This window comes from Ostrea edulis, chromosome 7 (assembly GCF_947568905.1).
Source record: "Ostrea edulis chromosome 7, xbOstEdul1.1, whole genome shotgun sequence".
NCBI lineage: Eukaryota > Metazoa > Mollusca > Bivalvia > Ostreida > Ostreidae > Ostrea > Ostrea edulis.
This window is the reverse complement of record NC_079170.1, coordinates 50720525-50864703: the sequence shown is the minus strand read 5'-3', so window position 1 is coordinate 50864703 and position 144179 is coordinate 50720525. Positions and strand designations below refer to the sequence as shown.

The following is a 144179-nucleotide window of genomic DNA, read 5'->3' as shown; positions in this document are numbered from 1 at the left end:
TTAAAAAAAAAAATCTTCTCAAGAACCACTGAGCCAGAAAAGCTGATATTTACGTGAAAGCTTTCTGATATAGTGCAGATTCAAGTTTGTTCAAATCATGGCACCTGGGGGTAGGATGGGGCCACAAGGGGGATCAAAGTTTTACCTACAAATATATAGGAAAAATCTTCAAATATCTTCTTCTCGTGAACCATTGGGCCAAAGAAGTTCACATTTACATGAAAGCTTTCTGACATAGTGTAGATTCAAGTTTGCGAAAACTATGGCCTCCAGGGGTAGATTGGGGCCATGATAAGGACTACGGTTTTACATGCAAATATATATAGAAAGTCTTCTGATATGGACCAAGGTGACTCAGGTGAACAATGTGGCCCATGGGCCTCTTGTTTGTATTCTGAAGAAATTTACTAATATTGGGTACAGAACTATTTTGTGCATTGGACTTGTGCAACAGTGAAGCAAGCAACGCTGTACTGCTTGCTGCAGCAAATTTTCCTTTGTTCAGGGAAGAATTGAATTTGTCTTTGTGCATTTGTAGCCAGAAGATGCAGAGCCCAAACCAAAGCGTCCTAGAGGACGACCAAGAGGCAGCTTTAAAACACCTAGACCTACGGTACGAAACCAAAAGTTTAAAAAAAAAAGTTTTAAAATGTGTCCCACGCATATCTAAAAATTGGAATTTCTAGGTATTTGACCTACTGAATAAGCACTCGGAGATAAACATCCGTTCTTATCTAGGTTAGTCTAACGTGGACAAGTCTTTGTGTGGTAAGCTTGTCAACGGGGAAAGCAAAACATGCTGTGCTGTTGTGTTTGTGTGGAGAGAGAGATGTAATAGATTCCTGATAAATGAAAGTATATTTCTCATTTTAAAATATATTTATGTAGGAAAAAGGATTGAGACCATTAGTGAATATTATGTCATATTGTTATGCTATGTTTCTTTGTTTTTTGTTTTGTTTTTTGTTTTTGTTTTTAGCTCACCTGAACCGAAGGTTCAAGTGAGCTTTTCTGATCCCATTTTGTCCGTCGTTCGTCTGTCCGTCTGTCTGTCTGTCCGTCTGTAATCTTTTCACGTTTCGACTTCCTCTCCAGAACCACTGGGCCCATTTCAAACAAACTTGGCCAAAAGCATCCTTGGGTGAAGGGCTTTCAAGTTTGTTCAAATGAAGGGCCATGTCCCTTTCAAAGGGGAGATTATCACAAAAATGCAAAAATAGGGTGGTGTCATTTAAAAATCTTCTTCTCAAGAACCACTGGGCCAGAAGAGCTGAATTTTACCTGAAAGCTTCCTGACATATTGCAGATTCAAGTTTGTTAGGTCACCTGAATTCATTCAGGTGACCTATTGCTATCTGTTTTTGTCCGTCGTCGTTCGTCGTGCGTTAACATTTGAACATTTTCAGCTTCTTCTCTGAAACCCCTGAACCAATTTCAACCAATTTTGGCATATAGCATCTGTGGGTGGAGGGGAACAAAAATTGTGAAATTTGTGGTCCCTGCCCCCCTGGGGCCTGAGGGGTGGGGCAAAAACCATCAAAATGAGTGTAATTTTAAAAAATCTTCTTTACTCCTGGACATCAAGAAGCCAAACTGTGGGCATAATTATAATGAGCGTTGAGCCCTCTACCAAAATTGTGAAATTCATGGCCCCTGGGGCAGGGGTTCTTGTGTTAGGGTGGGGCTCTATTGGTCATATAGTGAAAATGTAGAAATTCTTTGAAAATCTTCTTCTGTCTCTGGGTATTAAGTAGACAAACTAATAGTATGGTAATGATGAGCAAGGATGCCTCTTTATACCCCCCGCAACAAGTTGTGGGGGGGGGGGGGGGTATACTGGAATCGGGTTGTCCGTCTGTCCGTCCGTCTGTAGACGGAATGGTTTCCGGGCTCTAAAGCATTATCCTTTCCACCTACCGTCACCATATCATATATATGGACTACCCATGGGATGAAGATGTTCCCTATCGATCTTGGGGTCAAAAGGTCAAAGGTCAAGCACACTGGACATCGAAGTAGCAATATGGTTTCCGGGCTCTAAAGCGTTATCCTTTCCACCTACAGTCACCATATCATATATATGGACTACCCATGGGATGAAGATGTTCCCTATCGATTTTGGGGTCAAAAGGTCAAAGGTCAAGTGCACTGGACATCGAAGTAGCAATATGGTTTCCGGGTTCTAAAGCGTTATCCTTTCCACCTACAGTCACCATATCAAACATGTGGACTACCCATGGGATGAAGATGTTCCCTGTCGATTTTGGGGTCAAAAGGTCAAAGGTCATGCGCACTGGACATCGAAGTAGCAACACTCAGAAAAGAGGTAGTTTATACCTATTACCAACACGCTTTGGGAGATTGGGGTAAGCGGGGGGGGGTATTCTTAGTGAGCATTGCTCACAGTACCTCTTGTTAAAAATTGTGAAATTCATGGCCCCTGGATCAGGGGTTCTGGTGCTAGGGTGGGGCTCTATAAGTCATATAGTGAAAATGCATTATTTCTTTGAAAATCTTCTTCTCTGTCCTTGGGTATTAAGTAGACAAACCAATAGCATGGTTATGATGAGCAAGGATGCCTCTTTCAAAATTGTGAAATTCATGGCCCCTGGGTCAGGGGTTCTGGTATTAGGGTGGGGCCCTATTGATCATATAGTGAAAATGCATTTTATTTCTTTGAAAATCTTCTCCTCTGCTGCTGGGTATTAAGTAGACAAACTAATAGTATGATAATGATGATCAAGGATGCTTCTTTCAAAACTGAAATTTATGGCCCCTGGGTCAGGGGTTCTGGTGCAAAGGCGGGGCTGACCACATAGCTATTCAATGTTTCATCCATCCAAAAGTAAAATTCTTATATTTAAACACAAACCTAATTCAAACATTGGAAGGTTAGCTATTCAATGTTTCATCCATCCAAAAGTAAAATTCTTATATTTAAACACAAACCTAATTCAAACATTGGAAGGTTGTTACATGATACTCAGGTGACCTATAAGGCCCCTGGGCCTCTTGTTCAAATCATGGCCTCCCAGGGGTAGGATGGGGCCACAAGGGGGGATCAAAGTTTTACATACAAATATATAGGGGAAAACTTTAAAAATCTTCTTCTCAAGAACCACTGAGCCAGAAAAGCTGAGATTTACATGAAAGCTTCCTGACATAATGCAGATTCAAGTTTGTTCAAATCATGGGCCCCGGGGGTAGGATGGGGCCACAATAGGGGATCAAAATTTTACATACAAATATATAGGAAAAATCTTTAAAAATCTTCTTTTCAAGAACCACTGAGCCAGAAAAGCTGATTTTTACATGAAAACTTTCTAACATAGTGCAGATTCAAGTTTGTTCAAATCATGGCCCCGGGGGTTAGATGGGGTCACAATAGGGGATCAAAGTTTTACATACAAATATATAGGAAACATCTTCTTCTCAAGAACCACTGAGCCAGTAAAGCTGATTTTTACATGAAAACTTTCTGATATAATGCAGATTCAAGGTTGTTCAAATCATGGCCCCTGGGGTAGGATGGGGCTACAAGGGGGGATCAAAGTTTTTCATACAAATATATAGGGACATTCTCTAAGAATCTTCTTCTCAAGAACCACTGAGTCAGAAAAGCTGATATTCACATGAACAGCTTCCTAACATAGGGCAGAGCTAATTTTGTTCAAATCATGGCCCCCTGTTGTAGGATGGGGCCACAATAGGGGATCAAAGTTTTACATACAAATATATAGGAATTTTTAAAAAAAAATCTTCTTTTCAAGAACCACTGAGCCAGAAAAGCTGAGATTTACATGAAAGCTTCCTGACATAATGCAGATTCAAGTTCGTTCAAATCATGGGCCCCGGGGGTTGGATGGGGCCACAATAGGGGATCAAAGTTTTACATACAAATATATAGGAAAAATCTTTAAAAATCTTCTTCTCAAGAACCACTGAGCCAGAAAAGCTGATTTTTACATGAAAACTTTCTGACATAGTGCAGATTCAAGTTTGTTCAAATCATGGCCCACGGGGGTAAGATGGGGCCTCAAGGGGGGATCAAAGTTTTACATACAAATATATAGGGGAAAACTTTAAAAATCTTCTTCTCAAGAACCACTGAGCCAGAAAATCTGAGATTTACATGAAAGCTTCTTGACATAATGCAGATTCAAGTTTGTTCAAAGCATGGGCCCCGGGAGGTAGGATGGGGCCACAAGTGGGGGGAGGGGTTTAAAGTTTTACATACAAATATAGGGAAAATCTTTAAAAATCTTCTTCTCAAGAACCATTGGGCCAAAGAAGTTGACATTTACATGAAAGCTTTCTGAGGTAGTGTAGATTCAAGTTTGCAAAAATCGTGGCCTCCAGGGGTAGTTGAGGCCATAATAGGGACTAATGTTTTACATGCAAATATATATAAAAAGTCTTCAGATATGGGCCAAGGTGACTCAGGTGAGCAATGTGGCCCATGGGCCTCTTGTTTAGGTCACCAGAGTAAACTCGGGTGACCTATTGCAATTGGTTTTCATCGTGAGTCGTGCGTTAACAATTGAACATTTTTAATTTCTTTTTAATAACTATTAGTCCAATTCTTTTTAAATTTGATATGAAGCATCATTGGGACAAGGGGAACATAAATTGTAAATTTCAGGATTCCTGCACCCCTGGGGCCTTAGGGGCAGGACAAAAATTGCCCAAAAATGACCAATTTTCAAAAATCTTTTCAAAAACCACACACATGTAAGAAAAACTAAATGCATAGTAATGTAGAGCACGAAGGTCTTTACCAAAATTGTAAATTTCATGATCCCCGGGATAGGGGTTCTGACCCCAGGGCGGGGCCAAACTTGTTATATAGTGTTTATGTGTAAAACACTTAAATAACATCTTCTTTAGTGCTATTGATAATAAATTGAAAGTAAATAGATATTTAGGAAGAACAGGTAGTCCTTTACCAAAATTGTAAATTTGATGATCCCAGGGGTAGGGGTTTTGGTATCAGGGTGGGGCCAAAATGGTCAGTTATTAAATGTGTGAACAATAGACATTTTTAACTTCTTCTTGATAACTATCATTCCAATTCTTTTCAAATTTGGAATGAAACATATTTGGAAGAAAGGGAACATAAATTGTAAATTTCAGAATTCCTGCACCCCTGGGGCCTTAGGGGCATTGCTAAAACTGCCCCAAAATGACCAATTTTCAAAAATCTTCATCTCAAGAACCACATACATGTAAGAAAAACTAAATGCATAGTGATGTAGAGCAGGAAGGTCTCTACCAAAATTGTAAATTTCATGATCCCCGGGGTAGGAGTTTTGACCCCAGGGCGGGGCGCAACTTATTATATAGTGTTTATATATATATATATATATATATATATATATATATATATATGAGTTTTGCTCTTGTGCAAACAGTTTATATAAGGGCTGTTCCAGAAATGATCAAATGGGGGGGTCTGGCGGCAAATGATATTTTTTTGTGTGGGTGGTCGTATTTTTCCATATTTTATTTGGTCCGTGGTTGGACTGTTAAAAAAATATTTATTATGGGTAGTGGGTAGTTTCTATTGTTTTATTTTGTGCCACGTGGGTGTTGAGTTTTCAGAATATTTTTATTGTCGCTCTTGTCGTGTTGGTTACAAAACGTCGGAGGGAAAATTGAAAACGTGCTTTCGAAATCGGAAATAACATGGAACTATTCGAGTTGTCGCTCTTTGCAGCGCATAACTTTCCATTACGACACTCTTCAAATTAGAGGCGTGTTTAGTAGGGTCCCTTTGGACGTGATGGCGGTGAACTCTGTTCTGTAGATTATTACAGTTTACAGTGCATCGATTTTGGGAATATTTTGAAACCAATAGGTATTCCGTTTTCTAATAAAAATAGGCAAACCTTAGTTGATTTATATGAGGGTACCGATGCGTTATATTTATCGGTCAGTGTGATGGTGATATAGTGGCCTCCGGGCGCGGGCTCCATTAGTAGACGAACGATTCGTGGAAAAACATATCCATACCCATTTCATGATAATAGCATCGTTTGGACTCCCAATCTTTCCAACATTCCCGCCATAGATGCCTTTGATTGTTGATGTGACATCGTTTCTTCAGAACTACTGTGATACAATGTCACACAGGCATTACCGCGTCATTGACTAGAATGTTTGTCCCGAAAACCTTGCGAGATTTGTACCGTTTTCATTTTTAAAAATATTTTTGTGGTGGGTCTGGTTAGTTTTTTTTTTTTTAATTAGATGGGTCATTGTAAAATGAGTTTATCAATTTGATGGGTCATGGGGTAATTTTTTATTTTTTTTTATGGGTGCTTGGTATGTACAAAAGGTGCCTTGGGACCCCCCCATGTATTTATTTCTGGAATAGCCCTAATAGATTTCACTTGAATTGCCCCTTTTACAACTCATTATGCAATGTTTACTATATTATATATGGCTTTCTTTTAGGACTGTTACAAAGTTTACCAGGCTCTTGACAAGTTACCACAGTTGATGGAAACATTAGAACAACGCAGCAAAGAAAACTGTGCTCTGGTGATGGAGATCTTTGTGAATCCGGGAAAAGTAAGCTCTCAGTAGACATAGAAAATTCAGCTGTTGGTTTTTCATGAATTTTTATACCCCATGCAACGAAATTGTGGAGGGTATAATGTTTTTGACCCGTCCATCCATCCGTCAGTCTCTTTATTGTCAGCGCAACTCCTCTGAGACCGCTCAACAGAATTTTGTGAAACTTTATAGTTAACAAGGACACACGGTGTAGATGTGCATATTCCCAGAAAATTCTGATTCAATACTTTTTCTGGGAGTTATGCCCCTTTTGAACTTAGAATTTCGAGCCTGTCTGTCCTGTTCTTGTCAGTGCAACTCCTCTGAGGCTGCTCAACAGAATTTCGTGAAACTTAGTAGTTATTAAGAACACACAGTGTAGATGTGCATATTCCCAGAAAATTCTGATTCAATATTTTTTCTGGGAGTTATGTCCCTATTGTACTTAAAATTCCGAGTCTGTCTGTCCTGTTCTTGCAGTATTGCACAGCATTACCATTTATTATGTGAGGCATTGTCAAGCAATGTAGGAGCGTGGGGTATTTGAACTTGCTCACTTCTGGTTTCTTTCACTCATGCAGTACAGTGAAACTTCTCCAAACCGGCCCCTCAAAAAACTGGTTCTTTCTGAATATCGGCTGATTGTCAAAGTCCAGGCAGAAATCTTAATATTTTTTTGCAAAGAAATTCTCACAAAAATGGTCATCCCTGAAAACGGGACTTTTTAACGTCTTCTTGATAACTACCAGTCCAATTCTTTTCAAATTTGGTATGAAGCATCTTTGGGACAAGGGGGACATAAATTATAAATTTCAGGTCTCCATCACCCCTGGGGCCTTAGGGGCGGGGCAAAAACTGCCCAGAATTGACCAATTTTCAAAAATCTTTACAAGAACCGCACATGTGTAAGAAAAACTAAATGCTTGGTGATGGAGAGCAGAAAGGCCTCTACCAAAATTGTAAATTTCATGATCCCCGGGGTAGGGGTTCTGACCCCAGGGTGGGGCCAAACTTGTTATATAGTGTTTATGTGTAAAACACTTAAATAACATCTTTAGTGCTATTGATACTAAATTGAAACTAAATGGATAGAGCAGGTAGTCTTTTACCAAAATTGTAAATTTTATGATCCCCAGAGTAAGGGTTCTGACCCCAGGGTGGGGCCAAACTTAGTATATAGAATTTATGTGTAAGTTATCTGATACTGTATAAAATCTAAATGCATACTTAGGAATGGCAGAAAAGGATGTACAAAGAATGGTGAATTTCATAACCCAGGGTTATTTATGACTTTAGGATGAGTCCAAATTAGTCATATCTTTTGATGTTTTAATGTTAATACACCTATTATTTAAAGCCTTTCATCAGTGTATGCACTTTTGAGGGCAGTGAGGTTTTAAGAACACTTCTTGTTATACCCCCCGCAACAAGTTGTGGGGGGGGGGGGGGTATACTGGAATCAGGTTGTCCGTCTGTCTGTCCGTCCGTCCGTCCGTCTGTAGACGCAATGGTTTCCGGACTCTAAAGCATTATCCTTTCCACCTACAGTCACCATATCATATATATGGACTACCCATGGGATGAAGATGTTCCCTATCGATTTTGGGGTCAAAAGGTCAAAGGTCAAGTGCACTGGACATCGAAGTAGCAGTATGGTTTCCGGGCTCTAAAGCGTTATCCTTTCCACCTACAGTCACCATATCATACATATGGACTACCCATGGGATGAAGATGTTCCCTATCGATTTTGGGGTCAAAAGGTCAAAGGTCACGCGCACTGGACATCGAAGTTGCAATATGGTTTCCGGGCTCTAAAGCGTTATCCTTTCCACCTACAGTCACCATATCATACATATGGACTACCCATGAGATGAAGATGTTCCCTATCGGTTTTGGGGTCAAAAGGTCAAAGGTCATGCGCACTGGACATCGAAGTAGCAATATGGTTCTGTTTGTCATGCCATTTGTTTTTTACACTCAGAAAAGAGGTAGTTTATACCTATTACCAACACCCTTTGGGAGATTGGGGTAAGCGGGGGGTATTCTTAGTGAGCATTGCTCACAGTACCTCTTGTTTTATACTGTTTCTGAACATTAGAATTTAGCTTAGATATTCAGAACAGGAAAAATTTTCTAGATTTCATAGCCCATGGAAGTAGTGATACTTTTCACTAGTATTCAGGTGACCGATAAGGGCCTGTGGGCCTCTTGTTTTAGATGTTTTCTCTCTTTTTTTCAAGCAAAGCTCTGTTTTGGTAGAATAATCCACCACTTTAACTGTCCTATAGGATTTCTTCAAAGGAATTATAGTTACATTTACAAATATTCTCTTACATCTTGTGCAACACCGCTAACATCATATTTAGAAGCAGTTGACACACTTTGGTGTGGAATAAGCCAATCTTTTCTTTGACATTCCAACAACGAGACATTTCAAACTGCACTTCTTACATTTTAATCTTTTAATCTCCTATAGAATTACTATGTCCATATGCAGCAGCCATGTTTTACAGGACACTGAATATTCTCATTGTACATGTTTTAGGAGGTGAAACCCAAGGGACCAAGAGGCAGGCCTTGCAAGAAGAGGGGTCGAGAAAGACCCCGAAAGGAAAAGAAAGAGGAGGTAAGATGGGAATTTTCTTTGTCACGTGTTTGATCCCGCTATTGCTAACAAAGGCATGGAGAGACACGAGGGCCAAACCAAAACAACATTTGCATTGAATGCGATGTTATCTCTTTGTTGAGTGGCCACATTTGCATTTCGATTTCCATGTACCCGATATTTGAAAAAGAATTAATTTCGTTATTTGTAAAATATCATAATCTGCACAATTTAGTTGTGATAAATTGTTTACGAATTTTAACTTTCGCAAATTTAAAAAAAAATCATCAGTATTCAAATAAATTTCTCTCGATCGTGAAGCTAATTAATGAATAAAAATGATTAAGATCTTTTGAGAGATATCCTTTTGTTAATTTTTTGTATACTGAATGATTCATTTTTTGTATTCTGAAGAAATTTACTAATATTGGGTACAGAACTATTTTGCGCATTGGACTTGTGCAACAGTGAAACAAACAACGGTGTGCTGCTTGCTGCAGCAAATTTTCCTTTGTTCAGTGAAGAATTGAATTTGTCTTTGTGCATTTGTAGCCAGAAGATGCAGAGCCCAAACCAAAGCGTCCTAGAGGACGACCAAAAGGCAGCTTTAAAACACCTAGACCTATGGTACGAAACCAAAAGTTTAAAAAAAAAGTTTTAAAATGTGTCCCACGCATTTCTAAAAATTGGAATTTCTAGGTATTTGACCTACTGAATAAGCACTCGGAGATGAACATCCGTTCTTATCTAGGTTAGTCTAACGTGGGCAAGTGTTTGTGTGGTAAGCTTGTCAACGGGGAAAACAAAACATGCTGTGCTGTTGTGTTTGTGTGAAGAGAGAGATGTAATAGATTCATGATAAATGAAAGGATATTTCTCATTTTAAAATATATTTATGTAGGAAAAAGGATTGAGACCATTAATGAATATTATGTCATATTGTTATGCTATGTTTCTTTGTTGCTGTTTTTTTTGGGGGGGGGGGGGGGGGGTTGGATTGGGGGTAGTGGTTTTTTGGGTTTTTAGCTCTTCTGAGCCAAAGGCTCAAAGAGCTAATGCTATGGCCATTTGTGCGGTGTGCGTAAACTTTTTAGAAAAAGGGCTATAACTCAAGAACCCCTTGGCCAATTTTTTTCAAATTTGTTACAGGGTATCATTGGCCCAAGGGCTTTCATACATACTAAATAGAGGGATGTGACTCTTTAACAAGGGGAGATAATCAGGAAAATACAAACAAAAGTAGTGGTTGCTAAAAAATCTTCTTCTGAAGAACCACTGGGCAGATTATCACCAAACTTACACATAAAGATGAGGATATGTTGTAGATTAAAAATTGTTCAAGGCATTACCCTGGGGCAAAGGTCGTGGTCTCAAGGTCACTTCAAAGTTGACCTAAATTTATATTTGCTTAAATCTTGGATATTTTAGTCATTATAAGGACTAGGATCATCAAATTTTGACAGTTGATGCATCTTAGGACCTTGTGTCAAGTTGTCTCAAAAGTAGGTCACAGTGACCTACTTTTTGAATTTTGCAGGTATTTATTTTAAAATTAATTTTGATGCATATCTTGGACACTTTGAAGCATATGATCATCAAAACTTGTCAGTTGGTGGATCATGGGACCTTGAAATGCGTCAACTGAAAAATAGGTCACCGTGACCTACTTTCTGAATTTTATGGCTTATCATTTATAGATATATTTTAAGTTGTTATTTCAAATACCGAGAGGTTTAGAATCATCAAATCTTGTAAGTTGATGCATCTTGAGGCCTTGAAACATATTTATAAAAAAAGTAGGTCACAGTGACCTACTTTTTGAATTTTGCAGATATTCAAATTTCACATTTTCAATTTTAGATGCATATTTTGGGCACTGTAAAACCTAGGATCATCAAGCTTTGTCAGTTGATGCGTCTTCAGTCTTCGGTTTGTGTCGACAAAAAAGTAGGTCACTGTGACCTACTTTTGGCATTTGACAGTTATATTTATATATTTCAGTCACTAATTGACCTACAATCATCAAACTTTGACAGTTGATGAATCTTGAATCTATGGAGTGTGTCGACCAAAAAGTAGGTCACCTTGACCTACTCTTGGAATTTGACGGCTATATTTATATATTTCAGATACTATTTGACCTACAGTCATCAAACTTTGTCAGTTGATGGGTCTTGCATGTTCGGAGTTCGCTGACCAAAAAGTAGGTCACCATGACCTACGATTGGAATTTGACAGCTATATTTCAATATTCAGATACTAATTGGCTTAAAATCATCAAACTTTGTCAGTTGATATTTCTTGGGTTCTCAAAATGTGTAAACCAAAAAGTAGGTCACATTGACCTACTTTTTTTGAATTCTTAGGATTTAACTAAAGATTTAGAATACTAAGAGGCTAAGAATAGAAATGGTGGGGTTGTACAATTTATCAGAAGAGCGATTCTAGGCCCTTGGGCCTCTTGTTTTTTGTTAGATGTTTTCTCTTTTCTTTTTTTTTTCAAGCAAAGCTCCGTTTTGGTAAAGGAATCCACCACTTTAACTGTCCTATAGGATTTCTTCAAAGGAATTATAGTTACATTTATAAATATTCTCTTACATCTTGTGCAACACTGCTGACATCATATTTAGAAGCAGTTGAAACACTTTGGTGTGGAATAAGCCAATCTTTTCTTTGACATTCCAACAATGAGACATTTCAAACTGCACTTCTTACATTTTGATCTCCTATAGAATTACTATGTCCTGATGCAGCAGGCAATAGGCAGGCCTCGCAAGGTTGTATACACTAGATATCAATGTACAATGTAAATACAATGTTCTCCAGAAGAGAAAGATGATGTTTACATTAAACTTTGTTTAATTTATGAATCTTTATAAACTTTTCATATTTTCGGACTGGCAAGGCATACTGAAAGTTAAAGTTTTTAAATTTTGTATTGTGATGTGAGCGTCTTATAGAAAATGAGTATGATTTAATTAAACAAAGGACATTGTGTCTTAGTATTACCTAACACTGCATTAATTATCTGTATTTGTACATATTTATACACCATACAACAAACTGTGTTACAAATGTGGAGGGAGGGGTACATATACTTGAATGATATGTGCTTCATTGCTTGGGTTGTAACAAGTCAGAATAGAAACAAAAAGAAAGAAAAGAATTTGGGTTGAAATTCATAAACTACTTTTCTGAGCTTTATGATTTTTGTCCAACTTCACAGTCAATCATCTACCAGTTATTCACAGCTGCTATTATTGTAGACCCCATCCACCCCCACAAAGGAGGAGAAGAAAGAGAAGTGAGATTGTTGTAGCGTAAAGCAGAGCGTGGATAACACTGCCTGAAGGACAGTAGCAGTGTGTTCATTGTGGCCATTTCAATGTGTTCAGAAACTCAATCTGTCTGTATGTAATTGTAATAGTAGAGTAGTTGATTTTCTAATTGAAGATATATTACCCATCCTGCCTCAGTGTTCCGTATTCCTTTATCTTGTCTCACTTATGTTTATCATGCATTTCTTCATGTATCGTCATTTTTATCATTAAATAGGTGCATGTTTTTATATTTTGTTTTCTTCAATATATAAATTACATCCATCCAAACTTATTACTGATCGTATGTTTTGATCAAGCGTTGAATTTCTATCATGAATTTAGAAAGAGGAAGTAAATGTAGAGAGAAAGAGAGAGTGAGAGGAGATTGGTGGAGAGACACTTTGTATGGTTTGGTGGAGTGACACTTTGTGTGATTTGGTGGAGAGACACTTTGTATGATTTGGTGGAGAGACACTTTGTATGGTTTGATGGAGTTACATTTTGTATGATTTGGTGGAGTGACATTTTGTATGGTTTGGTGGAGTGACACTTTGTATGATTTGGTGGAGTGACACATTGTATTATTTGGTGGAGTGACACTATGTATTGTTTGGTGGAGTGACACTTTGTATGATTTGGTTGAGTGACATTTTGTATGGTTTGGTGGAGTGACATTTTGTATGATTTGGTGGAGTGACATTTTGTATGGTTCGGTGGAGAGACACTTTGTATGGTTTGGTGGAGTGACATTTTGTATGGTTTGGCTGAGTGACACTTTGTATGATTTGGTGGAGAGACATTTTGTATGGTTTGGTGGTGAAACATTTTGTATGATTGGAGGAGTGACACTTTGCATGGTTTGGTGGAGTGACATTTTGTAATGTTTGGTGGAATGACACTTTGTATGATTTGGTGGAGTGACACTTTGTATGGTTTGATGGAGTGATACTTTGTATGATTTGGTGGAGTGATATTTTGTATGATTTGGTGGAGTGACACTTTGTATGGTTTGGTGGAGTGATGCTTTGTATGATTTGGTGGAGTGACTCTTTGAATGATTTGGTGGAGTGACACTTTGTATGGTTTGGTGGAGTGACATTTTGTATGATTTGGTGGAGTGACACTTTATATGATTTGGTGGAGTGACACTTTGTATGATTTGTTGGAGTGATGCTTTGTATGATTTGGTGGAGTGACACTTTGAATAATTTGGTGGAGTGACACTTTGTATTGTTTGGTGAAGTGACACTTTGTTTGGTTTGGTGAAGTGACATTTTGTATGGTTTGGAGGAGTGACACTTTGTATGATTTGGTGTAGTGACATTTTGTATGGTTTGGTGGAGTGACATTTTGTATGATTTGGTGGAGTAACATTTTGTATGGTTTGATGGAGTGACACTTTGTATGATTTGGTGGAGTGATATTTTGTATGATTTGGTGGACTGAAACTTTGTATGGTTTGGTGGAATGACACTTTGTTTGGTTTGGAGGAGTGACATTTTGTATGATTTGGTGGAGTGACACTTTGTATGGTTTGTTGGAGTGATGCTTTGTATGATTTGGTGGAGTGACTCTTTGAATGATTTGGTGGAGTGACATTTTGTATGGTTTGGTGGAGTGACATTTTGTATGATTTGGTGGAGTGACATTTTGTATGATTTGGTGGAGTGACACTTTGTGTGGTGTTTGGAGTGATGATTTGGTGGAGTGACGCTTTTAATGGTTTTGTGGAGGGACACTTTATATGGTTTGGTGGAGTGACATTTTGTATGATTTGGTGAAGTGACATTTTGTATGGTTTGATGGAGAGACACTTTGTATGATTTGGTGGAGTGACACTTTGTATGGTTTGGTGGAGTGACATTGTGTATGGTTTGGTGGAGAGACACTTTGTATGGTTTGGTGGAGTGACATTTTGTATGATTTGGTGAAGTGACATTTTGTATGGTTTGATGAAGAGACACTTTGTATGATTTGGTGGAGTGACACTTTGTATGGTTTGGTGGAGTGACATTGTGTATGGTTTGGTGGAGTGACACTTTGTTTGGTTTGGTGGAGTGAGATTTTGTATAGTTAGGTGGATTGACACTTTGTTTGGTTTGGTGAAGTGACATTTTGTATGGTTTGGTGGAGAGACACTTTGTATGATTTGGTGGAGTGACACATTGTATGATTTGGTGGAGTGACATTTTGTATGGTTTGATGGAGTGACACTTTGTATGATTTGGTGGAGTAATATTTTGTATGATTTGGTGGAGTGACACTTTGTATGGTTTGGTGGAGTGACTCTTTGTATGGTTTGGTGGAAAGACACATTGTATGGTTTTGTGGAGTGACACTTTGTATGGTTTGGTGAAGTGACACTTTGTATGGTTTGGTGGAGTGACACTTTGTATGATTTGGTGGAGTGACACTTTGTATGATTTGGTGGAGACACTGTATGATTTGGTGGAGTGACACTTTGTATGAATTGGTGGAGAGACACTTTGTATGTTTTGGTGGAGTGAGACTTTTAATGGTTTGGTGGAATGACACTTTGTATGATTTGGTGGAGTGACACTTTGTATTGTTTGATGGAGTGACATTTTGTATGGTTTGGTGGAGTGACACTTTGTTTGGTTTGGTGGAGAGACACTTTGTTTGGTTTGGTGGAGAGACACTTTGTATGGTTTGGTGGAGTGACACTTTGTATTGTTTGGTGGAGTAACATTTTGTATGGTTTGGTGGGGAGACACTTTGTATGGTTTGTTGGAGTGACATTTTGTATGGTTTGGTGGAGTGACACTTTGTTTGGTTTGGTGGAGAGACATTTTGTATGATTTGGTTGAGTGACATTTTATATGGTTTGGTAGAGTGACATTTTGTATGATTTGGTGTAGTGACATGTATGATTTGGTTTGCAAAAAACTTTCATAGAAAATTTACGGCTGTGGAGAAATTTCTTGCAATCATACTCGACCAATGCTAAGAATACTTCTGACATATTTACTAATTGATGACCTTTAATTTCAATAAAATTAAGTATAAACTTCATATTTTAAGCATAAACATTATATTTATACACAATAAACAAAAAAAAAAAATCTTGCCTGGAAAATTCAAGTTTCAAGCTGATTTGTGGTTAAAGACTGCGGAAATTCTACGACATCATGAAATACCTATACTGTTTAAAAATTTCAGATTTTCCGATTAAAATGATGTATCATACACGGGGAGTTATTGTTAATCATATCTTGAAATGAGTGAACAAAAACTGCCCTCTTCACATCACTGTTTCCAGCAGAGTTCTTCCCCTTGGTAAATTTGTAAATGGAATAAAAAACCCAGAACTGAATGATAAACATGATTTTGATTCCAAATAAAGACTAGAATTGTATTTTAAGGAAATTTGATGTGAAATATAAGTAATTGTTGAAAAAAAAAACCTTAAATGGCCAGTAAGGATGTTAACTTGAGCAATCCTGCAGAGTCTGTTTTTTGTTCTTTCAAGTTAAAAAAAAAATTATTTCAATGAGAAATTTGCCCTAAAACTGTTTCGTCTAAACTGTCACATCTTTAATAAATGACCCTGATATCATGCTTTTATCTAATAAACGTAAGCCAAAATAAGAGACCTTTGTATGAAGAAGAAATTTTGTCAAGGAAGATAACTCTAGGAAAAAAAAAAAGAAAGCTGATGTCATTTCTCTATTATGACATCACATTACGTGTTATATTATGATGTCATAGTTAAGCTAGCCTATGTAGATCCACTGTTGTAATAGAATCTACCCGCAACTGTAGGACTATGCTATTGTGCATGCGCTAAATATTGACAACAAAATATCTAGCTTGAATTTGTTCAGTTTTTGTAAACAAAAGACCAATCGACGTGTGTCACAGTATCAGTACGTATTGCTCTTAGAAAACAATTTGCTTTACACAAAAAATATAATGCACAACACTCGTAAGGTTACTGAGAATAAATTTACAACAACGCCTAACGATAAGCATGTAATTTCTCGATGTATTACGAACACACAAAGCACATAATGTTTATATATGTGTAACAGGAAGGGAGAAAATGCAACGGACCAGACCGGGATTCGAACTCGGGCCCCCTGAACCTCTAGTCCGGTGCTCTACCAACTGAGCTATCTGCCCACCGGTGATCGAACCCTGCTGACCGCTACATATGGATTAAACCATTAAAAATGCCAGTAAAAATATTTCACAACGTTTGAATAGGTTTTAAAACGATGTTTCTCAGAACATATAGGGAAACTCGGTGCAGTGCCAAGGGGACACTTACCCCCCCCCCCCCCCCCCCCATTTCAATTAATATGTGGTACCCGTATCTCAATACTACATGGTTAGCTGTATAGAGAAAAGTGCATCACAATGACACACTACTGGTACATACACAATTCTTTATAGAGATCTCAATAGCCTGTACTCTTTACCTATAGTTTTATACTCACCTGTTCAACAATGACTTTATACTGCTCAATAAGATAACAATGACACAGAATAAGATGTGTTATTGAGCTACATCTTGCAAATTCTGTTTCAGTATTTTAGTGGATTTAAAACAAACCTAAGTAAACATTATTTTTAATGTCAGATCATTCTGAATTGGGATAGTACATACATCTAGGATATACTCTGTATTTCTTGTATAGCAAGAAAAAATGTGTCTAGAGGAATGGAAGAAATTCACACAATGATTTCAATACATAATTATGCTAAAAATTAGTCTAAAACTTGTCTTTTACTATTACAAGTTTTAGGATGTCATAAAATAGAATTATTTCTAATTCAGAGCCCCAACAGCGCATAAGATGTTACACACGTAAGGGAACAAGCCGCCCATGGGCCACATCGCTCACCTGAGTCACCTTGGTCCATATTTGAAGACTTTCCATATATATTTGCATGTAAAAGCTATAGTCCCTATTGTGGCCTCAACCTACCCCTGGAGGCCATGATTTTCACAAACTTGAATCTGCACTATGTCAGAAAGATTTCATGTAAATGTCAACTTCTTTGGCCCAATGGTTCTTGAGAAGATTTTTTTAAAGATTTTCCCTATATATTTCTATGTAAAACTTTGATCCCCCTATTGTGGCCCCATCCGACCCCCGTGATTGTAACAAACTTGAATCAGCTTTTCTGGCCCAGTGGTTCTTCAGAAGATTTTTAAATGACCCCACCCTATTTTAGCATTTTTGTGATTATCTCCCCTTTGAATGGGACATGGCCCTTCATTTGAACAAACTTGAAAGCCCTTCACCCAAGGATGCTTTTGGCCAAGTTTGCTTGAAATTAGCCCACTGGTTCTGAAGAAGAAGTCGAAAATGTAAAAAGTTTACAGACAGACAGACGACGGACAACAGGCGATCAGAAAAGCTCACTTTAAAAGCTTTCAGCTCAGGTGAGCCTAACGACAGAGTTAACATAAATTGAAACAGGACAAAATTACATTGGACAAGAAGGAAGGAGTCACTGCACCTCATATGCTTATAATTCAAGTAAACAATTCACAACTATAGTAGATGACTCATTATAATAATGCAAACATTTTGCCACCTTGCTCTCTGGAAGTAAAGAAGTTTTTCAAAGATATACCGTATTTTCAATGTATGACCAATTTAGCTCCACTTGGGGTCCTAAACCTAGGGTTTATAAATTTCACAATTTTGTTATGTGATGGGGACCTAATAGCACTCATATTGAGACGTCACCAGCTGTAGGTGAAGTACCACCTATTTAGACCTATGCTCAGCGCTAAGGGCCGTAACAGGGAGGGTTCTTTATCGTGCCAACGACTGCCGCGACACGGGGCCTCCATTCTTAACGTCATACCCGAAAGATCCGTTACTCTCACTTCTAAATGCCGAGTGTTTGACGAAGGAGCAATCGCTAACTATTTTAACGTCTCAGGTTTGACGTGACCATGGCACGAGCGGGGCTTGATCACCCGGTTACGAGGCGAATGCTCTACCACTGAGCTACCGCAGTCAGTCTTCAAACACAGAAAAGTTTCAAAAATGTGTGTTCGGGCATATGAAACAAAGAATTACCTGATCGGTGTATCGTTAAATATGAGCAAGTGCTCTAATGTAAAACTAAGTGATGCTTATTATCTCCATCCACTTTCCAACCGAAAACCAATGGTATTCTGCACAGCCCCTCTGCAAGCATAAGTTTGCATATTTAATGTTCAACCTTTGCAAGAAAGGAGGTTTACATATATTTAGAGCAAACCACTTGAATTACGGGCGTCAGCAGCTACCCGTCTTTATCATGCTGATGTAGATGAGCAACTAATTTCAGAGGTGACTTGCTATAGATCGAAAGCATTTAAACATATAAAGGTTGACCGTTCCAAACGCTCCATTCCTGAAAAATAATCGCGCGTTCGAACAAAAGAATGATACGACAGATAGATTTTAAAAATATATCGCATATTTGTCTGTTTGTGAAATAAACTACAGGAGATTCTTCATGTATTGGAAATTGATCACGTTGTGCATTTCTATGAAATTATGACTCATATATAGGTAAAGAGGCATTCGTTTATGTCGAAGGTGATGGTAGAACCACTGTTAATTAGGTCAGTATTGTTGAGAGCTGCGCACGAGTTGCCTCGGCAGCCCAATCCATGCATAATAATCTTTCCCATGCAGTTTGCATGAAAAGATGGAATTTGGATAACATCTCCAATTTGAAATCCATGTTTCCTTTCTTGTTTTTCCGTCTTTAGTAGGTAACTGTGCTTGTCACGTACCCTTTCAGTCTTAGCAAGAAAATCCGAACTGCTGCGTCTGCAAAAGCCCTCCACACAGTGATTTCACTCTTACAGAACAGTAACTTGTAACATTTACATTTGTACATATGTACGTTACAGTTCTAATTACTTTCCTCAGGAGTGATTTAGTTTTTTAAAAACAAAATATTTTTAACAGAATGTACATTCATTGTAGCACTATAAATGTAGTCTCACTCTATTTGTAATCAGTTCTGCTAATACACTGTAGCTTTGAAACACAAAATAAAATCGGACCTTTCAAAATGTTTATCATTTATTTACTATATAGCAATTACTGCATATTTCATAATTGGGTATAATTTGTATTTACACGTGACACCACACTGATTAATTAAATCAAGAACCTTGTTTGGTATGTATGGAGACCTAGAAAATTACACTTGTATTCAATATCAAAGAACGATTACCATCAACATTAAATAGGGTATAGGCATACTTCGATGACGCATATAACAGAGAGAAGCTTTATCCGTGTATGATGAGGTAAAGGTGTTGTTTTCTTCCAATTTCAAACAATATTGATAACGTAGGCCACAGAAATACTTGCTCCTAACGTCATGAAGAACGACGAAATTTCCCTGATTGCGCCACTTGCAAAGCCACCAAACAGCATATCAAAGAAGGAGGGCCCTTCAGTTGATAGTGGAACAGGGGTAGTGGTCAAACTACTGCAGGTTTCATTGACATTAGCGACCGGACACAGATTAACGCGCGCTTTTTCCGTTGGTTTCCATGTGAATAACTCGCAAGTCTTTACCAGACGACCGAAATTGGCGGGTGTAGGCGGGAAAGCAGACTTCTGCATCTTATTGACGTCAGCATACGTCATGAAGCCGCTGGTCATGAGAATAAGGCCAACGATATATTCTCGACCAACTTCCGTTTGTAGAGTGACTGCTGAACACGGCATTCTCTACCCAGAGTTCCGTGCGCTCCTCACACGCCCTCTGGTGAGAGAATGCTGAAAACGGGTTTTTAACGTCGATGTTTTCTATTATGATTTCACCAGGCACTTTGTAGTTGTTACCTTTCAGAACACAATAAACCTCAAACCGAGAATCCAAAGCATGCTGATGACGTAACTTAGCATGGTCTGTATCCTTTCCCCACAACACCACGTCAGATCTAAACAGAATCTCTTCCATGTTCATCCATTGTTTCGGAAAACAGTCATCTAAATTTTCCTTATCGGTTTGTTCACCCAAAATCAAGCGTCCAAATATAAGAGTAATGAAAAGTGTTAGGAGTAAACCCTTGATAAACATGATTCTTCACGTGTGGCAAAAGGTCGACTGAATTCGATCTTCTGAAATCCCCGTCTTAACTTAGACTCTGACATATGTATTGTTATGACAATTAATCCGTTTTATTAGAGGTAATTAATTTCCCATGTTTAGAAAACTAGATTGCTTTCGTTTACTTGGTAACTGTTGTTAACCAGGTGACTATGAATAAATGATGTGTTCAGCTATTATTGGCAAAAATCGGTTACCATATTTGTACGATACTCTTGCACAATGAAGAGAAGGCGTAAAAACCTGTGTTCTATAACATTGCGTAATTGTGAAATGATCGATGTTGTAGTTTATATGGCCAGCTGTTTTACTATTTATTCAAATAAGTTATACATGTATCTCTTTAACATAAAGAAAAGAACAGTGCGACATTTAACTCTGGACACGACAAAAGTCCGGAGTTTCGCCAACCCTTTTATTAAGGATACAAATAAACCCTTTACAAAAAAAGATGGGATTTTATGTCCACAAGACATGCACCAACATTTACACTTGTAACTATTGTAGTTTTTAAGATATTTCACCTGAAATCAAAAAATCCCATGGGATTTTGGAGGGATTTTTAATCCCACTTGGGGGATTTTCACTCCCACCAAAAATCCCATGGGAGAGAAAATATAATTTCTCCCATAGGATTTTAACTCCCATATTTAAATTCAAAATGGGATACAATGTCCCATAGGAGGAAATGTCCCATAATGAACATGAAATGGCAGTGAATATCCTATTTGAGCATGAATGGGAATAAATATCCCAAATAAAACACAGGATGGGGACTTTTATCCCATGAATATAGTAATAAAGCAGAAAATTGTATCTTAAAGAGTGTTGTTTGTCATGATTCTTAAGAATGTACTTGCAAGCTAAGGAATGACATTAAAGTAATTCCACCCTCCTGTGATGTCATCAGATTTTGCAAAATCAATGATTTATTTAGATTTATGCATGATAGGAATATAAATTTTGTTGGAGTCTTTTACTATAGTTATTGTAAAAAATCTTGTTAAGAATAAAATATTTCAAAAGTCTAAGTTATAGATGAATAATCAATGATGAGTTTCAAAATATTGAATCCAAGGGCAATAACTCTGTTTCTATTTATTTCTTTATCAAGTCTATTATGCGATGATTTCCTTTATTTTTTACATACATTTTGTATATTTTTGTGAAGATACAGTTTCATGAAATTGTTATGAATGCTACCATATCATCATAACCAGTTTCTATGAGATTTTGATAACGCTGTTTAATGAAAATTGCAATTTTCTGACGGTGATATATGATTCTGATTATGTACGTCTCACATCTTAAAAAGTGTGATGACCTATGTATTTTATTTGATAATTTGTTAGTTTTAACTCTAATGAATGGAAATGAATACACAATTTAAACTTGTATCAGATAAAACTGCGAGTATGGAGTTACCTTAACTTTATATCTAGTAATTACACTCCTAAATTATGTAGACCTATACATGTGTTAATGGATAAATGTCTAAACAACATGAGAAATTAAATTATATTAGAGCTCTGCATTACTAAACTCTTTCCCATGCAATTTTAATTGTATACATATAACCCTATCACAAAAATATTAGAATAAAATTGAACGGTATTAAATTATGCAGTTAGAACACTAACTTATTTACATGCAGCTGTTCACATTCACTATTTACAACCCTTTACAGGTCGTCAGGTGTGAATATTCACAGGAACCGGTATTTTTGTCTGTAATAATAATAGTAGGCCCTATGGTACTATCCCCAACGAAAAAAATAACCCCAAAGGAATGGCACCATTTCTTACTCAAAACTTCGCTTCAAAATAATTCGAAAATTCTGCTTTTATCGTCCCCACCCCAATTGTCATTCTGATTCAGTAATCCCAGTGCTTTTATTAGGGGTGTGTGGTATATACCCCTACTCTTATCATTATGTACAGGCTAAATTACCGGTTCCTCCGATATGTTGTGGAATTTTGGAATAGCCTAGCTTACAGTTACAATATATTAAAATTAGTGTTAATTAAGTGCTTACGGTGAAATCTGCTACTGCTAGATGATACTAAGTTGTTTCGTGAACCGAATCAGACATCTCCAACAAGATTCTCGAAGATTTAACAACACAAGAATCATTTTACAAAATGCATGCTTCGGTCCATCATTCTCCCTCTGACAATCACATTCATTCTGAAGTCAAAGTACTTTCTCCTATACCTTAAGCGTCAAAAAGACTTTGACAGGTAAATACGAATAAACGGTTAACAGACATCTCGACCCTAAGAAAGTTCAGTCCTGGATGTTCTAGTCCAAAAAGAAGTATGACCCAATCTTATGCATTAATTTATTAAATTTCCGGTTGAGCAACACCCAAATCCTCTAGAGACATTGTTTACAGTTATATGACATTACCTAAATGTGTGACACAATATTAATCCACCTCTGCTCAAAGGGGCATAAGCACCGAGCATAGACCTAAATGTTGCAGCCCTTCACTGGCAATGGTGACGTCTCCATACAAGTGAAAAATTCTCAAGCAGGACGTTTACGTTTTTGTTTTGTTTTTTTAAATTTTGTTTTCATTTTTTTTAAATGTTAAACATGAAAAGTATAACTGAATCTGTGTTCACAGCCAAAATTTTAACCTTCTGGATGCAGGAATAAAAGCAATATTTTAGCCTTCATGCTGTGTCATGTAAACAAAGACTGGAGTCTTTTTATGTTTACATTTAAGGTGGCTCACTACACCGGGAAATAGTTTCTCAAATCAGTGCAAATTGATTTAATATTTTAAAAAAGATCTGATGATATACAATAAGAGTGTATGCCAAAAACAGCAAAAAATGCAAATTTGGATAAAAACATGATTTTCAAAAATATTATTTCAACACATGAACAAAAGACTGGTGGATTTGAGCTCAAGATCTGTAGTTCACCAGCCCAATGCTCTCTCTCTCTCTCTCTCTCTCTCTCTCTTGCCCAATGCTTTATTAATTAACCACTTAGCTATGGTGTTATAGACGAATAAATCGATCAATACAAATACTTTCCCAAAACATTTAAATCGCCATCTTGTAACATAGTGTCATAAAGCTTTAGTGTAGTGAGTACCTATTAACAAACCAGTGAAATGTTTAATTTTGTAATTGAATTTTCAAAGCATCTTTACTTTTGCACATGCAATTTTACAAAGATTATTCAATAAAGGGTAAAAAAAACAACACTTAAAATACTTGTTTTTGATTCACTGTAGATTTTAAGAAAATATTAGATTCCTGGGTCAGAGAAATCTAGACATCATTAAATGATAATGAAGTATTGTAAAAAAATAAATAAATTCAAGACTCTCCAATATGTTTGCAACTAGGAGAAATGGTCACAAGCTATTTTACACCCGCATCCCTCTTGGATCGAACCACTATAACTTTTAGGATAACAATAAATCCTCTCCCAACAATGTGCACATCTGCAAATGGCAATGAAGCATTGTACAAAGTTTCAAGTTTATCAGATAATCCATACAGGAGGAGAAGCATTTTAATGCACAATTTAAGACTTTGTGACGGACAGATTTACAGATATGGACAGAAAGTACAAAAAACATATAATTATATATGAAATGATTTTGCATGTAAAAAGTACATGAAGTGCACAATTATGATTTAAATGTAATTATCATTTTTATTAGGAATTTAGATGTCTCCTCTTTTTGCAAACAATTACACATCTATATATGAAGATGACATATATAGTGAGCATATAAAACGGTCGAGGCTATCTGGTACCGCTTACAGGGTGACGACCACGAGTTATCTCATCTTATGTAGGTACGAGTTATCCCTCGTGCCAATTTATAATTCACAATGATTCGTACGAATAATCGTCGTGTGTCAATTCTTTTATACTTATTTCTTGATAGACCAATATTAGGTAAAATAGGTCATGTTGGAGCTCCATTGTGGTTGGCAAACACATGTATATTTATTATCAATTACGTAGGAAACATGAATACTTTCAATCATATTCAAATCAATCGGTTCTAAAAATGAGAAGCACAACACTGTTGATTATTTAAAACTCAGATTTTCGACACAACCCGCGTCTAAATCAAGAGACATATATTACATAAGCAAGTATCAAAAAACCCTGACATATATTAATAATCTACATTGTTAACAAGAATGATACACTGTTGCAGTGAATTGAGAAAAATGGTAATTCTATGCATAAACATATATTTTTTTTTAATGCATATTAGGTACCGTGTGTTATAATGGATGTATTAGCATCATAGGGGCAGGTAACTCGTGGTCGCCGCCCTGCAAGCGGTACCAAATAGCGTTAACCTATTCAATACCACCTCCTAATAAAAACACGGGTGGGGGGGTGGGTGGTATCGTATAGACTCTCATTATTATCATTACAGACAAAATTACCGGTTCCTGTGATTAGACAAATATTGATTTATGTTCACAAAATAAAAATTAAATCAAAATCGGAACCAGGAAAGCTTAATTGATTCCCAACTACATGGAAATGGACATAAGATTTTAATAGTGATATTGTTTAGCTACAGTTCATAATGCATAAGATATAATTGCAAAAGTCTATCTGTTAGTTGGATAATATCTTGTATACAATATAAGAATTTCATAAGTTAACATCAGGGACCTATATACTAACTAGTATATAGGTCCCTGTTAACATCAACACTGTTCCAAGTATCTGATTTAAATCATTACTTATTTTTACTGGCTAACAATTTATATTTCTATTAATTTGTCTTGAAAATGAAAAATCCATCGTACCACTGGACCTGTTCATAAAATGAAATTGATCCAACTTTGCCCCCAAATCACAGATTAAACAGTGGCGGATCTAGACCTCACTCTGTGTGTGTGTGTGTGTGGAGGGGGGGGGGGGGGGGGGGCTTTTTTGGTCAAGCAAAGGAGATATGGTTTTGGTATTAAATTTTAATGAAAATTGAAACATCCATACTTCTTCATTATACTAGCCCGAATATTTAGAAATAATTGTCAAAGTGCACAAATGATCTTACAAAGATTTGGCCTAAAAGCAAAATATGCTTGACCTGTACCATTTAAATTGGCTTTAAAAGTGTTTCGGGTGTTTTCCCCCAAAAAGTCACTAAAATGATTTTAAAAGATTTGAGATGACCTTATAGAAATTAACAAATTTTTCACTAATCAAAATTTATAATCCATAGTTTTGAAATGTTTGAGTGGAGTATGAATGGTTGGTATGAGTGATTATATATCAATTGTACATCTTACCTTTAAAAGTATATATTATGATGCACTTAATTTCTATTTGTACAAATAAATAAAAAAAATTAAGCCTAAAAAAAAAATAATTTAAAAAAATTATTATAAACCGAGGATTAATGTGCATTAAATTATACTTTGTTGTACAATATGAAAAATGTACAAATTAAACAAATATTAGAAAGAGATTACATATCTTAATGGTAGTATAAGTTAACCACATTCACTAGCTGCAGAATTGTAGCTCTCTGAGAAAATATTGGGACAGATCTTTACCAATTAATATTTTCTCAGAGAGCTACAGTTCTGCAGCTATGCATTCACATGATTATGAATTTCACAATATTTCATATGAATTTAAACGTAAAAATTAAAATGTATCCTTTGCCTTTGTATTGGGTGATGTATATTGCAACATAATTTTCAATGTTCATGCTGAGAATTGCTTTGCCATTATTTTCCAAATATCACCATATAAGCCTACAATATTACATATTATGTATCAAATGAATTATTTATAATATTGACTGAAATAGCATGATATGTTGATCATGATATGAAATGCTTATAAAAGTATTAGATGGCAAATTACAACCTCACAAAGTCATTCACCCAGTAATTGTAGATAAGGAACAATGAGAAACAAAGCCAGGGGCTTGCTGAGCAGTAAAGAACATCCCATGTGTATTATACACAAAGGGATTAGTTGGGGTAAAAGTCACAAGACAAAACCTGGGTACAGATATAAAAAAAAAATGGACAAAATGACCATGCAAGGACAAAGTCAATATTAGAAGTTTATTAAAGCATAATAACAAAATGTCACAGGACATAATACTGATTTTTATATAAATTCAGGGGGGAAATCTGTTCCTTTTGTAAAGTTTACAAAAATGCATGTGTAAAATATATGTTATATTTTTTATGATATTGTTTTTCAATTTTAAACTATAGATTTTGATAATTATTATTAAATGCTTATTCCTTTTATCATATCTATTGCAAAATATGAATTAAAATAGGATTTTCTTTTACTGATATAGAATACTAATAGGCTTTGTAATCATTGGGTTTACAAATTGCTACACAAGATCTGACATTTTTCACATAGCTTCTGCGTGCATGCATGTCATTTGATTCCATATCAACTTATCAATTAATAAGCAAGATTCAAAATGTGAAATTACTTTGAAAAAAAAAACACAACAAAAAACTTGATGACTGATAATCTATAATATGCATGATAGTTCAAATTTTCTTATATCAAATGATATATGTCAGAACAATCAATTTGCTATTATTGTACGTACATGTATATGCTTTCATAATTTTGCTGTTGTGTGATAATGAAATATTATCAAATTAAAAAAAAATGTGAAATTACAATTTAGTGTCCTTAGGTTTGTAATCAAGAATGAAGGAGTAAATGATTACCCAGTGGTGGATCCAGAGGGGGTGATGGTTTAGGAAATTTTGCTAAAATAAAGTAAAAATAACACATTTTGAGGGTGGACCCCCCTCCCTTGATAATCCGAAATTAATGGTAAAATTCCCCTCTCTCAAAAATTCCTGGATCCATCCCTGTAAGCATTAGACAATCATTAATTTGTCATTCCATTATTCATAATTTCTTCATTGGACACATGGAGGCCAACTCTCACATGTGTGTATATAGACATAATTCCAATTATTTTGAAAATAAAGAGGTCAAAGTACCAAATTGAATTCAATATAAAATATATAAAGAATATCTTATCATGGATATAAAGATTAAAACATTTCAATCATGTTAATTAATAGATTTTTAGGTCAATTGATTCTCTCATGTGACCTATTGCTAGTGGTCAGCTTCTGTTGTGACAGTAAACAAAACATCAAGCTTGTAAATATCATGATTCCTAGGGTAGAAATTCTGACTCCAGGAGGAACCAAACTTGATATATAGTGTTTATGTGTAAAACATTTAAATTTAGATAACATCTTCCTTAATGCTATTGATGCTTTTAGGTAAAGAAGGAACAGGTAATTGTAAATTTCATGACCTCGATCAGTGATAATAATAATAAAATTTATATACATGCAGCCTTATATAAAACAGTTTATTACTTTAAGGTGCTTTACACAATCTGATTAAAATAAGATCTTTGATCCGCTCCGTTATTGTTATGTCGTTTCAATAAGATCTTTGATCCGCTCCGTTATTGTTATGGAGCGGATCAAAGATCTTATTTATAACAATAACGGAGCGGAACAAAGATCTTATTTTAATCAGATTGTGCTTTACAAGGGCAAGAAGAGGAATGCAACAATAAAATAGAATTAAATGACATTATGACAACTTATACATGTATCTGTAAATTAAATTATCAAAATAAAACACTATGATTAAGATCAATAGCTAAAAGTTGGTTGGTTTTTGGGGTTTTTTTTTGTGGGTATTTGATAATTAAAAACACAGTTTATATATACATGTTAGAATCTAAAGGTTTTGATACTAGCTTTAAAATAGATGGAACCAAAATGGTCATAGTAATCACATGTCTTTATGATTTAAAAGAATCCTTCTTTAATTTTGTTGACACTAGAATATTATAAATGATGGATGCATTGTCAAGAAAAACAGAAAGAGATGTACAAAAATTGTGACACTTGCAACTCCAGGGTTCTGATTCAAGGTCAGATCCAAATAGTGTTAAAAGTGTATATCAAGTTTATAATTGTAAAATGTTTCATCAGTATAGACGCTTTTGGGGGAATGAATTACACCTTATATTATACTTCTACTGAATATTAGAATTTAGCATATAAATGCATGCCTAGAGCAAGAAAAGTTACTGTATTATTTAGATTTCATTCATATTGAGGTTAGTAATACTTTTAACTAAATAACTCGGGTGACTGGTAAGGTCAGTGTCTTGTTGATATTTTTGATGTGTGTATGCATGTACGTGTATGTGTGCGTGTGTGTGTGAAATACAAAAAAATCCATAAAGATTTGTTTCAGAGTTTTGAGTAGTGATCAGTTTTAGCAATCATCAACAGCTAGGGTATGAATCTGTACACTCATCTTTGTTAATTTCTAAAAAGACTTAAATTGCATTTCAAAAGTAGTCAAGTGTTATGTGAAGGAGATTTGAGGAACATATGTTCCTGCTAAATGTGTGTGATCATACATTTGGGGTGTCAATGGATGGAAAATCATCTGAAGATCGAAGTTTTAAAGAAATTGAAATACTTTTTTGAATATTAATCTTATTTTCATTCTAAAATCATGTACTCAAAGGAATTTTCTTTCAATTACATATGTAAGTGCATTAAATTGAATTATTTTTCTATTTCTGACTTACATTTAAAACAGTTATGTTTGTCATTTTGTTTCTCAAAGTAGAAAATATTTTCATGTAGATTTTTCTTCCAAGATTATTATTCCTTAGATTTCAATTTAGAACATTCAAGTAAAAGAAAATAAGACTCTAAAAAAGGAGGTCTCCATGTGAATTGAGAGAAAGAAATGGAAATTATAAATTCTGTGGTGACATTAAATTTCATTTCATAATTTTGCCAGCTATAATAAGGTATATGATATGAGATTCAGGGTGGTACATTTATGTGCATACATGTACCTTGTATCTCCAATTGAAAATTGATTGCTTTAAATCAATTTCAACATTATGAATATCCTACAAAAGTAAAACATAATGATTTAAAGTTTAAAAAACACATTGTTTCACTCCTGAAACCTTGACCTCACATGGATATATATTGGTATTTAGTGTTGGTAGGTTTTGGTTCTTTTTGGGTGGATTTTGGATAATGTAGTGAATTTCAGTTAGTTGTAGCACAGTGACATGGAGTGAGCTTGCTTGCTTCCTGATATCTAGTCAATCACTTTTAAAGACATACATATTTTTCAAACTCGCATTGCACATATTTGTTTACATTTTTGGTAGGAGTGTTTTATATGGTTACCTATATAATAAAATGAATTTTATTATACCGGTAGAAGGCCAATCTCTATACCGGTAGAAGGCCAATCTCTAAAGCTTACAAAAATGCGTGAAACGATTACATGAATCGAAAGAGGGATGAAATAGACTACGAATTCATACATTTCAGAGAAATTATTCCCACCAAAAAAAAAATATGAAAAAAGGTGGGGGGGGGGTAGTAATATCCATATTTAAGGTGCCTGTGGGCAAGGGCGCATCCAGGAATTGTTTAAAGGATGAGCGGATTGCGACCCAAGTTTGTGCCTATTCCGCCCCGGCCCCAAAGATGGGTGAATATCGCAAACTGGTAAAATGACCAGTTTTGTTTAAAACTATGGAAGTAAAGTGGAGTGACTACAACCCTCTCGATCCGCCACTGATGAACAAGAACTACATTACGGGGATTAGGAAGCACAGGGTTCATTTGGAATAATTGTAATCTTTAAGGAAATCTTCGTGGAGCACATTATCGCAAATAGTTGCTGAAATTGAACCTTACCATAATTCCGCCGGCGAGGATTGCAGCTATTTTCACTTTCACATCGCAGGAGGTGCGTTTGATGAGCTATCAACTTATACAGACAGTATCTCCTCATATCTACATGTACAGGGGCGGATCCAGGAATTGTGGTTACGGGGGGCCACTTTATGAGGCAGTGGGTCCATGGCGAAGCCCTGGTTGGGACCCAGGGGGCGAAGCCCCCGGAAACTCCTGGGTTTTACAAATTTTATGGGGCTTGAAATATTTCTCCTATTTAGTCATTTGTACTACATGTATTTTCTATCATTTTAATAAGGTGAAATTAATAAAATGACCCAAATTTTAAGGTTTTTGGGGGGGAAATATTAAGTTCTCCCAATAAAGTAATTAAAAAAATTAAAAGATTTTGTCATTTATTTCTCCGCCTGCGCCCCTTCTAAATCCGCCACTGATGTATATTGCAATAATCTACCAGAATATACTGACACATTATAGGTGAAACTTCATTAGTACAAATTAATGGACACCACCACCACCACCATCCCTCCAAAGGGAGGGGGTGAGACTAACAACGAAAGGGGAAAAACACATTCCGCAAATTATAATATACATGTAACAGGCTGTCTTTGCATTTAGTCCGAGTGTTTTCAGTTATCTTTTTAAAAATTCTATATATTGATTGCAACACAAACATCCTATTATAATTACATGGCGATAATAAAGTCTCAGTAAGTTTCCACAAAGCTGAAAATTGGTATACACCATATTGTACAAACTGATACAGAACTAAAATATTGCGGAAACTTATCAAAACTTTGCGGTAGACTATCAGTATAGCAATGTGCATACTAAAACAGAACAGTTTCTGCAAACCGAAATTTGCGTAAACTTGATCAGCTTTCAGCAAATTTTCGTTGCGGAAACTACTTGAAAACAACGTAGATATATCAAGTTTCAGCAGGACACACCAATTTTTTGCAGGGAGAAAGCTTTCAAGATGAAAAATGATTGAGGAAACTTGACGAAAACCACTTGTACACCTAAGTCTATGTAGTGAAATTTGTATTTTTCATCCATTTGTAAATTCCATGTTTTTAATGAAAAGAACTTATAATAATTGACATTAATAAATACTATGTAATATTGCAGGTAAATTTTGTAGGGTATATAAGCGAGTTGGGGGGGGGGGGAATTCATACCAGCTTTTAGTGTTAGGAATGGCATGCTTTAGTCCCAGTTGTGTTACTCTGAAGTGAAGTCCCAATTGGTTATTAAAATGCACGTACATAGATCTATACATTTCCATACACCTATATTCAGTGCAACCCCCCCCACCCCCCTAAAATTTTCAAATTTAAGGTAAATCGCGGTATCTTGTTTAGAAAAATGTACTAAACGATAAAAGAAGCAATAATTTCTTCCACTCCCGGAGAAATAAATGACAAAATCTTTTGATTTCTTGCATTACTTTATTGGGAGAATTTAATTTTGTTCTAAAACCCATAAAATTTGAGTCATTTTATTAATTTCACAAATGACTAAATAGGAGACATATTTCAAGCCCTGTAAAATCCCGGAGCTTCCAGGGGCTTCGCCCCCCCCTGAACTCCACCAGCGCTTTGCTCTGGATCCACTGTGGGCCTCAAGGCGGCCCCCAGACCCCCTGCCTCATAAAGTGGCGCCCCCTCCCTGTAACCGCATTTCCTGGACCCGCCCCTGATATTACGAAGTTCATACAGCCCGAATCATCGAAGACTGGGTATTTTGAATTGAAGATTTTAAGATTTCCAAAACGCAGTTTGACAAATAAAAACGGGTGTGTAATGCTCTAGTATGAAATTATATTGGAAAAGAAGACTCTACACGCGTGCACATGCGCATGCCTTTCTGCTGTCTGACTGGCTCTATCCTTCAGACTCTCGCGTTATAATCTAGGGGATAATTGAATTATCTCTCAAGATCCATGCAAATGGCCACATTCAAGTAATAGACAATTGTGTAGTATTACATGAATTTACATTTGTTGATTTTAAAGCAAGATAACCATGAATTATGTATTGTATTCAGAGGCGGGTGCAATATTTCAGTTTGGGGCCCGGAGAAATTGCTTGGTGTGTGGGTCTAAAGACCGCCTTTAGACCTCAGTAAGTCCAGGACAAAGTCCTGGGTGGTTCCAGGGGACAAAGCCTATGAAAGCTCCCGCTTTTTTCTCTCTTCTTTTTATTGCAAAAACAAGCACCAGTACTCTCTAAAGTATTTTGATTGCATATCTTTATTCTTAAAAGCTGTACATTTGGCATGCGCATATTTAATATACATTAATGAAAAAAAAGTCTAAAACTATATCGCATTAAAAGTGTACAAATTAAGTTTACTTAGTTCATTCCCAACATTGGGTGCATGATCTTTAGTTCCTTAGAATGTGTTAAGTACTAGAGACACACGTTACATGGATATGAAAACAGACTCAGATTTGATTGATAGGATATTGTTTAAGTTTCCTCTCGAGAATTTTTCACTCATATGAAGACGTCACCATTGCCGGTGAAGGGCTGAAAACATAGGCCTATGCTCGGTGCTTACGGCCTTTGAGCAGGGAGGGAATTTATCGTGCCACAGAAGTTGAGACAGTGGGCATCGGTTTTTGCGTTCTCATCCGAAGGACTGTCCCATTGGGTCGTCTCTTACGACCGGCAAGGAATACTGAGGACCTATTCTACCCGGTGTTGTAAAGCATAAGATTTCCCCCCGCATAGACTTTCCCTCCGCAAAAACGGGCCCGGGATAGACATTCCCCCCGGAAAGATGGGCCTGGAATAGAATTTCCCCTTACGAAGAATTAACCCGGGTCCAACCCAACCCCCCTTGGAAAAACCGTCCCAGTATAGAAATTCCCCCTAAATGACAGTACACCCCCATTCTTACATTTTAGCTATGTATCTGTTTCCATTTCTATTACTAGAATTCTCTTGCTTATTTAGACCCAGTAATTCTTCTGATTATTTTTGTGTGTGTGTATCGTGAACAATCATCATCTTATGATTTTTTATAAAAAGGAAATTGCTCAAATCGTGTAATGGTATATCAAAATTCATTCAGACATCTTAAGTCTTTATCGTTATTTACTAGTATCTAACATTTGAATTAGTAAAGTTGGGAAGAACTTAAATGATTTTTTTAATTTAAATAAACGAGAAAATTTAATTACTTTTATTTATACAGTTCATCTATTTTACTTTTCAAATATTTTAATTATACATCTTATAGTCGATTTTTTACGAAAAATCCTACTTATATTGACCATCGTTAAAGTCTTTCGGTAAGCATATTGTATTTACAATATGCATTTCAAAGTTTTCAGCGTGTAAATCCAACTTCATCATGTCAACAACAAAAAATATTCGTTTGTTTTATGAATATCGTAATATTAATGAGCGCATATCTATTTCCTTAAACTATTATAACAAATGAAATCCGGAAACAGGGGGGGGGGGGTCTATATATACCAGGGCGATTTTTCCGCCAAAGGGGAGACTTTATACTGATTTTGTACATAGGGGGAAATTATATGCTGGGGCGCAATTCCGGGCCCGTTTTTCCGGGGGGGGGGGGGGGGTCTATGATACAACACCGGATCCCCACGGGATAAAACATATCTGATATACATATTACATGTAAAAGCCCTACATTAACTGGATACTGGATATTGGACTACAGGGGCTTTGCAATTGAGGACTAACCGAATCACGGTTAGGGTGGTTCGGGAGGGGTTGTCCTCCTCCCTTACGGGAGAAAATATTGAAGCAGAGCAATTTCAAGCACATTAAATTCTTATCTTTGAAATGATGGGGGGGGGGGGGGCGATCTCCACACCCCTTAATTCCGCAAGTGAGACTGTTAGTTAACTCTATGATAAAGTTTAGAAGATATAAAACAGAAAGAATTTTGATACAAGTAAAAAGTTTCATATATTTTTGGAAAATTATCTAGATGTGCAATATTTAGGATTAAGCTCAATAAAAATCCGAAGTATGTAACATTTGATAAGGGTAATTCTCGCATGGGGCGCCTCTATGCCGGCTTGATTAGATCGCATCGTATACGTACATTTAATGACAGAGTGAAATTTCAGTGTTTTTATTGAAGAAAGTATGTGGTTGTCATAGACAAAAAACTCCGCACTTTTATCGTGTCCAGAGTTAAATGTCGCACTTTTAAAGGTATTTTGTTGATTAGGAATATGCATTGATTGATCACTATTTTAGGATCAAGTGTTTCATCTATATATTTTGGAAAATGAACTATACGTGATGGCTGGTCGAGGGGTTGGGGAAAGGGTGGGTGCTTTGATCAGTCCGCTACTAAAGTTTTCCTAGTAATGAAGACAGTATTAGTTCTTCATTGTAAAATCTATTTCCAATATCAACCGTAACTATTTCAACTCCAGTAAAGCTTCCACCAAATATTACAACAAACAACAAATCATCGATACATAAATGTTCGAGATTATTTCTCTAGGTAGTGTCAAAAATAACAACGAAATCTTTCTTTGGAAGCGGAAGACCATAATGATAACAGAGATAACAATGAGGTCTTCAGTTGGAAGCGGAGGACCTGAATTACAGTAAACAAAAAACCCATATATACTAGACTAGATAGGTTAGGGTCAATGGCTTATGATCTCGTGTCTGACGAAGCGTAACGTGTAGAATTTAATAGGGTAGTTTGTTAATTGGGAATACAAAATGACTGACTAGTGGGACCACTATTTTTTTTTTATTTAAGTAGTGTCAAGAACGAAATATTCCATTGGAAACGGAAGACCTTAATGATATCTTATTCAGGTTTCCATTTGGGAGCAGAAGACCTTAATTACAAGACTTGTTCGGTTAGGGTCAATGTGTTATGTTGTCGTGTCCGACGAAGCGTAACGACTAGGATTTAAAAGGATAGTTTGTTAATTGGGAATACACAATGACTGACCAGTTGGGCCACTATATTTTTTTTTATATCCGAACTAAACATCGTGTGATTATTTCCTGTACATATATGAAGTATTGAAATTGTACATTGTATAGAATATCAGGGACTAAGTAGAGTGATTGATCAGTATTTTCCGTTCAAGTGCCATTTCTATCTGGTCAAAACGAGCCTTTTGTCAATTTTGGACCATAAATCCTGCAGGAGGAGGGGTGGCTTCTGCTCCTCCGCCGCTAAAGTTTTTTGGTTTTTTTTAAATTTCAAAATATTCAAAAATAAACACCGCACGATTATCTATTCTAAATATTTAAATTATTCAAAATGTTAACGTTGTCTATTTCAACTTTCAATATAGTTAGGAAGCTAAGTGAATAACGCTGAATATTACCGCAGATATCCATTGACTTCATTTACCTAATTATTATAGATCAACACAATTATATTTATACGTTTACTTAAAAAAAAGTGGCGGATCCAGGGGGTTAAATTGCAATATGAGTACTTTATTTTTGAAGAAGAAAAAAATAGAAAACCCAAACAAATAGAAACTCCAAATAAACAATGAAACATACTAGTAAAGATCACAGGAATTTATCACGTACAAAATCAGTATCTAGGTAGTATTAGTGGGTTAGTGTCTGACGAAGCGTAACGGTCAGGACTCAATGGTGAAGTTCGTTAATTGGAATTACACAATGACTGACCAGTGCTTTACGTTCAAGGGTAAAAATGGGCCACTTGTCAATTCTAGAAATTGAATTGTGCGAGGGAGAGGGGGATGTTCGCCCTCGGTCATCCACCACTGAAGTTAATAAACATCATATGATGAATTCCTTAACATGTATATATGTAAAGTATTCAAAATGTTAACATTATATCTACTTGTATTTTAACTTCCAATAATGTTACAATGATAGATGAGTACCGCTGTTATAGGCATCACCAAAATTATCTAGCTAGTGGCGGATCCAGAGGGGTAAGAAGTAGGCATAAAATCGTGATAACAGTACTTTGCTTTTGGAATAATGATAAATAAACCCTGACAAGACAACCCTGATATATATATAAATGTCCGTGATCATAGAAATGTATCACATAAAAAATCGATGACTAAGTGGAATAACAATTAATTGTCAATGATAACAGGTTTTCATTGCGAAGCAGACCTTAATTACAATAAACAAGTACATCCATACATACAAGACTAGTTCGGATATGTTGTCATGCCTGACGAACCGTAACGAGTAGGATTTAAAAGGGTAGTTTGTTAATTGGGAATACACAATGACTGACCAGTGTCCCCACTACATTTTTTTTTTAAATTTCCGAACTAAACATCGTGTGACTGTTTATACCACACAGACATGAAATATTCAAATTGTACATTGTAGAATACCAGGGACTAAGTAGAGTTACAATGGAAGTAGTTTTTTTATTTGGAAGTACACAATGACTGACCAATATTTTCCGTTTGAAAGTGCCATTTCTATCTGGTCAAAACGAGCCTTTTGTCAATTTTGGACCATAAATCCTGCAGGAAGAGGGATGGCTTCCGCCCCTCCGTCTCTAAAGTTGTTTTTCTAATTTCAAAATATTAAAAAATAATCCTCGCATGATTATGTATCCTAGATATTTAAAGTATTCGAAATGTTAACGTTGTTTATTTCAACTTTCAATATAGTTAGGAAGCTAATATTAAGTGAATAACGCTAAATATTACCGCAGATATCCATTGACTTCATTTACCTAATTAGTAGATCAACACAATACGTCTACCTAATAACTGGCGGTTCCAGGGGGTTAAACTGCAATATCAATACTTTGCTCTTGAAGAAGAAGAAGGGAGAAAAACCAAACAAATAAAAACTCCAAATAAGCAATGAAACATACGAGTAAAGATCATAGGAATTTATCACGTACAAAACAACTCACGACTAAGTAGTGTCAGTGGCAACATAACGGTCTGTATTTAATGATGAAGTTTGTTTATTAGAAATACACAATGACTGATCAGTGTTTTACGTTCAAGGGTAATGTCTATCTGGTCAAAATGGGCCGCTTGTCAATATTAGAAATTGAATTTTGCGAAGTAGGGGTGGGGTGTCGTTCTCGGTTATCCACCACTAAAGTTAATAAACATCATAACATCATATGATGAAGGCATGCCTTTATATATATATATATATATATATATATATATATATATATATAGTATTCAAAATGTTTACATTATATCTACATTTATTTTAACTTTCAATAAGTTAGAATGATAGGTGAATACATGTACCGCTGTTATAGGCATCACCAGAATTAATTTAGCTAGTGGCGGATCCAGGGGGTATTATAAGAAGTAGGTATAAAATCGTTGTAACGTTACATGTACTTTGCTTTTTGAACACTGATAAATAAATCAGATAATCCTGATATATAAATGTCCGAAATCATAGAAATGTATCACAATACAAAATCGTTGACTAAGTAGTGTCAATGGATTGATTTAAGGTTTCATGTCCAACGAAGCGTAACAATTATGATTTACGAGGGTAGATCGTTAATTAATTGGGAGTACACAATGACTGAACAGTGCTTTACATTCAATAGTCGTGTATATCTGGTCATTACGTGGCTGGGGAAATAATTAGTACTATACGTGCTCCAAAACCAAGATCATGAAGGTCAATACCATATCAGAGGAACCAATCTCCTTAAATGGCACAAACATCGAAGATGTCACCAACTTCCCATACCTAGGAAGTAAGATCACCACTGATGGGGATTCAGAGGCAGATGTACAAGCTCGCATTTCTAAAGCCACAGGAGCGTATGCTGCTCTGCGGAACATCTGGAGGTCAACAAAGTTTAGCACCAACACCAAAATTAAGATCTTCAAGAGCAACGTGCTTGGGGTCCTACTATATGGTGCTGAATCTTGGTAAGTAACCAAGTCTATTTCCAACAAGCTGGATGTATTTCAGACCCGATGTCTCCGCAGAATATTGCGCATCTTCTGGCCTAACACCATCTCAAATGACGAACTGTACAAAAGGACAAACACCACTCCTCTATCCCAGACGATCAGAAAGAGAAAATGGCTGTGGATAGGACATGTATGCAGAATGTACCCAAATTCCATCCCAAGGGTTGCTTTGAAATGGTCACCAACTGGCAAGAGAAAGAGAGGAAGACCAAGAGAGACCTGGAGAAGATCGGTGGAGAAAGAAATGAAAGATAACAACTGGAGTTGGGGACAGGTCCAGAAATGGGCGAAAGACAGACCAACATTGGAAGTCTCTGGTGACGGCCTTATGTGCTGACAAGCACGAAGAGGACTAAGTAAGTAAGTAGTGAGGAATGGGAATGGGACGGGGGATCCGCCCATTCGCCACTGAAGTTATAATTTGAAAAATAAACATCGTACAATCTGATTAAAATCAGATCCTCGATCCGCTCCTTTTTTTTTTTCGTGTAGCGACAAGAAAAAAAAAAAAAAAGAGGAGCGGATCGAGGATCTGATTTTAATCAGATTGAAACATCGTATAGTTAAATTCTTTTGCGTATACAAGGTATTCAAAATATTAACGTCATCTATTTTATCATCCAATGAAATTAAAATGATAAGTGAAGACTGTTGTAACCACACAACTTGTGTAACTAATTAGTGGCGGATCTCGGGGTTAATACATTTGTAAGTAGACCTAAAAATTTGCGATAACATTGCTTTGCTTTATGAGTAAAAAAGTCTACAATATTCATAAAACATTGATACACAAATGTCGAAAATCATAGAAGTTTATCACTATAAAATCGCTCGAGATGTTTAGAACACTTAGAGCCGAACTTCCCTAGAGTCGAGACGTCTGTTAAACCGTTTATTCGGACACGCCTGTCAAAGTCTTTTCGACGCTTAAGGTAATGGTAGCAATCGGAGAAAGTACTTTGACTTGAGAATGAATACGATTGTAGAAGGGAGGGAAAGATGGACCGAAGCATGCATTTTGTAAAACGATTTTTGTGTTGTTAAATAATCGAGAATCTTATTTGAGATGTCTGATTCGGTTCACTAAACAACTTACCATCACCTAGCAGAGTTCATCTTTCACCGTAAGCACTTAACACTAATTTTAGAATATGTAAACAAGTTGTAAGCTAGGCCTATTCCGTAATTCAACAACATATCGCAGGAACTGGTAATTTAATATGTAGTAATAATACCGCTACCCTTTATAAAACCACAAGGATGGTGGGTGACGATAATTTTAAGAACTATTTTGAAACGAAGTTTTGAGTGAAGTATCAGCCCTTGTAGGTCCCCCCCCCCCCCCCCCCCCCCCCCAAATAGCAGCTGATTAGGGGATGGTACGGTATATACCCACACTATTATTAATACACTGACAAAATTACCGGTTCCTGTGAACATATTTTAACACCTGACGACATATGAAGGGTTGTGAATAGTGAATGTGAGCAACTGCATGTGAATGCACGGGCAATGGAAGTTGATGTAAATAGATACATGTAGTATGTGCATGTATATATATTTATACATGCACATACTATATATTTACATTAACTTACAGTGCCCATGTGTGAATGAGTATTTCATAGTGTTCTTGTCTGCTTGTTGCAATAATATAGTCCCGTCCAATTTTATATGGATATTTTTGTGCAAGGGTTATATGTATAAAATTAAAATTGCATGGGGAAAAGTTTAGTAATGCAGAGCTCTAATATCCTTTATTATCTCTCATGTTTTTTAGACATTTATTCACAAACACATAGGCCTACACATAAGAGTTTATAATTACTATATATATTTAAAAATTAATGTCATGCCTTGGCTTTTAAGTACATTTTAAGAATCATGACAAACAACACTTTTTAAGATACAATTTTCTGTTTTATTGTTATATTCATGGAATAAAAATCCCATCCTGTGTTTTATTTGGGATATCTATTCCCATTCATGCTCAAATAGGATATTTACTGCCATTTCATGTTTATTTTGGGACATTTCCTCCTATGGGACATTGTATCCCATATTAAGTTTAAATATGGGAGTTAAAATCCTATGGGAGAAATTATATTTTTTCTCCCATAGGATTTTTGGTGGGAGTGAAAATCCCCCAAGTGGGATTAAAAATCCCTCCAAAATCCCATGGGATTTTTTGATTTCAGGTGAAATATCTTAAAAACTACAATAGTTACAAGTGTAAATGTTGGTGCATGTCTTGTGGACATAAAATCCCATCTTTTTTTGTAAAGGGTTTATTTGTATCCTTAATAAAAGGGTTGGCGAAACTCCGGACTTTTGTCGTGTCCAGAGTTAAATGTCGCACTGTTAAAGTCTCTTTCACTTAAAAGATATATCTCTTTAACAAAGAGAGATATCTCTTTAATGAAGAGATATATCTCAAAAAGAGATATCACTTTTTATAAAGAGATTGGAATACACACTGCATTTGAAATATCTTTTATATAAAGCACCGAGATTGCAATGAACTCTTAAATAAACAAAACTGCAAAAGTGAAGAAATATTTAATATAAAGCACTGAAAAATTCACCATACTAACGTTCCAATACCAGCGTATCACGTCGCTTGATCGAGCATACAAATTTCATTTACTCATCGGCTGTATGGTTTCAATGAAATTTAGTTTGGATGACCACGCTATGCCATTTTTTCAATGTGATTGGCCACTGGAAACAAAAGTAAAACCTCTTTCAAATCTGGAAAATCTTTAGAGCCCTGTTGTGTAGGTAGACATAAAAATGCATATCCTTGCTTGACGTCATAATTTGAAATAAGCATGAAGGTAGTTGTACTGAATATTATCTATAGGGAAGTAGTCTCGGAAAATTGACATTGTTTAATCAATATATTCAACACTTGAAAAGGGATATTTCCCCAATTTTAGTGTCGGCTCTTCATATATTTCCGGATATAAATTGTGCTTCAACACAATGCAGCGTAACTGTGATGACATGATGACGGAGTTTGATAATTAGACCCAGTAAATCAAGTCGGTTTTGTTGGGTGCGCGGGTAATTTAAGGTATGCAATTGCATGACATGCTATCATATTGTTTCTTTATTTCAAGCGTGGAAAGGCTTTTAATTTTGTTGTTTCAAAAAAGAAGAGCGTCGTGGTCAGTCGTCTGTCATGGCGCATCGAAAGATAACTTTAGAACTCCTTTGCTTGACGTCATAATTTGAAATGAATTTACTAGTCTACATAAAGGTACTTGTATTGAGTATTGTTTGTAGGGAAGTAGTCCCGGAGAATTTACACTGTAGATGTACAGAATTTGTGAATTGCGTTTGTATTTAACATTCAAAATAGAGATTTCTCCTATTTTAGTGTCGGGTATTCACTAACAGCGTGACGCATCGCTTGATTGAGCATGCGCATTTCAAATCTCACTGATTGGCCGTATGGTTTCGATATGACTACGCTATGCCTTTCTGTCAATGTGATTTTGCACTGGGACAAAAGAAAAACCTCTTTCATTGAAATATTTGAGAAGCCTCGCCCAAATAGTTGTACGCTCAATCAATCCAAGTGTCACGCTGTTATTGAAACGATAGTACATGTACTTCCTCCTCAGATAATGGTTTACAACAAAAACTAAACATTTTGCAGCGGAAATGTAATGACTGATGTCTGAATATCAATATATTGAAACCAAGATCCTAATTTTCGATAAGGCAGGCAGACTCTTGAAATGCTGGTATTGAACTAGAATATGTAGCTAACTACAACTATCTTGCGGTTTCATGTTGTTCCTCTGGTTTATTCTAGACCTTGCTCAAAAACAACTATAGCAAAAAGCTCTGAAAGCATTTGTCAAACGAAAAAGGATTTCATTTTACTAAACCCTGATATTAAAACCATTATTCATCAAATCAATAGTACTATATTCTTCGGAAATCTGGGGTTACTAAAAATACATTATAACTGTGGTACCCATAGACAAAATTTATTCAAACCTACTTTGTGATAAACTAATATTTAGTGTAAACAGAGACATATATAACGCGGTGTAAACAAATCTGCAACCAATTTTGCTGTACTGTCTGAAAAGGGAGAAAATTTGCTTGGGTTTTATTTTCGCTATATTCGCGATTATATAAACGATCGCTAGATATAACCACTGCAAAGTGCTGTTCAAAGTATTTGGGGGTATGAGTTCATACATGAGAAGGAGTTTTTCCGCGAAAATTAAACCATCGTGAAATACCGAACGATTAAAAATCGCGAAACTTTAGCCCCGCGAAATTAAAGCCCTTTACATTAAGAAGCATGCTAAGTTACTAGTACAAATTTGCAAATCTTGGTCAGTCGTTTCCTTGATGCATACCGGGAATCAAATTAACTTTTTGAATCAAGCAATTCGACATTGTTTGGGTCTATAAACTTTTTTTATCACCAATGTTAATACATTTAAAGATCTACCTTTTGTAAGAGTATCCAAGTTTAAAAAGAATGGCATTTACACCTTAAATCAAACTCTGATATAAACAAAACTTTGGCTTTAAGAATTATTTAAGATCAATTAAAAATTGCAAAGGAGAAGTCGAACACGTTTTCGTATATCAGCACATAAACTTTAAAACATTGAAAGAGGGCGTTACCAAAGAATTCCTCGGTATGATAGATATCGTCTTTGATGCAAGAGCAATTCAGTGGATGATGAGAAACCTTTTTTATTCTCATGTAGTCATGTAACAAAAGAAATGGTTATTTTGTATTATTGTAAATGTCTTTGAGCCGAAGTGTCTGATATTCATGAGCAGAGCCTTTACGGTGAACTTACATATGATATGTAAATTCTAATTTTACTTATTGATCTCTACAATCTCTTACATTTATTGTAACAGTGCCATTTTACATTAGCACCAATTAATTTTGGTTGTTTTTTTATTTATAAGATTTAAGAAATGTATTGTAATATACGTATAATTATGTATATGTGGTATGCCAGATGATATACTAATTATCTAAGAATAGATATGCTACATAATTCGACACGATTTCAATACGATTTTGTACACCTTAAGCCTACCTTTGCTTGATCAATAGCAATCCCGAGTATAATTGCATAAAACAATAAGATACCCCCCCCTTAAATTTTGATTTCTAGAGTTTTCCATCATATGATGTTATGTGGGGACAGCGGTGGTCACACTTTATCCAAGAATTTATTTGAGATGGTTTGATTGATTGTTTATGGCTTTACGCCGTTTTGACAATAGTTCAGCCATTTTACGGCGGTTTATTGAGATGGAATAAAACTTAATAGAAGTGTTTATTACTAAGTTTAGTAGTTTTCGAGGATTAGATATATGGTGTTCTGTAGATGTGCAATAAAGTTTCAGAATTTTTATTTTCACCCTGGGGGCCAAATGAGGGTTGAAAACGAACCCCCATACGTTTTACGAGTAACCAAATCTTCTTTTGGAAGATGATTGGTGGTGTCTTTTAGATGCGCAATATGGTTTCCAAATTTTCATTTTTACCCTGGTGCCCAAATGGGGGTAAAAAACGTGTTGTTTTTTCTATGAAAAACCCAAAATTCCACGCACTTCTCTTACAATTTACGAAGTAGGCAAATAATCTTTTGGAAGATGATTGGTGGTGTCCTGTAGGTGTGCAGTAAGTTTTCAGAATTTTCATTTTCATCCTGGGGACCAACTGGGGATAAAAAAAACCGCGGTTTTTTCTCGATAACTCCTCTTACATTTTATGCAGTAGACAAAGCACAACACCTGTTTGAAGGTAATTGGTGGTTTTCTATAGATGTGCAATAAAGTTTCAGAATTTTCATTTTCATCCTGTGGGCCTTGAAAAATAACATGTTTCTATTTAAAAATCTGGTTCCCAGAACGCCTCTTACATTTTATGCAGTAGCCAATTCTTCTTTTGGAAAGTGATTGGTGGTGTCCTCCTTTAGATGTGCAATACGTTTTTCACTTTGAGGGGCAAATGAAATGGAAAAACGACGAACAAAAACTTGGTGCCTAGTGCATTGTGTCATGTGCTACAAGAATATACAAATGTACATGTATTTGTTTTCAGGGTTGGAATCTCAACCATTTTAAAGATATTTGAACAATCAAAAAATGGTGGGGTTGGGATGAGCCCAGGACATATAACAAAATAAAGATTATTAATAAGGAATTATTCTCCCGGAACAATAACAAGAGGCCCACAGGCCTTATCAGTCACCTGAGTACTAGTGAAAAAGTATTACTACTCCCAAGGGATATGAAATCGAGAGAAAAAATTCCTGTTCTGAATATCTAAGCTAAATTCTAATGTCAGCAACAGTATAAAAGAAGATGTGTTCTTAAAACTTCAATGCCCTCAAAGTACATACACTGATGAAAGGCTTTACATAATATAATAGGTGTATTAACATTAAAAGAATAGTCTTTTCATATAAAAACTTAATAAATTCGAGATGCACATGGTTTGTCATTTTTGACACATGCGCAATATCTTAGTCCTACAGATGGGAAATTCTTTCGGTTCTCGGTAATAATCGTGGATTTACGTTGTCTTTCCATATATGGTCATATCGAAATTCGACAAACATGTAAACTTGACATTTGTTGACTTGTAACGTGTAAGATGCGATGTTATATTTTAAAAAGGTACAGCTATGTAAACACTAGGCCTAAGTATACAAGCGGAAATACTGTAGGGATGGCCGCGTATAATTTAAGAAACAATGATGCATTTTTATAAAGAGAAATGTAAATTCAGAAATCAAACGATTACACAAATGAAGAGTACAACACTGAGGTATACATTTCTGAGAAACATAACTTACCCCCCCCCCCACCCCCCCCCCCCCCGAGTTACAAACATACATAGCCCGTTGAAACAGAAATTAACACGGTTGCATGTTTCAATTAACAAGTTTACATGCTTGGATTTTCAACACGATGACCCTCCACAGATGTACAGATTTTGTGAACTGAGTGGGTATTTAAAATTTAAAGTCTTCCTGTAAACATAATATTCACAAGGTATATCACGCCGTCATCTTGGTTTTCTATTTTAGCAGCTGCATCGCTTGAAAATTTCGGAGAAAAGTTCGATATAATATGATAATTAGACCCCTACCGTTTAGAAGCAACTCTGTCAAGGTCTTACCTCTCGCATCGTCATGTTGAACTGGAAATAAAGTCCATTTATCTACTATAATCAGCCGTCACATTTACAAAACAACAGAAACATATCATTTATCTGCTATGACTTTGAAAAACTAAACCCAATAATAAATCAATGAATTCAATCGAAATTTTGAGAGAAAAAAATTATTTTGGTTGAGTCCAAATTTTTTTAGAGGCCTAATTTGAGGCCAGGCCAACTTTTGAGGCCAGGCCAAAATTTGGGATGGAGCATAATTAGAGGTCAGGCTAATGGGGCCAGGCCAGGTTTTATAGTATGCCAGGAAATACAGCCCCAGAACATGACGGAGGCTCTATAGATGTCATCTCCCTGTCATCACGCCAACCAAGTCACTCAGGTCTCAATCTCTCATCTGTGTTCCTCTGTACATAGGCCCTATACCTTATTGCTATCGCCCAGCACGCGTTTTGCTTCATCACCAACTATGATAGATAAGCATTGATTAGCCACTGTCCATTGAAATTCTTTTTCTGAAAAAATAAACCGGCTTCTTTTTTCATGATTTATTGATTTGAGAGACTTTTTTTTCTTTGAAACCAAACAATGTTTATAAATATCCGTTATCATTCTGTCGCCGTTTATGGTCCTTTGACCCAATTCTAGTGTTAAATCTGATTGTAACATCTGGTTTTCTGATTCTTTTTTATGCTCCACAAGAAGCACCTCTCATCGCAAACTGTAAGGCTCAAGTGAGCTTGTTAGTCCGGCGTCCGTCCATAAACGCTTAACATTTGTGACTTCTTCTCCAGAACGACAGGGGCAATTTCAATCAAACTTAGCACAAGTTATCCTTGGGTAAAGGGGGTTCAAGAACTTTTGATCAAATGAAGGGTCATGCTCTCTTCAAAGGGGAGATAATAATGAAGGTAAAAATAACCCTGGAATTAGGGTGAATCAAATTTTACATAATGCATATATGCAGAAAAAGAAAATCACATCGGTATTGAGCAACCCCCATGTTGTGTGGATTCAAGTTCAGTTATGTTGTATCCCCTTTGGGCACAATATGGGGTCAGACTTTTTCATTGGAATAAGTTTGAAAACAAAATCATATATAAAAGCTGAGCAACAGAAGGGCCACAGTGACTTAGGTGGGCGATATGGTCCACGGGACTCTTGACAGTCTTGTTTTCTTTTCTTTCCACTTCGTGATAAATATCTGCACTTTCCTGATATTTCTCGCACACGTTTCATACTTGCATATGTTCCTATAACATCCTGGATTTTGTAACTAGAATAACCTTCATTTGACATCTGTAGAATGATTTTGCTTTGCTTTGTCGTCATAGGGGGCAAAATTAATTTTATTTGCATTTGACAAAATAATTAAACTACGAGTTTCCATACCGGAAGTGATAAGTGGTTGTGTCATGGTTAGTAAAGACAATATTTTCATTGCATGGGTCCTTAGGTCCATGCAGAAAATATATTAGCAAGATTAAACCGTATGCTGTGGGAAAAAGTTAGTTTGCGCATCGCATGCATAAGCATACTCTTCACGTGCTGCAAGGAAAAAAGCTTTAGCTTGATGACCCGACCTTTATTTATAGATTGGAACCTAAAATCTGTGTAGTTTTACTGCAAAATGACCTCTTACGAAAATTATATATTATCGAAAGAAATCGTTATCTTACTGTGCAACAGGATAATGCATATAAAGAGAAATCGTTGCTTAAAGAGCAAACTAATAAGCTTTCTAAATTTTACAGGTATGTCAGAATGGCAGAAGGTGGAGTTGGTCTAGAAACAGTTCTATGTGAACTTTGCGAAGATGAACCAGCGCAATTCTTCTGCCGCACGTGTAGTGGGAATCTATGCGTAAACTGCAAAGTAGAGCATAAAAGTAGAAAGATTTTCTACCGCCATGATGTTGTCAAAATGACCCTTACAAGGAAAATGGAAAAGGATGGTTATGGATATTGCTACGTGCATCCAGAAAGCAGATACGAATTGTGTTGCCATGGCTGCGAGGTGCCAGTTTGTACCAAATGTATCTCCGGAGTACACAACGGCCACAAAGTGACCGATATATCCAGTATTTATCTGGAAGCGAGGAGCAAGATTTCAGAAAATCTAAATGAAATCGAAGCATCTCTAATTCCGAAACACACAGAAAAGTTGGGGGATCTCGACAATGTTTTGAGCGATGTTAACAGACAATCAAGGGACTTGGAACAAACCGTAGCAAGACAATCACAGGAACTGATTGACATTGTACAGTCAGTTGAAAAAGAATTTATTAAGAAAATATGTGTGGAGAAAGAGAGCCATATTAAGGAAATTCTAGGTAGAAAGGCGGAAGTCAAAGACCATATTTCCACATTACAAAACTTTCAGGATTCATTAATACAAGAAAGAGATTCCCAAAGTATGACTGATCTAATTTTATGCTCGAAAAATCATTCAGATATCCCTCATAAAAACAAAGTGTTCGGTACATTGTCTTTTCAGAAAGCGTTTTTCACAACAAGGGGATCATTTCATGAAGAAGTAAGAAATATGTTTGGCATATACTTTCCCTCCGTCATTTTTGTTCAACAAGGCAAAAAGCAAATAATGACCAAACCAAAGGAAATGAATAAATTCAAATCTCCAGTAACAGCACCAGTAGGTTTGGTATTTTGTCGCTTGAATGTAGACTTGGCATGGATTCGTGGAATTAGTCCGAAAATAAAGAAAATTGATGGAAAAGGCAACTCATTGGCAACTATCACCACTCATACTGATGTTGGCCGGCCTTCCGGTCTGATTGAGCTAGAGAACGGCAGTGTTCTCTACAGTGATCTTGAAAACAAGAAGATAATAAAAGTATCTAAAGATTCACAAGAAGTGGAGCTAGATCTGACATGGTATCCGATGGGGCTGTGTATCAGTCGTACAGGACATATTCTCGTCTGCGTTGCCTCTCTGTCGTATAAGCATACAGGCACTTCAGATGTTGGGAAAATATTGAGAATTAACACCGAAGGAGACATACTGCAAGAGATAGAGAAAAACGGAGAAGGAGAAAGCTTGTACACTAGACCCATATGCATTTCCGAAAATATCAATCAAAATATTTGTGTATCGGACTATTTTAAGCGAGCTGTGATTGTTGTTGAAAGATCTGGTCTCTTTAGGTTTGCTTATGATGGTGGGGACATTTATAAAAGTACATTTTCGCCATGTGAATTAGATAATGACAGTGTGGGAAATATTGCAGTCTCTGATCAATGTAATAATTCAGTTCACTTGTTAGATATTGATGGAAGTCTTATAAAGTATTTGCTGACAGAAAAGGATGGGATTTTTGAACCGAGAGGTTTAAAGATTGATAACGAAGATAGATTGTGGATAACTGAAATATCTACGGAGTATGTGAAAATTTTCAGGTACATGGAATAGATATACGAAAACACCCACTGCAAACTGGAAAAGAGGATCATTTGGAATTATAATTGATCTATAAGTCACACGTGGAGTGATGCAGGACGTAGTAGTAGTATATCATGGACATACATTGTAATACTGATTCTATAGAAGGTTAAAGGTTTCGTCTTTGTTCATTTAAAAATAAAATTTACAATTACATGTATTTCCGTCTTGCCTTATCAGATTTTACAAAGCTGAAAGAAGGTAGAAATCAATATAAATGTCTGACGTAGATTTTGAAAACAGCATATTCAAATCTGAAGGCGTTTAGTTGATTGATTGTATATTGTTTAACGTCCCTCTCGAAAAAAATTTTCCGCTCATATGGAGACGTCACCATTGCCAGTGAAGTGCCACAAAATTTAGGCCTATGCTCAGCGCTTACGGCCTTTGAGGATGGAGGGATGTTTATCGTGCCACAGCTGCTGTCTCATCCGAAGGATGAGGTCTTACGATTAGCAAGGGGTACTGAGGACCTACTCTATCCCGGATCCCCAGGGGATTTTTAAGATTGATCACTGTTCGTTATGGTCACTGTTCATTTTCTCCACTTATCATGTAGGCCTACATAAAGTTGTCCAGATTAGAATAAGAACGACTTAGAAAAATCGACAATGGTGATGTCTCCATATGAATGATTGATTTATCGTATCTTGTTTAACGTCCCTCTCGAGAATTTTTTACTCTATGGAGACTTCACCATTACCGGTGAATGAAAACTTTCTCGAGTGGGACGTTAACACCCAAACCCAAGATTGATTGATTGATGTTTTCCGCCACACGCAACAATATTTCAGTTATCTGGTGGCACCCAGTTTTTATTGGTGGAAGAGAGAACCCAGATACCATGTACCTGGGAAGAGACCACCGACTTTCCAAAGTAAGCTGGGAAACTTTCTCTCTTACCGGCGCGAGTGGGATTCGAACCCGCGCCGACAGAGGTGAGAGGCCGTGTGATTTTGAGCGCGATGCTCTAACCACTCGGCCTCGGAGGCCCCTACCCAAACTCAATAAAGAGGTACAAATGCGAAATAAAACTTTTAAAAAGTATAGTTTGTTGATATATCTTTGAACTTAAAATACGTACAAGTATCTTGGATAAATAGGATTTTACGCGAGAAAAGTTCTTTATTCCTCTATGTAGATACATTGTAGTTTGTGCAAGGAAAGAGATTTTGAATATCTTTGTAAAACAAATATCCCCAAAACAAATGATGATCAAGTAATGGCTCCCGTAGGAATCCGCATTAGAATAGGTCTTCACTATGTTGCGCTCGTGAGATATACTTTTATTAGGATGATTCCGATAGAGTTTAAGACTGATATAACTGAAAAGTGTTAGAAATTCTCATTTGTTATTACCTGGATGTCATTAGATGTAGAGACCGGAAATGCTTTAAACTGGTACCTTGTTGACCTCGCTTCTCTACGAGTGTGCAGGTTGAATCATGGCCGAAAGAAAATAATTCCTGGAACTTTGCATGTTTTATGGGACTTTCCTTATGAGGTAGGCCCTCCAATTTTTTATGAGATGTAAATTCAAGTATTGTGTTTGAAATTTTGTGAGTCAAAACCATGAAAGAAGGATTTAAATATTTTTTTGAATTTTTGTTGTAGAGGTGGGTGATTTGGCTTTTGACCAGCTGATTTTGCACGTGCTTGACTTCGATGTAAACAAACTCTCAGCCTTGCTGGATGGGTATGTATGTTTTGGTATGAAAATTCTCATTAAGAACTGTACTACATGATGTGAAAGTACAACTTCTGAAAAGTTTACTTTAAGGCAGCAGGGTCAGGTCAAAGGTGAGTAATTTTGGTAAGAACATATAGGCAAAATTAATAGAGTGGTGCAACCTGTAGCACCAATCAGCGGAGAACCAGTTTAGAAATGCTTTTCGCACGATAATTACAGAATCCGTATGATAGAGACGGATATTTTCCGGATTTAGGAAGGACACATCGACACGTCAATAGTTTTAGAAATAAAACTTTATAGATAAAATGCTTAGATTACATTAAAAATCATAGATAAATTAACAAGTTATATATGAATTATATTAGTAAGTCAGAATATCTCACTTTATTGAGAAAAGCATGTTTTAGGAGTTTTATGTACAGTACATGACGTAATCAGCTGCTCCATTGCGTCAAGATATAGAAGCCGCGAATCATAGTCCGCGGCGACAGAATTCTGCATTATACAATGTATATTCCATTACGAAGTTTGGCACCGACTGCTGCACCGAAGTTGAGGTATTTCTTTTATTTTAGCAAATACTTTAAGTATTAAATTACGTAACAAATTTAAATCATCTAGATAGTACAAGAAAGGGAATTTTAGAGAATGAAAGTATAGTAAATTTATTGAGTACTTAGAAATTCATATTTAATTCTTGACGTGAGTTTTGATAGTCGGGATTATGTATATTTTATAGTTATAGTTAGTATTGAAGTTATTGTTATTTCAACGGATCTAGTTGGATTTAATAAATTAGAAAACTTAGATAATTTTATAGTTCGGTGCAAAGTTCAGGTGCGTTGAATTTAGAATTGATTATTTATATCTTCTCTATGAATGTATACTTGGTAGCGGTAGATTTGCATGACATGCGTATGATATATATCCCTATTTCATTGAATATATAGTTTATGGCGGTGTTATAGATTAAGGGTGGTGGACTCTAGTATATTACGCACGGAGTAGTTTTAGAGTCGGTGCAGAAGCACCTTGCACCGAGTTACTTTAGATATTGTACTTAATTTAACAATGTTCTATTTGCATGATGTGCTATAGATTGTGGGGGTTGGATTTTATGCATAATTAAATTAGTTCAGGTTGTAATCCTGATCATTGAGTCGGAGATCCAGACTTTGCCCTTATAATCTGATAGTATTCTAGACTAGTCGTAGTGTTCGAGAACGACTACACCTGTAGCACCTAACACCGGACACCTAGTAGCACCGGGCACCAATCAACACCGGATTCCCATCAGTGTTTTATTACTAAGACGTTTTAGCCGAGCAATTGAACTGTGACTATACTTGTGTTTTTGATACTATCATTATTGTATTAACTATTATACATTTTCTTCATTGATATAGATATTCGAACCCTATTATTGTAACGAGCCTCATAGGTACCGGGTAGATACCTTCTTGGTGTCATACCATAGATTTTATAATATACAACCAACAGTCGTTACAACTATACCCCTTGCTTGTCGTAAGAGGCGACTAAATGGGACGGTCTTTCGGATTAGACCGCAAATTCCGAGGTCCCGTGTCACAGCAGGTGTGGCATGATAAAGACCCCCCTGTTCAAAGGCCGTAAGAGCCGAGCATAGGCCTAAAATTTTACAGCCCCTCACTGGCAATGGTAACGTTTCCATATGATTGATTGATTGAATATTGTTTAACGTCCCTCTCGAGAATATTTCACTCATATGGAGACGTCACCACTGCCGATGAAGGGCTGCAAAATTTCGACTATATGCTCGGCGCTTATGGCTTTTGAGCAGGGAGGGATCTTTATCGTGCCACACCTGCTGTCATCCGAAGGACCGCCCCATTTAGTCGCCTCTTACGACAAGCAAGGGGTACTTAGGACCTATTTTATATGAGTGAAAAATTCTTGAGCGTCCCCTTAAACATTATCTAATCAATCATATCAAAATATTTCAAAATTTTCTGTGTATTTACTAATCCAGTCGTTAGCGCGTTACAAAAAATCGCATCTATATAATTGATATCGGTTAGAGCATATAAATTAACTAGTGTAATAATTGTTTTCATCATATACTATATTCACCAGAAGTTTTCTCCCTTCATTAGATTTATTTACATTTAGTATTTTGAAATTCAGATCTTTATTGAATAATATTGAATTTCCTCTACTGTAAATTAAATCAGAATAGCAATAAATTGATCCACCTTAATTGCATCATAATTTAGTACATTTTTTTTTCAATACAGTGAGTTTCTTGAATAAATATTATATCAAAACAGCTATCATTAATCCAGCTATAAAATTTTACACGTTTTTCTGCAGTATTTAAACCCTTGAAGTTGACTGAAACTTTATTTAACTTTTCCATTGGTAAGACTGACTAGAGTTTTGTTTTTGGAAACTTAACTGTTTCCCCCCAAGCCTTTTCCTTGTTGATCTTTAGGAATTGTTGGAAGCTGAGCATGTCCGTATTTACAACAAGGGACCTTTTTTAATTTAAGAGAATATGTATTTCATGTCAATTTGGATACCTCTTGTAAATCTAGAAATCTCATCTATGTTATAACCTGCGGAGGCTGTAATGAATTCTACATGGGTGAGACGGATGCAGCTTTATGAGCCAGAATCCATGTTCATAAACAGCATATTCAAGTCTCGGAGTACCGGAAAATAAAATTAAGTATACATCTAGATATATGCGGACACTGACATTTCAAAGTATTCTCATTTTACAAACTTTATGCGGACAGAAGAGAGCAGGAAAAACATTTTATTTAAAAGTTTAAACCCAATTTGAACAGTTTGATATATTGTGTATATATGCATTTTATTTATCTTAGGGTTGGGTGATTTTCCATATAGAATATAGGCTAAGTTCTAGGCTTTGGGAGTGTGTATTTGTCATATTCATACGGGTAATAAATTCGTAATGTGTTGTTAATCTTATTTTCATTTCTATTGGGTTTATTTTCAAGTTTCTAATCATAGTGTAGTTGGGTCGTTTCGAAGTCGCCACTATAATATAAAATAAAGCCAACAAATTGCGAAGTACAGACTACACGAACGCCAGACCTGCTACAGTAACAAATGTCAGTAAGATTGCCCTCTCTTTTCAAAAACATATATAATGTATTCAAGAAATAAAAAACAACCAACATTTACAAGGACTTTACTAGCCTATCTGAAGCCTGTGGTACGTGATCAAATATACAGAAAAGACCAGTGACTGCCCCAGTTCATATCCCAATGAAAATATAAAAAAAAATATCAAACGTGGATTGCTGCAGACTATGTCATTGGCAGCGCCATCTATCTACTAAATCTTGCAGCTGAACAAGGGACATAAAACTTTTACATTTCACCATATAACGAATGTTTACACGTGGACATTATCAAAGTACTTTGTATAACATGTTATATATGTCTCTGGTATATCGTTTCATTCATTCATTAATGATGATGTTCTAGAGTATCATGCTTTTTAAAATAAGATAACATGACTTGAACATACACAGGTCGTGGTGTATTAGTACCACTACTCTCGCAGGATTGTGTGGGGATTTTGCACAGCTGTGTCTTTCAAGTAAACGTATACCGTTTTAGTAGGTCCCGAATAGATGTTTTAACAATTAGCATAATCATCGAGTTTACTTACCACTGGTAAAAAACGTAAAACATTAAAATGATTTCAGGCAACATACATATGAAAATAAATTAAAATGAGAAATTTATGACAACAGCATGTGATGTCGTAAAAGATTATACCTGGGCATAAAAATGGTAACATTATTTTTCAATTAGCTTAATATGTTTCTAAGTTCTTCCACACAATACATCTTCTTTAAAAGTAATACCCTTACTAAGATGCACTTTTTCTCTCGTTTGTCTTAAGATAGGAAGTGCAAGAATGATATTTCATTTTTGTTTATTCATGTACTTGTACATTTCCTGTCATAGCATTATGGAATCTTTTTCTATATAATAATTCACTTAGAATGAATAGATCCTTGTGGTTGAAGGTCACGTGAGTATCTAAAACATAAAATCCAAACTAGAAGTGTTGTACACATGTGTATTTGAAGCTCAGAGAACTAAGTGTTGGTTTCAAGAGCTAGGTGACAGTCATTACAACACTATCACTCCTGTTTTCACGGGGTATTCAGTTGGCTAATAATATATATGCTATCCTTAATTATCGAAACCTTTTGATAAAGTTTGCACTCAGTGGTCCTTATTTCATCACCTTTTAAGCTTGGCACTTTCGAAAGTTTCTCTCCCGTTTATCACGTGACCAGCTTTATATTAAGCACACTGACAAGAACGACAAGCACCATGCAATCTAATTGAAATTAGATGTTAGATCCGCTTGCATACTCGCTACACAAACGTAGCGAGTATGCGAGCGGATCCAACATCTAATTTTAATTAGATGGAGCACCATGTCACATGAATATGACCCAATATTTTGTTTATTTAACAAACCTACATTGTATATCGCATTAAAATCAGTACACCATTCCTTAGAGATCATGTAAAGTAAGGAAAACTAAATTGATCATATGACCCCCAAACACCCCCAAAATAGTTAAAGCTGTATCGTGTCCGATGTTTCGACAAATTTTGTTCACTTGTTAAACATCAATGTTAACTTTCGCAGTTATATTATCCGACATGCTTCTCATCATTTAGATAGTTAAACAAACTTTTCCGACATCAATACGCATATTTGTGGTGTTGGTTCTCTATAAATAAACATTCCGTCATTTTCGTTGAACGCAAATGCTTTCAGGATATAATTTTGAGAAAGTTATTAACTTTTTAAATCAGTTCAATTGTGTTTAATCAATTATTTTTATTTTGCGTGAAAAATTACAGGTCACACTGCTTTTACTCAAAAATACAAAATCATATTTACCCTATTCACATGATTTGTTATTTGCAGTTTCAAAATCATTTCCCGGCTGTAGCTGGTAAGGGTTTATTTGTAATCATAGAATCATGTGTATTCTAAACGGAATTGACTTGACATTTTCTTTTTAAGAAACATATTGCAAATCCGTTAAAACGTGAAAACAAAAAAATGAAACAGATCCAGTCACTTTGTACAGGAACACCGTGATGTTATACATGATGTGTACAGGAACACCGTGATGTTATACATGATGTTATACATGATGTGTACAGGAACACCGTGATGTTATATATGATGTGTACAGGAACACCGTGATGTTACACCGTGATGCTATACATGATGTGTACAGGAACACCGTGATGTTATACATGATGTGTACAGGAACACCGTGATGTTACACCGTGATGCTATACATGATGTGTACAGGAACACCGTGATGTTACACCGTGATGTGTACAGGAACACCGTGATGCTATACATGATGTGTACAGGAACACCGTGATGTTATACACGAGGTGTACAGGAACACCGTGATGTTATACATGATGTGTACAGGAACACCGTGATGTTATACATGATGTGTACAGGAACACCGTGATGTTACACCGTGATGTTATACATGATGTGTACAGGAACACCGTGATGTTACACCGTGATGATATACATGATGTGTACAGGAACACCGTGATGTTATACACGAGGTGTACAGGAACACCGGGATGTTATACATGATGTGTACAGGAACACCGTGATGTTATACATGATGTGTACAGGAACACCGTGATGCTATACATGATGTGTGATGTTATACATGATGTGTACAGGAACACCGTGATGTTATACATGATGTGTACAGGAACACCGTGATGTTACACCGTGATGTTATACATGATGTGTACAGGAACACCGTGATGTTATACACGAGGTGTACAGGAACACCGTGATGTTATATATGATGTGTACAGGAACACCGTGATGCTATACATGATGTGTGATGCTATACATGATGTGTACAGGAACACCGTGATGTTATACATGATGTGTACAGGAACACCGTGATGTTATACATGATGTGTACAGGAACACCGTGATGTTACACCGTGATGTTATACATGATGTGTACAGGAACACCGTGATGTTATACATGATGTGTGATGCTATACATGATGTGTACAGGAACACCGTGATGTTATACATGATGTGTACAGGAACACCGTGATGTTATACATGATGTGTACAGGAACACCGGGATGTTATACATGATGTGTACAGGAACACCGTGATGTTATACATGATGTGTACAGGAACACCGTGATGTTATACATGATGTGTACAGGAACACCGTGATGTTACACCGTGATGTTATACATGATGTGTACAGGAACACCGTGATGCTATACATGATGTGTACAGGAACACCGTGATGTTACACCGTGATGCTATACATGATGTGTACAGGAACACCGGGATGTTATACATGATGTGTACAGGAACACCGTGATGTTATATATGATGTGTACAGGAACACCGTGATGTTATATATGATGTGTACAGGAACACCGTGATGTTATACACGAGGTGTACAGGAACACTGTGATGTTATACATGAGGTGTACAGGAACACCGTGATGTTATACCTGATGTGAATCTGATTTTGTTGTTAAACCACGTTATATGTACATGTAGAAGTCATGGTTATAGAATTTAATAAAAATACAAAAAGATCCATGCTGAATACTTAAAGGTACAGGGAATCTTGCTGTGATGAGAATTCTTTACTGTGAATACTACTGCTACATGTAATTCATGAATTATGTATTAATTCAAAAGTGAAAAGGATGCAAAAAGAGAAAATCATGAGCACCAACAAAAGTAAAATTGTTTATTGAGCGTTGCACGAGACATGACATACATTTATATATGACTAGTAGACTAGCGAGGACATGAAGTCGCCGCCTCAACAGTAACTTGTATCTGGAAAATATTGAAATTGAATTCTAAACTCTAAGCAGTTTGACTTGAGTCAATAGTCCTAAGGATAGAAAGCTTTTATTCACAGTTTTTGTTTATTTTGCTGTAAATACTGCTATGATTACATGTACATATATTCTATAGGACGTTGCAAGTTTTAAGACTGTATGTCCAATGTAAATGGAAATGTTATATCACAATGACATATATTCAAATCGAATAATCAATCTCTGTGGCAAAGTAGAATATGTAGTGGCCTAACCATTATTGTTGTTTCATTTAACACAATAAATATCAATAGGCCAACCAAAGAAATGGCAGTTTGGTGATCTTGAAAAAGTACATCGGGATTCAATGGAGATCGTTCTGTTGAGGTATTCGCCCTGTTTAACTAGTGGTAAATTTTTGTATATAAAAGTACAATCATGGTGATATATAGAATCTTAATTAACAGCGGGAAAATTAACAAACAACACCAATTCTTAATCAAGTTCGATAAGCTTTTCACGCACTGTACGTAGTGTTCTGCTAAAATGTCAACAGGCTGTGTGATCTTTTGAATTCTAGATCTATGTTTTCCCAATGTTAATAAGCACATAATCTAGTAGAAGTAAAGCATCTAATAAAAGTTTGAACCCATCTTCCTTATGGAGGTGCAATCAAACGAAAACTAACTGATTGCAATTATTTTGCTTCACAGATTCTTTCTGAATTTCTTTTTATTTCTCGCGCACATGGGACAAAATTTTATCAAATCTAATCCTATTTTATGTTAATATCCCGACATTTCTTGTCAACAGTTGGCAACATCAGATGTTCGAAAATACATTTTCTTCCGTTTCATGACGCGCATCAGTGACGAATCAATCGAACCCCCGTCTTATTTGACATCACAATGTTCGTATTAAAAGAGACAACATTTGTAACTTTTCCAGATCGCGACTTTCCACTTGTAAGCTAGACTTTACATTTGATAACGAACATGAAGGCATTTCTGCTAGTCTTGCTGCAGTGTGTGTGTTACGGGTATTCCCCTGTGTAAGTATTTTCTATACATTCATACCATTGAAAAATTCTCAAGAATGAAAGTTTTAAAGGATAAATAATGTTAAACGTTTATCACATCAAAAAGATTTAGTACATTGAAACTCTTTGTTTTATAACCAACCAAACAAAAACATTATAAGAAATTAATGGAATCATATAATAAATAATTCGGTAGCGATATTTATTGATAAAAGTGTCTTCTGAAATGCATATATTTTATGAATTTCAGATCAACGATGCATATTCAAGAAGAGATTTGTCGGAGCGGAACAGGTAAATAAACTTGATTTTAAGATGCGTGTAGGTTTGGAAATGTGAGATAGGAATGTACATCCTTAACACATGTAGTTTAATGAATCAGTCAGTAATTAAGGTATAATTATTTGACATTTCCCAATCTGTTAATAAGACACCGCATTTCTTTTTCTTTCGTTTCCCCCAAAGGACCATTTAGCCTGGTATCACATGTTGTCATGGTACTTATAAACATATTCCTACATATCCCCCCCCCCCCCAATTTACAAATTTTTCGGCTTACTTTCACATTCGTATCTTTTCACAGATGGAAAACTACGTATCTTTACCGCTTTAACTTTGTCAAAATATACCATCAAATGTTAAATGTCTATTTCACAAAATCAAGCATCAAGTCAATTTGTGGTAAGTTATCGAATTGATCTACGGCGCGTCATTTCGAACAAAATTACTCAGTAAAATATCTAATCATGCAAAACGATTAACGAAAGTCTATGATGTATAATAATGACGTCATAGGCCTGGTGAGGATTGATTTTACTTTACTCGTACCGTGTCCTCTCAAAAGAAAAATATTGAAAAAAGACAACATCTACAAAATCTTATTTTAGAAAATTAAGATTTGGCTTTTACTTAATTCTTACTACAGAAAAATGGCAAAATAATTTGAAATCATTTAGTTCTTTTAAAAGACGTGAAGTTTTTGTTAAGTTTAACACTAGGAGCTTTTCATACTTTATTCAACTCGTGACATCAATCGGATCATTTCGTCCTTTTCCGTTGCGTGCTAGAAAAAAGACTCACACGCGTACGTAAGCGTGTAAAATAACTGCTGAAATTGATCATTTTAACGAAATAGTAGGGAGGAATGATTTATAACACTTGTCATTTATTAAGGTCTTCCGTAGCAACGGAAGACCTTCTACTTATTGTGCTGGTTAAGATTATTCTTATTATTCTTTTTTTTTTCTTTCCCTAGACGCTAACTTTAAAGCTTCATATCTCGCTCATTCCTCAACCGATTTTGCTCAAATTTTCAGCTTTAATACATTTTACTAAAGACTTTCAAAATACTTTTAAACATTTTGGATATTCTCTTCCGCTTGCGAGTTATTTCCCTTTTAGTGAAATTTTAGGGGCTTTGGTTTCCAGATAAAGGCTCCGAGACTATAATAATTGGAGCAGAGAAAACACTGAATTGGTAAAGTAGAAGCATTGTAGTTGTGCACATCATATTTTGTTTTTTGATTTCGCCATTTAAAATGGCGATAGAGAGGGGTCAAAAATCAGGACGCCTGAAAGAGCGAAAATTTGCACATAATTTCCTTTGTATCTTTTAAACTAAAAATATTTTGTTAAGACATGTAGAATAAAAGTTGTGTAGAATTTCAAAAGCTTTTATTTGACACCAGTAAAAAGGGGCTGGCCCCTTCAATTAGGGATCTACGGCCCCTAAAAGTTTTCGCTTTATAGCTCAAAAACGGCAAAGAATTCGATATGGCTTTCGATGGAAAAGTTGTTCTTTAACATCTTATTTATCTCATGAAATTGTTATTTTGTTCGAATCTTGTGTTATATTAGAGTAAAAAGCTATACCCGTAAACAAGTAGCCATTTTCATTTGGCAAGTGAGCGAGAACTCTTCATGCGTATAACTGAAATAAACTTGCTAAAAATAACATACCTGACTACAATAGATACTAATATTCATTTTAAATAAGGTTTTTAACATGCTCTGTGGTTCAAATACAAATTATTTAATGATACATTTCTCTTTTTCTTTCCTTTTAACATAAACAAACCTTCAACAACAACAAAAGGAGAGAGATAAATTATCTTTTATTTGTTTCATATTAGAATTAAAATAAGTAATATACATAAAAATAAAACGTTCAAACGTAAAATAAATCATGGTCAATAACTGCAAGCTGTTTACATTCTTCACGGTCAGCGTTGTTTATACAGTTATGTAACCCAACTTTCGCCTCGCTCGCAGGTGGCCAGAGTGACAAGCTTGCATAATCAAAACAAAAACATCGAAGCTAACTCGGCTACATAAATAAACACATCAATTACTGGAAAATTATGTTTGAAATCATTTTGAATCCTTTTACATTATATCATACTTAATTAACAATTATATTATGTTTTATTTCAATTATAAAGTAATTGTAAAGATGCTACCGCAAACATTTCGAGTTAGTGATCAATGGACCTCATAATATTTGTGTCAAGTTATACATACATTTAAAAAAAACCTACACAATTTTCCTGATTATTTATCGGGTTGTCATTTTCCTCACAATAAGTTTACGGTAAGGGTATGTGACGTTTCTAATTGTCAGAAAAAATCGTACTAAATAAAATGAAGTAGTTTTAAGTTTTATTAACTTATAATTGTCTGCATACAGAAGGATTTATTTGTCGGTTCATTTCATTTCATCTAAATACAATCATGCGTGCAAGTAGATGCGGTTTTTATAAGTGAAATGAAAAAGGCAAGAGCGCCCCAAATATATATATACATCTCAAGCGTCTTATTGTGTTTAATTTTGGAGATTCATCACATGTGGACAAGCAATCTGTGATTTAACTCTACTTTAGCCAGTTGATACACAAGCTTTCTGCATTCTCTACAAAGTGAAAATATGGATCCTTTTTGTAAGCATAACAAATAATTTATAAACTTTATTTTTTAAATCACGGGTTCTTATCATGATTATACCAACTCTAAACATGTATAGAAAATCATCAGAAATCCACATCGAATCAGTCTCATTTCATTCAGTCATTAAAGGACACATCTCGTGTTTTCAAAGTATACAGAATTATATGCATTTTGTCTTCCTTATGCTTATAGAAATTAATTGTAATAGTTCGTTCGCTGAAGTATTGCGATAATTAGCCACAATACGGACTTAAATCTAAGGCCCGATTTCAAAAAGCCTAGTTAATTAGATAGGTAGTCACGTGGTACAGTGACGTCATATGCGACCTTCGTCGATCAACTTGTTGTAAAAGTAGTGTTAGATATTTTTAAAAACACAGTCCAAATCCTCTCTACTGACAGCAAGTACACGCTTAAACGGCACAAAACACTCTAATGCAGTGTTATTTACAAGCTGTTAATGTGATAATTGTTTGTTTGTCAATTAAATCTAATCTGTTTATGAAATGGCTATCAACTGTTTTCAAATCTTCTCGCTCGAGGTCGCATATGACGTCACATATAATGGCGCGTAAAATATCGAAGAAAATATGCATATCGCAAGATTTGAATTTCATCGCTTTCAAATTCGAAAACTACGCAAACTGTTTCATTTAAAACACATGTAAAGTAGTTTTAGGCATGAAATGAATTAATTTTGCTGAAAAAATTAAAAAGTTTAAAAACATGAGATGTGTCCTTTAACTGCAAGCATTTTACATACACACCGGGGTTTGTTCTTGTTTACAATTACGTAACCCATGGCTCGATTGCCCGAGTTCGGAGCCATCGCATGTGTACCAGCGATCAGCGGCAATACATGTACACACAAAAACATTACCGTTTTAATGTAATTTGCAAACACAACGATTTACAGAAAATTATGTTTTTAATAAAATCGGATTTTTCAAATGATTGGTGGAAGGACAGGAAGTTCCAGTTCCCACCCTCCAATATTTTTGCCAACATATGCTTGACAGTATACAATACAGATCGTTAATTTACGGTCATGCCCTTTCCAGGCACGTAAAACCCGGGGGGGGGGGGGGGGGGGCAGGAAACCTAACGTTTTACTGTTAATTTACTATGAAAATCGTCATTGGAAGGCCTGTTGCCCCCCCCCCCCCCACTTTTGTAGTGAAATGCGCTAATGTTATGTAAAGAACAAATTTTTTGGTGTACAGAAAAGTTGGAACCTACCCCACCCCACCCCCACCCCCCCGAAATAGGATTTTTGACTTTGGGAAATTGTCCGTTTTCTTTCTTTTTTTTTTTTTTTTTTTTTTTTTTTTTGCATGTCAAAGATTTTTTGGTAAGTGGAATTTTTTTTTCTGGCTGCCCCCCCCCCCCCCACACTTTCAAAAACGATGTTACGTGCCTGCTTTCAATCTGCCTTATGTCTACCTCTTTTGTTTTTACCTATTGAGGATTTTCTGTTTGGTTGCCTGCCTCTAACTATATTGCTTTCGAGCCGGAAGAACAGATAGCAATATTACCGAACACTAATTATAGTTCCAGCAAACAAAGTTTAAGATATCACCAAGTCCGCCTATCCGTGCAAATGTGCCCAGACCGCAACTTTTAAAAATACACCGTAAGCTCAATCTTCACATAAAGATTATTAATGACAATAACATAAATAATCTTGATGTAAGGTCATTTGCACCATTTCTAAAGGTCTAAAAGTTAAAAATTGATTAGAGTCTTAATAGATCTAACTAATGGCAAATTTTAATTAATACTGAAAGAAAAGTTTCCATATGATCAAAGAAAGTGTCCTGGCCTTGACCCATGCTCATATTGTCAAGTTCACTTTTTTGAAAATACAAACCCTGTCCTGACCATATGCTGTAATGAAGAAACATTTAGATTTCATACTTACAACAGATTTTCATGTTAATTGAGGCTGCATTAGGACCTGACCCAAGGACATATGGTCAAGTTCAAGGTTTTTATGTCACACAGCTCCGACGGAAGACCTCTCGTTGCTTTGCAACGAGCTTTGCTCTAGTTCTATATATGATTCAAAATGGTAAATTGTTATTATATACATTTTGTATTTACCAAAATTAGCTGATTTTTAAATAATAATTACATTCGTATTCACATCAACAGCGCAAAATATAAAAATTGAAATACGTTGAGATAAGTATATGTTTGAGTACGATCTGGATTACACCAAAAAGCAAGTTGTTATTGAGTTCGATATACACGTTAAACCGTATGAGTGCAGGGGTGCTGTCATTGTTGTTGTTGTTATTGTACCAACAGGATACAGAAAAGTCGTTTTGTCTTATTTGAGGTAGAGGGATTTAAAAGGGCACCTCGGTCCGTATTGTGGTGACATGTCACCACAATACGGACCGAGGTGCCCTTTTAAATCTCTCTGCATCAAATAAGCTCAATCTAATTAGATTGGGTGACATGTATAAATACAACCGTAACTACTCGGCTATTTCCGTAACATTCTGGAGAAGGGTTTCCCGCGTGCGCAGTGTTCAACAAAACAAGACAATAACAAAAATCAAGGTGTACCATGCGTGCGAATTGATAAGAAACGATCAACTCTGATCAGATATTCTCTTTAGAAAATAATGTAACTTATGTATTCTTGCACGCTATGTATCACAGAAGCCACTCATACCATATTCAACATACTAGATTACATTGTAATAAAGCAACGTCATAGTTCCGTCTTGAAAAGTTGGAGGGACACAGCTCCTTCGAAATTATGTTATTTGATAATGATATATATTTAAGATAAAAGGGAGAGAGATTGATTAGACAGACACTCAGCTAGAGTATGCTATTAATATATCCATTAATTAATCATAACCAACTCCCTTTTGATAACAATTTTTATGTTATGTAAAAAAAGAAGTGTTCAATATTGATCCTAAGTGAACCTGGGAGTCTTCTATTCCATCACAATACCGATTAAGCGTCTGTGTAAAGTTTCATGCATATTAGTAATTGTTGTCTAGACCAGGCCTAACCTTACAGAAAGCGGACTCAAAGGAACCCGTGTCCGCCTAAAGATTCTCGATCCTTCATGAGCCGCCGATCTATTAGTGACTGTGTTAGACAGTGCGTATGGGGAAAGGAGGAATTAGTTTTCATTGTTCTGGTCAATCGCTTGCCACTTGCACTGCACTAGCAACAACCTGTGTCTCGATCCCTGCAACTTCACCAACCTAGTTCTTTCCGTTGTCTTTCTTCTATTAGTCCCCAGGTGTTCTGAGGTCTACCTTGTTTTCGATTCTTTTTGGGGTCCATGCCAGAGTTATATTCATGTTGAACATGTTGTCTGTACGGAGAACATGGTATAGCTCTTTCCATCGCCGTGATGCTGCATGAATGGATCTGCTACTCTCGTGTAGTTCTCAGGTTAGCTCTTGTGCTCTCCTGCTCTGCCTTCCACAGTTGGTTGGAATGAAAAAACATTTCTAGCTAGGCCTAGTTTTGTCATCCTCTGTTCCATCAGCTATGTCGATTACGACACTTTTTATGTCTTCTACTTCTTTATCGCCTATTCTTTTTGCATTTACGAGGTGTGATCAAAACTAATTTAATAGCTTACATAATACAAATCAAAGTGGATTTCCGAGTTTATATCTTTTATTTCAAAGTAAGCTCCTTCAGTTTTGATGTACTTTTCCTATCGATCTGCTCATGCCGGAATTAAACAACATGCTCCGTAGCGCATTGATCACTACATCACCAAGATCATTTCTCTTCCTGTAGGTTGTTTAGGAAAAATAATTTACATCTTCAAAGCTAGAGACTAAATAGCTATGCTGCTGAAACTACGAAACTGGCTGTGTGTTTTGTTTGCTTTTTCAAACTGAAGAAATCGTATGGCTGAGAAGTGTGGTGGGTTTTTTCAAACGTTGATGATGTAGACTTTATATACGAGGTATGTTCTACATCTCAACAAATTAACTTCAGACTTGATGGTATATGGTAAAATGGGTATATACACACTTGCTATAAATGTGAAAATAAGAAACGACTACTTTTGTAGCTAAAAGGCTTTTCCCCCATACAAATTAAACTATCTTCAAAATTATATTGTATTTTAATGAAAGAAAACTCTGAATGCATTGCATGTATTAGAAATATATCTGATGAATGTGGCTTGTCCTAATAACTTTCATCATGTATGTATATAAGACTTGTCATTCAAATTTCGTCAATTGTTTAACACAAATAAAACATTTCACTAAACAAATTATGTAAATTCCTTTTTGATATTGAAAACAGATTACACTCGTTCTTTTTACAAGCACTTGTATTTTCAGTATTTGTTATATTTTCATTACATTGTAAAATGCAGTTTATTGGAATAAATTCACTGTCATTGTCAATGCCGGGTGATTGGCGAATGAGTGGTCACCACCTATGTTTCAAACGTCCGAGGTCAGGTCGGCCACAGCCAAGTCACATGTGGGACACGAACTCACGCGAGACTTCCCGGGGACGAAGCAAACTCTCTAACCACTGAACCTTCGCGACCGGTGGATTATTTAAATGTGATTTTATTATTTACAAAGTTATAATTTTATTGCAGCCTCTCTGAAAATACAAGTAGTGAGAGAAAAAATGTCAAGAGAGTCCATGTTCATCCCTCAATTAGTAGTGGACCCAATCCACACTCCTTTTAGGAAGAAGAGAAATATCCTGCCGCCTCGTTCACCTATTTTGGCATCATGCGCTTTCGGCAACAAATATGTAGTCAAGATTTTGGAAGTCTTGAGTGTGAGTATCCATGTACAAATTTCTTAGATTTTCACACGTATCAATTTTCTTTCTTATTTCACGTATCTTGCATGTTGTCGACTGTAGAATTTACACTACTCGTCTCCAAGTAGTCTACTGCGTTTTCAAGAATCCTACATTACTCGCGTTCACTCTCACTTCCATTCTTTGAAATAGGTTAGGGCCTAAAGCATCTGTATTCTCCCTAAATCATCACCCATGCATTTTATTCATTTAAATTCTATTTTGCACGCTTTACCTGGCAGTGTGGTCTGATTTACTCTTTACGATTCGTCACGAACATTCATTTTCGTTTGTCGTAGAATTGCCGTAAACTTCAATGTATTTAGACTTCACTTGTGAGGGTTGCTACAGATTTGCTATTTTACTGTATTTAGACTTCTCTGAAGTAGTTTGCGGGGAATCTCTGTATTTACCAAACACCCTCTTATACCGTTAGTCAGTTGTAAAGTACTTCATTAGAATTTTTAAAAATATTTTTAGAATGAAGAGTTACATGTAAGTAGTGTGATAAGTAATTATGCTTACTTGTTATAACAAATACTACAAACCTACAAAGTACTCACATTGCCAACACGTGACATGACATTATAAAGATCCAAGGCTACTACACTGTATCCAATTGCCTAACGAAGAGATCATTTCTAAAACTCCTGATTGATTTCTTCCGACATCAACATGTAACAATCCTTTTATCAAAGAACTGAGCTGAAAGGAATCCATTCTGAACACAGGAAGTTTGGTATGAAGTTACGAACATTAGCTGCAAGTTCACTATACCGTCGACTATAGTCGCGATCTACATCTCAAACTTTACGCTTAATTTAATAGCTTGGTGCTAGTTTATCGCAATTTTGCTGCAAAGTTCCCGCACTCTGAAGTCAACATTTACTTTCAGTACCTCTTCTACACCGCGCACTCTGAAGTCAACATTTACTTTCAGTACCACTTTTACACCCCGCACCCTGAAGTCAACATTTACTTTCAGTACCTCTTCTACACCCCGCACTCTGAAGTCAACATTTACTTTCAGTACCTCTTCTACATTCCGCACCCTGAAGTCAACATTTACTTTCAGTACCTCTTCTACATCCCGCACCCTGAAGTCAACATTTACTTTCAGTACCTCTTCTACATTCCGCACCCTGAAGTCAACATTTACTTTCAGTACCTCTTCTACATCCCGCACCCTGAAGTCAACATTTACTTTCAGTACCTCTTCTACATCCCGCACCCTGAAGTCAACATTTACTTTCAGTACCTCTTCTACACCCCGCACTCTGAAGTCAACATTTATTTTCAGTACCTCTTCTACATTCCGCACCCTGAAGTCAACATTCACTTTCAGTACCTCTTCTACATCCCGCACCCTGAAGTCAACATTCACTTTCAGTACCTCTTCTACATCCCGCACTCTGAAGTCAACATTTATTTTCAGTACCTCTTCTACATCCCGCACCCTGAAGTCAACATTCACTTTCAGTACCTCTTCTACATTCCGCACCCTGAAGTCAACATTCACTTTCAGTACCTCTTCTACATCCCGCACCCTGAAGTCAACATTTATTTTCAGTACCTCTTCTACATTCCGCACCCTGAAGTCAACATTCACTTTCAGTACCTCTTCTACATCCCGCACTCTGAAGTCAACATTTATTTTCAGTACCTCTTCTACATCCCGCACCCTGAAGTCAACATTTACTTTCAGTACCTCTTCTACATTCCGCACCCTGAAGTCAACATTTACTTTCAGTACCTCTTCTACATCCCGCACCCTGAAGTCAACATTTACTTTCAGTACCTCTTCTACACCCCGCACCCTGAAGTCAACATTTACTTTCAGTACCTCTTCTACATCCCGCACTCTGAAGTCAACATTTACTTTCAGTACCTCTTCTACACCCCGCACCCTGAAGTCAACATTTACTTTCAGTACCTCTTCTACATCCCGCACTACGTTTTTTCTTCTGAGTGAAATGTTCTATCTACTCTCATCATCATCATTCTCACGTGTATCATTTCTATACTATTTCAGAATGGTGCTAACATAGGTATCCCCGATGATAGGATTATTTCCGTGTTTCATACCAACAGTATGCTAAAACTGTCCACGGAGTATTTTGTCACAGGTATTCAGAATCTTACTAGTTTGATTGTAATCAATAATCTCATGGTCATCGTATATAATCACACTTATATGAATGAATAAAACCATTACACTGTGTATAAACGATTGTACAGTGTATAGATGAGTAGACAGTATATATAAACGATTGTACAGTGTATAGATGAGTAGACAGTATATATACGTTTGTGAGTTACTCAGTATTAGGTATAAACGATTGTACAGTGTATAGATGAGTAGACAGTATATATAAACGATTGTACAGTGTATAGATGAGTAGACAGTATATATAAACGATTGTACAGTGTATAGATGAGTAGACAGTATATATAAACGATTGTACAGTGTATAGATGAGTAGACAGTATATATACGTTTGTGAGTTACTCAGTATTAGGTATAAACGATTGTACAGTGTATAGATGAGTAGACAGTATATATAAACGGTTGTACAGTGTATAGATGAGTAGACAGTATATATAAACGATTGTACAGTGTATAGATGAGTAGACAGTATATATAAACGATTGTACAGTGTATAGATGAGTAGACAGTATATATAAACGATTGTACAGTGTATAGATGAGTAGACAGTATATATAAACGATTGTACAGTGTATAGATGAGTAGACAGTATATATACGTTTGTGAGTTACTCAGTATTAGGTATAAACGATTGTACAGTGTATAGATGAGTAGACAGTATATATAAACGATTGTACAGTGTATAGATGAGTAGACAGTATATATAAACGATTGTACAGTGTATAGATGAGTAGACAGTATATATAAACGATTGTACAGTGTATAGATGAGTAGACAGTATATATAAACGATTGTACAGTGTATAGATGAGTAGACAGTATATATAAACGATTGTACAGTGTATAGATGAGTAGACAGTATATATATGTTTGTGAGTTACTCAGTATTAGGTATAAACGATTGTACAGTGTATAGATGAGTAGACAGTATATATAAACGGTTGTACAGTGTATAGATGAGTAGACAGTATATATAAACGATTGTACAGTGTATAGATGAGTAGACAGTATATATAAACGATTGTACAGTGTATAGATGAGTAGACAGTATATATACGTTTGTGAGTTACTCAGTATTAGGTATAAACGATTGTACAGTGTATAGATGAGTAGACAGTATATATAAACGATTGTACAGTGTATAGATGAGTAGACAGTATATATAAACGATTGTACAGTGTATAGATGAGTAGACAGTATATATAAACGATTGTACAGTGTATAGATGAGTAGACAGTATATATAAACGATTGTACAGTGTATAGATGAGTAGACAGTATATATAAACGATTGTACAGTGTATAGATGAGTAGACAGTATATATACGTTTGTGAGATACTCAGTATTAGGTATCGTGTTTATATCCAGCTGAACAATTGCGAAATGTTGTTGTTATGGATACCTGAACTAAAACTGCTTTATACTCACACAAACACAAACGACTGTTTGTAGATTTGATTTCAATCAACTTCAGTTTAAAGACTAGACTGATTACCATTAAGAAAGGTCTATTTTTAGCATTATTTCCACCAGTTAACAGTTTGTGTATGCATAGTTCTCTTACAGTTGTAAACAATGTGCAACTGAGGGATGTTGTGTTGTCGTGTATTCTCGGTGTTTTACGTGCTGAAGTTTTCAAAATCATAAGTTATCAATGTGAATGTGCTCTCTGATACACAATATGAGGCCATTTGATTGCATATCGACATTACAGTTTCACCATACAAGAACTGTGCAGAACTAAAGGTGATGACAGCACGTGAATGGGACACTCTTAATATGATTCAAAAGAACTGGCTGGAGAATGACACCTACAAAAACAACTGTGGAGAGATGGAGCAGGTATGGTTGTATATAAATAACTGTTTACTGTTAGATGATGCTGATGATGTGTACATCTTTAATCAGAAGACAAACAACAGATATTCAAACATACGATACAGTAACCCACTACATGCAGACGATACAATGGTGATATATAGTTTGAGAAGTACATCAATGTAGAATTCTACATGAATTACGGTAACTTTGAATTTGTCAAAGGAATTCCGGGGTTCTGCTATAGTCTAAGAGTGTTCCTGGCTAACAAATATGGCGCCTATTGAGAATATCCCGTGGTGATGAAAAAACTATATCTGTACTTTGGTATTGCATTGTTCTTGTATATTGCATCAGCAATGTTTTTCAAAAAGGAAAAACTAAGATAAGGGCCAAATAATATGGAACCCATTTTAAGATATCATCATAGACAAAAATGTAGATCATTATTTTGTAGTAGTACATGTAACCCAGATCATGGTTTTTTAAAAATATCAAAATAAGTATCAGTTTTAACATAGCTAGGTTATATTCCCATGTCACAAGGTCACAAAGTCAATACAAATTCCTACCTTTATCCTTTTTTGGCTAAAAATTTACAAAGATGAAGCATATTTTGTCTAAGAACATATGGGGTACACACGTGCTAACCTCTCAAACTTAAATTTTTCTACATGTATATCAACTGCAACTTTGATATAGAAATGGTACTTAGGCAAATGTGTGCTTCATGTTTTCCACAATAAAATGTATGTAAAATTTCTAATACATGCACACAGTACACTCACAGATATACATGTGTGCTATTTTATTCTGAAAACCTGAATTTCCTCAAATCTGTCACAATCCTGTATCTTTAGAAACTTGCATATAATTATTCTAATGAGGTGCTATGTTGTAATAATTTTCCCTAGATTTTACGATTTTAAGGTCTACCGTTTACTCCACTTAAATTTGAATTATCTGTCATATTAAAGTGAAAGTCAATCCCCAATAACATTATCTATATAGTTCAACATTGGTTATATTGAACTTTGGATACAATGAAGAATTCAGGCAAGTCTCTGAATTTCAATATATCCGGCGTAGACTGTATTTTGAAATTCTAGCGACAACGGGGACTACATGCGGAACACTTACCCTAATTTGTCCCTTCGTCCATCCCTATGATTAAAATAAATATGAATGACTAGATTGATTTACCGGCTTTGTCCACTTGTTTTGCAGTGCTTCGGAAATATCGATTCCACAACTTTTAGATGCTACGACAAGTTTTCGTATTGCGCAACAATCAAAGGACAACGTAGATTGAAGAAAAAATCAAGGAGATTTGCTTTCTGTGTGAAGCGCTGGACAAGGGAGGGCCCTTCTAGACATAGGAGGCAGATAGATGCCAACAAAGGATTAATGTTATTCTTATGTTGATCCAAGAATAAAATCTTTTTTAACATGACTGTATTTTTATGTACATTCTTTGATAAGAAGTAGGAGTTAAATATACATAGCGTTTTTTTCAAAAAAGGAGAGTCATCCTCGGATGTTATTGAAATAGAGAAAGTTATTTCAAACCTGTAGGACTCAATTCTGCTCGTGATGGCATAATTCAATTAATGTTTATGAACACTAAGTTGTCAACTGATCATTTCTAAAACAAATAGTGTTTTTTAAAATAACATTTTATTCTTCCATGCAATGAGCGTCCGTGTCAATTTAAATCTCCGGCGACACAACTGAAAAAAAACCTCCTAGGTTTATATCAATATTTGACACGTATGTAGAGAAACCTCTGAGGTTTTCATCAATAATCTACAAGCCTGAAAAAACCCTACTAGGTTTACATAAATAGCTGACACGCCTGAAGAAAACCTTTAGGTTTATATCAATATATCTGACACGCCTGAAGGGAAACTTCAATAGCCGACACGCCTGAAGAGAAATCTCCTCGATTTACTACAGAACTTCGCTCACCTGATCAAAATATAGGGCTCACGGTGGGGTTGACCGGTCAACAGGGGGATGCTTACTCCTCCTATGTACCTCTGGTTACCCTACTATACATTTGTATACTTTATAGGATTATGAGCAAGGAAGGGATTCATCTGTACACCAAGCCAATGCGTATTTCAAAGAATAATATGTTTTACGGCGTGACCGTGTTTGAGGGCGAAGCAAAAAAGTTTTGACATTAGTATCTATATCCAAAACAGGACAAAAACAACTCGAAGTTAGCACGCGGACGGAGCTGTATCAAAGCATCCTAATTTTGGACATTTGATCCGCCTATATATTGAACGCGGGAAATATAACGCAATTGATGTAAACAGTACATTGTGACGTCATATTCAGCGTCGTTATTTAGCAAATTTACAAACAAAGTGTTTGAACCACAACAAAAAACATGGCGTTAATCGTGGAGTGATTATATATGATTAAGAAAATAAGATTTACATGTTTTTACGGATTTTATGTGTAACATCTCAGAACGACGTGAACTAGGGTAGACGAGATTCAAGATGGAGGAATACATGTCCACGCGCTAATATTCGAATCGACGCCATTAGTACCAAACTTTTCAAGTTCCATAGGTATGGTTTAATTTTTCATTATTTTCCTATATTTTCGTTTTAAACATGTATATACGTGTTACCTATAGGGAGAGCTCCGCTCTCACGGCCCTTCGGGCCGTGAGAGGGCTTCGCCCTCTATCAATCAAGATTATTGTACTGCAATAAGCGAACTGTAATTGTCTTTAGCTTATCGTGATGAGGATACAATGTATTCATAACAATGGAGACAAGTCTTTTCTGTCTCCAGGTTAGGAAGACAGTGTTGGAAATATCGTTGTCACAGAAACATAGAATAATTTAGTTCATTCGCCGTATAGTAACTGAGATCTGAGAACGTATTTGCGGACAGCAAAGGACAACATGTCTGAGCATCAACAAAGACAGATAAACGAATGTATGAAAAATGTCGGGAACTTGAAATAATTCTAAGAAGTTGGTACCAAACAGGAAGCGGATATCTGACGTCATTACAGAATATGAGAAAACATAATGTATGTAATGAGAATCTACTCAAAAGATGAGATATTATGATTCCAGCAAAGATGTATTAGTTTAGAATTTAACATGTCATTTACAGCACAGACGGGGGTTTAAGAGACATCCTTCGTATTCTTCATTACAATTAAACATGCAGTTCAGACTTTTCAATTGTATAAATTGCACGATCATTTCACCTGGTATGACTTTTGCTGATTTGAAGATGAACATTTCTACCTCAGTCCTGCAGCGAAGAGCCACGATTCCTGCTTTACTAAGGCTTTCCCCCTTATTATGTCCAAGAACAGGTCTTTCTATGTGCCAGTCAACTTTTTCTATCTGAATGTATTGCTTATTTAGTTTCCAAGCTTGTTTTGTATCTTTTGCAAGGCTGACACGTTATAGGAAGACTTATTACAAGTTACAGTGGTCTAACGGCCTTATCGCATTTAGTCTACACCAGCTAACGTGGAATTACAAGTTACAGTGGTCTTAACAGCCATATCGCATTTAGTCTACACCAGCTAACGTGGAATTACAAGTTACAGTGGTCTTAACAGCCATATCGCATTTAGTCTACACCAGCTAACGTGGAATTACAAGTTACAGTGGTCTTAACAGCCATATCGCATTTAGTCTACACCAGCTAACGTGGAATTACAAGTTACAGTGGTCTTAACAGCCATATCGCATTTAGTCTACACCAGCTAACGTGGAATTACAAGTTACAGTGGTCTTAACAGCCATATCGCATTTAGTCTACACCACCTCACATGGAATTACCGTGTACTTTACCCTGGTAAAAGGTCAGAAATACATGTTTACTTGCAAAATAGAGTTCAAAGGATGTCATTTTAAAGCAAGACACTGGAGCATCTTAAATTATTTCGCAACAACCGGCAGGAGTTCAGCGAAAATTTTCTGAATCAAATTAGAAGGGACTGTCCACAGATTCGGTTTAGACTTTAGTCAAAATGTCGCAACCAATCCGAATTTTACCGAGCTCGTATACAATCATATCATACAATGAAACAAACACCAAGTAAACACTTTTAAATCGGTTTTATTGCCTAGGGTCAGTAGGGAGATGACCTTTATGAAAATCCAGTTACTGTCAGTTCAAACGTAACTACACCGTGTGATCCTTTATTTACTTCGCTAGAAAACAGATAAACCAACAGTATAAAACTGTTTAATGGAAGTTTAAACCCACCTCCCCCATCAATGTGCAGTCGAACCGATTTTCTGAGGTCATTATTCATCACATGGATCCCGCAACAAAAGTTTATTCGGTGAAAATCTCGCCAATTCTGGCCGATTGTTCCTACAGTTTGACTGTTCGTGACGTCACGGTAGCACATCTTGGAACAGTTTCTGTGTGATCGGAGCGGTGACTATTCAATAAAATATTTCGTTTTACTCTCAAATTTCTAAAAATGACTTATTAATTTTCTATCAAGTTATGGGTTTTATTATATCCAAGTAGATGACACCACCCAATTTGTTTTAGATGTGCTTGCAAGTGTGTTTTGGTCGTACTCAAATATTCAACAACTTAGCTAGAGTTCTCAAAGTTAAAATTGGAATTTCTTAAATAAACGATTTAAGAAATATGTATTCAATAGACAAATGTTTTGCACATGTGGACACAATTAAGTCGTGTTGTAACAGAATTTCATAGTTCTCTGGCATGAAGTTACATTGTAAACTGACCCTAACATAAGTACAGAACGACAACACCCTAAAATCAAACAAAACAAATCTGAAGATGTTATCTATTTATTTTTTTTCTCTACTTGTACACAAATAAAATTACTCCCATTTACAAACTCATACATAGCAAATCCAAATATCACAGGTAGAATGAAAAAGAGCAATACGACTGTATTTTGTTTGAAACAAGTTTTAAAATGTCAGTTTGTAACTAAAAAATAATCCCAAGTTTTCAAGACCCTGAGCTTAAAGAAGTCTTTGTAAATTTCAGAAAAATTTCAAGAAACTAAATGCTTTGAGGAAGTAATATTCAAAGTATAAATAGGATAAATAAAGAATGCACTCTTGTAAGTTACAAATACTGGGGAAGATTGAACAATGTACCTGTGTCACGGGAGTCCTGAAAAGCAGCACTCGGGACAGTTTTAATAGTCATCAATTTGCATAGTTTTCATACATGTTTCCATTTGATCACAAAACTGAAATACCATTACACGACAACAATGATATCAAATCTTATTAGGAAATATTTTTTTTTAAAAATTGTTTAACACAGCCCAAAAAACATGAAGATGACAAATTGCATCAAATATTGACTGAAATCTACAATTACTAATCAAGTGAGAGTGTGCATCATATCTTTAAAATATAATACATATCACGAATGCCTACTTCTGGTTTTCATCACCAACAGACATTGTACAGTAAATTACATTCTCTGATTGTACAATTGTAAACCTGTATTATTCCTAAAGTCACCAAACTGTCGAGGTTTAAACTTTAATTACACATACTGGTATTATACGAAATATTTTGTTGTACATGTACAATCTGTATCCAACTTGGCACATAGCTATTAACATAATAACAATTCACTCTTTCCTCATGTACCCAACACATATTGAAGCAAGAACAACCATTACAGTAAAGTGCATGCAACAATCTAACAAACATAATATATCTGCAACAAAGGTATACCGGAAGTATTCCAACCAAGGGGCGTAACTGGAGAAGGTTATAGTTCATTGCATAGTTAGAAGATGCAAATATCTATATACTGTTAGTAATTTCTTATTAAATGATTCTTTGAAGTGATAATTCTAATTTCATGGCAGGTGTTAAAACAATGTAGAATACATTAATAGTAAATGATCACATGGTCTGTTTTGTGGCAAGACATACATGTACCAATCTTCATTTCACATGGCACTCAAATAAACGAGATTTACAACCTCAAATATTTCTTTTATGATACACTCAATGCTTCGTTTAGGAAAATGATAAAATAAATGAAGATTCTTAAAACCAGGATATAAATGCGCTTAATAGTTTAGGGACAGCAAACAAACAGTACTTTAAAAATTTAAAATGTACTTGTATACAAATCAATAAATGCACAAGCTCCCAAACCTTCTCACAAAACAGCAAAGCCTTGCAATGTACAAGTCAATTTAAAATTCATTAACTGTAAGCTAGAAAATCTATAATCTTCATCTATCAATAAATTAGAAGGAAAAAAAAAAATCAATATATTAACATCAAAACATCATATACTGGTGAGACATCCTACTAAGCACGCCGTCATCCCATTAGCCCCCGGACTCCCCCACGTTTTTAACTATATCTATAAAACAGATAAAAGCTAGGGACTGTTTACAGTAGGAAATACACACCCAGCAATATCACAAACCATCCCACACAAACACCATGTTCATTAATGAATTTAGACTTGTTAAACATTGCAACAAGTTTCAAAGACTGAAATACTGTAGAATCACACAGCCATAAGTGGTACGTTTTATTTATTTTGCTACGTTTTATTTATTTTGCTACGGAAATAAATTTTTAACACATTTTCATTCAATGACTAAGACTTCCTATCCTATATTCAAAATGCATTGTTGGTTAATTAATAATTAGACCCAAATGTGATATGTAATTACAGCGAATACAAAAATGTGAGGAATGAACCACCTTAAAATATAACAATTCTACAGTAAACCATGAAATGCTCCAATACAAACAGTACCTATTGCGTAAACCTTATCGTTAAGCTTCAGATTCAGGTTCAACATCAACATTGTCCAAGTCACCACTGATTGGTAGCTGCATAGATTCAACAGTAAGCTTTTCCATTGGCTGAGCCAGGTCACCTGACTCAATGAGGTCATCTAATTCATCAGTAGCAGTAAGCACTAGGTATTTACCATCAGGGGACAGAGGAAGATTGTGAAGATTTCCTTCCTCTCCCTCCGGAGCGTCCTCAAGCTGTTGGATGTTCTGCATGAGTAGGTTTTTTTCCCTTGTCTTGACCTGCTGAACTTTTTCATGTGCTTTCTTTTCCTGCAAAAAGATGTGTCCACTGTTTTAATAATGTCATTATAGGTGGTGAGGTGTGGATAAACATTGAATGAATAAGGTGGTCATATGGCAAAGAATTTAATTTAAATATTTTCATCTTAGTAAATGAATTTTGATGTTTAATATGCTTTCATAAAGTAGTTCAAATAATCATTCAATCATCTTTGCAAAATCTAAATTAATCAAATCTATAGATGTTTCAAGAATATTTCATATGAATTGACAAAAATCAGGAATTATAAACAATTCATAAATCTCTAAAAATCTTTAACCCAGTCATAATTTTTTTTGCTTCTGTCATTTAAACAACTGGTGATCCTAAATTTATATTTTGGTAATGGGAACATTGCATCTGAAATAACTTCATCAGGTTATATAATGAACAAAAAGCTGCAAAGATTTTATTGCGAGGATATAATTTGTGCTACTGCATGTTCAATGGTCAAGGTTAATATTTAAGCTCATTTGCTATAGTAATAATAATGACTAAAATATACATGTCATACATCCAAATTAAAATTAGATACACATTCTACAAAAAGCTGTATACATTGAGTTGATAATTATTCTCGATAATGAACATATTATATCATGTAAATACATGCAATTACAATATGCAACATGCAATTTGAGCTGTAAAGTGTGCGCCTATTTTTCCTCCAACATTAGAACAAATCAAGTGACATACTTCTTAAAGAAAGACAGACCATGCAACTATGTGTACACATGTACAAGTCTTAGTTTTCATTTTTCTTCTCTTGCAAACATGAAATTTTAATCTTGATCTTCTTAATGCAAATATATATATATATATATATATATATATATATATATATATATATATACCTATTTCAAGGGCTGGGAATTTCGGCAGAAATGAAAGTAAAATGTAAATATAAAATTATTAATTTCATTTTTGAAAATACATGAAGGAATGAATTGCAATGCTTCATGCGGGCATACTTTTTGTAAAGCGCTAACACACTTCATGAAGTATGTCAACGTGAAGCATTGTAATTCATGCCTTCATGCATTTCAAAATATGAAAATTAATTTTTTAATATATATCTATATATATCTACAGGTAATGAAAAATAAAAACGAGGACGTTTTGTAAAGCTTCAGTGCTTTCCTTTTTAATCTTCAGTAATAACTGCTATTGTAAACTTTGTAATTTAGATATTGAGGATGAATTTCATTTATTTTAAAATGTCCTTGCTTTATTGAATTGCACAGGAAATATATCAAGGGTAATTTATTGGAAAAAACCATCTGTTTTTAAACTTGTACAATTATTAAGAGTAAAAAATTTCAAAGAGTTGTGTAATTTGGGGAACTATCTTTACTGTGCCTTTAATTTACATAATGATTTACTTATATAGCATTCTCTGTCTATAAATTCACATCAATATTGTGTAACATACCATATAATGCCATGCTATGCCATACAATTGTTGCATTGTTTATTATTTTTGTAAACATGTATGCCATAAGACTTGCATCTTCAGCAATAAAGAATATAATTTACTAAACGTTTTGTGTTTCTTTTAGTATTTTTTTTACCTATACTTTTACCAATCATTGTGAAAAGTAATTACATACATATTTATATATGTACACCGTATGTACATATGTATATGTATTATATATACAGATCACATGTATCGTATATACAGATAATTTGTATTGTATATACAGATCATTTAATGTATTGTATATGTACATCATGTTATGGTTCAATTTATATACATTTCAGTTGTATCATATATGCATATTAAATGCATCATATACAACTGTACTTCAAACAATATCACATGTATCATATATATAATTTATATGTGTGTGTACTCTGTAAATGTCACATTAAGATATAATGATCACGTTTTTGTGTATGTTGCAAAATAACCTCCAAGGTCGAGAAATGTTGTTTTATATTTCAAACAACATTTTGAGACCAAGGAGCTTATCCTGCAACATACATGAAAACAAGAACTTTATTTCTCTTTTACTATGGCTTAGAAATATACAGCCAATCGTTTTCCTATAAGCTACGAATTAGGTCACTGTGACGTCATGGCAGTTTCTGAAAAGGCCTTCATTGTTTTTGCTGATGAAAAAGGTGAGATGGTAGGGGTATTCTAAATCTTTTTTTTTTTTGAAAAAAAATTTCAAGTATCTATTTTGATGTTAACAGATTATATCAATTGCTTTGAATACAGTTCAAGAAAAAACTTGTCTGTGCAACGCCATGTTTACATGTGTATTACTCTCGGAATGAACTTGTCTGTGCAACGCCATGTTTACATGTGTATTACTCTCGGAATGAACTTGTCTGTGCAACGCCATGTTTACATGTGTATTACTCTCGGAATGAACTTGTCTGTGCAACGCCATGTTTACATGTGTATTACTCTCGGAATGAACTTGTCTGTGCAACGCCATGTTTACATGTGTATTACTCTCGGAATGAACTTGTCTGTGCAACGCCATGTTTACATGTGTATTACTCTCGGAATGAACTTGTCTGTGCAACGCCATGTTTACATGTGTATTACTCTCAGAATGAACTTGTCTGTGCAACGCCATGTTTACATGTGTATTACTCTCAGAATGAACTTGTCTGTGCAACGCCATGTTTACATGTGTATTACTCTCATGTTTACATGTGTATTACTCTCAGAATGCGGACGATTGGTTTATGTTCATTCATTTATGAATTTGTTTTACAAGAAATATTGATTGATATTTATGTTTATAGAAATTGAATTATCAGTCATCAACTTATTGTTGCATTAGCAAAACTCGAAGTGCATGTAAGATGTGTATCAATTTTCTCATAATCAGTTAATACTAATGAAGGTATATCGTAGAATAATGACTACAGCATTCCTTTGATCTTTGCAATAACCGCGGTAGAATTATGAATAATACATGTAATTTGTACATGTGCTCTGTATATATAATACATGTGCTCTGTATATATAATTGTATATATAATACATGTGCTCTGTATATATAATACATGTGATCTGTATATATAATTGTATATATAATACATGTGATCTGTATATATAATACAAGTGATCTGTATATATAATACATGTGATCTGTATATATAATTGTATATATAATACATGTGCTCTGTATATATAATACATGTGCTCTGTATATATAATTGTATATCTAATACATGTGCTCTGTATATATAATACATGTGATCTGTATAATTATGTATATATAACACATGTGATATGCAGAAGTTTCTCTTTCATTCGGTACATCAATAATGCATATCAAACTGTTACAACAACCCTATAAATGTAGAAAAATTTAACAGCCATGAAATTTTCTGTTAGAAATGATAGATCAACAGATTTCAGATGAGAGTGAATGTACTTTATTTATAAAATTATATCTTCAGTCTTCACGAAAACTCAGTGGTCCGAAGACTGAGGCCAGTGAATTTTAGGGTCGGGTCAGTGAAAATAAAAAATCAGGAAGTCCGATGGGGTTGTAGACTTTTTGTAGTCACATTAAATATAATGTTGGATTTAGATATTCTAAACATCTTATTTGCTTAAATTTACCATCAAAATAAAAATGAATCAATAAATAGCACATAAAGTAAGTGTTTGGACATCGTGGTTTGTTTCTTTAAAGTAAAGAATGATAACTATACTTGTAATTGTCAAGATAACTTGTACCTTGATCATGTGAATATTCAACGAACATCTGCACACCGGTAATTGCTGCTTTATTGCATTGTCCAATTAAAATGAACTTCGTCAAATGCAGTTATCTCTGATTTTATGCAATTTCTATAGTTTAATATAGAATCAATCAATTGTTTGCATTTGATGTTGGTAGAGAAGGTTACTCCCTAAGGTGCACTTGGGCTGTTTTCATGTTTGTGAAAAATACGTGAATTTGTAGTATTGTTGTTTGCGGGGGGGGGGGGGGGGGGGGGGGGGGGGGAGAGAGAGAGAGAGAGAGAGAGAGAGAATACCGTGTACGGTGTTGTTTTTCTGGTATTGACAGAAAGGATGTCTTGGGGTGGATATGAATACGAGTAATAACCATAATTTCAGTAAATTAATCGTACAATTTTACAATGCATTCCATAATGTATGTGATAAACATGTACTATGAAAATTTGGGGGGCCAGTAAATTTCACTGTGGGCCAGTAAATTAAGACAGTTCACTGGTCCGACTGGCCAGCAAGTTGTAAATGTTTTCGTGAAGACTGTATCTTATTGGTGGACATGCAGCAAAGCAAAGAGAGAGAGAGAGAGAGAATACCGTGTACGGTGTTGTTTTTCTGGTATTGACAGAAAGGATGTCTTGGGGTGGATATGAATACGAGTAATAACCATAATTTCAGTAAATTAATCGTACAATTTTACAATGCATTCCATAATGTATGTGATAAACATGTACTATGAAAATTTGGGGGGCCAGTAAATTTCACTGTGGGCCAGTAAATTAAGACAGTTCACTGGTCCGACTGGCCAGCAAGTTGTAAATGTTTTCGTGAAGACTGTATCTTATTGGTGGACATGCAGCAAAGCATATTGAATAACGTTAATATTCAATTTAAATGGCTTTTCTTCTTCTGAAGTATCTGTAAATGTTTGGTATATGCAAAATGCATTTGGCAAAAACTAAACAAAGGATAACAGCATTAGATATGAAATCCCTTCCCCGTTTATTGTTTGTTTTTCACAAATACCTTGATGTATATATTCAACTGAACAAATCAGCATATCAGTTGCCACTATAGCTCTATAAGTACAGGTATAAATTATACGGAATATAATTAGAAACAGTAAACATGAAATGGGTTCTCTGATTATAAAATAATATATTTAAATGCAGGAAAAAATTTGAAGATCTAAATTGATTTTGAAATGTATTTTATACCTGCAAACAAGTGATTGCAAACTAAAGATTATTTGCACATATAAAATACACTTAAAGCTCTGGGCAACAAGGGAGGAAAATGCAGTGCTCTTCTGATTTGATATGCTGCTTTCACAGGTATTTATGTAAAACAAATACTTGCCTTCCCTACACCTGGTGGTAACTTACGTTGCTGAAATCAACAGGAGATTATGGTAATAATTAAATGTATTGCAAATGCAATGTAATGATAAAAATCTAACAGATTTCTACACAGCACATTCAAATGCTGGACTGGTATGCTGAAAAGATGCTAAAAAAAACAACAACAAAAACCGCACACACAAATAAAAAAAAAAGAGGGGGGATTTTAAATGAAATTAAACCCTATAGAATCACTCTGTGACTTAAATGATCATTTGGCACATGCCACTGAAATTAAACTTTTTAATACTGGAACTTGATATAAAATGAACTCACCTCTCTTCTACTTAACAATGCATGTACATGAAAAGTTATATCAAATAAATATGCACTTTGTATGTACACGTAGATTACATGATGAATGCTTCTCTGAACAGTTGTGAGGGGAAATGTGATAAGTGCCAGGGAAAAGGAAAAAAATTCACAGGAATGTGCTCAAATAGGACTCACTATACAGTGAACAAAAAACCTGTCTTTCAGTAATTATGTACATGTGATTGAAACAGAAATACTACTGATTATTTCCCCATCACTCTTTACTTGATGAAAGGTTTCCCCATAGAAAATTACTACAGTCAAAGGAATGAGTGTGAATTTGAGCTAAACCTTGCTAAATACATATTGTTAAATATAAACTGACTAAATCCTTTAAATAAGTGGAGGAAAGTCCAGTATGCCCCCTACACAGGGGAAGCAATGCTAAATTTTAATGAAAGGTAGGTAATCTTAGTTACATGATTTTGAGTTGTTTTGTGCCTTCTATATAGAATCAGCGGACACCTATCTACATGTATGTATATGAAGTTGATCTTATTAGAAAATGCAACTAAAGTAGATCCTCAGATCACATTAAACTTTTTGTGTATATTTCACTATAATTATATGCTTTATACAGATCCAAATTAATCAAAACTAAAAGGACTCTGTTGCAATTAATGTCGATAACGGAAAACAGTTACTTTATCAAAAAGATCTGACTCATTCCATATATTGTTAATCAATTACAACTGACAGATGGGAAGTGAATTTTCTTGCTGAGTGTAAACGGTTGCTTGTTTATAATAATAAACTGTATCATTAATGAATGTTACCAAAGATTATACATGTAGTAATGCCCCTAATGTAATGCAGTTTGTAATGAGAAAACGGCAGTTGTATATATGTTGAGTCTATAGCCACACCACACACACACAATCATAGCAGCATATCAAATAAGTCTCAGTTAGTCCTTTCATTTGACATACCGATAATGCACATTCGTTTTACATTAGTAGCCAAAAACTTATTATTCTTTGCATAAAAAGACACTTCATGGGCAAGTAATACATTCAATCTTTGACTATCAGATGTATCCCTCCAAACATCAGTCATTTTAAAATACAGTAAAACAAGCCACACTACCTTTAATAAGAAAACACATTGAAGTAAAATTTCCCACAAAGAAAAAAATATGTACCATTAGTGCTTGAAAGGCAAGCTTTGTCGCAGTTCCAATGGCCTGGCAAATCTGAAATAGAAAGGGGAGAATTTTTTTATCATGCACTGCAGTTTCAGGTTTTATTTCTTGCATTCATATTTCCATATAAACTCAGAAACAATAGCTTATGTCCAATACAACATTAAAACTGTGGGCGGCATTAACAAATTGAACATTCTTTCATTTGTGAAAAGTTCATAGAAAATAATTTTTTGAAAATATGCACAACCTTTGAGCTAAGAGCTGCATACCCATTTAAAAAAACCCAAAACCTTAATTGAAATGTGAAGTTCTGGTGGTTCCATTTAAGCCTAAAGGACGTCTCAATAGATTTGATATCTTAGTATATAAACAACATTAGTAGATGTACTAAGACCCTACTTAATATGAATGTTCTAGTTTGAAAACCACCAGAGTTAACAAACCATGACTCCTATGAGAGATGGACAGACAGGGGTAAAACAATATGCCTCCGACTTTGGCCGAGGGGCACAGAAAACATTCTTCCTTGGTATAGGAAAATATAATGGAAAAAGAATTGTACAAAATTACACTTTCATGAACCATCAGAGAAGTTTATAATCATTATGGTAATTTTATTTACCTCCTCAGCAGAAATGTTACATTCAAACACATGACAAGAGAAGGTTGACTGGTTGGCTCCAGGGGGCTTGGTCCGCGTAATAAACGCAAACAATCTGTCGAGAGAGACACAGTCATGTAAGTCCATGGTACTTCTAACATGTAATCACCTTCATTCTCCTCACTTAGAAGTATGGATTGATTGGGCAAGACAGATATAATGTATAAACAAAGAAAAAAAGAGCACATCTTCTCTTCCCAAAGACATTGAGAAAGACTCTGTGGTCCTTTTACATGTACAGTAAAACTCGAATATAGCGAACACGGATATAGCGAAATTACGGCTATAGCGAAGTGAAAACGATTTCTTGGCAAATTCTTTGTATATTCTATATAAAAATCTGCATTTATAACGCACACGGATATAGCGAATTTACGGATATAACGAAGTGAATTCCTATTCCCCTCGAATTAAAAATGAACGTAAAAATCACCTTTTATAACGAATTTATTTTTTTCATTTCAATCTCTTTGTGATTTTAACAATCGGTTTCCACTGACATAAAGGATCCACACTTATTACAAAATTTATGTTTGTATTTTTTTCAAAAAAAGTTGTTAACGCAAAACAATACTTACACATACGTTTAGGAAATATATTGTCGGTATTGTTTACTATTCTCGTTAATTAAATTTGAAGTTTGATTGCATTTATTTTATCGTACACTCCTTTATTTGTGTAAAGCAACAAGTAAATGTCAATTGCAATAGACTGTACATGTATGTATTGTGCAAAATTTTGTTGACATTTCTCTTTCGACGTGTTCTTGCATGACTTAATAATCCATCAAGATAAATTATCATAATTATATAAATCAACGTGTATATTTCTTGTATAAAAATATTTCTTCTCGAAAATATATATAGGCTTAATTTCTTTTAAAGACAATGCAAACGCAAGTATATCGATTGCTGCTTTCTTAAATTCGTTATATTTGAATTAAGAATTCGCTATAAACGTATAGCGAATTACGCTTATAGCGAATTTTTATAGAGGGTCCCCAGAAATTTGCTATATCAGAGTTTTAATGTATATATTTTTTGTCTACACAAAACATTTCCTCAAGTTATACCTAATACCTTAAAAATTCTACAAACTATATTAAAAAATAAAATAAACCTTCATACTACAATGACATTTCTAATCTTTCAAAATTTCAGAAAATAGTGGTTAATAGACAGTTCATAAGCATACAGAAAACACTTTGACCATCATCAAAAGATCATTTACACTAATAAAAAAAATATGCCATGGTTTACACTGTTTTGATTATATTTATTTAGATAAAACATACTTTATTAATGAAAATGATGTAATATTAAAAAGTATGTGGCATCCTGCGATTCTCACCTTGTGTTTTCTGGATGAGCTGCCCAAAACGAAATGTCCGCCAAAGCAAACTGCGTCCTTACAGTGTTGGTTGAAGGGTCTATCAATCTACAGTCAACAACAACACAATCCCAGAGAGAGCAAAACACACACACGCACGCACTGGGTAAGTACTAGCTGTGAATTGTTTGGTTTTCAAATTCAAAATGAAACAAAATTCAATGGCTTGTGAAAATTTAGCATCAATAGCATTAATGAAGATATTAATGACACGTATACATTATATTTACCAAGTTTGGCCCCGACCTTTGAGTCAGAACCTCTACCCCGGGGGATCATGAAATTTACAATTTTGGTAAAATTTGAAAAGAATTAGAAGGGTTATCAAGAAAAAGTTAAAAATGTTTAATTGTTAACATTTAATCATTGATCATTTTGGTCCTATCCTGATACCCAAACCCCTAACCCTGGGATCACAAAATTTCAATTTTGGTAACGGGCTACCTGATCCTTCTAAATATCCATTTAGTTTCAATTTAGTATGAACAACATTAAAGATGTTATTTAAATTTTTTAAAGTCCTTAACAGCCTTAAAGATAAGCCACGGAGGTTTTACTTATATCATTAAGCTTATATCATCAAGTTCACTTTCTTAGTAAAAACCTGATCAAAATCAGTTCTGTAATTCCTATTGGTCAATTTTTGTCCTGCCCTTAAGGCCCCAGGAGTCCTGAAATTTACAATTGATGTCCCCCTTGTCCCAAAGATGCTTCATAGTATATTTGAAAAGAATTGGAATGGTAGTTATCAAGAAGTTAAAGATATTCAATTGTTAACGCATGATATGGACTCTGCAGTAACCAACTGCAATAGGTCACCTCAGACTACTTAGCTGACCGAACCAGATCTGAAAATGTTCATAGGAAACAGTCTCTCTCAATGTACTATATTTTTCTCCCCGATCTTCAAGTTAGAATCACAATGCAAGAAATTATGATGTTCAAAACATTAAAAGGTTTACCTTAATTTTTATTTATCTTACCTCATGCACTCACTAGACACGACCAGTCTGGATTCCGTCATCTTAAACACATTGTGAATTGCTCGAGCTGCCATGATTTGCCTCATTGTTTCATGCACCAACTTATCTCCTACAGTTAAAGATAATTATGTTTTAGACACTTTTCACAACACATACAATTTTTAAGGTATTGGATATTATGTACCTGCATGTCTTAGGTTCTGAGATTGAAGTTTAATGTATATGACAAATATATGAAAACTTTTCTGACTGTATGATTCATGAAATAAACCAATCATTGAAAAGATACATATCTTACATGTTTTAGCACTAAAGACGCTGTTTTACTAGATAAATCTTGAATCTTCATTTTCTGAAAAGTCAGTTTCTGAACATTTCTCTATAAATGGCCAAAACTTGCATATACTGCTGTACTTTCTCCTGAATCTAGACTACTCGTGAATTCATGATCACGCGATCTGATGTCCACGAGGCATTTCACGATACTAAGTTCTCGCGTAAAATAAGGAATATACAGTATTGAAAATGTTTGGTTGGAGGAGGGGCCCAACATTTACACCTGTGTGTTGGGGTGTTGGGAGAATTTTTCCAATTATACATTCATCTGTGAGGGTGTCCATACCTCTGTCAGTGGTGACCTCCATTGACCCCAGAAATCTCACAACAAAACTCTCCACATATGTAGCCGTGTCAATGGCAGAATCTAGAGTATCTAACACCTCATTGGCTGACTGGTCAAAAGGGTTGATCCTCCTGCAACAGCAAATTCAAAAAATTTCAGAAAAATATTTTTGACAATTTCCAATTCCTTACTCAGAACACTTAAAACTGTCAACATTTCAATTTCACAGTAAATAATAGTTGTTTCACAACAGAACCAATGTAAATACAACCCATTAAACTTCTTATATTAAGGTTCCTGTACAGAGGATTTAAAACCTTAGTAGTTACACAACTATGGAGCACATAATTCTTCAATATATAAAATTTAAAGCTTCTACTGGTATGTATTGCCTGTATGAGAACAGAAACTAATTTCTAATTGAAAACAAACACCTTGTACTTCTAATCGACAACATAAATGAACAAAAAACCACAAAACCAAAAAAATTGAATTAAATTAAAAAACAAAGAGGCCCATGGCCAACAATGCTCACTTTTATTCTGCTGTTCTCCAGCTGAAGATTTTTACCCTCTTTAATCCCATAACAAATTCTGACCACATGTTATGACCCTCAATTTAGCCCATTGGGGTTGTGACTTAAAATTAACTGGACTTGAATCCGCCCATGGGTCAATACTATGACTAACAGCCTTGCTGCTCTGGAGAAGAGTTTTCAAGATTTTTCCCTCTATATCCATGTATCGTGTAATTTAATGCCCAATGTTATATCAATATGATTTAGTGTGGCCCTCAACTCTTGATTTTTTCCTCCAAATTTCCTAAATTGTAAAACTTAAGCCAAAACTAGTCAAATACAAATAGGAAATGCTTGCAAATAAATTCAATTAATCAGTAATTTTTGATAAGAAAAATGTAAAACTTTAGGGTCCAATCCTACCATCTTTCCCTGGGCCCTGATTAGAAGAAAATGGAATTTACACTACTTGAGGATACTTGCATATTTTTTCCATTCCCCGTTCGACGGTTTCTTAATACAGGTTTGATTGTATATTCTTTAAGGAAGCTTTCAAATAAGATTTGTCTTTTCTGGCCCAGTGGTTCTTTAAAATAAAATTTTCAAAACATGCCACCATATTTTCACTATTTCTTAAAAATCTCCGGGACCCCTTGAAAAGGGTATGACCCTTCATTTAATTTTTTTAAAACCCCCTTTAGCCAAGGATGCTTTATGGCAAGTTTGGTTGAAATTGACCCCGAAAATGTGTAAAGTTTTATGTATTTTTGCTTGTCTTGAATTTTTATATAACTGAAAAGTTAACTTCGCCATAAAACAGTGAGGGTCACCCAGCTGATGAATTACACTTTGTCTGGTGTATAGAGCCCTAGACTTTCAACAGGTACAAAGGTCATGGACAATTAATGCCTGTGAGAGGATGATGGACAATTTATCAGACAGACAGATGCTGGACAACACGTGATCAGAAAAGCTCACTTAAGCATATAGCTCAGGTGAGCTAAAAACCACTATTAAAGCAAAATATTTTACATCTTTCTATGCAAGTACAATAATTACAGGTTTGTTGCATGGGTGACATGAACTGTAGGATATTTTTAACATAGTGTAGTTATTCTTTATAAGCATTCTGTAGCTAAATATTTAAAGCCTAAAATTGAAAAGGAAATGGCCATACATTCAAAAACACATGCAAACATACAGATTTTGGTAAAATGCCTTACGCTTCAGAGCTGCAATAAAATTTTACTGCGAATTAAGTCACCATTAAAACCATAACTCAAATCAAATATATAATATGTACCAAGGTATCAGGCATGCATAAAACAAGAAACAGAAAATTAATATATGGTAGATACCAGGTTATTTCCCCTTACATAATAAAAAGTCCTATACTGTCTAGTGGAACTTATTACATGGCACATTTGAACAATAAATTCGTATTTTATCTATCAATCTGTATATCCAGACAATTCAGACACTGAACAAACAATTTTTTTAACATATATAAGACATATACTGCTACCCTTGAGTTGTCTTAATGAGACAAATATACCCCCACCCCCTACAGGCATTGAACAAAAAAGATGTTTACAGTACATGTATCTCAGTCTGATATTGCTCGACAGATACATTCTCATCCTTTTCTAGAGCTAAACCTGTACTGAAATTCCTCACCCTTTTCTAGAGCTAAACCTGTACTGAAATTCCTCACCCTTTTCTAGAGTTAAAACCTGTACTGAAATTCCTCATCTTTTTCTAGAGCTAAACCTGTACTGAAATTCCTCACCCTTTTCTAGAGCTAAACCTGTACTGAAATTCCTCATCTTTTTCTAGAGCTAAACCTGTACTGAAATTCCTTATCTTTTTCTAGAGTTAAAACCTGTACTGAAATTCCTCACCCTTTTCTAGAGCTAAACCTGTACTGAAATTCCTCACCCTTTTCTAAAGCTAAACCTGTACTGAAATTCCTCACCCTTTTCTAGAGCTAAACCTATACTGAAATTCCTCACCCTTTTCTAGAGCTAAATCTGTACTGAAATTCCTTATTTACTTGTGTTTTTCAGAAATGGTGAAAAATTTAGCTGAACTATGATACAACACACACGAGACATGAATCATAGAATGGAAAGTAATTCACACTTTAATTAGCAGTCCTTGTACTTTCATATAGTATGCTTTATCAGTCAATCTGAATTCTACTCCCTTGCTACAGAGTCAATAGAACCCTGTCTTCACAAAATATTGATTTATCGTGTCATTCAACAATAATGTCAGCAAAATCCAGCAGTGCCAATTAAATTTTCATAGGTCCTGAAGAGTTTAAATGTCATTCACGATTTTCATTAATGAAACTTAATCCCAAACGTAATCTCCTGCTTTACATGAAAAGAGTATTTCTCTGTAAAACCTAGTGAAAGGAAGTGAGGTCATGATTTGACTAAAATATGGCATGTTAAATCTCCAAGACAATCTAATTATAAAGTAAATACAACACATTTATACCCAAAATCATATAAATACAATATATAGAGAAAAAAATTGCATGGTTCCATGCGCACACTAACTTTGGCGGCCCTGGCAGACTGGACGTGACTCCGCTACTCGGACTCGATTGTGACAACAGATCAAACTGAATAGGTGCTTCAGCAACAAATGAGCTGGAGGGAGTGGGGGCCGGGGTTCTAGGGACCGCCCCAGAACTGGACATGCTGTGAAGAGGTGAAAAATACACACCAAAAAGAATATAACACAAAAACCAAATCAAAATCCACGATACAAAAGAAAACTTTTCTTCAGAAGTGTGATGGACTGATGAGAATATTGTACATGTATGTGTACTTATTTCAGAGGGATTTCATATTTTAGGGATGAAGAAAGAGTGCACTGAAATAAGAAAATCTCCATTTATCCATTAACATACATTGAAGAAGTGCTAAATCATGAATACGCCAAATAGTGTATCTGGTCACATTAGCCAAATTTTTAATCAGCTAAAATAAGTATACACATACAGGATTAAAAAAATCAAACCAAAAAATAAATCCATGCTATTGCAGTCTGACAATGCATAGACAATATTGTTCAATACGAGTTTGTGTGTACATCATAATGCTTTTAACAAAATCAAATTTCTTAAAATGAAAATATAACTGTATATTAAAGTAAATCTCCTTCAAATAAGGTCTTCAACTCAAGCCATTTTAAGATTTTTACATAGTGCATTTTTATTTATAAAAGCAATCTAATTTCAATTTAAATGTCCTTTTAAAGTTTGAAATATACAGATTGTACTAATGTTAGTATAACAATTGTTTGATATCGAAAATACACCTAGCATATTAATATTGAGCAGACAGAACTATTTCAGACTGGCGATTTTGTAAGGTGGTAAGTCGCCGAGAATCACACCCTACATGAATTTGCATATATTTGTCATATTCATACAAGTCGTTATAGAATAGTTTGGATAATGCTACCCTACTCATAAACAGATAACACATTTCAAACTCAACATTTTGCTTACATATTGTCAGTTCCCAAAGGTTCTGGGTGATGATTCTATGAAAGTGATGGCTTTCAGACCTAACCATGAAGAATGTGATACTAAATTGATAAGTTACCATTACATCATTCATATCAATCTACAGGATAACGGTGTGATTCTCTGCTAGACATCAGCTTACACAGTCAAAGGTGTACGGTTTGTGAGATGGTTCAAATCAAACTTCTGCATGCAAAGTTCAATGACATGCAACTTTTCTACTACAAGCTAGCCTGCTTCGCACGTTGTAATTTTATTTGAAAAGACATGTAAAGGTGATGTAAATCTATATAAAGTACTACGTATACATGGCCCTAATTTGGCTCCATATGATGACTGAAAATTTAATAAAATCTTTGAGATTTCATCTCCATTTAATATTCATGACCAGTTTCATCTCCATTTAATATTCATGACCAGTTTCATCTCCATTTAATATTCATGACCAGTTTCATGCCATTTCTTGTGAACCATCTGTCATCGTTTTCTCTCTGTAAATGTCACGTTTAGTGCTGGTTTTTGGATTCAAACACACCGAATCCATTGTAGAATGTGATATCTATTTTTCTACCATTGAACTATATGTACCTTTAAAAGATACACATTCAGTAACAACATAAATCATGATCTCTCAGAGTAATACGCTCTCTACTTGTGGACATGAAAATGATACGAAGAATGGAAGTCTATTTGCCAAGATTTCAAAATTCTGGGAAAAGACATATACGAAGTCATATTTTAGGATCAGTAGTATTTTTCTATGAATAACAAATAACAGAAAGTTGTACAAACACTCAAAGTAACTAGTTTTAAACACTTGACACTTGAAAGTCATTCTTGGGGGCCAAATTAGGTCCATACCATACATCATCCTTTACAGTTTTCACATAGACAGAAATGACACAATATCATTATATTATCTGTACCTGCTAAGGCTGGCCTGGTCAGGGCTGATTGAGCCGGAACCTTGTTTTGTCAGACTACTGGAGCTAGAAGTTCTCTCCTGAAAATAACACCACAAACTTTTAAATATCTCTTCTCCTCTCAATTTCTCTCTCTATCTCTCTCTGTGACTACATAAAGCAGATATCTTTCTATGACTCTAAAAGTAAAGTGCATTGCTAGTTTACATGTCATGCCCATCTGGAACCACATATACATGTACATGATAGATATAATGTATCTATATTTGCATAATCAAAATCCCAAACTGTGTTGCTGACATTCCAAGATCCATCAGTGGACCAGGGTTGATGGAGATAGGCCTTACACTGACTTACAGTGTGCAAGATATGATCTGAACATGAAGATAACAGACTGACAGATGGAAGGGAAAGTCCATACCATTACGTGAGTCATCAAAAGATAAAAAGCTACTGACACATCAATTCTGTAGTTAAATTTGTGATGCTTTAAAAATACTTCTTCCTATAAATACCATTTTCAGCCAAACAGTTGACTCAGCTATTAGTCCCCTATAAAAATCATTACATAAAGCTATTTTCAAACTTTAAAAAAAAGCAACATGGACCTGATTCTACCAATTTTAAATATGCTGAATATTTGTAGATACATTGTACATATGTAAGTATTTGTGGAATTCAAATAGCTTCAGTTTTATATTTATTTTTGATTAAATCTCATCATTATTACATCACACATGTACAATACTATAGTATCTACTTGTATATTATCTGATAAACTTTATTCAAATGTAATTCTCCTTTAAAAACCCTTCACTCTTGTTCTATACTGTCTTGCTCTTATAAATAATGACCTAATACAAGTGACTCTGATTTATCTTTTCATATATAAAAAAAAAACATTATCAATTTGCCACATCTTTGTGAACTACATAATATAGCTGGATTAAATTAGATTGTTCTAATTTGTGCAGCATGCCACATCTTCCTGAACAGAATTACAAATCAAGTATTCACATTGAATATAACCAATTCTAATGAACCACTCACTTGAATGAAAGCCCTAAATAAAAAAAGTTCATTTATTTTAGTTTATACCAAGTAGAATTTTTTAATTTGAGAGAAATCACATTTCATTGCACCTACTGTATTATACATTTTAATGTTAACTAATGTTTACATTCACTAGGAAGAAACAGAATGCCTACATATTGAAATTATCGAGCGTAATGTAGAGCAATAAGAAAACGTCTCAGCCTTTATTGCTAGTTTTAGTACTCATTTGCATTTTTATTTTATTTATTTAGTTTTCATTTCTATGTAAATACCTCGCTTTCCCAAAGGTTTGACAACTTTATATTGTTTCGGATCATTAGTCATTTTTGGTGCCGAGTGTGTATAATAAATGTACCAGTGTGACATTCAGTATTATAAAACAAACTGCATGTAGTCAAGGGCAATATTGATTTTTCAGCCCGAGAAAAACTTTGTCGATCGAGGTGCAGCCAAGGTCGACAAAGCTTTTCTTGGAGTATCAACCTCTCTCCTTCTGAATATTGCACAGTATACCACACTCTCTCCTTCTGAATATCATATTTTGGTGAAACATATTTCCCTGTTTTGTCTATGACACACCTACCTTAACTTGAGGACTTTTGCCCTTTATATATCCACTTTCTCTCACAATGTTGTTCAGTGTACAAATCCACTAAAAATAGAATAATATATATATATATAACTGCAGATTTTCAAAAAAAGTAAGATAAATGTTATGGGTTAACCATATGATCAATTATACATGTACATATACATACAAAATGTCTGTCAACATAGAGAGTAACACTTACACACTGTCAAAGTTTAAGCTTTGCACGTTAAAATTTTATGGATGATACATGTAGTTTGTCCGATGTTCTGCAGAATTATGCAATGAAATAAATATCAGTGTATGATATTTCGTCAAACCTCTCATGTTCTGGGTCATGTCGCACTATCTCAAAACAAGATGATTTATCACTGTCTGTAGGTTAATGTGTTCTAAACACTAGAGATTGACAACCAACAGCAACATCGTGCACATTTTGTAAATTATCAATACGAATTTTGTAAATTATCAATACGAATTTTGCAAATTATCAATACAAATTTTGCAAATTATCAATACGAATTTTGCAAATTATCAATACGAATTTTGTAAATTATCAATACGAATTTTGTAAATCATCAATACGAATTTTGCAGATCATCAATACGAATTTTGCAAATCATGAAATGGCCATTGCTTATTTGTTTACTGTATCAAGAAAAAGCAATATCATTGCATGGCTCAATTACAAAATTATGTAATGTTAAGTCCAAGCCTGAAGTTTTATTAGCCATGTTTACCAAGGGTTTGTAGACAAAATTCCAACCTTTGACAGGGTGAAGATGATAGAATATACATGTATATCAAGGTTTCTAAACAATGCATTCAGCAACAATAAAAAATGATAGCAGTTTTACCACTTTGCTGGTAAATATTAAAAGAAAATTATTTATAGAGTCAGTTCTCTTTGTACAGTAAAATATGATTATAGGGAACCAGGCCCCCATGGCCAGTGAAAAACAGCTCTTATAAACAAACTTTGTTACATCCCAAAAAATTTCCACAAGGTTTCCTCATGTAGGGAAATAAATATTCACTTCACAATAAGCATGAGTTCGTTATAAGAGCATGTTCGTTATAAGTGTATTCTACTGTTACAGTAGTAATTTTATTAGTATAACAGCGATCTTTCTAATCTGACAGACAATGCACCTTAACATTAAATTTTGAATTAAACAAACCAAATACCTCATCTTTATCTCTTTCATTCTCAGCTTGCAAAACAGTATTTCTGTAAAAAAGAAAAAAGAAAAGTAAAATGAGGTCCTTACACCTGTCAACCATTTTGGTAGATGTTTCAAATTGCTGATCACATCATCATATAGTAGTTCTTACTCATTCTATCCTACTTACAGGCCAAAGCTTGTAGTACATGAAATTTAATAAGTTATGGTCTTTTTGTTATTAAAATTAAAAGTAAGAGATATATTTAAAAGTTATCTAACAGTCATGGAGAAATTCAAAATTTACTTATTTATAAAAACTATACAAGACTCAAAATCATGATCAGCAGATTGGAAATCCTAACTAGATAGGCAACACCATTTAATGGGATCAGGAATACATTTTATCTACATGTATATGTTTATTTGTGAATTTCTGATGTGCTTCCTTTTGAAATCTTAACCAAAACTTTAATGTGGGGCCCAACCTTGTGGCCCCCAATTAATAAATTCTTCCTCCTTTACAAATTTTTGAAGAAAAGAAAAACTGTGGTACCACCTAGTCCCTTTTAGAATGAGGTAAAATTCACTCTTTAAAACTACAGAGCATACACATACAGCACTTTTATATAAGTTTTATGTTTTGTCCTGTGTCATTGGTGGTAGGGAATTTTTTTTTATCTTAACCTCCATCTGTTTTCACAGTTGTAATTTTTCATTCTTTACAAGGCTTATTTATTGGTTGAAAATGGCCCTTTAGTTCTTAGACAGACATTAAATATGGAAAACAGACAAATTTTGAAAACGAAATTTCTTTTTGGGTCAGATTAAACTCTAAAATGCAAAACTAATTCAACTTCATTCATTCAATCTTAACTTGAGAAATAAAAAGATGGTGCTTTTACCTTTTACTTTTGGGGGATATGACTTGGAAAACAAATCTTCTATCATCTGATTCATGAGGTTCTGCAAGCACACCGGGTTCATTCAAATCCAAAACCAAGCTACCTGCTAACTACAAGTACCAAAGTCGTTCAGTTGGGTTTGCGTTGATATGGAAATGCATAATAATTATTGTACGTGCTTTACAGTATGGCTAACACAGTAGTTGTAACGTGATGGCATGGTAATCAAAGCAATATTAGAGACAATACCATATTCAACCTACTGAGCAACCCAAGGACTTTTTCAGAACTTTGAAAAATTGAGAGCTCCCCAGTTAAATACAGTACCACTTACCTTATACAAGTAATAGCTGCTATATCTTTGTGTATTTACTATGTTGTTTTGGATTTGAAATACAAATGTAATAAATTGATTAATAAGACCTGAGACAGAAAGTATAACAATAACTCATTTAAAATTCAATATCAATTTAAGCATTTCTCAAAGTCAAATTTTCATTGGAAATATTTTAACACAAAGTTCTAAATAACCACTCCCCTTTTCCAATTTTCTAAGTGTGCCATGGGGTGCTCAATAGAATGAGTATGGTATACCCGGGTATTTGAATTCTTGAAACTATATACACTTCATATAAGAAAGAGGAACTTACATACAAAATTTATGCATGATAATCTTATAAGACTGTTCTTACATGTTGACCTTCAAAATGTTCTGCAGTGCGTTATACATGTATATATTACGTAAGTACTGATACATGTAATCTGAAAATCAAAGGCCTTAGGCATGTCGGAGAAATTCTACAATGTGAATCCTTTTTATAATTTTACATACTGATAGTTACACGAATATCAAATCGAATAGTTCTATATTTACAAACTTCATGAAATGTTACATTATACTGTTTTCAGTTTGTCCAGGTCAAATTGATACTGGCCCCTCCTGAAATAAGCGTATTTTGTCTCTATCAAAAACATCAAAATTCTCGTACAGTAACTTTTTCTGTAATTTTTTGCATAAGCATGACCAGTTTAAACAATAGACACAAAACATGTGACAAATTAAATAGTACACAACAGTCACAATCACTAATATACAGAATCTAGGGTCATTCCATGTAACCTATTAACTTAGGGGCATACTAATTTGGCTAATTACTAATTAAAATTATACCAATTTCAATAACTAAATATAATATATCCCGGAAATTCTTGCCATTTACAGAATGATAATTTAAACATATACAAAAACAGTGTCATGCAGTAAAAGCTAGTATGTAATGTAATTACATTTGTTGGTTTTTATATTTGTTTGTTTGATAAAGTGTGACATCTGAATTTAATGACTGTCTAGCTGGCACTGACATTATTCCAATACCTGTGTAACATACATGACATTATTTTCTGTTGTATCTTATCAGTATATACAGATTCCTAGTGGAGATTATAATAATGTATGTCATTATTTTCTGTTGTATTATATCAGTATATACAGATTGCTAGTGGAGATTATGAAATATGTATGCAAGGAAATTGTGCATGGAATTCACTGTGTTGGAATGCAAGGATAAAAATCAAAGTCAGTCAAAATGAAAGAAACAATGGTGTGCACCAAGGAGAGACTTGCTTCACATTTATTTTCATGTTAATAGCTTACTCTTGTGTTAGTTGCAACGACCTGTAATTAAGAGTTCAAGGAAAAGCTTTAGCAAAGAGTTCAGTTCTTGCATCATACTGTGTAAAAGGCAAAAGATCATAATGAACAGTGATCAATCTCACAACTCCTATAAGGAATACAAAATAAAGAGTTGGGCACACACGGATCCTGGATATACCAGAGGTGTATGTGTCACTTATATCAGCACTCTCTCATACCGTGTCTACACATGTCAATCGTATAGTCACTAATTCAGGACCAATTCCAAATTACTATTTTCAGAGTTACAATTATTGTAGAATTTAATTATAGCTGAACACAGATTCTACTCATTTATGATCATCAAAAAAATATTACTTCCATAGAGTAGAATTAATCATAGCTGAACACACATCTCACTAAAATTATGATCAACTCCAAAACAGAAATTTTATAGATTACTAGACATAGAGTTTGAGAGCATGCCACACAGTAAAGTGCCAAATCTTAATAGTAGAGTAGTCCATGACATCTATAAATAGAAAATCATAAGAGATCTTTTTGCAGGATTGGTTTCCTTTGGATATGAGCTATCATCTGAAAACTATGTTATTCACATGTTTAAGTGTTATTTTCAGTGACAGTGGCCTTGACCTTGGATGTGCTGAATCCAATCTCAGTCTATCACTACTAGGCCTACTTATCATCGGATTCAAGATGTCTGTAACCATTCTGTAACATTCACTTTTACCTTAAAAGTCACTTCCAAGACAATAGAAATCTTCATTCCTCTAACCTGATACACATACATATATACACACTGAACACACTCCTAACGTTTGTCTTGTATTTCCCGAGTGGAAGACTTATTGCAACAAAGCATGAAACCAAAGATTCCGACAAATGTGAAAATGTCCACTCCTCCAAGAGAGTGTTACTAGCATTACCTCATCCCGAGACTGGCTCATCAAGTTCCCTCCCACAGTGAAAAAGAAACAGCGCTCCCATTTCGTGGCTATCAGCTGCTTGCTGAAAGAGAATATTTGCTAGGCATCACATAAAAACAGTATCATAGATATCAGTGTCAGCATTCTGAAATATTGTGTTCATACCAATTCATAAAATCCACATCTTCTGTGCATGTTACATACATCTAAATTTCACAAATATGCATACCTTACATATTCACAGTTTAAGTGATTAAAGTTAATGATCAAAGGCTAACAACAACAACAACCTATAAAGAATGTTAATTAACACATGAACAGTGCATAATTTTATGCAATAGTCAATTCTTCATTGTTAACACATACACGTCATTGTGTAGTTATACTCATGAATATTCAATTCTTAGTTGAATATTCACGTTTATGTTAACACATGCACATAGTGTAGTTTTATGCAATATTCATTTACTGTTAACACATGCACACAGTGTAGTTTCACTCAATATTAATTTTTTAAAAACTGTAAACACATGCACACTGTGTAGTTTCACTCAATATTAATTTTTACTAACTGTAAACACATGCACATCAATCTGATAGAAACAAAGCAAAAATCTCTTCCCAGTGTTTAGCTGCAGAGCACGTGATAGTGACATTTCAATGTAACAAATAACAATACGCTTCTGTACCTGGCTCTACAGTGTTAATGTACAATATACATAGTTGTACAGTGTTAATGTACAATATACATAGCTGTACAGTGTTAATGTACAATATACATAGATGTACAGTGTTAATGTACAATATACATAGCTGTACAGTGTTAATGTACACTATACATAGCTGTACAGTGTTAATGTACAATATACATAGCTGTACAGTGTTAATGTACAATATACATAGATGTACAGTGTTAATGTACAATATACATAGTTGTACAGTGTTAATGTATAATATACATAGCTGTACAGTGTTAATGTACAATATACATAGCTGTACAGTGTTAATGTACAATATACATAGCTGTACAGTGTTAATGTATAATATACATAGCTGTACAGTGTTAATGTACAATATACATAGCTGTACAGTGTTAATGTACAATATACACTGATCATATCTGTACAGTGTTAATGTACAATATACATAGCTGTACAGTGTTAATGTACAATATACACTGATCATATCTGTACAGTGTTAATGTACAATATACATAGCTGTACAGTGTTAATGTACAATATACATAGCTGTACAGTGTTAATGTACAATATACATAGCTGTACAGTGTTAATGTACAATATACATAGTTGTACAGTGTTAATGTACAATATACATAGCTGTACAGTGTTAATGTATAATATACATAGCTGTACAGTGTTAATGTACAATATACACTGATCATATCTGTACAGTGTTATTGTACAATATACATAGCTGTACAGTGTTAATGTACAATATACATAGATGTACAGTGTTAATGTATAATATACATAGTTGTACAGTGTTAATGTACAATATACATAGCTGTACAGTGTTAATGTACAATATACATAGCTGTACAGTGTTAATGTACAATATACATAGATGTACAGTGTTAATGTACAATATACATAGCTGTACAGTGTTAATGTACAATATACATAGCTGTACAGTGTTAATGTACAATATACATAGCTGTACAGTGTTAATGTACAATATACATAGATGTACAGTGTTAATGTACAATATACATAGCTGTACAGTGTTAATGTACAATATACATAGCTGTACAGTGTTAATGTACAATATACATAGATGTACAGTGTTAATGTACAATATACATAGCTGTACAGTGTTAATGTACAATATACAGAGTTGTACAGTGTTAATGTACAATATACATTGATCATAGCGTACAGTTGGTTGGTTGTGTATTGTTTACGTCCCTCGAGAATTTTTCACTCAAATGGAGACATTTAAGCCTATGATCAGCACACATGGCCTTTGAGCAGGGTGGGATCTTTATTGTGCCACACCTGCTGTGACACAGGGCCTTGGTTTTTGTGGTCTCATTCAAAGGACCATCCTGTTTAGTTGACTCTTACAACAAGCAAGAGGTACTGAGGATCTATTCTAATCCCGATCCCATGGGGGTCATGACTGCACATAGTTAATGTATACTGATCTTAACTCATAGGGATCAGGGTTAGAATAGGTCCTCAGTACCCTCTTGCTTACCATAAAAGGTGACTAAATGGAGTGATCCTTCAGATGAGACCATAAAATTTGAGGCCCCGTGTCACAGAAGATGTGGCACAATAAAGATCCCTCCCTGATCAAAGGTCGTAAGTGCTGAGCATAGTCCTAAATTTTGCAGTCTTTCACTGGGAGTGAAAAATTCTTGAGCAGGACATTAAACAATATAAAACCAACCAACCTAGTTTGATCTTATTGACACCATATATAGCAATGAGCTTCCTAGCAATGAGCAATCAGTGTTTCACACAAATTACTAAGATCTGGCTCCCCCCTCCCACCCTTCCCTTTTCCATGACAAGAGACATCTCTAAATGAGTGAAATTTTTTTTTAAAGGGATATACACTCTAAACACACAAAATATCATGTGAAGATACTAAACAGAGTCTAAATGTATCTCAAAAGAATGAATGCCGCACCAGAAGTTAGAGATCAACAATTATATATATCACACTAACTAACGCTACTGTGTGCAATGAAAAAGAAAACTTCCAGTTGTTAAGATATAAGTGATACATGGAGTAGCGAGCTTACCCTATTGGGCCAGGCATATGTAAATGTTTTCCTCTAGAAGTGCAGCAGAAAAAGTTTGTTAGCTAGTACAGGGGCATTCACTAAACATGTAGCATGGAAGTGTTAATCTTTTGTTAATCTTTTTTTCATTCAGCAGTTGAGTTCAGTTCATGTGTCAAACACATACTATTAGTCTGATACACAGATATATTAACATGATTATACTCAAAAGTGCTGCACCAGAGCATTTTTATTTCATTACTAAACTTTTGAAATTAATTAAGGTGGCAATCAATTCAATACGTCAACAACAATAAGTATTCCCATTTTATCTACATGTATTTCCTAGGACTGACCCCCCCCCCCCCCCCCGGCACAGACACAGAGAAAAACTACATGTATTTCCAGAGAGAAATAGATGCTGTCTATATATTGTTTGAATAGCAAATTTACAAGTACTTTATCGTAAAAATTGGAAATTAAATTACAAAAAATAGAAGTACAAACTATCCCCATTTCATGATGATAGAGGGGAAAACGCTTTGGGAATCATGTGGCCGTGGCCATTAAATAGTCATAAGACTTACCGGTAATTGCCCTTGGGCATATAGTCATGAAAATATTTACCACCAGATTAAAGAGTCAATTCATTTGCTGAGGATTTATACAGAAAAAATCTTTTGAGGTATAATAATCATATTTAAATGAATATGTCTGTAAAACACCAATGCTAAAGACCATATTAAAGATAGAATACAATTTTTGCAATGTGTAAGGCTGTTACTAGATATAGAAAAAAAAAAATAGAAGTCCTGCGTTAAATTTGTTAATTTCCATATATTGAAATATAATGCAGTGTGGGTATCTGCTGGATATTCAAATCGTATGAAATGGCACAGTAAAACTTTTCAACTGATTTATAACAAAGAATTGTGATATGTTAATAAAAAAGTTTAAGTTGCTGAGATATACATAACTTAATAAATTCCTAATTCTGAACATGTAATTATTGTATTTCCTTAACACCAATAACAAATATAAATATCTTGTATACAGACAAGAATTGACAAAATTTGACAAGAAATTATTTGAAATTACATAAATGAGTGAAAATTGTGGTTACCTCCTCAGATAGAGGTAGCCGGCTTTCTGTGTCAGACTGGTGTTGGGGGGGATGTAAGGCATGTCTACCATTGGCTCAGCATGGTACATGTGAGCGCTCTGTTTTTCCAGTGTGTCGATATGTTCTACCGTTTTCTTTGTTTCTGTCTGCAAATCCTGCTGAACTCTAAAATGTTTCAATATCAAAAACTCTCAAAAGAAACAAATTATAAATTCCGAAGAGTAGGACATACATTTCAGCCTGTATAACACAGTATACAGAATTAAGAATACAGCACAAAAGAGATTATTTTCCGTCCCTGGTTTTTGTATAACAGTATCTATGGGACCTGCACATTTATTAGAGCAGCCCTTCCTTGCTCTGCATGAAAATCAGCCATGCATTAATAAGTGATTGTTTAAGAGAGGAAAAATATGAGGGAAAACTATCTATTTGGATTACCAGTCACAAATGACAATGCACTGATGTTTTGAGAGACAATGGAACACACTATACTGGTGTCTGTCTGCCACAAAATTTGAGACTACCATGCAGCCCCCTCCCATTTCCTTTTCAGGTTTTTTTTGTTTACTGTCAGTCTGACTTGTTGTCTTTGTCTTTTCTGTTTGTCCATTGTTCATTCAAGTCTTGAATATCAATCCAATATTCATTATCTCATGACATTGACCTTCTGACAAACAGAATATGAATTCTGTAAGTTAAAAAACCATGGTAAAAATCACATTACATAAAATGTTGAAAGACAGATAAATGGACAATAATTATTTGAAGGCCTCTCACACCTTCAGACCCCAATTCATGTTGAATAATTGTGAATAAAAGAGGTCTATGTAACTCTTATTTAATAGTTTATAATCATGAACTCCTTCGTCAAAGTCAGGAAAACTGACAATCAACTATACATGTTTCCTGACTTTTAACAAACTGACTTCAAAACTGGAGCACAATCTTTCTCTATCTCATACTATGACAAGATACAGACACAAGAACTGACAGACAAACAAAAATAGTGATTATTATATAACTCCCACATCTTCCATGCGGAACCCTAATAAACCTTAACAGGGTCTTAAAAACAAAGCTGTCTTCAAATGGTGCAAATCCAGATAATAATAATAATAATGATTGGTTTTATATAATGCCTTTTCCAGCGTATGCTGCTCAAAGCACTTTACAATAATCAATGTACATTATTACCCCTGCAGACCTTATATCAATTTAGAACTTTCTCAGCCTCCTAGGAAGCATACAGTGCAAGCTGCCATTACAAGCGCTAGAGCACTAACATTCTAACAATATCTTTCACTGTCTATAGCCAGGTACCCCTTTTACACTTGGGTGGAGTGAGGAAATTCATGTAAAGTGCCTTTCCCAAGGACACAACGTCAGCCCTGCCGCGGCCAGGACTCGAACCCACGACCTTTCGGTTGAGAGTCTGACGGCCTAACCACTAGGCCACCGACGCCATTCATGATGATTTAATTTAATTTCTCCGTCTTTTGCTGAAGCCTTTATTTACCCCTGAACACTAGTAGAGATGTTGTTCAGAAAGTCTTCAATTTCTTTCTTGCCAACAGCATCTTGGCCCATCTGGAAGAAGGCTCTCTGGGCATGGAGGTACCCCATAACGGGCTCGAGCAGAGAACACTTTCTCTTGTACTGCAATGCATTCAGGCTGGAGTAGTAGTGCAGGGATGTCTGAAAGTCCAAATACTAACTCATTATTACCAAATACTAAAAGTCCAAATACTAACTCATTAGTACCAAATACTAAAAGTCCAAATACTAACTCATTATTACCAAGTACTAAAAGTCCAAATACTAACTCATTAGTACCAAACACTAAAAGGTTGTTAAGACTAAAAGGAATTTGGTCTTTGGACTATGATAAAGGCACAAGGTAAATGTGTTTATAGGAGAGTTTTCATCCATTATATCAGCTATATAGGAAATCTATTAATTCATTAGCAATAATAATATTTCATTCATGGTTTACATTGGTATATTCTTCATACTAGACCTTTGAGACTATTCATTACATGGTGTATTTCATGAGGCTATTCATTACAATGTGTATTTCATGGTACACATATTATTCTATGGAGATGCTCGTCACATTCACATTACACGGTGTATTTCATGAGACTATTCATTACATGGTGTATTTCATGAGACTATTCATTACATGGTGTATTTCATGTAATCATTACAAGGTGTATTTCATGAGACTATTCATTGCATGGTGTATTTCATGAGACTATCATTTCATGGTGTATTTCATGAGACTATTCATTACAATGTGTATTTCATGAGACTATTCATTACATGGTGTATTTCATGTAATCGTTACATGGTGTATTTCATGTAATCATTACATGGTGTATTTCATGAAACTATTCATTACAATGTGTATTTCATGAGACTATTCATTACAATGTGTATTTCATGAGACTATTCATTACATGGTGTATTTCATGAGATTATTCATTACAATGTGTATTTCATGAGACTATTCATTACATGGTGTATTTCATGTAATCATTACATGATGTATTTCATGAGACTATTCATTACATGGTGTATTTCATGAGACTATTCATTTCATGGTGTATTTCATGAGACTATTCATTACATGGTGTATTTCATGTAATCATTACAAGGTGTATTTCATGAGACTATTCATTGCATGGTGTATTTCATGAGACTATTCATTACACTGTGTATTTCATGAGACTATTCATTACAATGTGTATTTCATGAGACTATTCATTGCATGGTGTATTTCATGAGACTATTCATTACACTGTGTATTTCATGAGACTATTCATTACACTGTGTATTTCATGAGACTATTCATTACATGGTGTATTTCATGTAATCATTACAAGGTGTATTTCATGAGACTATTCATTGCATGGTGTATTTCATGAGACTATTCATTACACTGTGTATTTCATGAGACTATTCATTACACTGTGTATTTCATGAGACTATTCATTACAATGTGTATTTCATGAGACTATTCATTACACTGTGTATTTCATGAGACTATTCATTACACTGTGTATTTCATGAGACTATTCATTACACTGTGTATTTCATGAGACTATTCATTACAATGTGTATTTCATGAGACTATTCATTACACTGTGTATTTCATGAGACTATTCATTACACTGTGTATTTCATGAGACTATTCATTACACTGTGTATTTCATGAGACTATTCATTACACTGTGTATTTCATGAGACTATTCATTACACTGTGTATTTCATGAGACTATTCATTACACTGTGTATTTCATGAGACTATTCATTACACTGTGTATTTCATGAGACTATTCATTACACTGTGTATTTCATGAGACTATTCATTACAATGTGTATTTCATGAGACTATTCATTACAATGTGTATTTCATGAGACTATTCATTACACTGTGTATTTCATGAGACTATTCATTACAATGTGTATTTCATGAGACTATTCATTACATGGTGTATTTCATGAGACTATTCATTACACTGTGTATTTCATGAGACTATTCATTACAATGTGTATTTCATGAGACTATTCATTACACTGTGTATTTCATGGTACATGTATTATTCTATGGAGCTGCTTGTCACATTTACATTACTAATTTGATAGTCTTATAAAATGAATAATATACCTGGTGAAATTTTTTCCTCATGAGATAGAGTTCTTCATTATATTCTGATTTCTGTCTCTCACTGTCCTTCCTTTTATGCAACCTCATATACCGGCTCATTGCACTGTCATGTTCTACATATAACGGGAAAAATTACACTGTAATACCCCCCAGTCAGAAGGAAATGTTTCCACGTACACATATCAAGAAAATGCAGTAATTTTTCACTCACTGGGTCCTTTATTCAGACAATATATTTTTTTTTATCCAAGACATTCCTCATTTTAGAATATACAAGTATTCACACTGTAAATCCACAGTGCGTGTATTCTCGGAAATCTATTTTTGTGATACGTGTACTTGTATCTGCACAATTAATATGCAAGAAGACATTTTTATGATTAATATTGTGCTAATATTATACACACAACTTGAGGTATCTTGAGAACTAAAATGTCACGATATTGTCATCTTTGAAAATTTTGCTGAAATAAAGTCATGAAAAATTCTACAGTATTCCAAATTAGCCATCAAACCCAAATTTTATTCTTACTAACAAATATCTATTTTTGAATCAATCTGCTCCATTAGTTGTTCATTGTACACTCACCATTAACTATTACAACATTCACTGTATACTCACCATTACTTGCAATCTGGAACATCTCACAAAGAGTTGTAATCTCTGAAACAGAAAGAATATTGTGTCCCATTAGGATATACTTCCATTTCCAACGTTTTTGCCTTCGATATCTTAACAAATTGTATTGATAGACATTTCCTCATGAATGTGCTTCAGTTTGTGCAGAAAGCATGTCTGAATGTTTAAAAATTCTGTACATCTATTTTAATGGCTGGGAATTCCAACAGAAATGAAAGTAGAATGTAAATATACTAAAGCACTTCATGAAGTATGTTCATACCCTCATGTATTTCAAAAATGAAATTCATTTCTTACATGTACATGTACAAATCTGTATGTATACACGTACTCACATCCTTTTCCATACAGTTTTTCATTACATGACCCTTTTATTAAGTTGAGAGTACCAAACTCAGACTCTAAACTTCAGAAGGTGGCGAGGGTCATGCATTCAATGAACCAACAAAATGCTCAGTGAAATCTCAAAGGACAATTAATATCGGTGCACAGCTACGTTAAGATTGAGGAATCGGGCTGTCACAAGCCATTAGCTTTTAAAATGAACAAAGATTAATTTACTTGGAGCCTACCTCATGAAATCTAAAGGGAGGCTTTTATTCATCTATCACTCATTTACAAAGAAATTAAGTTATTCAAAACACTGCCATCATGATCTTGCATGTATGTTCACCTCAATTTCATCAAATTTAAGAAAAATATTTTTTGCAGAATATTACTTTTTTGTTATTTTTAGGGCTGTACCAGAACACGAAATTAAATGATCTCTGAAATGAAAACCTTACTCATAAAATAAGAACACAGAGAAGTACGTGTTCCAAGAATTCATGTACAACACATGTATCTAGTGCATATTTTGAGATCCACAAAATTAATGTAAATGAAAATAAATGAGACCACAGTATACATGTACATAAACCACGACGTTTAGCTGGAGAAATCATTCTGAACAAGTCAAGCTTTGAAATGATTTGTCATGATAGGATGAAACTCTTCATGTTGATTTCGGCATAAAACCAAAAACATTTCACACATACACAAAAAAACAGCTTTAAGTCCAAAAAAGTAAATTACTTGGTTCTCTGGCCACTTTTGACAAAAATAGAAAGGGTGCGATTTTTTAAAATTCTTATCTAATAAATAGTTCCAGCATAGAGCAAGCATCAGTAAAGCCTCCCACAACATGCAATGGCAAAAAACTACTGTGTCTTTCATATCTGTACAGATATTGATACCATTGCAATGAAATATTTGAAACTACAAAACCTCATTGGCCATTTGCAAAGTTTGAACTGTTTGCACAAACACCATGATGACCCAGACTTAGTCAAACATTTTACTGACTGGATTATGAAGGCCTAGTTCGATCATCAACTATAGTAACTAAAGTAAGTTCCATCATCAACCATAGTAGTTGTTTAGTCGACTTCCGGAACTTCATTCCGCATGCCTAGCTGCTTCTGGACCTTCAGTGTGCATGTCTGTTTACTAAAGTTCAACCATTCTGCAAGCATAGGTTGCTGTATGGTAGACCAGACATTGCGCAGTGACACCCCTTCTGGTTTCAACCAAAGGTAGTTCGATCGTACTGTGGTTCAACTCTAGTTATTGTAGTTGATGATTGAACTAGGTCCTAAATTTCAGACTATTTTGACATTGGAAGAGCGCATGGGAGAGATTTCATTTATTTAAGGGTACAATTGGTTAATGTGCATTGTTTAAACAGATGCAGTTGGGAATAAGAACCAAGTAATTAATTTTTAGATCTTATAGGCATACCTTCTAAATCTGCCTGTAAAAACCTAGACAGAGGATACATCATGGTTTCTGAGAACTGAGCAGAAAGCACCTGCTGTATTGAGCTCACCTGAAATTTAAACAAATCATGTTATGCACAAGTCATTTACTGTATCTTGTATACTAGATTACTGAGACATGCATCACATACACTGTTTTTACGTGAAGTCAGTATTGCACACACTCAAATAATGACTTCTCATTAGTAAATTACAATGAATAAGTAACTGAAAAACTGTTTATATTGTAGCGGTCAGCAGAGTTTGATCGCCGGTGGCCAGATAGCTCAGTTGGTAGAGCACCTGACTAGAGATACAGGGGGCCCGGGTTCGGATCCCAGTCTGGTCCGTTGCATTTTCTCCCTTCCTGTTACATTTGGTGCCGTAGACCAGCCCCTGGAACTGACAGGTGAAAATGACTGCCAGGGGATAAAGAATCTGGGTTGTGTGTCTTCGAGGGCGAAGACTATTTAAGGAGGGAGGAATGTAGTAATTAGGGCCATACGGACCATGGATATCGGCCTGGATAGCTAAGTGGTTAGAGCACCTGACTAGTAATGCAGGGGTCCCGGGTTCGATTCCCGGTTCAGCCAAAGATTTTCTCCTCTCTCCTATATATGTTACATTTGCTGCCATAGACCAGCCCCTGGAACTGACAGGTGATAATGCCTGCCTGGGGATAAAGATCCTGGGTTGATGTCTTCAGGTGTGAAGACATTTAAGGAGGGAGGAATGTAGCGGTCAGCCGAGTTCTATCGCCTGTGGCCAGATAGCTCAGGTGGTAGAGCACCTGATTAGAGATGCAGAGGGCGCGGGTTCGAATCCCGGTCTGGTCTGTTGCATTTTCTCCCTTCCTGTTACAATATTACATAATACTTTTTACATAAAATTAAGTCATACTTACATCATCTAGATAACTAGAAAACTGTTTCAGGGTAGAACTCAACACACTGTCATCCGATTCTAATGGAAATTTCTGCAAAAGAAAAGATATAGATTCAAACATATAATCAGAACTGTCTAACACCTGAGATAGCAGAATTATAGTATTCCTGACTGATTGACACACAGGAGGTGACCCACTCCATGTCAAGCATGCACTCATCTGTGTAGAACACTTGTACAACAAAGTACCTGCAGGCAAACCTTGGGACACTGGGACACTTGATCTAGATTAATTTGTTAAGTACAGTATTCACCCCCATTACATGTCAGACAAGTGCCCTAACCACTTAAAGAATTCAAAAAAGGAGATGGTTTTTAGATTTCTATATTTATAAACATTTTGTGCAGAAAGTTTTTGATAAAAATGGATTTATGTTGAATTGTTTTGTTTTACAATGTACCATACATTTATAACAAAACTAATGCATTGCTGGGTGATTTCTTGAAATGAAAATGTAATGTGGGTTATTTGAAAGTTGAATAGATGAACACTGGAATGTTGCTTAGTACATGTACATCAGCTACAACAGTACATGTATCAGACTAATAAGACCTATGTTGATCGTCTACTATACTACATACCTGTATTTCAAAGTCTCTCAGATGTTGTGACAGGGACTGGGTAGCTGCACACAATTCATTCTGGAAGATATACAGGAGATAATAAAAAGATGGGCATGTATCAATACAGAGTAGTACAAAGTAAATTTATATTATTACTTCTTATATCGAACTCATCAAGTTAAACTGAATTGTGACTGAAAAATCTACATTCATCGAACAGTATATCACTTAGTATGTGTGTTACTAATTGTTACATCTCCTTCAATTTCTGAAACAGATAGGACAGTGATAAAACTTGCCTGTGCTTTCATGATTCTTTGACAGCAGTTGTGAAGACCCACTGTGTACTTCTTCAGGGCAATAGCATCCTTCTCAAACACCGATAACAAACTACGGGTCTAAAGCAAAAAAAAGTTGATACTACACATGTCAATATAAGTATCACTTGAAATAGCTTCAGTTAAATAGAAATTATTGTTACCCTGTACTGATAAATAATGCAATTTTAATGATCATGATTGTCCCAGAAGCTAAAGGTCAGATGCAGTGTTGGTTATCAGAATCATAAATGGGAGTCCTTAGATCATCTTAAAAGTTACCATTCAATTTCATTGACAGAGTTCAGAGTCTCACAGTCTGTTGTCCCAGACTATTAACCGTAGATCATTTTTTTTCATTACAGGAATTTTTTTCTTAGGTCTGCAGTGAGCTGAAATTCAGCCCCATTCCCAATACAAAAAAGCAGCTGTTTTTTCCAAAATGACATCTTAAAATTTCCAAAAGGGAGTTTTTATAAAATCACAAATCAAAAGATTTTTGTTTGATTTTTGTTGAGAACTCTTTACTCAGGATACTCCAGGTATCTACCTATATTCGTCGCACTATTGCATTTAAACTCGGGATTGGTATTCCATAAATCTGTGGATGTGACAAAAATGTTGCATAATAAGTAATTAAAAGTACTATCGTCGTAAAGTTAGACTAGAGGATAGTAAAATCAGGAAGTCAATATTTATACTTCAGAATAAAAGAAAAATCAAGTGAGGAACCCATGTTCCCTGACCAGCCTGACAAGCGAACAGGTGGAAAATCAACAAGAGACTGGGTCCAAATTGAACATGATCATGACAGTGACAAAAGTCTTCTAATGGAACCTCAAAGGATTTTTCTTCCATTTCAGAGAATGATAAAAATTAAAAAGGATTCAAAATGTTGATGATTTAAATTCTGATGATTCAGTCTGAAGGCCTGTGCTAACTTCCTTTGATAAAATCTTACTCCGGTTATGCCTGGCTTTACTGGAACATTTCCATTTTTCTTTACTATCAAAAACAGGAAATTGAGCATGATCAGTTGATAAAATCAATAAGTTTTCCTTTTTGATTTTTTTCCCTTTAAATTACAAATGTTTTCCCAGTTTCAACCAAATATCACTGTTTTCCCCCAAAATGAAATCAAAGGTTAAAAAAACCCTGTATTATTATACTAACAGCCATCTAATGGTACTAAGTACATGTATATCCATGTCTCAGCTTTTTCTGATCTTGTAATTACTTTTCCATTAATTTTTCAAGCTTAATTTTAAATTCACCTATTCAGATAAATACTTCCATTCCTTTCATAAAAGAGAATGAAATGCAGAATGCCGAATACTTTGTCTGGTGGTTCTGAAACTGGGATTTTTATGAAGTTGTTTGCAAATTTTTAGTCAAAAGGGGAAAAGTACTCTTTACCGGTAGTAATAAGAACCTTGATAAGGCACTGTGAAAAGATATATCTTTCTTCCATGAAATAAAATGTCTTTAAAATCATACAAAAATGACGGAACATGGCACATGCATTTGAAGTAATTAGTAGTTATTAGTCGTATGTTTCACTTCAGGGTCTGTACATGTAATGAATACCTATAACCAACCATCCAGTGGGTTCTGTTTTCCTGAAACTGATGAATACCCTCCAGATGTTGACTGTCACATTGGTAAGTTTTATCATGTGAAACATGTCTAGAGTATTGATTACTGGTATATCTCTAGAATTTAACTTTTATTATGACACACCGATAGCCCGTACTTAGTCGTACAGAAGAGTAGCACCTACACATTGTGTTTACAGAGAATAACGACAGTTCCGATGTTTACTGAATATCATACTATGACAGGATAGTTTCTTCATGCTAAGTTAATTAACCCTGTTTAACGATTGCATGTGATGACAATTTAAAGAAAAGCAATTAAAACAACCCATAAAACTCCATGCAACCAGATTACAATGGAAGGATAATAAACTGACTTCGCAGATCGATATTAGTAGTACCAGTAGTGAAAATCCCACTACTTGCACCCTCTACTCTAGGACACCCCTCCCACTTGACTTCGGTGGCTTTCTGAAACGAAATTCATGCTTGATTTACCTGCGGACTGTCTTCCAACGCATCCTCAAGATGCAATTTCTCTATGCCCATGTTTGTCAGGGAATGGCGATCTTATTTACTCAACAGCATCCAATTAACTTCGCCACTACCTAGATTTTGTGTCTGCTAGTGATTAATGCATCAGGACAGGCCCGCACTTCAGCTGGTGCTTTTCATCGAGCTCTGTGATTGGATAAAAATGAACACTGTTTCGCTTTTCAAACATCTATTTCTATATCATAATATAAAATTCAATATAAAAAACAATGCCTGACTAAATAAAATACATACCTATTTCTTGTGACTTAGAGTTCTTATATTTTAGCTTCGCGCTGAGGATTGTGTAAAACTAGGTAACGTTATCTCATCGGCTTTCGCCATTTTCGAACGAATGTCAGCTTCACCGAGTGACAATTTTGTAACTGGGTTACACTAGGGAAAAGGATTAGTTTACTAGAGACACTACTATGCACATTCCCTATAAGGCTGAGATGTATAACTCTGTATAAATTCTGTCATACACTGGTTCTTTAACTTGGGGTGGGTGTATATGTAGTCCCCCAATGTCGATGTTCGCCGATTTATCGTTAAATACGTTGTTTTTTCTTCAAACATCTCTTTCTAAATTCTTAATTATTATTTATAGGTTGTTTTCTTCAGAAATATCAACATAAGACAGAAACATATATTAAATTTGCTAACTCTCTCACACTTTCATACGCACACTCGTACATTTCGCTGCTGGTAAGTGCTTATATTTTCAATATAATAGTTAAAAGAAGATGAAATAAGCCATAAAAAAATGAATAAAACAAGATTGTGTTGGGTTTTATTTATGTTGTCAAAAAGTTTTTTCCATACATGTCAGATATTCTCAAACTTTTGTATTTTCAAGTTCTGGTTTGCAATACATTTTTAAAACTTTATATTTGTCATATAGATAGAACAATAATTCCAACCGTCTTGGCAATTTTTCTTTTAGTCAAAGAAGAAGAAAAAATGTTTTCTATTTAGGATAAAGAAGTTTACAATTTTATATGGAAGTTCACCTAGTAAGATATTGATTGCATTAAATCCTATTCTTTTGGACGTTGTTTGATAAGTGTGCATGTTCAGATTGCTCCATAAAATAGATACTTTTCACAGCCAATGAACACATGTTGAATTGTCTCAATTTCATCATTACACAAGAATAGATATGGGTTACCCCATATCCAAGAAATTCGACTTTTAATTTACTCGTAGCAAATACTGTGACCAGTCTTGCTTCACTAGCAAACAGTGCACACACCTGTCCTTGACCTTTTAACCTTGAAAAAATGTACAATTAGATGAACAATACTAAAGAAGGATAATTTAAAATCTTGTCTTTATATTAGCTGAAAAATACATATATATAGAGTAATGCAAAAATCAAGAAGGTGAAATTCACTTTGTAGATATTTACTATATTCATGACATCCCCATCCCCATCTAATTTTATTTCCTAGAAAATAAATTGCCCAATAGATTAGGTTATTTCTTTTTTAATTGAAAAAATGCCCACCCCAGAATCAAATGTGTGTCCCCTTTCTTGATAAAAAAAATAATAGTAGAAATATATCATTTCCAAACCTTTAATCCACCCCTCCTATTTTTTAAAATTTTCTCTGTTATGGTTATATTTGTATTTTTTTATCGTTATGAATTCATAAATTTTGTACGTTCCGTCCCATTATCAATCCGTCCCTTAGTCGATTCGTCCCATTACCGATTCGTCCCTAGACTATTCGTCCCCTAGTTAATACGTCCCCTAGTCGATCCGGCCCAGAAAAAATCATTACTTTTTTCCAAGCTATTTACCGTACTGAATTGGTTTAATTCATTTGCGTATTTTATCTTCATGGTGTGTGTACCGCTGATATATTCTGTCATCAGGTAGGATGACAATAATATGCTGTTTTGATATTTGACAGCTTTTTCAAAGATCATTATACACATCACAATATTCGATAAAATGGGCTTCATTTTCAATACAAAGAATAGTTAGGTTACTGTAAGCTCGTAATTAATGATCAAAGGTTGCACAACAATGCAGTTATAAAACTGTTTTCACTCAGGTGTTTTCACAATGATCAGTGGACAGGGGACACGCATTTACATTGATTGCTATACATATTTAAATAACGATGTTCCTACAATAGTTAATGAGCACACATTTTCATAACCATCGCACTTCAAACAAAAATTATAAATCCTGAATAAACAATTTTATTTACATGTCTAACTTCGGCAGTTATCTAATAGCAGGGGCCCTACTGGGCAGTCTGCGCTATAAATCTATACTAAACACCATCGCCAGTTATCTAATTTTGATAACTAACTGCAATATATATGCAAAAACGTCCCTTTGTCTTAGGTAATTATTCATTTATTATATCTTTGATAAAAAAAAAAATTGGAGAGGCCAGATCGACTAAGCAAAATGGGCCGAATCGACCATGGGACGGATCGTCTTGGGACGGATCGTCTTGGGACGGATCGACTTGGGACGGACCAACTGTGAGACGGAACGACCTGCTACCTCACAACCTATGCACTTATTCAACAAGAAATGTATATATTGCCTTAATAAATTTTATCTATATATTGGGAAAAAAACATGGGAATAATTTTGAATTGAAGGGAATTTCGTAAAAGAGAGACTTAAATAAACTTTTCTGCGTAAACTTTTTTTTTTCATGCAAAGGTACCACCTAGTACCTCATCTACGCAATACCGAGCTATCTTGCAGTGAATATTGCAGATGCAATTTTTTTTTTTTACACGTGTTTCTTTACTTTGTTCACTGACAACAAGCAGAAATCACATAAATTGCAATATAAATGTTGATAAGTTGAGTACTTTTAAAAAAGAAAAACAAAACCTCGTCACTCGTACATTTCTTACATGTGTTATATGTTTAGATGTTGGAGAAACCCACATATATGTATTACTTTAATAAAATGATTTGATAGCCTTTTGTCTTTCAAAACTATCGTTACCAGTGGTAACATGTTTTCCTTTAGATATCACATTTATATAAATGCTCTTTTCTGTTCAGTTGTTTTCCTCTGCTCTGATTACTTTGAAGCTGTGTTGACAAAGCGTCATGCTTGTTTATAACGGTCGATAACTTGTAGTCGTACGTATTGTATAAGACAAATGCCGATGTCAAAATCATCGGCATTTACCAGATGTGCTCCGTTATACATAGAAATCCTTATCAAAAAGAAAACTCACACACACACAAATTAATAATTTACATTCTCTCTCAGAATAAATTGTATGATAATTAATTAACAATAATCATGAAAGGAATATAATTGTCAAGCGTAGAATGACCTATCTATTTTCGTGAAATACACCGAGGAGGCAGTTAGTGTAGGAATATGAATACTTCTTATTTACATTTCTGGTGAAAAAGTGATTTTCTTAAAATCATTTGACGTTAATTTTGTTTTCTTCTACGTATTACATACACATCGATATTCTAAACATTTGCTGTAATGTTGTATCTGCTGATCATGAATGGAACTATATTTTTTCAGAGCAATTGTGTGAAGAGTACCTGAATCCAGTAATAAATCTTGCATAGATAGTATGCACTGATCGAATTTATTAAAAAGGTACAGCAATCAGGTGATACAACATTGCATTTTTAAGTTTGTAGTACATAGTTTGCAAAATCAAAAGTTCATATGATATAGTGGAATATAAGGTGTAAAAGATTTAATTATTGATTAAACCTTTGTTTTCAAACAATTTCATGAGTTGATATTGCACTCAATACACTGTTATATTGTAATATGCAAACTTGGATATCAACTTTTTGTTGAAAAAAAGTTATATGATAAAAGATTACCTTTGTCATCTAGAAAATCATCAATGAGTTTCACACCTTTTTCATACCAACATTTGATAAACAGTGTTTTACACCCACTCTAGTATTTGTGTTATACCACACAGGAATGCTAGGATAGTTTTCCTTATAGAGTTAAAACATCTTGCCAAAAAATATTGTTTTCTGGAATAACACTTTCGGAAATAAATGCATCCCCAAAATCAAGTACATGTAGTTTGTGAACAAAATCATGAACATTAATTGCTTCAAAAATATCTCCCCAGGATTTCTTATCCACTAATAATCTAATTCACCAATTTCAAACGAAAGAAGTTATATTTCTTCTGTACCTTCACTTCGAATAATATGTACCATTATTCATTACAACACAGTCAATTGAAACACAGGACGGCCAAGCAGCAAATTCCATGGAAAATTCGTCGGTGGAGGCGTCAACGAGTTTGAGCCGGTCGGATTTTGAATCTAATTGGCAGTAACAGTGTAGGAGCAGCGGTCCCCAGACCCCTTACCGCTTGGTGCCTATACATTTCCACTTATCATTTGTTACGCTCCCTAATTAACACTCTAAGTATATAATAGATTTCATTATTTTTTGCATTGCGTGACGTCCCGATACAGATTGAAAGAAAGGTATAAATAACTACAGTCCAAAATTATAAGCGAAACTAACAATTTTGAGTCGAGCATATCCTTGATATATCCACCCTTCGCAGATTCTGATTTCCACCTCCCTTGTCTTTTAAACAATCTATCAGATATACCGGAGACTGCACATACAGTAGCACCCCACCCCTATCAGTTCTAGCGACAATCTCTGTAAATATTAGTTTTACTTTTGCAATGAAAATAGCCATATGACTTTTCTCAAAAGTCACAGCTGAACATCTGATATCCAAAACTTCACTGCTTCTCAGAAAACCTGCATATGCAATCAAACAAACACATAAAGATATTTGATTATACACATTTTCACACTGAAAAATCTTGTAATACATTTTCTTTAATAAATCTGCTGAAATCGGATCTTTTTTGTCCTTGGAATCGCCAATTTTCTCTTTCCTGCTTCGCACACATTTTTCACAAGCTCAGAATCAGTTGGGGAAGTGTTACCAGCGCCCAACGGATACCGGATACCATATAAAGCAGACGTCAACACGATAACCGAACCTCCTTCCTAAACTGGCAAGATAAATACTAACAGTTAATGGTTTCATTGATGATGCTTTATCATTTTCTAAACCTTCCTTTTTTAACCAATCACTTCATTTCTTGAAGCTTCTGTAATAAATTTTCACTGTAGAACTTGCTCTACGTCCGGACAATAATTCCGGTATGTTTCTGATTTTCTCCCAAAGGATCTCTGGAAGGGTGTCTTTATCTTTATTATATGCCTGCAAAAATACACTATTAAAGAAAATGAATAAATACAATGCCCACATTACTGTCAGATTATATAAAATCACTGACAATCAATATTCAGTGCCAACATGGAAAAATTCTAATCAATATTTTTAGAAATCGATCCAAAACTTCTTCCGCACATGAATATAGCATTTTCCCGTTGGAAGATATTTCCCACTCTTAATAAATATATTAAAATGTACTCTATCTGGACAAAGAATAGGCCAATACTTAACCGATTAATTTGGAATATTTAAACATCCAAATGCTCCATCTCCCCTGATTTTAGTTACTAAATAAATCGAAGGAGAAAAACCATTCTTTTTTACCAGACCAAACTCCCGTGAAAGCGTCAAGGTCAAAGCATTTCATATTCCAATATGATTATTACGTGTATCACTTGCAAGCCAATCTACTTCAAAAGGTCCCCATAAACTATTCATGTAATCAAAAATCTGATAAAACACTCCCTAATCATCTGCATCATACATGTATGAATTAAAATCTGCCTTATCATTTTGAGATCTTAGTATCCATTCCATTTCTAACGGAATTCCGTTTACTAGACAAATACATATCCAACGCTATGATTTGTAGATCCTCCTTCATACTACCCTTGTAAACAATGCTAGCAATAATTTTATGGTCGGTAAACTATTTAACCCGCTGTCCTGCAAGCTCATGGTTAAAAGACAATAACACTCTCAAAACTGCAACTGCCTCTCTCCAGGTTGAATTCTCACAAGCTTCCTCAGAGTGCTACACTATGTCTCCTCTCCACGCTTAGTAAACTGTTCTCTCACACGAGGGTTGATAAGTTAATACAATGGATGTTCTCTATCCAAAATTATAAATGACTTATACTATGATATGACAAACTTACATGTCCGTTCTACGAAGTAACATTCTCTATATGTCTATTAAACACCTTGTCATCAGTTAAAACACTGATTCTATGACTGTAGAATATATACTAGCGGGAAAAAGAAACTGTGTAGTTTAGTAGTTTTATTTATAGATTCATATACAAAATATTATGTTCCATTATATCATTATTTAGTATAATGAATTGTCTTTCAATTTAAACATCATATCATGGATTATGTCCATCCTTGTTGATACAAACAACCACTGAAAATAAAGGGGGATGGAAAAAAGTTTTACAAATTTATTGGCGTGTATGATCAGGGGCGGACCCAGGAATCGCGGTTACGGGGGGCACTTTATAAGGCAGGGGGTCTGGGGTCCGCCTTGAGGCCCCCAGTGGGTCCAGGTGGGGGACTCCTTGATTTTATAGGGCTTGAAATATGTCTCATATTTAGTCATTTGTACTATTTTCTATCAATTTTGATAAGGAGAAATTAATAAAAAGACGCAAATTTTAAGAGTTTTTGGAAAAAAGTTAGTTCTCCCAATAAAGTAATTCAAGAAATCAAAAGATTTTGCCATTTATATCTCCAGGAGTGGAAGAAATTATTGCTTCTTTTATCGTTTAGTATATTTTTCCGAACAAGACACCACGATTTACCTTAAATTTGAAAATTTTAGGGGGGGGGGGGGGCTCCCTCTTAAATCCGCCACTGATGATCGTCATTTGCACCGATGCATTCTTCACACCTACGACGCATTGAATGAATCAGGTTATGTAGAAGGTCCGCAATATGTACAATAAAGAACGACGCAAAGCGCCCAACGTAGCAGGGAGTTTGGCTCTTGACGTAAACGTCGTTCCATTTCATCCCAAACATGTTCTACAGACGATAAATTCAGTGACATCGCAGGCCAGAGTAGCACATCCACGTTTTGCTGCTGTAGATAGTCACTAACAACGCGTATGGTCGTGTGTTGTCCTGCTGCATAATGATGTTTCGCTGGTTGTTGAGAATGAATTGAATGACGTGGTCACGTTCAATCTCGTCACGTTAGCGAACATCAGTTAAATTGCCCGCCACCTTTACCAAAGTGTTTAAATATGAACTCTAAACTCCCTCGCCACATTGCTTATTAACGTTTTAGAGATACATGATGTCATTAACTTGCATATGTATCTTGGTCAAATGTCCGTGTAAAATTCCCACAAGAAATCGTTTCATCATACGTTACGGAATAGTTGCACCATACACTCCTTTGGCCAAAAGTGGGTTCCAAAGAAAATGTTCCCCATATATTAGTATTTCATGCATATTTTTTTCTTTCTAAAATATCTCTTGAAGTAATTTCTGGTTCAGTTTTGATGAAATAAAAACACTGGTCTCTATTTTATATGTATGATCGCTTATTGCAGAGATATCTGACAATTCTGACTTGAACTTTTATTCAAAGAGTTCTTATTCTTTATATCAGTGCATGTAAATTTAGAATAAAAATTCAGCTTCATGATTGAATTGTTATATCTCTGTGATCTTTCGTCACAATATTGTTTTTATAATATGATAACATCTGTTGATATTTCTAAAATTCATCAAAATTGAGGGGAAATTATCATCAAGTTTTATGGTCCCGTGGGAATCCGGGTTAGAATAGGTCCTCGGTAACCCTTGTTTGTCGAAAGAGGCGACTAAATGAGGCGGTCCTTCGGATGAGACAGCAAACATTGGGGTCCCGAGTCACAGCAGGTGTGGCACGATAAAGATCCCTCCCTGCTCAAAGGCCGTAAGCACCGAGCATAGCCCTGGTGGTAATGGTGACGTCTCCATATGAGTGAAAGATTCTCGAGAGGTACGTTAATCAATATTCAATCAATCAAATTTCATGAAATTTTCTTCTGGAACTTACGTTTGTCATGCTACTCCGCCATCCAATGCGGATTTAACTAATTTGCCATTTTTCCGAATTCAGGTATGGTGGACACACGATTTTCTTTTAAGACATCCAAACCCAACAAAGATTGAATGGAAGTTCAAAAACTCTTAAACATTTTAAAGACTAAATTCATTAACGGTATGATTTGGTCCAACTTCTGACGGAAATTTAAGATTATACAAGACAGAAACCGGTATATAAATCTATCATCAAATAAGTCAGGTTCTAGCCTAGGTCATGCAAGCCGTTTGACCTCCCACTCTCGTAGAACACTGCATTGACAAACGTGTACATGTAGGTGACCTAGACTAGTAAGGTTCAAGAGTTTCTTGGGCTTATTTTTGTGGGAGAAAATAGATAAGGAGAAATTTTCGCATAACTACGTGAAACTTTTGTATATCAAAGCTAAACGTTTGCATGAAATCGTGTAACTTTCGGAATATTGGAACTATTATTTCATCTCCGATTCCGTCGCGGTTTTATAGTTAGTACGTCCAACGAGATCTCGTTTTCAGTGTTAACTTGAGCAACTTTCCATTAAAGGGGAAAGAGTACCAATTCATTTTCCATAGACCCCAATACTAACCTTTGGCCCTCTCGCCAATTAACTATATTGATTTTAGACAAATGACATGGCCGCCAATATTCAAAAGTTCATTCCAAGTGCCAATTAAAAACGACAAAAATTATATAAGATCTTGTTGCTTTTTTTAGGTCATATTTGTACTTTTTAAAAAACAACAACCACATAACGATCTGCAGTGAATCACACCCACATTTACCATGTTAATTTCCTCAGTCATTTCTCGATGTTGTGCGATACCGTAATTGTTCATCCCAACAATTGATTTAAACTTCTATAATACTTCTTGCCATTCCAAATAATTTCACTCATGTTTTAGCCATGCAATCATACAACTCCTAGGCATTTATACCTCTCATAAATCTTGCGTAAGCTGCGTTTGGGTTACGCATCTCGGGTTGGTTGTATATTGTTTAACGTCCTGCTGGAGAATTTTTCACTCATATGGAAACGCTGGTGAAGGGCTGCAAAATTTAGGCCTATGCTCGGCGCTTACGGCCTTTCAGGAGGGAGGCCTAGGGATCTGTATCCTTCCACCTGCATGGAAAAAAGTGCAATTTTAAAAAAGATATTAAAAATATTTTCAACACTTGTGGACTTTCTAACATTCCCCATGTAATGCAAGATGGTTAAAGGTCAAAGTCAAACTAACATTAGTTGATCATTTTAAATAAAATTGGCACTCGACGCTTCAAATTTCACCAAAAGCATTAAATCACAGAATGTTTAAAGAAGAACTGAAATTTCAAAATTATCTTAATTTACTTTCAAAAATGATGCGATTACATTTTGTAGATTTCGAACATGCAATCACTATCTACCGATAGAAAGTGGGCGTTGGATTAACATACCAAGAGAGGATAGAATCTGTACCTACTGTAATTTACAAGAAATTGGAAATAAATTTCAGTATGTACTCACTACAGTGTATAATGCAATACAAGAACAAAGAATGAAATTTTTATCACCTAAACAAATAAGAATTAAAATGCCTTTACTTTTAAATAAACCATGTCTAACAATAAACACTCTTTTTTTTTTTTTTTTTTTTTTTTTTTTAGAAAACCTTGTACTTTCATTAAGAAAATAAATAATATGTGCCTAGAATGACCATACTTCACATAAATACAGTGTTACCTCGTTATATCGCCAGCTTTTGTCCCAGCCTATTTTGGCGTTATATCGAGAGTGGCATTATAAAGAGTTTGGTCATTTTAGTTCATTGATTTGGGAAAAATGGGGTTGATCAATTAATAAATTATTCCTTTTATTGCCGCATATGACTGACTTCTTAAAACTTTGCTAAAAAATAGATAACTCTCTCTAAACGAATTATTGCGTTCATCAATTGAATTAATGATACCATTAATTCAGTTGAAGAGGACAATGATTGAATTATTGCGAACATTATAATTGAATTGATGTGCGCATTAGTTGAATTATGGTTCTTTTCAATTGAATTTATAGCGCACATCAAGTCAAATGTTGATATCGTCAATTCATTTGAAGAGAGCATCAAGTCATTGATATAACTTAATGCTATCGTGCGCTATAGTTTAATAAGATTTGAAAGTATCAGTAATTATTTTTTAAGCATCAAGTCATTGATATAACTCGCATCAATTCAGCAGAGTAATTAATGCTACCAAGAATTCAATTGATGCGCTATAGTTTAGTTATTAATTTATCAATTATTTTATTCACAAACTGAATAAAAGTGCGAAGCACGTTTATGTTAAGTTTGTGAGTGAAATGTCCGGAGTTTACACATCGATAAATTCTTCAAAAAGAATGTTTGATTTTTATCATTCCAATTCATTGACTTTATTAACAATTCTAAAAATCTGAACAGTTTCCCCGCACTACGTTATTTGTTTTCAGGTGCGTATGAATACATCGTGTTTTCGGATTTATTGATGTGTAAACTCTCGTGAAGCTGTATTTTTGTCCAATCAAAACAATTGTAATAAATAACATTGGAATGATCTTTTTTTTTATTATAGGATTAAACATTCTTTTTGAAGAATTTATCGATGTGTAAACTCCGGACATTTTACTCATAAACTGAATAAAAGTGCGAAGTCGGAGGAGTGGCCTTCAGTCTGATATTTAGAGCCTCTGAAAAACCCAGGCTTCCACCAACTCGTATGGTGAACGGCCCAAAGGAGAACTTTGAAAAATGGCGAGGTATTTATTTCATTGTTCGACAAACATTGTGAAATTGTTAGAAAGGCAATTTATAATTGTTGAACTAGTACCTGTAGTTTATTTGAAGCTTCATTTATTTTCAAACATTAGTATCCCAAGAAAAAGTTCAACTAATTAAACAGAAGAAGGCCCAAGATAACAGAGGGAAGGAAAGAATCCAAAAGCAAATTGAGACAGCACAGAAAGAGATGGAGAGATTGGAAAAATACGTCAATCTCAAGGATGAGTAGAAAAGCTATTTCAATAGACTGTAGAATTAATATCATAGTAAATAATTGTTTGCTTATTGTCCAGCAGAGTTAAATTTCATTCCTATCATATCTTGATGTTAAAATAAAAAAAGAAATGCATCAAAATGACGCCAATATCGTTATGGGTTTTTGTTCTCTCATTATAGTCATATACCTGAGAGATAATGTAATTTTTCCTGATACAATGTACAACCCTGGTGGCTGACTTATGTTTTCTACTGTTAAGTAAATGATTCATCTATTACATTTGATTTGGAGTTCTGTATAAATGCAGTAATTGACTTGATGCGCGCATCAGTATCCGTTACTGTGGCCACACCTAAACCATGGGACTACAGTGTGAAAAAACAAACCTCAATCTGAAATACCAGAGGATGCATACATAAGACCAGTGAACATTAAGTGGCAAGAAATGAAATATACATCAGTCGTGATGTTCATCTGTTACAGTCAAAACGTTTGACGTCACAATGCAATGCATGGATGCTAACGTGGATTGAAAAGATCTAAGCTTATCGCCGCGCACGAGTGGAAACCAATTTCTAAGTTGATTTAGTCCCAATCTATCCACTATCAGAACGGGAGGAAAAACAGCTACTACATATACATGTATGTGGGAATTATTTAATAAAAGTATTTGCCATTTACAAAAGAAGCATATGTAATATAAACTGTAATACCAATACCACCGCGGTGGTCTAGAGGTAGAGCGTTCGCCCTGCGTGCGGAAGGTCGGGGTTCGTATCCCGGCCGCGACAGACATAAATCGTAAAAACAGGTAGTGACAGTTCAATCACCAAACGCTCGGCATCAGGTGTGGATGTCACGGGTCCTCGGAGATGATGGTGTGGTTCAATGGCCGTAAGCGCCGACCATAGGCCTAAATTTGAAGCCCTTCACCGGCAGTAGGCTACAGCCGGGAGTGGTCTATTCGTAGATGAGGCCTCGACGGGGAGTTTGATCATGAATGCTGTATATTTCATTTCCTGTCATTTTATGCTCGCCGGTCTTATCAATATGGCTAATCACGGTCCTGCAGTTCTTGTATCCACATCATCAACATTCTGTAATCAGTGGAATCAAAGCCATTTCACCCCTCTAGAGTACTTCAGTCCTGAAGACACTTGTTACAGAGACTAAACATTAACCCATCTTTAATCCATTTAACATTTTATTTCACATGGTATGTTTTTTTTAAAGTCTTCATTATGGCATGGCGAATTGTCCATCTACGGCAAATCAAAACATCTGGGACACAAAAGATGGAAATTTGCTCTAGAGTGCAGTATCTCCCAGGGGAAACTTTGAACTGTAAACAGGATGGGCCTGGGAATCTTATATTAACATCACCTAAAGCAATTTTCATTACAACTCCATTAAAAGTCCACAATTTAACAGTTCATATATCAAGAAAATGCCCGTCTTCAATGACAATACAACTTGTAAAACAAAATTACCCCCACTGGAAAGCAGTCCCCTTCTCAATACACTTTTATCTCGCATGCACATCACCCATTTGATAATAGGTTTATCCAACACCGTATGGATAAAGGTATTTTACATTTGGTGGCTGTGCTCAATTGAAAACACTTTGCATAATCATTATGTGGAATGTATGCAGCACCAATATGTATGTCCATCAGTCCACATTGTAATCATGGCACTCAGAGTACTTCTCAAGGAACATGGGGGGGGGGGATAAATAGTATTATTGGTTAACAAATTATGAAATGAATAATTAAAGTCAATACATTTGATTACAGTAGTTTTCTGTAAATAGGAAACACTCGGTGAAAGGTGATGATAACAAACAGCGATCAATCTCATAACTCCTATAAAGGTGAAGATAACGAACAGTAATCAATCTCATAACTCCTATAAAGGTGAAGATAACGGATAATGATCAATCTCATAACTCCTATAAAGGTGAAGATAACGAACAGTGCTCAATCTCATTACTCCTATAAAGGTGAAGATAACGAACAGTGATCAATCTCATTACTCCTATAAAGGTGAAGATAACGAACAGTGATCAATCTCATTACTCCTATAAAGGTGAAGATAACGAACAGTGATCAATCTCATAACTCCTATAAAGGTGAAGATAACGAACAGTGCTCAATCTCATTACTCCTATAAAGGTGAAGATAACGAACAGTGATCAATCTCATAACTCCTATAAAGATGAAGATAACGGATAGTGATCAATCTCATTACTCCTATAAAAGTGAAGATAACGAACAGTGATCAATCTCATGACTCCTGTAAAGGTGAAGACAACGAACAGTGATCAATCTCATAACTCCTATAAAGATGAAGATAACGGATAGTGATCAATCTCATAACTCCTATAAAGGTGAAGATAACGAACAGTGATCAATCTCATTACTACTATAAAGGTGAAGATAACGACCAGTGATCAATCTCATAACTCCTATAAAGATGAAGATAACGGATAGTGATCAATCTCATAACTCCTATAAAGGTGAAGATAACGGATAGTGATCGATCTCATAACTCCTATAAGCAATACAAAATGGAGAGTTTGACAAACACAGACCCCTGGATATACCAGAGGTGGGATCAGGTGCATAAGAGGAGTAAGCATCCCTATCGACCGTTCATACCCACGGTGAGCCTTACATCTTGATAAGGTAAACGAAGTTATCTGTAGTCAAAATCAGTGTGTAATTATCCGAGTCGTATACATACATGCACGCGCACACACACATGCAGTAAAGTCTCTTTCATCTAAACATTTTTTTAAAAAAGTATTTCGACCACGTTACACGTCTTCTTCAGTCATGTTTATTTATCATAGAGTAAGACTCTTGTGTTACGTTGCTTTGAGAAATAAACACGACTAAATATGATCGGTAACACAGTCAAATATTTTATAAAAGTGTTCAGAGATTTTTTAATTCTATAAAAATAAATACATAAATAAATTGATAAACAGTTTATTTAGACGTAACACAAAAGTCGACTGTTTAATAAGTCAAGAGTTATATCCCCGTTTAAACAAGTACAACCCTTGTTTGAAACTTAATTCGACCAGCTAGTACACTGCAGCATAATAAAACTGCCACAAACCAAACACAAGACAATGAATACCCACACGCAAGTGTTGGTTTTTAAAAATACATATACTCTCCGTCATAAAGCAAAGAAGCCATAGTTACCATACACCCTATACCATATACATTTTTGCTGCATATGTCAAGATGCATTGATATTCTGATAGGAAAAGTGCCTCGGTGTCATCCCAACTCCCATCATTTGTATCTTTAAAATGGCTGGAATTGCAACCTTTAGAGCAAATGTATTCTTGTTGTAAATGACACAATGCACTGAGCACCAGGTTTTTGTTTGTCGTTTTTCCACCCCAGTTGCCAATCAAGGGGAAAAAGAAAATTTCGAAAACTTAATGCACATCTAAAGGATATCACCAATCATCTCCCAGAAGATGATCTCGCTACTGCATGAAATGTAAGCGGAGTTCTGAGAATCCAATTTTTGTAGAAAAACGTCGATTTCGACCCAAGAGTGAAAATTTCAATTCCGAGAACCTTATAGCACACATACGGAACATCATTATCATCTTTCAAAAATTATTTGACTGTTGCTTTAAATGTATAAGGAGTTCTGGGAACCAAGTAGTTACTGCTTGAAGTAAAAGAAAAGTTTGAGGAAGAAGAAAGTATGACAGACGGAAGAAGCGACCAGGGTAACAACAATATACCCGAACTTTCATTAGAAAATGGTGGTAAGACAGCCAGAAAGAGCGTACCCGAAAATGGTTTACACAATGCTCACATGTAAACTATAAAACCCAAGATTGCTCATCAGAAAGCTATATATCAAATCGAAATTTGAAGAATCCAATACAAGATGTTTTATGTCTGCATGTAACTTAAATAGTTAATCTCGGTCTCACGCAGGTGAAATTGCGAGAAAGAAAAATCTCACATGACTTTCTCGCTTAGGTAATGTCGGTCTCATACTGGCGATAATGTGAAAAAAGTACGTCACATGTCAAAATAAGTTTCTGCATGCCTGGAGATTGACACATATAATGTGATTATTTATTGATTGCTTGATTATTGTTTAACGTCCCTCTTGAGATTTTTTTCCACTGATATGGCGACATCAGCATTGCCGGTGAAGGGCTGCAAATTTAGGCCTATGCTCGGCACTTATGGCCTTTGAGCAGGGAGGGATCTTTATCGTGCCACACCTGCTGTGACACAGGACCTCGGTTTTTGCGGTCTAATCCGAAGGACCGTCCCATTCAGTCGCCTCTTACGATAAGCAAAGGGTACTGATGACCAACTCTAAACCTGAATCCCCACTGGAAGTCATTATTTATTATTTATAATATCCTTTCAAAGCGATCGGTTGGCATAATGACTCGAGGAAATAATAAATAGATACCCACATACAGTAGAAGTAATACACGATAATGTGATTTTTTGTGTCGTATTCCGCTACTAAACACCATAAATTTCAGAAATTTATAGTGTACTAACTCATGGTTTTGGTAATATCATATTCGCTTGCGATATTCCGAACAAATAATCTTCAATAAAATGAGACATATTTTCGTATCAGAAATGAATCGTCGTTGGTCATCACTACTTTTCGTAACGGCTTTTTCTGAAGAGTTCCACAATGTTATAGCTCCGATATTCCGTCATGAGTGTTGCTTCCACACGGTTCTCCACGCGAGCAGAGACACTTTTTCCTGACATTATTGTAATTCACGGTTCGATGCTTACGTTCGCCAACTTACATAGCTCTTATCCTTGGACGAATTTGGCTCCACTTTTTTGGCGCGCTGTTTTTGGCTATAGTTAGCTCCAAAACTTCATAGTTATTTTGGATTTCAAACATTTCGGTTGAGCATCACTGAAGAGACATTATTTGTCGAAATGCGCATCTGGTGCATCAAAATTGGTACCGTATAAGTTTTACATTATGACCCCTGGGTCGAGGCCTCTGCTGGTGGACTGTTAGTCCCCGAGGGTATCTACAGCCCAGTAGCTTAGTACTTCGTTACTAGCTTGAAAATACGGATGTATATTTAATTGCTGTTATAAAATTTAGAAATTCATTTCAAAATTAAGGATTATCTCCCTTGTGCATAGCTCTTATCCTTGGACGAATTTGGCTCCACTTTTTTGGCACGCTGTTTTTGGCTATATTTAGCTCCAAAACTTCATAGTTATTTTGGATTTCAAACATTCGGTTGAGCATCACTGAAGAGACATTATTTGTCGAAATGCGCATCTGGTGCATCAAAATTGGTACCGTATAAGTTTTACATGTAAAAGATATAGTTATGTTTTCTTGAAATTCATATTGTTTACAAAGTAGAGCAAAATTTGGACACCTATGAATTTGATTGCTACAAATGTAGATGTTATATTTTTTTTTACACAAGATTTACAATTATTCAAACCTTACACTGTAGTTTTTATATTTTGACTTTATTTTCATATTAACCTGTGGATTTAACATCTGATTACAAATGAATGAAATAAATATCAAGGACATGATTTTTATGTATATGACTATTCACTCATTCTAACATATATACTTCCAAAAAGTTTTCAACACCTATACATGTACAATGAACATACTGATCTTTCAACGTTTATCAATGTAAATAAACATCTGTTGCATCAAAATTTCTACATTCTGGAAAGTTTTTCGGAGCATTGGGTACAAAAGGGAAAGATTCATTTAGTAATAACGCCATTCCTTTTAAGGAATGCATTTCAATATGACAATGAATAATCCAGAGACCAGGGTTGTTTGCCTTGAATCGGATTACCGCGTATCCCCCGTTGGGGACTATGATGGTGTCTTTTCGTGGAGGGGTTTTCAGCTCCAAACCAGGTATGTTACCATTCAACCACGACCTGTCCCGCCATGTCGCATTGTAACAAAAACTGTATTCATTTTCAAAGTTTTCACCTCCACTACAATCTATGTCTTCGTTTTGTTTACCGAGGAACCCATACTTTTCATTAAATGTACCATACCCCATCTTGACGACGTAAAAAGAATGGCCATGCATATGAATTGGATGATACCATCCACTTCCCATGCCTAAGTTCGACAGCACAAGTTGAATAGTGTCTCCGTTTCTAATATCCAACGAATACGTGCATTTACACTCATATCCCTCGCGGCATCGGCCTTCACATCGCGTATTCACTTCCTTTGGTTGCGTTAATGCGGAGACCAATGGCATTTCAAATTCCGTCCCACTGACTGATGGATTTTTTCCTAGAAATCCAAAATTTAAGAAATGCTCTTGAAACCTTCCCGGAATATAAGGGGGAGCTGGATCATCTTCAACACTGGATTTTAGGTGATCAAACGGAATGCATTCTATTCCTTTAGCAAATCCAAAAGAAGAGAATGGACAGTTTAAAACGCGACAGGGGTCGTATTCAGAGCATGTGCCCCTTTCTGTTTTTGGTTCGATGTCTTCTGCGCCTTCATACCTCAAAACGGCTTCTGCAATTGTGTGGCGACGTTTCTCAAGTGTTTTTCCACGGATCCAGTAATTTCCAATAGGACGAATAGCCTCGAGGAGAAAATCGAATCTTTCACCTGGATTTATTATAAAAGATTCCGCTATCATTGGTCGAATAGGATAACCGTCCGATTCTATCACCGTTAAATAATGTCCGTCAACAGAAATCCTAAACGGAAAATTGGCACCAATTGCTAAAACGCGAAATCGGTATGTAAAACCTTTCTTTACATGAAATATTTCTAAGGGTGCTCCATTATGTTTTTTTGTTGCATGATCAAAATAATAACGCCCTTTACCATTTATGAGAGCAGAATGGAAAACCATACGACCGAAAGACATCCCATCATGAGACACGGATTCTTGTTGTCGTATCCTATTTTCAATTACGCCATGCTCATGAAGTATGTTTTGTGTTACTGTATCATAGTTATGGTTCCATTCCATCACCTGTAAAATATGTTCTTCAACCGGATTACGCTCTCTCTTCCTGACAATGAAAGCACCTGCTAATCCGTTCGATCGCTGCGTTCCAGCATGAGAATGATACCAAAAAGAACCCTGTGGATATGCTTGGAATTTATATGTGAACCTTTGCCCAGGTAAAATTGGGCACTGAGTAATGAAAGGTACACCATCCATATACGGCGTGTTGTGTTGATGAAGACCGTGCCAGTGTATAGTTAACGAATCAGAATGCATTTTGTTGATCACGTGAACGACTACAGTTTGACCTTCATATACGATGATATCAGGAGCGGGAATTGATCGGTTGGCGACTGTGACAACGCGAGGTGTCTCCCAACCGTCTGCTGTTATCACTTCGTTGACAGGAACTGGGTCGGCAGACGTTGTGTTTTTCACGGAATATGGGTAAAGTTTTCCATTAGCAGCAAATACTGCAGAAAATCTTGGATGTATCATGGTTAGATAGTTTTCAATGATGATCGTTGTTTCACACTTCCGGGCATTTTGGTCACAAATATATCCAGACGTCACTGGTAAAACAGTAAAGATGTAAAGACATAGATAGAAAAGACAGTCCATCTGTGAAGTAATACAAAAAAGCAAATATCAAATCTTGAGCAATTTACAATACTTGCATTGTAGAATAAATTCAACATATACCTGAACTGCAGATTCCTGACAAAGGGTAGGAAAATGAATGGCTATTGAGATGACTGTATAAATTGTTTGCAAAACTGCGTAGATGTACATCACTACATGTAAAGTTTTCTTTCATCTTTTTATGTCCTGAAGAAAGGGTCAGGCCGTTCCGAAAAGTGCAATAAATTGAGTGCAAGTGCCATTTTAAGTGGGATCAGGTGTACTTGAAAGAACAGGTCTATATTATTCAAACCGTAAATTCTACATTAAAATCAATTCTAATTTATCTATATGATAAATATTACAACTAATGGAGGAAGTACATGATTGTATTGCTTACTAATATGATAGTAAAACGATTAAAAAAAATCATCTAACATATAAATCATAGTCAATTTGCTTCATTAAATATTTACTATTTCCTTCTCTTTTGGATTATGTGTACTCCTCCTAGATATCTTATCCCAACTCAACTGTTTCCAGGGGTTCGTGTTTGCTTTACTTTCAATTTTGTATTCTTTATATGATTTATGGGATTGATGTCTTTGTTATCTTTACTTTTCATGATAAGAATTGGAAATGATAAGATTGAAAAAAAATATAATGATTATTTTTATTTTACTGCATTCTTTGCCTTGCGAACACGGTCTATTTATTTTGTAGTACTGTACTTTAATTCGGATAAAATGAATGTTCGTAATAACGGATCACAAACTGATGTTTCAGCGGAGTAACTTTTCTCTTTTGTTGGTAACGATTCTTCACACAGTGTTGACATATGTTTGGTAGATTAGGATATGTTTCTGCGTTATTTCAGTAAAAGTTTTAAGTATCTAATCAAGTATGATACCTGTTACTTACTCTGTAGAGACAAAGAACCAGGTTTGCTTTTTAGGAATAAAGTCAGGAATGTTCTGAAATGATAAGATCAAGTTACGTTAGTTAGTTACAAAGTAGTTAGTTAGTTGTTGTTAGTAGGAGAAGTAGAAATGTTTTGTTTGTGTGTTGTTTTATACGTCCTATTCGAGAATTTTTTACTCAGGTAGAGACGTCACCAGCTGTAGGTGAATTGCCATATTTGTGTGCCATAATGTCCACGGCCGTAGCAGTGAGGGTTCTTTGTCGTACCAACGCCTGCCATGACATGGGACCTCATAAGGACACATCCGAAAGATCTGTGGCTTTCACTTCTATTGCGGAAAGCTTTGCGAAGGAACATGTATATTGAACGTCTTAAATTTGGCGCTGAGTCGGACTCCCAGTTTAGAAACAGTCATAACTACTAGGATATCTAACTACTAGGATACCTAACTACTAGGATACCTAACTACTAGGATACCTAACTACTAGGATATCTAACTGCTAGGATACCTAACTACTAGGATACCTAACTACTAGTATACCTAACTACTAGGATACCTAACTACTAGTATACCCAACAACTACTATACCTAACTACTAGGATACCTAACTACTAGAATACCTAGCTACTAGGATATCTAACAACTAGGATACCTAACTACTAGGATATCTAACAACTAGGATACCTAACTACTAGGATATCTAACTACTAGGATATCTACCTACTAGGATACCTAACAACTAGTATACCCAACAACTACTATACCTAACTACTAGGATACCTAACTACTAGGATATCTAACTACTAGGATATCTAACAACTAGGATATCTAGCTACTAGAATATCTAACTACTAGAATACCTAACTACTAGGATACCTAACTACTAGGATACCTAACTACTAGAATACCTAACTACTAGGATACCTAACGACTAGGATATCTAGCTACTAGGATACCTAACTACTAGGATACCTAACTAATAGGATACCTAACTACTAGGGTACCTAGCTACCGGCAGTTGTCGTCGCAGTAACATGTTTCAGTGCAGGACGTTGGAAATTGATATTTTGTTCCTGTATCTACAGCAATATTTTTCAGTCTTATTCATGGAGCAGGTCTTCTTTACTTTTAAGCTTTAGAAATCTGCGCATGTACTTGAAATGTAGTTACCATGACAACTTATCGGCAAATTCAAATAACACATACAAATGTAACTTCTTTTGCATATAGAATGTTTGCTTAATATTAATTTTTTTAAATAATAGTTGTATTTCATTATAAAGATTGTATAAGTAGTAAATAATACGTCTAAGACCCGCAATCGGTTGTCTTGTCACCTATATTACGTTGTATAGCTCAAAATAACCAAAGACAAATAATTTTCCCCAGTGATTTCAATTAATAATGATTTAGTTATTTGAAATAAGAGTGAATCTCAATTTTTAAAAAAGAAAGTTATCCAAGATTTTTAATTTAAAATATCTTGCATTGACACCTCCTATTGAAAAATTAACAAGTTTTCTAAAAACAAATCTGCCCCAGTAACCTTATTTTTAAAAATTGGTTTAAAAGTCATCAAAGATTAATCCGTCATATGTCAATGTTTGGGTGACATCTGATTTGATTTTGACATATTTTAATTTAATATAATTACAAAGGAACCGGGCACAATTTTTAAAAACTTAGATTGCCCTCTCCCTATAAACATGTACATGTTAACATTATACACACAGTCTTTCATAATATGCATGATTATTAATTAACATTAAAGAATATATTTTTCTTATTTCATTTAGATTTCTTGTTTCCTATCTGCATATCTTGGGAAGAATATGGAATTTCGGGATGAACTTTGATAGTAATGTAGATTGATTATGTAAGAATAGTTTAGAATAGAGTAGAATTTTATACCATTTGGTGTCTTCTTTTTACATCGGCGGACTTTGGTACCGTATATTTAGAATTCTATACCTTTACTCTTTTATACCACCTTCACACTCACGGATTTTTCTTACGAGTCCTTACGGATCTCCGACTCGTAGTCAATCGCAAGCATTCGTAAATCACTCGTCGGTATCCGTTAATAACTCGTCCCAATTCGCACACACTCGCAAGGATCCGTGAAAGTAGGGGCAAATATTTTGACATAAAAAAAAAAATAATAATTCGCGATTGTCCACGGATTTCATTTTCCGTAAATTACCCGTAAATAACTTGTAACAATCCGTAAGTATTTTAAACAGTAAACTGATCACAAGAACACGTAAACTGCTCGTAAGAATCCGTAAAACACTTGTAAAAAGGTGGGTTTTTTTTTACGGATCTTTGCGGTTGGTCTACGATATGTTACGGATAGTTTACGAATTGTTACGGATTATTACGAATGCCTACGTGATATTTACGATTTTATTCACGTCGGGTTACAATCGCTTTACGGATTGTTCAGAGTCATTACGAGCGCTTTACGTATAGACACGATTACTTTACGAGTACATACTTAAACTTTACGATTAATACCACCTTCACACTCACAGATTTTTCTTACGAGTCCTTATGGATCTCCGACTCGTAGTCAATCGCAAGCATTCGTAAATCAATCGCCGGTATCCGTGTCTAAATCGTAACAATCCGAGTACTTTTACGGATTTGTGGAATACATAAAGATCCGTAAGAAAAATCCGTGAATGTGAAGGTACCATAATAGTAAATTTGAACCCAAGCGATATAACTGCCTTTGGTTATACTATATTGTTAATCTATAATCTGGGGAGAGGTGCAGTGTTTTTCTTAGAGACTCTTCTCAGAAATGATACAATACTTTACCACTAACACAAAATGTTTACTTTATATGGTTTGAACCACACAATAATGTAAAATCGTGAGTTTTAAACGTTACAAATGTACTGAATAAATAGTAAGATATTTGCAAACCTTACATAATTCCAACTGTTGAATTCTCAGTATGGTAATCCCAACACTTGACTGCTCAGAAAAGTCTTCAGAAATGTCACATCAGCTTTGTACAAGGTGTCTTGTAGATTGTCATTAACAACTGCCAGCAACTGCTATGAATTTCGTTGTTTTTTATCTTCTATGTCCATCCCTGTTTAATTTGACAATACATCTAGGACAAGCGTAATCTGTTTCTATTTTGATACTTCAGTTATTTTAACTATATCATTATCTCTTCAAAAACTATCATTATTTGACGTTACGTAAGTGGTGTATAGTACATTATCAATGCATTCGAGCAGTCATCCAATGGCATGTTGTTATCGTAGTAATAATGTTAGAATATATGAAAGACTTAGCTACAATAACCTCATTTTCCCTCCCTATATATGTTCCTGTGGGGATTCAGGTTAGAATAGGTCCTAGATGCCCCTTGCTTGTCGCAAAATGCGATTATATATGGCTGTCCTGGAAGGACACCGCAAAAACCAAGACCCCGTGTCACAGCAGGTGTGGCGTGATAAAGATCCCTCCCTGCTTTTGGGCAGTAAGCGCCGAGCATACCATTGTAGGCCTAAATTTTGCAGCCCTTCACCGGCAATGGTGACGTTTCCATATGAGTGAAAAATTCTCAAGAGGGTCGTTAAACAATATATAATCAATCCCTAAATATGTGTGGATGCCAGGATTCGATTTTCGCTCCCGGTGCAGCTTCAAACCTAAGACATGGGAAGCGGATGTTTCTTCATCAAGCGCCCAGCATTTAAAGTCATGGGTATTTCGGATATGACTTTAAAGACAAAGGTCCCTTGTCATGATAGCCGTTGTCACAATAAAGAACCTTTGGCGCCATGCATAGGTCAAAATGTATGGAACATAGCCTAACGCTGCTGACGAACCTTACACGAGTGAAAAAGTCTTATATGGATAATAAATTAACATGCAAACAAACAAAACATTAGCTAGCTTTGTGACGTTTCCTCACTGTTCAAACTTTGAAGTTAAAAATATTTCAAAAGTATGATTTATTAAGTTTTAGCAAAAGCGTTTTTATTATACTATAGTAGTTATTGTTCTTTCAAAGTTGGATAATATGGCAATTTATCTTCATGGAATAAAGCATTACCTGAAAATAGAGGTTGTTGTATTCCTTCACTGACAAACCGTTTTTACATCACATTATTTCTAATTTCTCATAACATTTTTTTCTGTTTAAGAGACCCATGTAATATCATTATATAACTAGCTTTGGTATATTCGTTTTCAATATAACGAATTCATTGTTTAATTTTTTATGGTGAATAATGTCTGAAATGCGCTGTGGTCTTATTATATTTTATAATTGGAAGTAAAACATATGCATTTGCATTCTAATTAAACTTTGATGATAGATTGTGTTCTACCTACAATGCACTTTAGTAATATATGTAGAATTTCGAATGTGATTTATCATAACGAACGTGCGAATCAATCTTCTCCAGAAATAGATCTACCTGAACGTATAGGAACTTTAAGTTTCCATTGTATATGTATTATATATATATAATCCTGATTTAAGGTAATGCCATACACATGAAAAATAAGTTTTCACTTATATCTCCTTAAATTCATTAATTTGATAAATGAAATTTCCATAATACTGAACTAATATTCAATGATGATCTGAACAAACTAATATAATCCATGACGTGTATTTAGCATATTCTGAAAAATATTGGAGACATCCAATTATATTGGAGGTCTGGAAGTCAAAATCTTTAATGCATTTATTTCATCTTTGTGAGATATAAATATGATAAAGTAACGGGTAACTTTTGTTATGTAGCTAGTAGAGATCTTATATTTGGACTCGTGTTTAAGCCGTCCTTTGTCTTCAGGTATAATGAAAGTCAAAATCATATCGTAAGACTGAAGGTCAGATATGATGACTCAATTTGCCAAATGTGTCAATTTTTTCTTAATCAAATTTTTTAAAAAGTCCAAAATATCCGAAATCCTAGATTGAATTTTCTTTATTTCAAAATATATCAATTTCTGTATCACTTTCTTCATTATCTTAATTTTGTTCAAAATTTGAACTATACATTTCCTTTTAAGAGATCTTTAAAATATATAGCAATATCACGTTTGATAGGTTTGCTATTGACGAGCCATGCATGTCATATTGTACATAGCGGTGTACACAAATACATCAATTACAATGTATTTTATTAGATTTCGTAACAAATAGGTCAGCTTTATAAAAAGTTTTAATTTTTGTAAAATGTCCATTGGTATTTTTTTTTTTACATAGGGCACACTCTTATCATAAAAGTATAATTTCACATTCTGATACCCAAGATTTGACACTATGTGGAGGGGAAAAAAAAGGATAGGATATATTCTTTTACACCGTGCACAGTACGAGATTTTGTTCCTTAGAACAAAATATTAACAAAACATTGAACTTAATAGTATCTGTCTGGTACTACCTTAAAGGAGGGTGGGTTGGGAAAACATAAGAATTTTTCGTGTTTCGTTGTTTTAGGGAGTTTTTTTCCCAATGCTTTCTAAATTAGCTGGTAACAAATGTCAGTGCCATTAGCAGTAAAAGCGATACACATACCACTGTATTTTCGGAAGGGACTTTAAGACTACGTTCGCACGAAATCAGACAAATGATTATTTAACTTAATGTGGTATATTCATTAAAATGGTCATGTTAATATGGAAAAGCCTCAGTCAATAGCCTTGCTAAAATCCATGTCTTGTGGGTTTTGCGGAAATGTTTTTGCTAAAATTTCAGGTGTCCATAGGCTTTTCTTTTACAAAAAGTGCATCCTCTAATGAACGCTTGTTTATTCGTTAACGTCTAATGCAACTAAAACATACTATTGCATTAAGGACTTGCATATTTCAGTGCAGAAATTTATTATTTTAATTGTTATTCATACATTAATTTTCTTTTTTCCAATTGTTTGCTTGGTTTATTACAAACAATTCTGTGAGGTAATCGTCGCGTTCTAATTGTAATTCAAATGTATGAATAAATAATCAGTTGACACTATGGTTAATAACCTGTAAAGACGAGGATTCTGCTCATTAAACTTTCAAAGTGCAAAGCACTCGTCAGAAAATAAAGTAACACGAAATAAAGTAATGAAGTGAAGGGGTTGTGGAAAAGGTGTTTTCTGTATCCCATCAATTTACTATTCCATCTGTATTCACAATATAATGAAAGAAATACAAGCGAATTACAAATAAAGTACAATTATTGCGACTGTACAAGTACATATATTGTACATTGTAAGTAAGTGAAAAATAATCCACCCAATATCCCTTCTATACAAGTTTACAACATGTGCAAATTTAGTGTTATATACAGTTCAATTAGAAAACAAACATACTCTCTTTTTAAAATACATATTCAAGCGTAGCAAATTGTCAGGACCGTAAATTAACCTTCAAGTTGGAGGAGGCAGGAAATTAGGCGGGGGTCTGGGGGCCACCCCCCCCCCCCCAGACGCTGAGCACATTTTGTGCACACTGAACACGTTTCGTGCAAAATCCTTGATTCTAGGGCCTTCTAAGATGTTACTTGACTAACTCATTCTAAAAGAAAGATTTGGAATGCTTTTTAAGGGAGGTATCATGTTCTTAGTTATTGGAAACAACATAAATTCTAATGAACTTTAAATTTTAATTTTTTTGGCTCAAAAGTTGGAGGAGGCAGCTGCCTCCTCCGCCTCCATGTAATTTACGGCCCTGATTGTGCACAATATCGTAGTGTTATTTCAAATTCAATGTAAAGGAATAGGACTGCCATCAAAATTACCACATCTAGGAAAGTTCGTAGGAGGTTCCGGAAGGAAGGGGAAAGATTCATTCAACAGAATGGCCATCTTGTCACCTGATAGATGGTCAACGAGGCTATGCATTAGCCATAAACCTGGATTATTGGCTTTAATCCTGATGACCACATAACCGCCACCAGGAATAATCACCGTGTCTTTCCGCGGAGGATTTACAAGGTTCAGTCCCGGAACTTTACCACCGTACCATGATGAGTCGCTCCATGTGGTTTCGGTACAATATATCTCTTCTTGAAGAGAGTTAACATCCATTTTGCATCTAATGTCTTCATTTGAAGAGATAATGTTTCCATCGGTTTTATTGTATAGTGGAAATCCCATTTTCAGGAGTTCAAAAGAGTGTCCATGCAAATGAATTGGAAGTGCCCACCCTTTCCCTGCATCCAAATTTGTAAGAACAAAGTGAATTGTATCATTATGAAGTAGGCTTAATGAATACGTGCATTCACACTGTTTTCCCTCGTCACACTGAGGTTTCGTGCAAGGCTTGGAAATGCCATTTGGTTGTGTGAGAGCTGAGACCACAGGGAGTATGAACATTTTGCCATTTACCGATGTCGCTGTCGCCCCAGAGAACTTAAAGTTTAAAAAATACTCTTTGAAATGCCGTTTGTTGATTACAGGGGGAAATTCAGATGGTTCAGGAGAATCCACTTGATCAATTGTAATACATTTCATATTTTCATTTTCAGGAAAATATTTAAACGGGCAATTAAACACTTTGCAGGGATTGTCGAAGGTACACATCCTTTCTGTTGTATTGGGGTCACTTTTGTCAGTTAGGTCATATCTCAAAATAGCTCTGGTCGCGAGACGTCTATCTTCATCTAAAGTTTCAGCCCTCACCCAATAATTTTGAGACTTGGAACTAGATCTACTTATGGTAAAGTCAACCCTCTCTCCTGGATTAAGGACAAAGGAATCCACATACAGATGCTTAATTCCGTATCCATTCGATTCAATTATCTGTATTTTGTGTCCATCGATAGATATTCGAAATGGTAATATTACACCTACACCCAGAGCTCTAAACAGAAACGACGCCTCATCTTCATTGACATTAAAGACGTGTAATGGTAGAGAACCAGTCCATCCTCTACCATTGATGAGAGCATTATCAGGAGGAAACAAGCCATAAGCAGAACCATCGGGTGATTTAGAACTGTTAATCTTTAGATCATTTTGTATTCCATCTTCATATTTTGTTATTAGTGAATCTACGGTTGCATCCCGATTTTCATACCATTCTTGGATTTGAAGAATGTGTTCTACCTTATCTTCTGATCTTGAGCGAACGATAAACGCCCCAAATGCACCATCAAGCCGATGTGTGCCTGTAGCAGAGTAGTACCAAAATGTACCTTTTGGATATGCCTGAAACTTGTATGTGAATGTTTGACCTGGTAATATGGGACACTGTGTCACGAAAGGTACTCCATCCATGAAAGGTGTATTTCGCTGATGAAGACCGTGCCAATGGATGCCGAGGATCTCTGAACGCATTCTATTAGTTACATGAATAAACAATGTCTGTCCCTCGTAAACTATTATATCGGGTCCTGGAAGAGTTCCATTGAAGACTATCACTGATCTTTGAACACCACCTGCAATTATCACCTCGTTTTCAGGTATTGCATCGTTTTCGGTTGCTGTCTCGTGGGGAATGTCATTTGGATAGAGTTTACCTCTGTGGGCAATTACCCTCTTTGCGCTCGGGTGGGACATCGATAGCTGGCGCTCCACTACAAGGGAGGTTTCACAAATGGAAGCCATCTTGTCACAAATGTAGCACTGTGAGGGATCTAAAGCGAGACCAATGATCACCGAGACTGCGATGAGAATCTAGAAATCGGAGAAAAACAAATTCATTTGAGAAAGAAGCAACCAAGTGATCGTGCCATTCTTTTATCTGCGTTAGGCTTTTTTCGTTGTACATGTGCATGTGCAAAATTCCTTGTTCGTGCACTTTTGCGAAAAAGTAGGAGGAAATGATTATGCAGATAGGAATAGCAATGAGAAAGAAATAAGAAGCAGAAAGCAATTATACAATCGTTCTAAACTTTTATAGTTTATCTAACACATATCTGTATCTGTTCTCTAAAATTTCGTTATAAAATGTGGGCGTCATAAACAATGTTTCGCTCCAGTTTTATACCTTATTTCAGAGGATATTATAATTTCATGTTTCGATTTATTTTTGGTTTTCAATTATCTCACCACTTCAAAATGACATGCATTGAATTTTAGCATTTACAAGTCTGCATATAAACTATGTATAATCGTGGATATAACATGGCCTACCTTCATTTTTATCCTTGCGAGTGTCATGCAAATTATATAAATGATATTTACTGACAATGGATCCGACCTTCGTACATGTAGGTGTGAATATCTGATGATTTATTTGTTAACGATTCGTGATGAATAACTTTACATACCAAATAGATATGTACGTACAAAATCGCAAACTATCATAATAAATGACCGAATGATCAAAAGTCTTGTTTAATACGTGTATTACTTTTGGGAGACATATACATATTTCCATTGTACAGACATAGAGATTATGCCACACTTCATCAAATCACTGAGTATTTCGCAGTGAATAATTCATAATGCTGTATATTGCCATTAATGTACGGATCAATGGTACTGTATTATACATCCATCATCTACAAAAAGATTGGACATTCGCCTTTCATTGTCTATGATTTTCGAATACTTAATACGACAGCAATATATTTCAGTCATATTACAAGGATTACACATGTCAGAAAATTGTGTGTATACATTTGAAACGGCAATTTAATCATGGTAGGAAATTAATTCTTTTATGAAATATCGCTCAAACATTACGAGGAATATTCACACTCCTACTTCCGCTTCTTTCGTCCCAGTTCTCAGCACGTATCTTCGTACATGTGAATGTATTGACCCAATTAATTTTAAAATTTCCACAATTAGCATACTTATAGAATTTCAATATACATGTATTGACATACATATTAAACAATTTTCGTTTTAGTCTCGCCAGCACTTCACAGGTTTGATCATACACCGTACGTAGAGGAAGCCGCTCTCGTTCACAGGTTTGATCATACACCGTACGTAGAGGAAGCTGCTCTCGTTCATCTCTTGTCGCGTCCTTAAATGTTTCCTTCTGACCCAATTAATTTGTAGACGTTGGTGTGATCTTACAAGATTCAATGCTATCCTCACTACCCCACGATGCCATGCCCTTGGTTGTACATGTACTGTCAAACTTTCAGATTAGGAAACCTGGCCCATGTCTCCTGGTTTTAGCGTGTTTATAATTCGACATGTAGTACTATATTGTATATGATTTTGCTCAAAAGTATTCAAATTTTCTGGCGTTATTATGAATTGGCACTGTCAATAATATTGCATTTAATATTGAATAAGCGCATGCGCACTAAGGCTTTTAATACATATTGAATAAATATCGCTAAAATAATGAATGGCTTTCCATACTTGTAGTGAGGTTCATGTACATCAGTTTGACATTCAAATGTAGTATGAAAGGTGAAGATAACGAACAGGGATCAATCTCATAATTCCTATAAGGAATTCAAAATATAGAGTTGGCTGTATCCGTAACGAAAACAAGGTTTTGCTACTAAATGACACTATGACCTTGACATTTGACCTTGATACACAATACTTGGTATGTTTCATCCGCTTGGCATAAGGTGTGTGTGTACCAAGTGTGACTGTCCTAGCCCCAACGGTTCGATACGTATCATGCCTACTACACTGTAAGTGATACTACGACCACAGGCACCAGGAGTTCCATCAATAAGTCGCTCTATGAAGCCAAAGATCGAAAAAATCTTACCACCTCTAGGGCCTATATATATATAAAGGGGGTAGGATTTTTCAATCTTTGGCTTTATAGAGCGACTTATTATATAAAGGGGGTAGGATTTTTCAATCTTTGGCTTTATAGAGCGACTTATTATATAGAGGGGGTAGGGTTTTTCAATCTTTGGCTTTATAGAGCGACTTATTATATAGAGGGGGTAGGATTTTTCAATCTTTGGCTTTATAGAGCGACTTATTATATAGAGGGGTAGGGTTTTTCAATCTTTGGCTTTATAGAGCGACTTATTATATAGAGGGGGTAGGATTTTTCAATCTTTGGCTTTATAGAGCGACTTATTATATAGAGGGGGTAGGGTTTTTCAATCTTTGGCTTTATAGAGCGACTTATTATATAGAGGGGGTAGGATTTTTCAATCTTTGGCTTTATAGAGCGACTTATTATATAGAGGGGGTAGGATTTTTCAATCTTTGGCTTTATAGAGCGACTTATTATATAGAGGGGGTAGGATTTTTCAATCTTTGGCTTTATAGAGCGACTTATTATATAGAGGGGGTAGGATTTTTCAATCTTTGGCTTTATAGAGCGACTTATTATATAGAGGGGGTAGGGTTTTTCAATCTTTGGCTTTATAGAGCGACTTATTATATAGAGGGGGTAGGGTTTTTCAATCTTTGGCTTTATAGAGCGACTTATTATATAGAGGGGGTAGGATTTTTCAATCTTTGGCTTTATAGAGCGACTTATTATATAGAGGGGGTAGGATTTTTCAATCTTTGGCTTTATAGAGCGACTTATTATATAGAGGGGGTAGGATTTTTCAATCTTTGGCTTTATAGAGCGACTTATTATATAGAGGGGGTAGGATTTTTCAATCTTTGGCTTTATAGAGCGACTTATTATATAGAGGGGGTAGGATTTTTCAATCTTTGGCTTTATAGAGCGACTTATTATATAGAGGGGGTAGGATTTTTCAATCTTTGGCTTTATAGAGCGACTTATTATATAGAGGGGGTACAGTACCCGCAACGTTATTCTTGACATGATAAACGATAGAACACGAT

At 35.1% G+C, this 144179-nt stretch overlaps 6 protein-coding genes across 30 annotated transcripts in view; 3 read left to right on the top strand and 3 right to left on the bottom strand.

Moving 5' to 3' along the window:
- Positions 1-12731, top strand: part of LOC125653493 (proline-rich protein 2-like) — a 34961-nt gene extending 22230 nt beyond the window's left edge. For 9 of the 14 annotated variants that reach the window (XM_056144657.1, XM_056144665.1, XM_056144663.1 and 6 more), the window contains 6 exons: positions 539-613; positions 6457-6573; positions 9104-9184; positions 9716-9790; positions 11896-11940; positions 12430-12731. In XM_056144657.1, coding sequence (XP_056000632.1) covers positions 539-613; positions 6457-6573; positions 9104-9184; positions 9716-9790; positions 11896-11940; positions 12430-12471 — 435 coding nt within the window. In that variant the 3' untranslated portion in view covers positions 12472-12731. The remainder of the gene's footprint in view (positions 1-538; positions 614-6456; positions 6574-9103; positions 9185-9715; positions 9791-11895; positions 11941-12429) is intronic. The other 5 variants (XM_056144656.1, XM_056144659.1, XM_056144653.1 and 2 more) reach the window with 5 other exon arrangements.
- A 28422-nt stretch (positions 12732-41153) lies between these two features.
- LOC125654716 (uncharacterized protein DDB_G0279899-like) lies at positions 41154-49094 on the top strand. Its single transcript, XM_048884755.2, has 2 exons — positions 41154-41374; positions 47230-49094. The coding sequence occupies exon 2, from the start codon at positions 47240-47242 to the stop codon at positions 48902-48904; it is 1665 nt and encodes a 554-aa protein (XP_048740712.2). The 5' UTR covers positions 41154-41374; positions 47230-47239; the 3' UTR covers positions 48905-49094.
- A 9110-nt stretch (positions 49095-58204) lies between these two features.
- On the top strand, positions 58205-71766 carry LOC125656187 (uncharacterized). Its single transcript, XM_048886786.2, has 6 exons — positions 58205-58578; positions 58817-58860; positions 66119-66306; positions 68363-68456; positions 70210-70337; positions 71541-71766. Exons 1-6 carry the CDS (start codon positions 58523-58525, stop codon positions 71736-71738), a joined length of 708 nt encoding a protein of 235 aa, XP_048742743.2. The 5' UTR covers positions 58205-58522; the 3' UTR covers positions 71739-71766.
- Positions 71767-75120: 3354 nt separating this feature from the next.
- Positions 75121-117195, bottom strand: LOC125657644 (DCC-interacting protein 13-alpha-like). 11 transcript variants are annotated; one of them, XM_048888352.2, is made up of 25 exons: positions 117039-117195; positions 112827-113058; positions 110716-110814; positions 110435-110494; positions 109812-109883; positions 108891-108978; positions 107094-107135; positions 106472-106584; positions 104318-104496; positions 102799-102963; positions 101697-101729; positions 98927-99008; positions 98001-98021; positions 96347-96456; positions 95467-95509; positions 94273-94341; positions 92637-92713; positions 90734-90877; positions 87650-87780; positions 87028-87136; positions 86006-86092; positions 84617-84710; positions 83992-84042; positions 82495-82524; positions 75121-77413 (listed from the first exon to the last, which is right to left on the bottom strand). In XM_048888352.2, the coding sequence occupies exons 2-25, from the start codon at positions 112875-112877 to the stop codon at positions 77120-77122; spliced, it is 2244 nt and encodes a 747-aa protein (XP_048744309.1). In that variant the 5' UTR covers positions 112878-113058; positions 117039-117195; the 3' UTR covers positions 75121-77119. The 11 variants fall into 11 exon arrangements, with proteins under 11 accessions (XP_048744309.1, XP_056000625.1, XP_048744312.1 ...); XM_056144650.1 differs by lacking the exon at positions 90734-90877 and adding an exon at positions 89390-89398; XM_048888355.2 differs by having other exon boundaries at positions 112827-113009.
- A 12303-nt stretch (positions 117196-129498) lies between these two features.
- LOC125657645 (uncharacterized) lies at positions 129499-135618 on the bottom strand. 2 transcript variants are annotated; one of them, XM_056144649.1, is made up of 3 exons: positions 135408-135618; positions 131630-132522; positions 129499-131499 (listed from the first exon to the last, which is right to left on the bottom strand). In XM_056144649.1, exons 2-3 carry the CDS (start codon positions 131742-131744, stop codon positions 129614-129616), a joined length of 2001 nt encoding a protein of 666 aa, XP_056000624.1. In that variant the 5' UTR covers positions 131745-132522; positions 135408-135618; the 3' UTR covers positions 129499-129613. The 2 variants fall into 2 exon arrangements, with proteins under 2 accessions (XP_056000624.1, XP_048744319.2); XM_048888362.2 differs by having other exon boundaries at positions 129499-131548; positions 132470-132522; positions 135408-135574.
- A 2936-nt stretch (positions 135619-138554) lies between these two features.
- LOC125655575 (uncharacterized) lies at positions 138555-141080 on the bottom strand. The gene has a single exon (XM_048885901.2). It carries the CDS (start codon positions 141045-141047, stop codon positions 139203-139205), a length of 1845 nt encoding a protein of 614 aa, XP_048741858.2. The 5' UTR covers positions 141048-141080; the 3' UTR covers positions 138555-139202.
- Between the last annotated feature and the right edge of the window lie 3099 nt (positions 141081-144179).

Excerpts from the sequence above, each read along its gene's own strand:
- LOC125654716 (XM_048884755.2), top strand. The coding sequence starts at position 47,240 with ATGGCAGAAGGTGGAGTTGGTCTAGAAACAGTTCTATGTGAACTTTGC.
- LOC125656187 (XM_048886786.2), top strand. The coding sequence starts at position 58,523 with ATGAAGGCATTTCTGCTAGTCTTGCTGCAGTGTGTGTGTTACGGGTAT. Across the intron at positions 66,307-68,362 it reads AGATTTTGGAAGTCTTGAGT|AATGGTGCTAACATAGGTAT; the intron begins GTGAGTATCCAT and ends ATACTATTTCAG. Across the intron at positions 70,338-71,540 it reads ACTGTGGAGAGATGGAGCAG|TGCTTCGGAAATATCGATTC; the intron begins GTATGGTTGTAT and ends CTTGTTTTGCAG.
- LOC125657644 (XM_048888352.2), bottom strand. The coding sequence starts at position 112,877 with ATGGGCATAGAGAAATTGCATCTTGAGGATGCGTTGGAAGACAGTCCG. Across the intron at positions 108,979-109,811 it reads TTTCTAGTTATCTAGATGAT|GTGAGCTCAATACAGCAGGT; the intron begins GTAAGTATGACT and ends TTTAAATTTCAG. Across the intron at positions 86,093-87,027 it reads GTGTCTAGTGAGTGCATGAG|ATTGATAGACCCTTCAACCA; the intron begins GTAAGATAAATA and ends TGTTGACTGTAG.
- LOC125657645 (XM_056144649.1), bottom strand. The coding sequence starts at position 131,744 with ATGAAAGAAAACTTTACATGTAGTGATGTACATCTACGCAGTTTTGCA. Across the intron at positions 131,500-131,629 it reads GTCAGGAATCTGCAGTTCAG|TGACGTCTGGATATATTTGT; the intron begins GTATATGTTGAA and ends CTGTTTTACCAG.
- LOC125655575 (XM_048885901.2), bottom strand. The coding sequence starts at position 141,047 with ATGGCTTCCATTTGTGAAACCTCCCTTGTAGTGGAGCGCCAGCTATCG.